The sequence below is a fragment of the Martes martes genome, assembly GCF_963455335.1.
Source record: "Martes martes genome assembly, chromosome: 2".
Lineage (NCBI taxonomy): Eukaryota > Metazoa > Chordata > Mammalia > Carnivora > Mustelidae > Martes > Martes martes.
The window spans coordinates 203,865,936-204,010,114 of NC_137889.1; the positions used below are offsets into that span (position 1 = coordinate 203,865,936).

Sequence of the window (144,179 nt, forward strand, 5' to 3'; positions counted from 1 at the left end):
GGGAGAGCTGGGAGACTTTGGCTGAATCTTCAGACAGAAGGAATAAATTACACATAGATGAGAAGAGGCTGGAGCATGCTCTTGGGTGATATCCATAGATTCCTGAGTTCTAGTCCTGGCTCCACTACTTACTGTACGGGTGAACTTGACCAAGTTAAACATTTGCCAATTCTATCACAGACACTAGGGAACTATCAGCCTCTATTTCCTTTTTCATATCACTGGCTTTCTTTACTATGATGGTGACAGAGTGGCAGTAGAGTACATATGCTGAATAAAGTGGACTCAAGAATCAAACAGTGTCGGGGGGGGTTGGGGAAAGGTAGGAAAAGAAAAAATGAAAAGATGGGATTGGGAGGGAGACAAACCATAAAAGACTCAATCTCAAGAAACAGACTGAGGGTTGTTGGGGGGAGGGGGGACGGGAGAGGGTGGTGGGGAAATGGACATTGGGGAGGGTATGTGCTATGATGAGTGCTGTAAAATGTGTAAACCTGGCGATTCACAGACCTGTACCCCTGGGGATAAAAATACATTATATGTTTATTAAAATAAAAAATTTAAAAAAAAGAATCAAATAGTGTCTAATTCCAGTGCTGTCACATAACTCTGGAAAATTACTTCTCTTAAGTCAAAGTTTTCTAATCAGTAAAATGGTTGTGATAAGTGTGCTTGCTTAGTTAAGTTCACTGAATATCAGATTAAATAATGCGTGTAAAGTGATTAGCATGACCCAGTTTCATCATTCAGCAAATATTAGATTTTAGTAACAAGAGTCAAAGCTTGGGTGTGAGCTTAAATGGGATGAGGGAAGTGGGAGCCTTTCAGCCAGCTATGATCTTAGATGCAGGCTCAGTTCAGGCATCTAAGTAATACAGTCTCTTCATGTGATTGAGTCTAAGTCCTTAGGCTGTGACACCAGGTATTGTCAACAAAGCCTCCAAGTAGTCACGATGTTTGCCAACCTTGAGTGTGTATTTCCTTCAGACTCTTTGCAAGAGTAGGTAGTAGACAAGGTTTGAGAGCCTGGGGTATTGTCGCTAAATACAAGGTTATTACCATGTCTTTAATTGTAATGTTGGTTAAATGTCAACACATTGAGAAAAACACAAATAGAATTTATGTCTGCAGTGATCATGTTGGTTGCTTGTGTTGGTTTGCAGTAGTCCTCACCCTGAAGGGTTAGGGCCAAGTCTTCTGCCTCATCTTCTATTCTCAGCACAGCAGATCTGCTTGGACTCCACAATGTCTTCTCTAAGAGAGTGTTCAGATTCTCCGGTGATGTCTTTAAATTAAGAAGCTGACCATGGTATGCATAAAGCAACCCAATGACTTCCCATTGCATTTATATCAAATTGAAAGCCGTTTTTTGAACCCATTTGGCCTACAGAATTTGGCTATTTCCCAATCCCAAAATTTATTCCATGTCATTCCTTCCCTAAACCCTTCTTTGCTCTCAACTTTAATCCAGCCACATGGACCTTTTTTTTTTTCTGTTTCTTGAACAAGCCATGTTACTTCCTGTATGAGGGCCCATTGCCCTTGCTTTTCCTTTGGCACAGAATGTTCTTCCTTTGTAGTTTCTCATGGCTTTCTCACTATTCAAGTGTCAATTAAAACATTTTCTTCTCCAAGAAGCCTGATTTAAGCTCCCTATATAAAGTAACTAGGCCCTTTCTAATTAATATCAACCTTATTGTTCTTACAGCCCAGTATCTCTATCTGCAATTATTTGCTTATATATGCATGGTTCTTCTTTCTCCATTAAAAAAAAAAAAAAGCAGTCTGTAGAGAACAGGGATCTTAATTTATTCACCATTTATCACCAGTTTCTAGAACAGTCACTTGCTCATGGACTTTATTCAGCCCTGACTAATAAGGTTTAGAACTTTGCTATCTTCAGAGCAATGACATTTTATATAACCCTTTAACCTCACACATGATCACCCTGCATTTCACCTTCCTCGTAACACTACAGTCTTCCCTTGTGCATTTTCTCCCTGTTTGCTGGGTGGAGCACCATCACCTCTATTTCCAGGTGAGGGAGGGAGAGGTGAGACACTCAGTAACACTTAGATAGACCCTAGAGACTTCACCAGAAGGCCTTGACTTCCAGGAAGTGTTGCTTGAGAGATCTGGTCCCAGTAAACATGAAGACCTCTCTAAATTCTTTGAGTTTCTCCTACGCTCTTTAAGCAATTTTTACAACTGTTGTCTTTTCACATTGTTTTATCTGTACATTCTTCATTTTTTCGTTAGCAAGCCATTCCTCATAAACATATTTATTCTTTCCCACTCTCAGTTGCATTTTCTATGCCCCTCAGTGGAATCCCCTAATAACTTAAGCAAGAAAACATAGCAATTAACATGAATTTCTATCATGCCTGATTTCCTTAATTCAAGTAGCCATTCATTTATTTACTCAACAGATATTTATTGAGTGCCTACTATACTGTGTCATATACTGTTCAAACTCTGGAACATACTAGTGAACAGGATAAAGTGTCTGCCTTCACTAGACTATGAACTTCCTGAGGTCAGTCTTATTTTGTTCACTATTATATCTCCAGCACCGAGGACAGCAGTGGGAACACACTGGTCTCATTAAGTATGTTTGAATTAGCCCCTCTAAAGTATAGTATGACTTACTCTATTCAGAAGTCTATATTAAAACACATAAATGATTTTTTTTTTTTTTTTTTTTTTTTACTGAGAGTTGTATGGAGACAATGACAGGATTTCTTGAGATTGACAAAACTCAGTCCATAATGAGAATGATAAATATTTAACTATTCAATTCAATCAGTTGTATTGTATTTGAATTCAATTCAAATTCAATCAATTGTAAACCCTATCTAGTGGATTTAGATATCAATACATAGTTGCCCCTTACTAAGGAAGTGGTTTTAAACCATAATCAGTTCTTGTTAATTGATGAGACTCTATTCTGGCTTGGTGATATCCTCTGTTGTATGGTGTCAGTTCAATGACTAGTAGCCCCAGATACATGTGGTAGCCCTTGAGGTGACCCTGTGCATCATCCATTAGTCTCTGTGTTAATAAACAAGTGTTGCCATTTTTTTTAAGATTTTATTTATTTATTTGAGAGAGAATGAATGAGAGAGAGCATGAGAGAGAAGGTCAGAGGGAGAAGCAGACTCCCCAAGGAGCTGGGAGCCCGATGTGGGACTCGATCCTGGAAGTCCGGGATCATGACCTGAGCCGAAGGCAGCCGCTCAACCAACTGAGCCACCCAGGCGCCCCTGCCACTGTTTTCTGTTGGAATTCTAATGACATATTTACCATATGAGCCTAGGCCCAAACACCTCCTGGTGCTTTAGTGTTCTTATCTATAAAATAGGATTAATAATGGTATCCATATTATTGGAACTTGTGTTAGGATTAAAAACAAGAGAAAACCTTGGCACATAGTAAACACTCATGAAAAGCTAGCTTTTAGCACTATTATTATTCTGTTGCATGGTGACACTTTCTATGAGGCATCATTAAATAAATAGCACCTTAGCAGACTATCTTGCTGGACTTCATTTAGTGCCTCAATTCTTTTTTTTCTTTTAATTAACATATAATGTATTATTTGCCCCAGGGGTACAGGTCTGAGAATCATCAGGCTTGCACACTTCACAGCACTTACCACAGCACATACCCTCCCCAATGTCCATAGCCCAACCACCCTTCTCCATACCCCCCTCCCCCAGGCAACCCTCAGTTTGTTTTGTGAGATTAAGAGTCTATTATGGTTTGTCTCCCTTCCAATCCCATCTTGTTTCACTTTTTCCTTCCCTAACCCCCACACCCCAACGTTCCCTCTCAAATTCCTCGTATCAATGAGATCATATGATAATTATGTTTCTCTGATTGACTTATTTCACTCAGCAAAATACCCTCTAGTTGCATCCATATCATTGCAAGTGGCAAGATTTCATTGCTTTTGATGGCTGCATAGTACTGTATTGTGTCTATATATACATCTTCTTTATCCATTCATCCGTTGATGGACATCTAGGTTCTTCCTAGTTAACTGTTGTGGACATTGCTGCTATAAACATTCGGATGCATGTGCCCCTTCGGATCACTACATTTGTATATTTAGGGTAAATACCCAGTAGTGCAATTGCCAGATCATAGGGTAGCTCTATTTTCAACTTTTTGAGGAACCTCCATGCTGTTTTCCAGAGTGGCTGCACAGCTTGCATTCCCACCAACAGTGTAGGAGGATTCCCCTTTCTCTGCGTCCTCGCCAGCATCTGTCATTTCCTGACTTGTTAATTCCATCCATTCTGATTGGTATGAGGTGGTATCTCACTGTGGTTTTGATTTGTAGTTCCCTGATGCCGAGTGATGTGGAGCACTTTCTCATGTGTCTGTTGGCCATCTGGATGTCCTCTTTGCAGAAATGTCTGTTCATGTCCTCTGTCCATTTCTTGATTGGATTATTTGTTCTTTGGGTGTTGAGTTTGAGAAGTTCTATATAGATGTTGGATACTAGCCCTTTATCTGATATGTCGTTTGCAAATATCTTCTCCCATTCTATCAGTTGTCTTTTGGTTTTGTTGACTGTTTCCCTTGCTGTGCAAAAGCTTTTGATCTTGATGAAATCCCAATAGTTCATTTTTGCCCTTGCTTCTGTTGCCTTTGGCAATGTTTCTAGGAAGAAGTTGCTGCGGCAAAGGTCGAAAAGTTGCTGCCTGTGTTCTGCTCAAGGATTTTAATGGATTCCTGTCTCACATTGAGGTCCTTCATCCATTTTGAGTCTATTTTTGTGTGTGGTGTAAGGAAATGTTCCAGTTTCATTTTTCTACATGTGGCTGTCCAATTTTCTCAACACCATTTGTTGAAGAGACTGTCTTTTTCCATTGGACATTCTTTCCTGCTTTGTCAACAAGTAGTTGACCATAGAGTTCAGGGTCTATTTCTGGGCTCTGTATTCTGTCCCATTGATCTATGTGTCTGTTTTTGTGCCAGTACCATACTGTCTTGATGATGACAGCTTTGTAATAGAGCTTGAAGTCTGGAATTGTGAAGCCACCAACTTTGTCTTTCTTTTTCAATATTCTTCTGGCTATTTGAGGTCTTTTCTGGCTCCATATAAATTTTAGAATTATTTGTTCCAGTTCTTTGAAAAAAATTAATGGTATTTTGATAGGGATTGCATTAAACATGTAGATTGCTTTAGGTTGCATAGACATTTTCACAATACTTGTTCTTCCAATCCATGAGCGTGGAACATCTTTCCATTTCTTTGTGTCTTCCTCAATTTCTTTCATGAGTACCTTTTATTTTTCTGAGTACAGATTTTTTGCCTCTTTGGTTAGGTTTATTCCTGGGTATCTTATGGTTTTGGGTGCAATTGTAAATGAGATTGACTCTTTAATTTCTCTTTCTTCTGTCTTATTCTTGGTGTATAGAAATGTAACTGACTTCTGTGCATTGATTTTATATCCTGACACTACCAAATTCCTATATGAGTTCTAGTAGATTTCAAGTGGAATCTTTTGGGTTTTCCACATAACGTATCATATCATCTGCAAAGAATGATAGTTTAACTTCTTCTCTGCTGATTTGGATGCCTTCAATTTCTTTTTGTTGTCTGATTGCTGAGGCTAGGAATTCTAGTACTATGTTGAACAGCAGTGGTGATAGTGGACATCCCTTCCATATTCCTGACCTTAGGGGAAAAGCTCTCAGTTTTTCCCCATTGAGAATGATATTTGCTGTGGGTTTTTCATAGATGGCTTTGATGATATTGAGGTATGGACCCTCTATCCCTACACTTTGAAGAGTTTTGATCAAGAAAGGATGCGGTACTTTGTCAAATGCTTTTTCAACATCTATTGAGAGGATCATATGGTTCTTGTTCTTTCTTTTATTAATGTATTGTATCACATTGATTGATTTGCAGATGTTGAACCAACCTTGCAGCCCTGGAATAAATCCCACTTGGTCGTGGTGAATAATCCTTTTAATATACTGTTGTATCCTATTGGCTACTGTTTTGGTGAGAAATTTTGCATCTGTGTTCATCAAAGATATTGATCTGTAATTCTCCTTTTTGGTAGGGTCTTTGTCTGGTTTTGGGATCAACATAGTGCTGACCTCATGAAATGAGTTTGGAAGTTTTCCTTCCATTTCTATTTTTTGGAACAGTTTCAGGAGAATAGGTATTAATTCTTCTTTAAATGTTTGGTAGAATTCCCCTGGGAAGCCGTCTGGCCCTGGGCTCTTGTTTGTTGGGAGATTTTTGATGACTGCTTCAATCTCCGTACTGGTTATGGGTCTGTTCAGGTTTTCTATTTCTTCCTGGTTCAGATTTGGTAGTTTATATGTGTCTAGGAATGCATCCATTTCTTCCAGATTGTCAAATTTGCTGGTGTGTAGTTGCTCATAATATGTTCTTATAATTGTTTGTATTTCTTTGGTGTTGGTTGTGATCTCTCCTCTTTCATTCACGATTTTATTAATTTTGGTCCTTTCTCTTTTCTTTTTGATAAGTCTGGCCAGAGGATTATCAATCTTATTAATTCTTTCAAAGTACCAGCACTTACTTTCGTTGATCTGTTCTACTGTTCTTTTGGTTTCTATTTCATTGGTTTCTGCTCTGATCTTTATGATTTCTCTTCTCCTACTGGGATTAGGCATTCTTTGGTGTTCTTTCTCCAGCTCCTTTAGGTGTAGGGTTAGGTTATGTACTTGAGACCTTTCTTGTTTCTTGAGAAAGCCTTTTATCACTACATACTTTCCTCTCAGGACTGCCTTTGCTGTGTCCCACAGATTTTTGAACAGTTGTGTTTTCATTATCATTTGTTTCCATGAGTTTTTTCAATTCTTCTTTTTAATTTCCTGGTTGACCCATTCATTCCTTAGAAGGATGCTCTTTAGCCTCCATGTATTTGAGTTCTTTCCAACTTTCCTCTTGTGATTGAGTTCTGGCTTCAGAACATTGTGGTCTGAAAATATGCAGGGAATGATCCCAATCTTTTGGTACCAGTTTAGACCTGATTTGTGACCCAAGATGTGGTCTATTCTGGAGAATGTTCCATGTGCACCAGAGAAGAATGTGTATTCTGTTGCTTTGGGATGGAATGTTCTGAATGTATCTGTGATGTCCCATCTGGTCCAATGTGTCATTTAAGGCCTTTATTTCCTTGTTGATCTTTTGCTTGGATGATCTGTCCATTTCAGTGAGGGGGGGGTGTTAAAATCCCCTACTATTATTGTATTATTGTTGATGTGTTTCTTTGATTTTATTATTAATGGGTTTATATAGTTGGCTGCTTCCATGTTAAGGGCATAGATATTTAAAATAGTTAGATCTTTTTGGACAGACCTTTTTAGTATGATATAGTGTCCTTCCTCTTCCCTTATTATAGCGTTTGGATGAAAATCTAATTGATCTGATATAAGGATTGCCACCCCAGCTTTCTTCTGATGTCCATTAGCATGGTATGTTGTTTTTCACCCCCTCACTTTAAATCTGGAGGTGTCTTCAGGTCTAAAATGAGTTTCTTGCAGGCAGCATATTGATGGGTTTTGGTTTTTTATCCATTCTGATACCCTGTGTGTTTTGATTGGGGCATTTAGCCCATTTACATTCAGGATAACTCTTGAAAGATATGAATTGAGTGCCATTGTATTGCCTGTAAGGTGACTGTTACTGTATATTGTCTCTGTTCCTTTCTGGTCTACTACTTTTTGGCTATCCCTTTGCTTAGATGACCCCTTTCAATATTTCCTGTAGGGCTGGTTTGGTGTTTACAAATTCTTTTAGTTTTTGTTTGTCCTGGAAGCTCTTTATCTCTCCTTCTATTTTCAATGAGAGCCTAGCCGGATTTTTAGTATTCTTGGCTGCATATTTTTCTCATTTAGTACTCTGAATATATCATGCCAGTTCTTTCTAGCCTTCCAGGTCTCTGTGAATAAGTCTGCTGCCAGTCTAATATTTCTACCATTGTATGTTACAGACTTCTTGTCCCTGGCTGCTTTCAGGATTTTCTCTTTCTCACTAAGACTTGTCAGTTTTGGGGCACCTGGGTGTCTCAGTTGGTTGGGCAACTGCCTTCGGCTCAGGTCATGATCCCGGAGTCCTGGGATTGAGTCCTGCATCGGGCTCCCTGCAACATGAGGTGTCTGCTTCTCCCTCTGACCTTATCCCCTCTCATGCTCTCTCTCACTCTCTCTCTCAAATAAATAAATAAAATCTTTAAAAAAAAAATAAAAGACTTGTAAGTTTTAGTATTAGATGACAGGGTGTGGATTTATTTTTATTAATTTGATGGGAGTTCTCTGTGCCTCCTGGATTTTGATGCTTGTTCCCTTTGCCATATTAGGGAAATTTTCTACTATAATTCACTCCAATATAACTTCTGCCCCCCCCTTTCTTTTTCTGGAATCCCAATTTTTCTAATATTGTTTCATCTTATGATATCACTTATCTCTTGAATTCTCCCCTCGTGGTCCAGTAGTCATTTGTTTCTCTTTTCCTTTGCTTCTTTATTCTCCATCATTTGATCTTCAAGATCACTAATTCTCTCTTTTTCCTCATTTATCCTACCAGTAAGAGCCTCCTTTCTTGATTGTACCTCATTAATAGCTTTTTTTATTTCAACTTGGTTAGATTTTAGTTCTTTTATTTCTCCAGAAAGGGCTTTTATTTCTCCAAACAGGGTTTCTCTAATATCTTCCATGCCTTTTTCAAGCTTAGCTAGCACCTTAAGAATTGTGATTCTGAACTCTAGATCTGACATATTACCAATGTCCATATTGATTAGGTCCCTAGCCTTTGGTACTGCCTCTTGTTCTTTTTTTGTGGTGAGTTTTTTCACCTTGTCATTTTATCTAGATAAGAATATATGAAGGAGAGAATAAAATACTAAAGGCTGACAAAGACCCCAGAAAAATATACACTAACCAAAATCAGAAGAGAACCCAAATTGGTGGGAGAAGTAAGGGTGTAAAAAGAAATTTAAAAAATTTTTTTTTAAATTTATATATATTAGAGTGGTGAATAGAACAGAGCCACCCACTTGATTTTGCATGTATTTTGGTCTCTTAGAAGAAACTACCTCCCAAATCTTAAAGGAAGAAAAACTTATATATATGCAAAAATAAGGGTAAACACGATGAAAGGGTGGAATAGGACTGTAAAGATGAAAATTTATTAAAAAATTTAAAAAAGGAATTGATAAGTTGTTTGGAAGAAGAAAGGAAAAAAGTGGAGAGAATTTGCTCAGGCTGGGGACTAGAACAAAGCCCTGTGCCAGACTTAGGGTATATTTTGATTTATTAGAAGAAATTGTATCCCAGAATTTTTTTAGAATTAAAAAAACCCTATATGTATACAAATAAAAAAAAGCTAGATATAATGAAGGATAAAATATGACTATAAAAATGCTATAAAAATGTAGGTTTAAAAAGAATTTTTTAGAAAGTATTGTTAAGATTAACTAGTTAAAAAATGTTAAAAGAGGAAAAGTTAAAAAATTTAGAATTAGAAAAAAATAAAATAAAATAAATTAATTAACTTCGCAAGACTAAAGAATCATGGGGAGAAAGCCATGAATTTCATGCTTTCTTTTTCCCTAGCTCTGGAATTCTGCTGTTCCCCTGATCAATGAGCTTGGTCTTGGCTGGCTGTTCTTGCTGATCTTGGGGGAGGGGGCTGTTGTAGTGATTCTCAAATGTCTTTACCTGAGGCAGAATTGCACTGCCCTTGCCAGGGGTTGGGCTAAGTAATCTGCTCAGGTTCGCTCTCGGGAGCTTTTGTTCCCTGAAGGCTTTCCATAGAGCTCTGGAGGACAGGAGTGAAACTGGCGGCCTCCCAGTCTCTGGCCCAGAAGAGCCAAAAGCTCAGGCCCCACTCCTCAGTGTGCCCTCGAAGAAAAGCAGTCAATCACTCCCATCGCCCTGGTCTCCGGCAGCGCTCTGAGCTCACCCAGCCTGTGACTGAGCATTTCTGTCTCTGGCACACAGCCCTGTTTGGAGTCTCCAAACCCAGTAGATTCCTGCCATGCTGCTTTCTGGTGGAGGAATGTGGGTCTCCCTGGACCTGCCACTTGTGGGGTCCCTCCTCAAAGATCCAACTTGCTGCCAATCGCAGTTTAAGGTAACCCCAAATTGAGAACTCATTCCTTGGCTCCGTCTCTGTAGTCAGCTTCCCCACTCCGAAACCTGCGAGCTCTGCTACACTCAGATAGCCCCGATCCTTCTGTGACCCCACAGGACCTGAGATCACACTGTCCCCAAGAGGGCTCCACCCCCACTTAGCCTCTGGATTGATGTCTCTCAGTGGAGGCGGACTTCTGAAAGTTCGGATTTTGGGCTCTGCTGCTCCACTGCTCGCCTGGAGCCAGCCCCTCCCCTGCAGTTTATCTTCCCATCATTTTGGATTCACTTCTCCACAAGTCCTACCTTTCAGAAAGTGGTCAATTTTCTGTTTCTGGAATTGCTGCTCTTCTTTTCTTCAATCTCCTATTGGGTTTGTAGGTGTTCGGAATGGTTTGGCCACTACCCAGCTGACCTCCTGTCATCTCAGCCTGCCACTCCTCCACCATCTTGACTCTTCCTCCAGTTGCCTCAACTCTAAAACCATGTTGGTTGCACCCTTGCCATGAACTAAAATCCAGGAAAGATAATGAAGCCTACAAAGCTAGATAAAGCATACGACGTTAGAATGGTCTCCAGCCAGCAAGGACTTCACAAACTACAATATAAAGGAGCAGGTACAAAATAGAAATATTTAAAAACTGTTCTGGGAGCTCGTGTGAGAAGCAGAGGAAATTCCCAAGGTAATACTGAAAAGAATTTCCAAAAAAAAAAAAAAAATGATTTCAGCCTAGGAAGAATTAAATATAGGGAAAAGAAGACTGAATTCCCAAAGGTACATCTCCAAGAAAAATAAAAACTGACAGATTATGAATGTATTGAGGAGAATGGTGGTAGTTCTGTTGAAAATTTCTAGTTGATTAATGATAGGTTCATAGAAAACTTCAAGGGTGAGAAGCCAAGGCAATTAACCTTCTAGGAAATAAAAAATTGTTGAAGAAAGGAAAGTAATCATAGCTGGGTGAATAAATACCTTGACCTCTCTGATTCTGTGGCTCAGCTGTGGTAATGTTTAAATTGTATTAAAATTGTAAACACCACATATTCATTTAACCTAAAATTAGGATATTGCTCTATTTGGGTGCTGGATGGAAGTTTATAAGTGGTTTGAGAGGGAAAAGGAGGCTGGTAATAGAGATAAATCATCATGTTCCACAATATGAAGTAGGTAAAAAAGAAAAAAAAATGTCAGGAATATCAGTATTAATATGTTATTTAGAAACAACTAAAAAAGTTAAATGAGGTTCTTCTGAGGAATAAGTACCAAGATTAAGGAAGAGTGATGAAGATGAAACGGTACATCTAGATAAGTTTTGAGGTAGTATTTGAATCTTAGGAAATATATAAATGCATTATTAAATACAAATAAATAGTAAGTGTGAAATTAAACAAATACCTTTCGCCAAAGGGGTTCCATGAAAGGGGGAGGTAGAGGTGAGAGTGGTCCTGGACTGGTAGTTTGGCATCAGATGATGGGCAATCTACAATACTAAAGAGGTTGTGCTTCAGAACTCCAAATAACCAATAAAACAGGAGAAACACGTTCAGATTTCTGCTTTAAAGAGGAAATTCTGGAATACTTTTGAAAGTAGTTGGAGCAAAGAAGAAATGGTGTCAGGGAAAGTGATTATGCTAGGTCAGCAGGGAAACAGTAAGTTTGTTATTTCAAACATCTTATTCAATGTTGGCAATGATCTTAGAAAGCAAAAGCACAGTTTGAGATATATCTTAAAGGTATGGTCAAGAGAATTTGGTGATTGATTAGCTGTGGGAATTAGAAGAGAAATGAGAGTTGATGCAGAGGCATCTACATTTTGATGATGAGTTTCTTTGCTTTTGTAGGAGGTATAATTAAAAGTGGATTTACAGAATGATGGTATGGTTTTGCAAACCAAGGTGCCTGCATTAAATCCAAGTAAAATGATGTTGTAGACAATAACACATACTATGTTGAAATCAGGTAAACTCCAAGGCTGGAGATAAAGATTTTGATAAAAAAAAATTATCCACATTAGTCTAAAGTTCATAAAAGAATAAGAACTGATACTTAAAGCTCTGAAACTGGATAAGAGCAATTGGTGAGAGAACAAAGAGAAAAGATGAAGACCAAGCCTTGGAGAGCTGCAAAACTTAGACATCAGAAAAAAAGGAGGAGCCAGTGAAGAAAAGATCGATGAAGCAAAAGAAAATCTTGGAAATATACAATGTCACAGAAACCAGAATAAAAAAGTTTCAAGAAAGAAGAAGGTGAACAACCACTGCAGGAAGTTCAAGTAAAAGAGAGAATGAGACTTGACCGTTGGATTTGGCAAGATGGGACAGTAGATGTGAGAGGCGGACCTATTCATCAGAGTGCTCCAGGACAAAGAGACTGATTGTAACGGCTTAAGAGATCATGAGAACTGTAAAGAAAAGCAAAAACTTGGGACTGTAACTAGCTGTTTCTTTTTCAAATAGTAGATAATACAGCATGTTTATATGTCCATAGTAGCGATTGTATGGAAAGTAAGACATTAATGATTCAAGAGTAAGTTATTAGTCCACGATTCCCCCCAGAAATCAAATCTCAAACTGTTACAAAATTAACAAACCAGCTACATGCGAAACTCCTAGGTTAAGGCAAGTAAGTATAGATTGAAAAGGACCACAGTTCTCTACGTAGCCTTTATCTATTGCCCCTTTGCACTGACACTTTTGCAGCTGTCCCTCAAAGGAGTCACTCTCCCTGCCTCTTGAATCTGGGCTGGCCTGTGACCTGCTTTGGCCAATAGAACGTGGAAGGAAAAATGTGCTGGTTCAGAGCCTAACTAAACCTTCAACAGGAAGGGCAAAGAACTTTCTTAAACATAACCTTGAGAATTGTGTATGTAAGTGAAAAGATGTGTCGAACTGCAATTGAAAAAAAGGATGTCGAATTTCAAAATAATTATCAGCATAAGGAATTTCAGAAAGTAAGTTGTTTTACAGAAATGGGTAAGGACACATTTTGAAACATTACAAAAAATTGTCAGAACTTGGATTCCATTTGCAAAATCATTTCTCTTCTGAAAGGAGAAAAGGATTCCCTAAAACTAATGATTCATGAAAGTATTCCAAGGGTTTTTAAACTAAAGGAGATAAAAATTTCTTCCTTCATTTGTTTCCATCAGGGAGCATATTGACAGTCTCAGGGGCGTAGCACACAAACTTTGCCCGTATGACAGCCCTCATTCCCTGAAATGGATGTTTCAGTTTTAGCAACATACTGTTTACTATGACTTTTTTTTTTTTTTAAACAAGTGACTTTGGCTTCACTATTGGAAAACTCCCATTTCAATGTATCAAGTTTATGTCTCCTCATTAGTGTTTGGCAAGAAAAATCAGGCAACACATGTACTCAACTCATAACAAGTTTATGAATTTGTATTTTAATCCACTTCTGGGAAAAGACAAGCAGCCAAAGATCCAAATGATATATTAATGGTCTAAATTGTACTTTAATTCATTTTTTCCCAACACATGAGAAGTAATGAGGACCTAACTAGGCATTCCATAAGTCTTTTCAACTAACATTGGTTCACACTTGAGGTCACAGACCATCTCAGTAAAATCTCAGATTCCACATTTTCCTTGGTGTCTGAGCCCCCGCTTCAATATCAGGAATACTTGTATCTTAATTAATCTATCAAAGGCTTTTTCTTGTGTTTTTGCTGCTGAAACGAGAACTAGTGTTTTCTACCTAGGTTGCAAATAAATGTAAACCAATATTTATGGCTTCAAATAAATATCATTTGATTTGCTGAAATATTTGTGGTGGTTATACTTTGTCTTATTCTAAAGAGGATTAAAAGGTTTTATCTAAGGACAATGAGTATTTTGGAAGTCTGCCTTCTTATAAACATAACATCATCATTTAAAAGAGCCTTTATAGTTTTCATGTATCTCCTGGGAAATTAACTCTGATAAAAAAAGTTATTAGAATGAAAAAGACCATATATTGTATGATTCCATTTATATGAAAAATCCAGAAAAAGCAAATCTATAGAGGCAGAAAGTAGATTAGTGGTTGCCTGGGGCTGGGGGTGGGAACAGGGATGACTGCAAATGGGCACAAGGGATCCCTTTGGGGTGATAAAAATATTCTAAAATTGGATTGTGTTGCATAGATCTAAAATCATTGAACTACACATTTAAAACTTGAGGGTGAATTTTATTTTATATAAATTATACCTCAATAAGGTTGTTATTTTTTTTAAAGCAAGTGTTACTAGAGAAACTTAAAACAATTATTTATAACATTTTATAATTCTTAGTGAAACAATACAGGGCTTCACATAAGAAAGCTTGCAATCACTAAAATATGTCACACTTGGGCTGAAATAAACCCGATTCTTCAAAGGGCTCTCTTAGCTTATTCTCCCCATTCTGGATGCCAGAATCATGACTTTATTGCCAGTTGGGTCCATTCTGGTTGTATATAGTAATACCTGGAAAAAACGTTTAAACTTTAACTTCAAAATACAAAGTTTTAACTGAGAATGCTGAATGTAACAAATGAATTGAACCATGTCCAGCAACATAATTACACACACCCAAGCAATGGAATTCTGATACGAGTATTCCCTTTCCTTACCACTAAGAAACTGATAAAACTCTTAACATGATATAATTTCAATAGCAACAGTAATAAAAAAATTTTTAAAAACAATAGATAATATTCACTGAGTGTTTACCATGTGCCAGACATTGTTAAGTGCTGAGCAAAAATAGTCTCAATTCACACAACAACCTGGAGAAGCAGATATTATGTCCATTGTATAACAGAAGAAACTGAATCTTACAAAGGATAATGAATGTACCAGTGTCACAAAGTAAGCAGATGGCAGGGCCAACATTTGGACCCTAGTCTGTGTGTCCACTGTGGAGTCGTTATAAAAATGGACTTCATGGGACGGCATCCTGGGTGTGAGGGTGGTTGCCCCATTTTTGAGTTACATGTCTTTTGAGGTGGTCATTCACAATGCTTTCAGCACCTACATTTACAAAATGACAATAATAATGCTATCTAACCATTATATATTTTTGAGAGAATTAAAAGTAATGAATGTAAAGCTCCCAGTATTTTGCTCAGAACATAATGGCTTCTTAATAAATGATACCTAGTAGTATTAATAGCAGGGGTAATTAGTATTCACCTTAGAAGAAAATACATATTTGATAAAGGAATATATTTAATTTATTAGTCAGGAGTGTGAGTTTGGGGCTTCTGGGTCATTTAAGTTTCTGCTTCAGCTCAGGTCACGATCCCAGGGTCCTGAGTCGAGCCCTGCATCAGGCTTCCTGCTCAGTGGGGAGTTCGTTTCTCCCCCTGCCCCTCCCCCACAGCTTGTGCCCTCTTTCTTGCTCACTCTCTCACAAACAAATAAAATCTTTAAAAAAAAAAAGAGTGTTAGTTAACTGACTTGTAATTCTTGGACAATCCATATAATAAAATATAAACAAGAGAAAATAAAATTTCAACCAACCATCAAGTACCTTACAACTATGTCTTACCTCTTCTGTTTCATTATTTTTTCCTGTCACCTACATTGTTTTTGTAATGATGTAGTTCAAAGTTAAATATTGAGTTGTAATTTCCTGATAGTCTTTTGCCAATTACTACACATCAATAGTTATAATTATTTTTTAAATAACTTTATAAAGCATGTTATCCGTTAGGAATTTTTTTGATTTTGCAGATTTTTTTTTATTTTACTAAAAATTATTTCACAATATATTTTTACACCTAAATAGCCATACTTGGAAAGCCATACTTGGAAAGAAATACTTTTCTTTCCAATATTTCCAATATTTTCTTTCCAATATTTCTTTTCTTTCCAATATTTCCAATATTTCAATATTTTCTATTGAAAATAAAAGAAATTACAGATACAATGATCACTAGACTTTCCCCATTGAAAAAGAAAGAGCATTTGCATGTTGCATACAAATTGGGTGCACAGGCAGAAGGCAAGTTTCTGACAGCACCTGACTATGAGCTGAGCCATTTCATGCAAGACAAGAGGTAATTTCATTGCTCTACAGAGCTGAAGGAGAAACGGGAGGAGAGGAGAGGCTGCAAGAAGGCTTAGCTAACTAAATGCTTAGGTCCAAGGAAGCTTGCCTGTTTTTGTTTTGTTTGTTCCTTTGTTTGTTTTGGAGGTATTCAGTTTGGTTTTGTAGAAACTTGCTGGATTTTGCAGGAGCCTACTTAGCAGCATAGAACTTAAGAATATAGAGAGGAGTTAAGAATTTGAACAACCCACCCAAGGACAAACAGTGAACTTTATACTCAGTTTGTCCTGACTTGAAGTTCTCTAGCTTCAGAAAACCCCTAGATTCACAAAAATCACAGAGCATCATCCACTTAACTCTCACAAGGCTAGAGAAGTGAGATTTAAAGTAATGTACTCAAATTCCCATAGACAATGGGCTTCAAACTCACATGGGAAAGCTGTATATAATAATGTAAAGTAGTGAGATTATGGAGATATATATACACATATACATATAATTTTACACCATTATTCATTTTACCCACAAGATACTGAAGAGTAAAGATGTTTAGGTACTTGACTAAGGTAAAAACCAAGCACTCAACCTTGTGTTTTTAATTCTTTACAATATACATTAACTTTATAATAATTATGGAATTTATGGTTTGATCTAGGACTTAATGAGAGAGATAAATTTACCATAGTGATGATGACTTGTCTATTTATCCTTAAACAGTTCTATCGATTTTTGCTTTCCATATTTTGAGGCTATTTTTTCAAAGGTTAACTCAAAGTTATAATAGCTCTATCTTTCTCTGAATTGAATCTTTTATCATTATCTAGTGACTCTCCATCTCTAGGAATGCTTTTTGCCTTCAAGTTCATTTGTCTCATACCAATATGCTGATACCAGCTCTTTTTTTTTTTTAAATTATTTATTTATTTGACAGACAGAGATCACAAGTAGGCAGAGAGGCAGAGAGAGAGGAAGGGAAGCAGGCCCCCCGCTGAGCAGAACGCCCGATGTGGGGCTCAATCCCAGGACCCTGGGACCATGACCTGAGCTGAAGGCAGAGGCTTTAACCCACTGAGCCACCCAGGTGCCCCTGATACCAGCTCTTTTTTAGACAGACATTTCCTTTTGCATGTACTTTGATCAGTTAACTTTCAGCCTTAAGTTTTATATCCTTTGTTTTTATCCACTCTAAGAACCTTTGTTTTTTAACTTAAACACTTGGCCATTCACACTGACTGTAATTACTTAATTATTTTCATTTATTACCATGTGTATTAGTTCTTTAGGGCTGCCATAACAAAATACCACATACTGGGTGGCTTAAACAACAGAGATTTATTTTCTCGCAGTTATCGAAGCCAGGAGTAAAAGGTAGATCAAGATGTCGGTGTCGGCAGGGTTGGTTCTTCTGAAAACTTCCTCCTTGGTGTGCAGGTACCCATTTCTCACTGTGTCTTCACGTGGTCTTTCTGCTGCATACAAACCCCTGGTATCTCTCTGTGTCCAAATACCCTCTCCTCATAAAGTCAGATTGGATTAGTGACTAATGGGCTCCTTTTAGCTTAATAACTTCTTTAAAAGCCCTATGTCCAAATATATTCTCTGAGGTACTGAGGGTTTCAACATAGGAATTTTGAGGGAACACAATTCAGCCCATAATGCTATCATTCCATCATATATTTTTCTATATATTTACTATTTTCTTGGAATTTCATTCTATTCGTTATCTCTGACCTTTCAGTTGGAGTCACTTTTTTTTAATAAAGATTTTATTTATTTATTTGACAGACAGAGATCACAAGTAGGCAGAGAGGCAGGCAGAGAGAGAGAGGGAAGCAGGCTATCTGCCGAGCAGAGAACCCGATGCGGGGCTCGATCCCAGGACCCTGGGATCATGACCTGAGCTGAAGGCAGAGGCTTTAACCCACTGAGCCACCCAGGCGCCCCTGGAGTCACTTTTTTTGCCTGAAATACAGTTGACTGTTCAACAAGATAAGGTTTAAAAGTGCCAACCCCACTACAGAGTCAAAAATCTGCATATAACTTTTGACTCCTCAAAACCTTAACTACTAATAACCTGCTGTTGACTGGAAACCTTACTGATGACATAAAGGGTCAACTAACATGTATTTTATATGTTGTGTGTATACATAATGTATTCTTACAATAAAGGAAGCTAGAGAAAAGAAAACATTAAAATCATAAGAAAGAGAAAATACATTTATGGTGCTGTACTGTATTTTTTTTAAACCTATCCATATATAAGTGGAGATGTATAGTTCAAACCCATGTTCTTCAAGAGGCAACTGTGCATCCTCCAGCATTTCTTTGAGTTAAGAGTCTTTTGTCAGTCAAGGCTCTCATTTTTGGTTTGCCCACTCAAAAGATATTTTCTCTGGATTTATAATTCTGGAATCATTCTTCTTTTCTATGGACACATTGAAGATTGTTTACATCCTTTTTTCATTTCTCTGCCCTATGTTGAGGCAATAGTCCTAGTCTCTCTACCTGAAAGGCTGGATTTTGTCTCCTGTCACCTCCAACTCCCAAGATCATGAAACCCTTCCTAAGATTCCCTGCAGTTGGGCACATGCCTGCAGGACAAAGATGGTTCTAGGGCTTTGCTTTCCTTTCTGGGAATCTATTTCCACTTAGTTTTTAGACTCAAAGTATTCCTCATTTTTTTTTCTAATTAAGCCAATTTTATTTTAATTTGGAAGTTAGATGAGCTGCAAGTTTTCAAAAGTCACACATTTTTATTAGCTTTTCTATAATAACTGACAAAGAATTTTGTGGATCCTTTCAAAAATCCAAATTAGATTTTCGATGTCTATGTGTTACACATTGACTACATAAGGGCACTTAATCACTGACCTGTATAATTATAAGACTTATCATATTAATGTGTATTTCTAGTTCAATAATTTTTTTATTTTAATAAATATATAATGTATTTATATATTATATATTTTTATATATATTATATGTATAAATATATATTTATATGATGTATTTTTTATTTTTTATTTTTATTTATTTTTATTTATATAATGTATTTTATTTTAATAAATATATAATGTATTTTTATCCCCAGGGTCTGTGAATCGCCAGGTTTACACATTTCACAGCACTCATCATAGCACATACCCTCCCCAATGTCCATATCCCCACCACCCTGTCCCGTCCCCCCTCCCCCCAGCAACCCTCAGTCTGTTTTTTGAGATTGAATCTTTTATGGTTTGTCTCCCTCCCGATCCTATCTTCTTTCACTTTTTCTTTTCCTACCTCCCCCAAAACCCCCCACATTGCATCTTCACTTCCTCATATCAAAAAGATCATATGATAGTTGTCTTACTCCGATTGACTTATTTCGCTAAGCATAATACCCTCTAGTTCCACCCATGTCGTCGAAAATGGCAAGATTTCATGTCTTTTGATGGCTGCATAGTATTCCATTGTGTATATATACCACATCTTCTTTATCCATTCATCTGTTGATGGACATCTAGGCTCTTTCCACAGTTTGGCTATTGTGGACATTGCTGCTATAAACATTCGGGTGCACGTGCCCCTTTGGAGCACCACGTTTGTATCTTTAGGATATATACCCATTAGTGCAATTGCTGGGTCATAGGGTAGCTCTATTTTCAGTTTTTTGAGGAACGTCCACACGGTTTTCACAGAGTGGTTGCACCAGCTTGCATTCCCACCAACAGTGTAGGAGGGTTCCCCTCTCTCCGCATCCTCGCCAGCATCTGTCATTTCTTGACTTGTTAATTTTAGCCATTCTGACTGGTGTGAGGTGGTATCTCATTGAGGTTTTGATTTGTAATTCCCTGATGCTGAGTGATGGGGAGCATTTTTTCATGTGTCTGTTGGCCATCTGGATGTCTTCTTTGCAGAAATGTCTGTTCATGTCCTCTGCCCATTTCTTGATTGGATTCTTTGTGCTTTGGGTGTTGAGTTTGCTAAGCTCTTTATAGATGTTGGACACTAGCCCTTTATCTGATAAGTCGTTTACAAATATCTTCTCCCATTCTGTCAGTTGTCTTTTGGTTTTGTTAACTGTTTCCTTTGCTGTGCAAAAGCTTTTGATCTTGATGAAATCCCAATAGTTCATTTTTGCCCTTGCTTCCCTTGCCTTTGGCGATGTTCCTAGGAAGACATTGCTGTGGCTAAGGTCAAAGAGGTTGCTGCCTGCATTCTCCTCAAGGATTTTGATAGATTCCTTTCTCACATTGAGGTCCTTCATCCATTTTGAGTCTATTTTCATGTGTGGTGTAAGGAAATAGACCAATTTCATTTTTCTGCATGTGGCTGTCCAATTTTCCAAGCACCATTTGTTGAAGAGGCTTTTTTCCATTGGACGTTCCTTCCTGCTTTGTTGAAGATTAGTTGACCATAGAGTTGAGGGTCTATTTCTGGGCTCTCTATTCTGTTCCATTGGTCTATATGTCTGTTCTTGTGCCCGTACCATACTGTCTTGATGATGACAGCTTTGTAATAGAGCTTGAAGTCTGGAATTGTGATGCCACCGACTTTGGCTTTCTTTTTCAATATTCCTTTGGCTATTCGAGGTCTTTTCTGGTTCCATATAAATTTTAGGATTATTTGCTCTATTTCTTTAAAAAAAATGGATGGGATTTTGATAGGGATTACATTAAATGTGTAGATTGCTTTAGGTACAATAGACATTTTCATAATATTTGTTCTTCCAATCCATGAGCATGGAATATTTTTCCATTTCTTTGTGTCTTCCTCAATTTCTTTCATGAGTACTTTATAGTTTTCTGAGTATAGATTCTTTGCCTCTTTGGTTAGATTTATTCCTAGGTATCTTATGGTTTTGGGTGTGATTGTAAATAGGACTGACTCCTCAATTTCTCTTTCTTCTGTCTTGTTGTTAGTGTAAAGAAATGCGACTGATTTCTGCACATTGACTTTATATCCTGACACTTTACTGAATTCCTATATAAGTTCTAGCAGTTTTGGAGTGGAGCCTTTTGGGTTTTCCACATATAGTGTCATATCATCTGCAAAGAGTGATAGTTTGACTTCTTCTTTGCCAATTTGGATGCCTTTAATTTCTTTCTGTTGTCTGATTGCTGAGGCTAGGACTTCTAGTACTATGTTGAACAGCAGTGGTGATAACGGACATCCTTGCCATGTTCCTGACCTTAGTGGAAAAGCTTTCAGTGTTTCTCCATTGAGAATGATATTTGCAGTGGGTTTTTCGTGACTTCTATCCCTACACTTTGAAGAGTTTTAATCAGGAAGGGATGCTGCACTTTGTCAAACGCTTTTTCAGCATCTATTGAGAGTATCATATGGTTCTTACTCTTTCTTTTGTTAATGTATTGTATCACATTGATGGATTTGTGGATGTTGTACCAACCTTGCAGCCCTGGAATAAATCCCACTTGGTCGTGGTGAATAATCCTTTTAATGTACTGTTGGATCCTATTGGCCAGTATTTTGGTGAGAATTTTCGCATCTGTGTTCATCAAGGATATTGGTCTGTAATTCTCTTTTTTGGTGGGACTTGTCTGGTTTTGGGATCAAGGTGATGCTGGCCTCATAGAATGAGTTTGGAAGTTTTCCTTCCATTTCTATTTTTTGGAACAGTTTCAGGAGAATAGAATTCCCCTGGGAAGCCGTCTGGTCCTGGACTTTGTTTGTTTGGAGATTTTTGATGACTGTTTCAATCTCCTTACTGGTTATGGGTCTGTTCAGGTTATCTATTTCTTCCTGGTTCAGTTGTGGTAGTTTATATGTCTCTAGAAATGTATCCATTTCTTCCAGATTGTCAAATTTGTTGGCGTAGAGTTGGTCGTAGTATGTTCTTATAATTGTTTGTATTTCTTTGGTGTTGATTGTGATCTCTCCTCTTTCATTCATGATTTTATTTATTTGCGTCCTTTCTCTTTTCTTTTTGATAAGTCTGGCCAAGGGTTTGTCAATCTTATTAATTCTTTCAAAGAACCAGGTCCTAGTTTTGTTGATTTGTTCTATTGTTTTTTTAGTTTCTATTTCATTGATTTCTGCTCTGATCTTTATGATTTCTCTTCTCCTGCTGGGTTTAGGCTTTCTTTGTTGTTCTCTCTCCAGCTCCTTTAGGTGTAGGGTTAGGTTCTGTATTTGAGACCTTTCTTGTTTCTTGAGAAAGGCTTGTACAAGTATATATTTTCCTCTCAGGACTGCCTTTTTTGTGTCCCACAGATTTTGAACCTTTGTGTTTTCATTATCATTTGTTTCCATGAATTTTTTCAATTCTTCTTTTAATTCCCTGGTTGACCCATTCATTTTTTAGAAGGATGCTGTTTAGTCTCCATGTATTTGGGTTCTTTCCAAATTTCCTCTTGTGATTGAGTTCTAGCTTCAGAGCATTGTGGTCTGAAAATATGCAGGGAATGATCCCAATCTTTTGATACCGGTTGAGACCTGATTTATGACCCAGGATGTGGTCTATTCTGGAGAATGTTCCATGAGCACTCGAGAAGAATGTATATTCAGTTGCTTAGGGATGGAATGTTCTGAATGTATCTGTGATGTCCACCTGGTCCAGTGTGTCATTTAAGGCCTTTATTTCCTTGTTGATCTTTTGCTTAGGTGATCTGTCCATTTCAGTGAGGGGAGTGTTAAAGTCCCCTGCTATTATTGTATTACTGTCGATGTATTTCTTTGATTTTGTTATTAATTGGTTTATATAGTTGGCTGCTCCCATGTTAGGGGCATAGATATTTAAGATTGTTAGGTCTTCTTGTTGGACAGATCCTTTGAGTATGATATAGTGTCCTTCCTCATCTCTTATTATAGTCTTTGGCTTAAAATCTAATTGATCGGATATAAGGATTGCCGCCCCAGCTTTCTTCTGATGTCCATTAGCATGGTACATTGTTTTCCACCCCCTCACTTTAAATCTGGAGGTGTCTTCGGGTCTAAAATGAGTTTCTTGTAGGCGGCATGTTGATGGGTTTTGTTTTTTTATCCATTCTGATACCCTGTGTCTTTTGATTGGGGCATTGAGCCCATTAACATTCAGGGTAACTATTGAGAGATATGAATTGAGTGCCATTGTATTGCCTGTAAGGTGACTGTTACTGTATATTGTCTCTGTTTCTTTCTGATCTACTACTTTTAGGGTCTCTCTTTGCTTAGAGGACCGCTTTCAATATTTCCTGTAGAGCTGGTTTGGTGTTTGCAAATTCTTTCAGCTTTTGTTTGTCCTGGAAGCTCTTTATCTCTCCTTCTATTTTCAATGATAGCCTAGCCGGATATAGTATTCTTGGCTGCATGTTTTTCTCGTTTAGTGCTCTGAATATATCATGCCAGTTCTTTCTGGCCTGCCTGGTCTCTGTGGATAGGTCCACTGCCAATCTAATGTTTTTACCCTTGTATGTTACAGACTTCTTTTCCCGGGCTGCTTTCAGGATTTTCTCTTTGTCACCAAGACTTGTAAATTTTACTATCAGGTGACGAGGTGTGGACCTATTTTTATTGATTTTAAGGGGCGTTCTTAGCATCTGCTGGATTTTGATGTTTGTTCCCTTTGCCATATTAGGGAAATTCTCTCCAATAATTGTCTCCAATATACCTTCTGCTCCCCTCTCTCTTTCTTCTTCTTCTGGAATCCCAATTATTCTAATGTTGTGTCGTCTTATGGTGTCGCTTATCTCTCGAATTCTCTCCTCATGGTCCAGTATTTGTTTGTCTCTCTTTTGCTCAGCTTGTTTATTCTCTGTCATTTGGTCTTCTATGTCACTGATTCTTTCTTCTGCCTCATTTATCCTAGCAGTGAGAGCTTCCATTTTTGATTGCACCTCATTAATAGCTTTTTTGATTTCAACTTGGTTAGCTTTTAGTTCTTTTATTTCTCCAGAAAGGGCTTTTATCTCTCCGGAGAGGGTTTCTCTAATATCTTCTATGCCTTTTTCGAGCCCGGCTAGAACCTTGAGAATCGTCATTCTGAACTCTAGATCTGTCATATTACCAATGTCCGTATTGATTAGGTCCCCAACCTTAGGTATTGCCTCTTGTTCTTTTTTTTGAGGTGAGTTTTTCCACCTTGTCATTTTGTCCAGATAAGATTTGCTTTCTCCTCCTCTAGAATTCCACTATTCTTGGTGAGTGAAGTTGGTCTTGACTGGGTTTCTTGTTGATCTTCTGGGGGAGGGGCTTGTTGTAGTGATTCTCAAGTGCTTTGCCGCAGGCGGAATTGTACCGCCCTTGCCAGGGGCCGGGCTAAGTAATCTGCTCGGGTTTGCTTTTGGGAGCTTTTGTTCCCTGAGCGCTTTCCGTAGAGTCCGGGGGACGGGAATGAAGATGGCGGCCGCCCAGTCTCCGGCCCGGAGGAGCCGAGAGCTTGGGGTCCCGCTCCTCAGTGCACCCTCAGAGAAAAGCACCCAACCGGCCCGCCTCCCTGGCCTGTGGTTGCCCCTGGAGGAAAGCAGTCAATTGCTGGCACTTGGAGAAAAGCACCCGGTCACTTCTGTCTCCATGGCTCCGGCAGCGCTACCAGCCCACCCAGCCTGCGACCGGCTCAAGGTAACCCGGGCTGAGAGCTCACTCCTCAGCTTTGTCGCTGTAGCCGGCTTCCCAGCTCTAATACCTGCGAGTTCTGTGGCACTCAGACGCCCCTGGTCCTTCTGTGACCCCGCAGGACCTGGGGTTATGCTGACCCTGCATGGGCTTCCCCCCAGTTTAGCCTCTGGAGTGACGTCCCTCCGTGGAGCCGACTTTTAAAAGTCCCGATTTTGTGCTCCGTTGCTCTGCCCCTTGCCGGGAGCCGGCCCCTCCCCCCGTGTTCTGTCTTCCTGTCGCTTTGGATTCACTTCTCCACAGGTCCTACCTTTCAGAAAGTGATCAATTTCCTGTTTCTGGAATTGTTGCTCTTCTTGTCTTCGATTTTCCATGGGATTTGTAGGTGTTCACAATGGTTAGATAAGCGATCTAGCTGATCTCCTGCTACCCGATGTCGTCTCAGCCTGCTACTTCTCCACCATCTTGACTTCTCCCCAGTATTCCTCATTTTTGACAGTGCGTCAATGCATGTTACGAGTTGCTTTTTAGATTTTATCCAGAATTTATTTTTGCCATCATCATGAAGATCAATTACAATATTTGGTATGCCATTCTACTAAAAATATAAGACTGATCTATTTCATTGAAAGAGAGACAGAGGCAGACAGAGGAGGTTGTTTTTTGTTGTTGTTTCTTTTTCTGTTAATAGAGTTCCATTTAGGGGTGCCTGTGTGGCTGAGTTGGTTAAGTGTCTGACTCTTGGTTTCGACTCAGGTTATGATCTCAGGGTCATGATATCAAGGGCTGTGCTTGGCTCTGCACTCAGCTCAGAGTCTGCTTAAAATTCTTCCCCCATCTCCCCCCTCACTGTTCCTCCCCTCATGCTCTCTCTCTCTCTCTGAAAAGTAAATCAATCAATCAATAAAATCTTTAATAATAGAGTTCCATTTTAAAAGTAGACGACTTATTTGGGACACTTTTCCCTCTATGTGCCTGCAAGATTTGCCTCAACATAAGGAGCAGCCTTGATGGGATAAAGATTTCAAGGACCTTAAGGACTTCGCATGAAACACTGATAGTTCTAGTATGTGGCCTTGATTAAGCAGAGATAGCAATCTTAGGTATGGATTTAGAAGTGTAAGAGTCTTATGACTTCTCTGAGTTACTGTTCATTTAGAATTTGTGCTGTAAAAGCTAGAAACCATGTGGCTGAAAGCATGGACAAATCTGAGGAAGTTTACCTCAGAGTTGTGTGGTGAAGGCGAGAAGGGCAGAGGACTGACGTGAGACTGAGCACAGGAATGACAGTCCTAGCTCCTTGAGCCGCATCTGTGGGAAACGGTGCTAATCCATCACCACACTTCCTCTCCTTAAGCCAAGGACATGCCTCAGAATCCTTCTCTGCATGGTATCCTCAGCACCAATTGCCAAACAACCACAGGAGGCAGGAAGATGCAATTTAGCAAAATAACGGCCAATGGTACCTTGTGGCTTGTTCTTCTCTTTTTCAGTTGGGACATTGTTAGGAACATGTTTTCTCAGGTGCAGCGAGAAAAAGGATTCTTTCCATTTTCTCGGTTCACCTTTTTGGAAGCTCTGTTAAGGTGACCCACGTTGAGTGCTTCCTGTAACTGACTACACAGAGTCCCAACAAGGAACCATCCAGCGATGGGCAGAGAGGAAAAGGAAGACTTGTTTACAGTTTCTTCCAAATGTGGAACTTTGCCATGAAATTCTGCACTTTGAACTAGATCTGGAAATAAAGCCATTAAGAACTTTTCCCGTTAAATAGGTTTTTTTGTTTGTTTGCTTGCTTGGTTTTGTTTTTCTCTTAGAAGTTGAGATCAATGTCTGTCGGCTTGATAGAGATAAGACTGCAATTCTTCCGTTTGCTCGAGCTGACTTCCACTTATGCCTTGGTGTCAGCTCCTCCCTTCACCTGACAGGCTCCTGGTCTAGACCTTACATGCCTCACTTTTTCTCATCCTTCAAGCTTCAAGTCTTGATTTAAACTGACCTCCTCAAAGTCTTTTCTGATGACCAAAAGTAGACTTCACCACCACCAATTCATTCTCTTGTCAACCATGTTCTTTATTTTTTTTAAATTTTTTATTTCAATTCAATTAGCCAACATATGTAGTACATCGTTAGTTTCAGATGTAGTGTTCAGTAATTTATCAGTTGCATATAACACTAAGTGCTCATCAAATCATGTGCTTTCCTTAATGCCCATCATCCAGTTACCCATCCCCCCACCCATGTTCCCTCCAGCAACTCTGTTTGTTTCCTATAGTTAAGAGTCTCTCATGGTTTTTCTCTCTCTCCGATGACTTCATTCTCTAATCTACCATGTTCTTCATTTGCTTTGTGGCATTTATCACTCACTGGAAATATTTTTTTCCTTTTCATGTCTTGTCTGTCTCCCCTCACCAGAGCCTACATTCTGAGAGGCCAGGGTACTTACTGTCTTGTATCCTTGGCACCTTCAACAGTATCTAATATGTTGTAAGTGCACAATGATATTTGTTCAGGAATTGATATGAATGAGAAATATGTACTTGCTCTTTATTTTGACCTATGGACTTAATTTGGAAGGTGACTTTATTTATAAAGAGACTTTAATTTTATTAAGAAACTTTTTGACTCTCACAGTAATGAGAAGGGACCAATTTATATCTTTATAATGGAAAATACATAGGAATTGAGATGGAAAAATGATGTAGTGATTAAAGAGACAAACACAAGAACTTGGGTTTTAATCTCAATTTTTTGATTACTAACTGTGAGACTATTAGTGAGGTACTCAGCCTCTTTGTTCCTTAGTTTTCTTATCTAAAGAAATTATGACAATGAGAAGACAATAGGATTTGGGGGAAAGGAAATAAATTAATGTTCTACAAACACTTAAAATGTCTGCCTTTTGGAAGACCTGTAAGTTAATTACTGATATTGTCTTATAAAATTACTGTAAATGTACATTATACTCCTGTGCAGTTAACTTTTCATGAATTTCTTCATGTGTCAGGATTAAATAATCATACCTGCTTCATAGGATCATGGTGAGGGTGAAATGTAAAGCACTTAGAATGGGGTCTGGCACATGTAACACTCAAAAACTGCAGATTTTATTATCATGTGCAATATATTCAAATGACTTTTATTTATTTACTCTTTTCATTCTGTCTTTTTTGTGTGTGTTCTACCAGACCGTGATCTTTATTCGTGACAAAAATTCTCATGGGCAGGAGATATCAGGATACATTGACTATGCCCACAGGCTAAAGATTGAAGATTTTGAAGTCTACTTTAGTGGAAAAAGAAGACTTCTTCCCAAAACCACAGATTTGAGGTAAATTTTATGTACTTCTCATACCTTCAGTAAGAGAACAAGATCCTCAGAGGTATGGCAAAAGATTCCTATTTTATGTTCTATATTGTGCCTAGAGTGGAATATACACATATACATTATATACATACATACATATATATATGGACTGTGGTAAGACTGGCTTGAATAAAAATTTTAAAAAATTTAAATGGGCAATGAACATAGATGCACTTTTCCCATCAACAGTCTGATGAAGAGAAATTTTCAGAGATGAGGTAAGTATATTCTCAGTGATTTTCCTTTTAAATTAAAAGTAGAGCTTAAAAATGGCTAATCTTATAAGGCTCTTGGATCACTTGGCGCTTGGTCTGCTTAGGAGCTTCAAGGACAGTCCACCTGACACATTTTCCCTCTCTTTTCTTTGGCCACCAACCGAAGTACAAGTCTTTGCCTACCTTTGCGTCATTTACTCTCATTGCTGGCCTATTCTGGAATTCCTTCCCCCCATCATTCTGTTTACCATTCACCCTTACCCCTTCCTCTGGAGACCTCGTCCTATCACATATGATCTGCTCCTTTCTGTCAGTTTGTTCACAGATCAGCCCTGTATCTCTTTGGGAATAGGTCTCAAGCTAATTTTTTAATTCTTTTACTTTCCATAGAATCCAGAAATGGTAGCAGCATTCTACTCGAACTGTTCTCTGTATCCAGATTGTTTGACACTTGTGACAACACTCTCCTCCTTTGACATTCCTGCTGTCTTTTATCCATCATTATTTCTATTTTTTTTTTAATTTACTTGACAGAGATTACAAGTATGCAGAGAGGCAGGCAGATAGAGAGACACGGGGAAGAAGGCTCCCTGCTGAGCAGAGAGCCCGATATGGGGACTCCATCCCAGGGCCCTGAGATCGTGACCTGAGCCGAAGGCAGAGGCTTTAACCCACTGAGCCACTCAGGCGCCCCCCTTATTGCTGTTTTCTAAAGACTTCTTAACCCATCACCACTTTAATGGACCTACCCCTTTTCTGATCCCACCTAGATGTACGGCATGTCATTTAATTTCTCGCTGTAATAATCTGTTTTTGTGCTTTTGCTAACTTCAAGGGTAGATTGATAAGGACTTTGTTTTCTGTACCTGTAATTGAATTCCTGGGTTCTTCTAGAGGAAATTTTAGGAAATTTCACTAAGGTGTGAATATCCAAAAATATTCTAAATTTTCACCAGTCTTTCAAGATCTTTCTTGTCAACTGCTGACACTGACTCCTCTCACTGTATGATTTGCCTCACATTGCACAGATTACACTGAGTCTAAACATAGAAACTACCAAATGATCTCTTTTTTCCAGGCTTTTTTCCAGTGATGTTTCTAAAACAACATAGTTCTGACCTTAGGTGGCTGTACCTTCTTCTTTTAGAAATAGATTTATTTCTTGAAAAAAAAATTAATACTTCAGTCTTACCAAGTGAAATATTTCTTTTATACATGCACCTACTCTTACAAATTTTTTACAGATTCAGAGAAAAAATAATTACTTATTTTGTTTAGAGCTAATTTATCCAACTTGTTTTTGATGCTTTCCATCCTTCTTTCTGCTAAAACTATATTTCATGTGTTCCCCTTGTTTTTTAGAAATTCTCAAATTCACTCTCTTGACACTCTTTTATCTCACCTCTAAACATGCTGAAGACATTTCTATTTAAAAAAAAAAAGGAGAAGCCATTTCTATTTTAAAAGATTATTTCTATTAAAAATCCCCTTTTGCACTCCAACTATTGAACTGCCTCTCTTTTGGTTTTCAGCTAATCTCAAAATAGCAGGTGTCTCCAATTCTCACTGCTCACATAGGCGCTAACCCATGGTAATTAGTTCTGTGCCACTACTATTGAAATGGAATGACTCCTGGTAACATCACTGGTGACTGCCAACTTGGAAAACCCATGGATTATTTCCAGTTCTTCTCTTACTTAACTTCTCTACAGTATTTGATTAGTGTTGATTAATCATTATGCTGAGTAGTTCCTTCTTCTCAAAACTATTCAAATGCCCTTTTTATTTTCAGAATCCCTCACTGAATTCTTCCCTTGTTTATTTTGTACACGTTGGAATTCGTCAGAGTTCATCCTTCGATTTTGTTTCTTACCATCTACATTCTCCTGGGTGATTTGATCACTTTCCTAGAGGGGAGCTGTTCCTCTTATCTCATATTCAGTTATCCCACTGCTTACTTCAGAGAACTTTCTGTGTATTCCATTAGCACCTAAAACTTATTTTCAAAATTAAACTCATCTTAATCTCTGTAGTTTGCTGTTGCTTCTGTATCCTCCATCTTGGCAAATGGCACCACCTTCACAACGCAAGGCAAAATCCAGATGATATTCTAGACCTCTTCCTCTCTACTACCACTTCACAACTAATAATTTACTAAAAATGCTAGATTCTATAACCATAACATCTTTGTTTATATTAAAGCAAATTTTAGATGTGTCATTTCACCTATATGAATTGTTCATATTACTATTTCAGTATGAATCTTTATCTGATAGCATTTTAACAGAAAATACCTAACAAATAATTCCTTAATATTCTCCAATACCTAGTTAGTCCTTATTCATATTTTATTGTCTTAAAGTTATCTTTTCACAGTTGATTTGACCACATCAAAATCCAAATAATATTGTGGTTTTTTATTCTATCTTTTGTAATTCTTTTACTATATAACAGTTCCTTCCTTATTTTTTATATTTTTATGCTGTTGATTTGTCGGAGAAACTATGTCATTCATCCCAAGAAATGTCTCATAATCTACATGTGACTGATCACTTCATGCTATTGTTTCACATCCTCCTCTATCTTTCTATTTCTTGTCAACTGGCCTGATAAAATCCAGTCTCAATTTTTTTTCGGCTAACCACTTTTAATACATGAAGCTCAAGGTGAGCTCTTGATCAGTGGGTTCGGCTGGTGTCAGTCTTATCACTCCTCCAGAAAGTTCCCCATTGGTTCTTGTAAATGGTTTTAGAATACAATAACAAAAGCTACCTAAATGTATTTACAGAAGGTTGTATAATGGTAATTATTTAGTTCTAGCATTCATTCTGCATTATTTAGCAGAATTCTTCCATAGAGAATAACTTTTTCTCATCACTTAGTTGGTTACCCTAAATAGAATTCAGTGCACACAGAAATACAAAATAAATATTTGATTATTTCCTTAAATTTATGGGAAAAAATGCAAAGCCAAAAGCACAATAGAGTACACAGGTAATGCCAAATTGTTCTCAAAGTGGTTCTACCAATTTGTACCCACCAGAAGTACTACGTAAGTGTTCCAGCTGACAGACATTTTCCCCCACTGTACTGAGTTGCAAATGATCTTTCATTGTGGCTTTTAACTTTCATTTCTATAATTACTTATCAGATTGAGCATCTTTCATTGGTTGATCAAATTTCCTTTATGTGAATTATCTATTAAGACTTTTCCCCATCTTTTTTATTGGTTATTTATTTCTCCTTTTCTTATACATTGTGAATTCTTTTTATTTTTATCTTTTGGACATTGATTGATCATTTGCCATTTGTATGTATTGCAAAATACCATCTCCTGTGTGTGATTCTCCTTTCACGTCCTTTACATTGACTTTTGATAGTCAGAAGTCAGAAGTTTTGATAGATTAATACATTTTACTAATCTTTTCATCTGAGGTTTGCATTTTTTTGTGTGTTTTGTTTAATCAAACTCTACATTTATGCAGGGCATAAAAATATTGTCCTATAGAGTGTAGTTTTGCTTTTTGTTTTATATCTTCAATGTACCCAGATTTAACATTATATATGATGATTGATTGGGTAAGGGTCCACTTTTTTTTTTTTAATTTATTTATTTGACAGACAGATCACAAGCAGGCAGAGAGGCAGGCAGAGAGAGAAGGGAGGAAGCAGGGTCCCTGTTGAGCAGAGAGCCCGATGCGGGGCTCAATCCCAGGACGCTAGGATCATGACCCGAGCCGAAGGCAGCGGCTTTAACCCACTGAGCCACCCAGGTGACCCGAGGGTCCACTTTTTATTATTGTTTTCCTAAATGACTAATAATTTGTCCTAGAATACTTACTGAAAAGTCCAATATCTTCTCTCTCACATGTGCAGCACCATTTGTGTCTTAAGTTGGTTGTGTACATGTTTATTTCTGGGCTCACTCTTTAGTTTTATTGGTCTTTCCTTGAAATAATAGGATCTTGGTCATTTGGTATATTTTAGTGATACTGTTTTTTTTTTAATTTTATTTATTTATTTGACAGAGAGAAATCACAAGTAGGCAGAGAGGCAGGCACAGAGAGAGGGGGAAGCAGGCTCCCCGCTGAGCAGAGAGCCCGATGTGGGGCTCGATCCCAGGACCCTGAGATCATGACCTGAGCTGAAGGCAGAGAGGCTCAACCCACGGAGCCACCCAGGCGCCCCTATTTTAGTGATAGTTTTTAAAATAAAGATAGTTTTTCTTCTTCAGAAGCATCCAGGCTGTGCTTGTCCTTCACTCTAACATATAAATTTTAGAATCAGCTTGTGAAGTTCACACACACAAAAAAAGTTGTGATTTTGATTGAAATTGCTTTCAAGTTATGGCCAATGTACAAGTAATGGCATCTTTATGATATTCAGTTTTCCATTTATTTATTTAATTTATTTGCACCTTTTAAAATTTCTTTTAATAATATTTTATGTTTCCTAATTAGTGAGTTTTACCATTTTTTTTCTCATGGATGCCATATTATTTCTGAGGTTTTAAACAAAGTTAGCTCTATTCTGATGATTCTCACTGGATAATTTTTACCACATGAGTTTAATGCAAGCCATCTATCAGAATCAAACTTCCTATTTTTCACTCAAGAGATTTCACACCAATAAATGACTAAACAGTGTTACCAGGGGGTAAAAATATCTTTGGTATATGTATTCCCCTACTTAGCTCAATTTAGAACTTGAACAAAGACTTTAAAATTAAAGATTCACTTACCTTTTGATGTGCTATTCTACTCTGTGTAGGAAGAGACATTAGTTCTGTGATTGGAATCCTGTTTTGTGGAAAATGGAAATATTGACAGCTATGGCTATTATGCAACACAACAGAAGAGAGGGCCCTGAAAACTTGATGTCTTGTCAGTTCAGACTCCCTGTGCCCATGTGTTTAAGATTCAGTACCTTCCTGTCAGCATATGTGAGTACCTCACAAGTCAATAGGACGTTGCCATATAGGGAGCTCACATTTTCCCACAACAACTTAGTGAAATAGGTTCAAGTTGAATTATTACCATCTGAGAGAGGAGAAGCTAGAGCAAACCACTTGCTAAAGTTCACGAGAGAGAAACAGGGGTGAGTGAGAACAAGTTCTTAGGAATTACAATTCACTGCTCACCTCCAGAACACTATTCTGAGTTTAAAAGCTTTTGTAGCCTGAATGTGATTGCACTACATAGGATCCCTGAGTTATATTCTGCCCCACGTTTAGCTGCTTACATATCCATATTTATGTATCCATATCATTTCCACAAAGATCTAAAGTCTGCCTGTAGAGCTCTACCTATCCCTCGAGTAGACTGGTCAGGAGGAAATGAAAAGTTTTCTTTGTGTTTCTCTTTAGAGAGTCTATGAAATATTCATACCCTTGACCGAGAAATGCCCCTAAATATTAAAGCCTTGAGATATTATTATCAAATTTCCCTTGCAGTCCCATTGTCTGTTTTATTAAAATATTTAACATGCCAAACTTCTGAAGTTGGAATTTAAAGTTGTGTTTATCCTGTGCTTAAGTGTGTTCTCATGAAAGCATCTGGTTCTCAAGTTTAAAAGAAAAAGGAGTAATGACTCAGTTCTTCTGCACAGAGTATAAAAATATTGCCTGTTTTTAAGGTTATTAATATTGTTCCACATCTAAATTGGTGGCTAATTAGTAAAATATCCATTTAGCCTCTTCAACAGATATTTGCTGAATTTGAAACAAAAAGGAATACTTTGGGTGAAAAAGGATTCTGACTGAGGGAGACTTTCCCCAACCACCAGCTCCCTGATATGCAAAGTGTGGTCCATGGACCAAAAGCACCTATAAAGTTTGAGAAGCATACTCTAGACCTGTGCTGTCAAGTAGAGTAGTCATGAGCCACCTGTGGCTGCTGAGCACTTTAAATGTGATTAACTGAATTAAGCTATTCTAAAAGTATAAAATATATGCCTGCTTTCCAAGATTTATCATAAAAATATTAACTATCTTATTGATAAGTCTGCATTAATTACATGCTAAATGATATGTTGCATATGTTGGGTTAAATGAGACATATTATTAAAATTATTCTCACCTTTCCTTTTAACTTTTCTTTAGTGTGGCTGTTAGAAAATTTACAATGACATATGTGGCTTATGTTTATGACTCAATTCTCTTGATAGATAGATCTGGTCTACTTGTCCTCACCCCAGAGTTTCAATCCCATCCTGATCTTTAGAACCAGTATTAATCTTAGATAGGCATGATGTAAGAAACCATAGACCAGAGATCACTAGTCAGTAGTGTCTGGATGCAGACATGTTTTGTTTGGCCTACAAGATGTATCTAAAAATTGCATCAGTGCTTGAGAAATAGGAAATGTCACATAAAATATACTGGATTTTCAGATTCTCTTAAAAACTAATAAGGTCTTCCCACACTGAGCCTGCATTCTCTCATTGCAACCATGACCTAGAATTAAATAGCAGCTGCCTTCTGAGATGGGCTATGTTCTCACCAGATTAACATAGACATAGACTTGACCACTCACACATCTTGGCATCTACACTGTCCCCCTCAGGTCACTCATTTAGAGTACCTCCTGGATTCTCCCAAGTATTTGAATCTCTGACTATTAGCCTAAATTACCATCTCAGATGTTAGAAGTTATAGTTGCCATTAGCCCAGTCATGCTCTCTGTTGTTCTCCCACTTTGGTGAGTTTAATTTCAACCCTCAGGCTCTTCCAAACTACTGAGGCAAAGTCTGAGATAACTTTGATCCTGATATAGATTAACTGAGCATTTATGTGGACAAGGCACTGAGCTAAATAATTTACAATTTATATTCATTTTTTCACTTACTTGACTACCTCATGGATTTTTTTTCACATTCTTACATCAAAGAATGTGCATCATAAGAGATGTTAATTTGCTTAACCCAAAGTTACACACAGAGACATTCGCACTCACGACTAGAAATCCAGGACCAAAGAGGGAATCTGTGGCACACCAAACACCATAATTTTTTTTTAAAATCAATACATGATTCTACTTTAGGACTCGTTGTGAAAAGATATCATTTTCCTCTTTGGTCTCATATCCATATCCTAGTCATTGTCAGGTTGTATATTTCTTTTGCAGATGTGTATCTGACTTGACAAGACCTAATTTGGGATTGTTTTTCAGAACTTGAAGCAATCCCGCTATCCACAGTTAAGACTGGGGAATTTCAGCCATCCTGTACCCACCCTTGCCACTTCCTCCTTTCATTGAGCTTGGCAGAAAACAGCCCTTTGTACTTAACCAGCCTTATATTTTCAGTCACTATGAGTATGAATTACAGTGTCCCACAGCTTTGTGTGTGGAAGAGCTCTGGCCAGAACTAAAAGTGGCCTTTAATTGTGGCTTCAACCTAAAAGTCTTTAGGGAAAAATTGGCCCTGACTTGTTGAACCTCAGTTATGTCCCAGGATACTTTTAGAATCTATTCATATCCTCTGAACTGTGGTTCACATAATTTTTGTAATATTTACTTGGAATTCTTATACAAATAAATTTAATTTTCCAGTACTTAACTCATTTCAGTTTCTCTTTATCCCAAGCTAAACATTAAGTACTATCTCTCATGGAAAACTCAAGGATGGAGAAGAGAGCTCCCCAAAGCTATATTCAGATGAACCTCCTCCTGCCTGTCTATATAAAACCCAAATATACTGAAACTAACTTTTCCTACCAAATTCCTACTGAACTATCTGCCTGCATTGTTCTACAGTAGAATTTTATTCAGACCCTGTTTGTCTCATTTCTTTAAAAAAAAAAAAATCAGAATACCAGAACAATCATCTGGTGGTCTCTTTAATTGTCTACAATGTGCTTCCCTGATAATAAGTGAATAATTAGAGTGAATTATTAGTAATAATAATAAGGGTAAACCTTAAGTGAATAACTAGAGATCTGAGACAACCTCTAGTTCATTGACAACAATTACTATGATTATGACAGGCTGCTTCTTTTACACAGGATTTTTTTCCAACACTTAAAAATTTTGGTAAAATATATAGAACCTAAAATTTACCATTTTAACCATTTTTAAGTGTACTGTTCAGCGGCACTAAATAAATTTAAATTGTTGTGCAACACTTCCAGTTAATTATGAAATTATCTTAGTCTTGGAAAAGTCCAAAAAACAGTACAATAAATACCAATATACTCACAACCTAGATTAAAACGTCATTCACATTTTTCAAATGTGCTTCAACTCTCTTTAGTATGCTGCTGTGTATATACCATTTTAGAATAGTTTGCAGATTTCACCCTTAAACATTTCACCAAGCATCTCCTAAGAATAAGAACATCCCCCTATATAACATCACGTTATCATACATAAGAAAATTAGTAATTATTTCCTACTGTCATCTAATATCCAGTTCATATGCAAATTGTCTCAAGTTCTCAAAATGTTTTTTCTGACTGGTTTTGGGAAACATCATCCAATCAGTGTTCAAAAATTGCAAAGCTTATGCCTCTCGGCTGTCTTTCATTCTAAGATAGCCCCACACATAGGAGAGCTCTGCACATCCCAACAAGCTGTTTATGTTTTTGTTTTTTCTCTTGGTCATGACATTGACTTTTTAATGAGATAAGGCCAATTGTTTTTTACATTGTCCTGCATTCTGGGTTTTTCTGAGTGTTTCCTTGTGGTCTCTTTTGACTTGTTTCTCTTGTCCTTGTATTTTCTTTAAACTGGGAGATAAATCACAAGGCTTGATTCTATTAAGTGTAAATATTTTTTCACTAAGAATTCTCCATTGGTGAGTAACTACACATTGCAGCATATCAGAAGGCTACTAATGTCAGGTTGTCCCATTGTTAGTAACGCTCAGTTTGGCCTGGGGTTAAAGAAGAATTGCTAAATATCTCCTCTGAAAAGATTTCCATTCGTTGTCAAGTTTTTTATAGTAGCTTAACTAATATCAACTAATATTTATGTGTTTATACAAACTTATTTGTCTAATTTTCCTGTTCAAAATTTATACTTTTAAAAGAAAGGCTACTAGCAAATTAACCTTCATATCCAGAATTCCTTTCATTTAATTTACTCAATTAGAAGAAAAGATGGTATTCGCCATAACAGAATTTAAATGGCATTAAAGCTATAGTGTAGAGTTATCAGAGATCATAGACTTCAGGTGTGCAAATAAACTGCACCAAAATTATACTTGCTTACTGTTCAGAACCCAGAAGCAGTTTCCTAGAGAAAGTGTCAGCTTCCCAGGCCATTCTACAAAATTCCAACTCCATTATTTTTATTTAAAAAGTAATTTTTTATATGTAACAAAAAGAAACTTGAAGGTATCAAAGAAATATCTCCATCCCCCTGCACCTTCCCTGTCTCAGCTATATAATAACAATCTCATTTGGATTAATAGAATAAGTAGTGACTCACTATGATCACCTTCCTTCAGATGTCACATCAGTGGCTCTCACGGAATCAAAAAAGTCAGGTAACATGATATCTTGGGGAACACATCTTGCTCTCTGGAGTCATAGGCAAAATCAGTTTCTATTCTTAGAATATATATAAGTCAATACATTCCAGTTAGATTCTGTTCAAAAGTCCAACACTTAAAACTTGGGAAATACTAGAAATCTACTGATGATTGGAAATCTAGAAATATAAAAATGATTGAGTATAAATCTCACAAACGAGAAGAGGATTCATGGCTTGCTTTCGCACAAAAGAGTAGATATAACAGAAGTGGGACTAGATCCCAGGTCTCCTAATCCAAGTCCAGATTCTTTTAACATCCCAGCATGCTGTGTATTTATCTAAATGTACATACGACTTGAGAGTCTGTATTTTGCTTTACTTCATTTTATTTTAAAAACAACACTAGCTTAACTAGTGATAAGCAAAATCTGGTCCACTTGTTGTAATTAATTTTTATCACCTCACATCCATCCATGCCATTTTCCTTCATCTATGGCTGAGGTAACATGCAGCGAAACTAGAGCGTGACATCACATGAACTGAATCCAAATCTATCTACAGTACTTCTGGTGGGGGAATTCTGAAGCCGTTCTGGAATTGAATTTAACATAGAGACTTATTAATGCTCTCTTTCCACCCTGATTCCCACTGATCCCAGAAATTCTGCTCTCCACATTAGAAAAGTCATCTCAGACTTCAGGAGTTGAGATTAGCATTCAGTAAGACAGAATTCTACTTAAACATTTTTTTAGGATTCAAGGCAAGCAAAACCTTCCAGTATTAGATTAAAAACTCCCATCAACTTCCCTGTCTCGTTTCATGTGTCTACCTACCTCTCTTCATGCTTTCATTACAAAGAACCACTCACTGTTTCCTAGATACATCATGCTCTTTCATGACCCTCTACTGAATGTACCTGGACCCACATTCTCTACCCAGCGAGCCCTTTCTGAACGACACAGCTCAAGTGTGACCTTTTCCAAGTTCTTCCATTCCCTGAACTGAGTTCACCAAGGTGATTCCATATCCTCGTGTCTGCCTCTTTTCTTTTATATTAATTACAACATGCTTTTGACGTGTTTACTGTGATCTCTTCAGCACAGGAACAACCACGGGGTTGGAGGCTTCAGATACCAAATACCTGTACCTCCTCTCTTCTCATGGCTGTAACTGCCAAGTAATAAATACAGCAATCCCTCTGGGGAGTCATCCAACAGATAGTTACAGAACACCTTTGATGTACCAAGTTCTAGGACTGGGGATACAATAACCAAAAAAAAGTAAATATGTTCTCATAGAGTTTATAGTTGGTGGTAGGAGATAGAAAATAAACCAATGACAAATATGTCCATCCATCTGTATGCATGTATACACATACATATATACCGTATAGACTTATGTTAAGTAATTAAGTAGAAAATTCAGCATCTATACATCTATATGAAATGTCAGAGCAAGGTAAGTGCTGTGGAGGAAAATGGAGCAGGAAGGGGGACTTCTTGGTGCCATTTGAAATGAAGGTGGCCATGGAAGACATCATTGTGCCATAAAGCTGGCACAAGCCCAGGGACCTGACGGAACTGAGGCCGGAGGGACCAGGCAGGAGGCCGGTGTAGGCCGAGGACGCAAGTTCCTGAGGCAGCCTGTGTGGGGAAGAGCTCTGCTGCAGTGGGGAGGTCATGCAAAGCAGGTTGGTAATGAGGTCAGGGAGGAACAGGAGCCAGTCACATAGGACGTTACAAGTGTAAGGACTGCATTTTCATTCTGAGTAAAATAGGGAGCCACTGGAGAGTTTTTAGCAGTGGACCGATGTGATACGCATTACATTTTTGCCTAACCAGGGGTGCCTGGGTGGCTCAGTCTGTTAAGCGGCTGCTTCTAATTCAGGTCATGATCTCAGGGTCCTGGGGTCAAGCCCCGCATTGCAAGGTTCCCTGCTCAGTGGGGAGGCTGTTTCTCCCTTTCCTTTTGCTTCTCCCACCCTGCTCATGCCTGTTCACTCACCCTCTCTCAAATAAATAAATAAAATCTTAATTTTTTTTAACCCAATCATACTATCTGCAGAATTGAGAGAAGATAGAAGTAAGGACAGAGGCTGTGGGAGGCAAAGTATTAGCTTTGTCCGTGGTAGTCTGGTAACTCCAAGCACTGAGTTTTCTGATAAAGTTGGTCCAAGCTACGGTTCTTAAACTTGACCGTGCCCCTGAATCACCTGAAGTGCCTGTTAAAACCAGATTTCTGGGCCCTGTTCCCAGCAGCCCTATCTCACTAAGCTGCTACCTTCCAAAGGCCATGCGCCAGACAGCGAAAAGTCTCCAAGCAGCCCTGTGCTGACTTTTGGATGCATGGACCCTGCCCTGGGAATGCATTGCTCAAAAAAGTCAGGTTGCCACCCTTCAACGCAGACGTTTCCCACAGGACCCTCTTCTGTGGAAATGTGGACAATATATTTCTGTTTATAATACAGTTGCCTCTGTGGTGCCGATCTAAAGCCTGGCACTTGTCAGGGACTTATTAAAAATTTATTACATGAATATTTGAATGAAATGAGTGATTTTTAATGAAGGAAATCTTCAACCCGATTTTGAAAAATTTCAGGAATGAAGTTTTTACTTAAAATATTTACTGAGGCTCCTGGGTGGGTCAGTCCTTAAGCCTCTGCCTTCAGCTCAGATCATGACCTTAGGGTTCTGGGATCGAGCCCCGCATCAGGCTCCCTGCTCAGTGGGGAGCCTGCTTCTCCCTCTCCCACTCCCCCTGCTTGTGTTCCCTCTCTCACTGTGTCTTCCTCTGTCAAATAAATAAATAAAATCTTTAAAAAAATTTTTACTTATGGCGTGCCTGGGTGGCTCAGTCCATTAAGCATCTGACTCTTGACTGGGCTCAGGTCATGATCTCAGGGTAGTGAGGCGGCTCTCAGCATGGAACTGCTTAAAATTCACTCCCTCCTTCTCCACCTCCCCTTCCCACATGCACTCTCTAAATAAATACATAAATAAACAAACAAATAAGATCTTTTAAAAAATAAAATAAAATATTTACTTAAAAACCATCTTAGCATTGTGGAAAACAATTTCGATAAAAGAGAAAAGTTGTATATTAATTGCTTTTACTTAGGGTTGATTTTCATTTTGTTATAAATCTGGGTATCTGGCCCAATAATTTGAAACTGCGCTGGCCATTAATACTATAGCAATTCTGTCAAAAGGTTATTATATTTTATTTTAAGTCTGGATTTTTGCTGCTGATTCACAAAATTTGCTTTGGTGGTAGGACAGAGCTTTCGGTAGATTTGAAACTGTCAGATAACTTGAGAACCTTTTCATAAGTGTTTTCCAAATCAAATTCCATCTCACAGCATGAAGTAAAAGTTAGAAAATAATTAAAATTTTAGTGTAAGCTTGCTTTCAGTGTTTTCATAAGTATCTAAGAGTATAGCGTATGATACGTAATGTCTCTGCATTTCTTTCTGGCGTTAGTATGGAAAGGATTTTCTTTATATTATTAGATTCCCAGTTGGTTCTATTTGTTACATAAAAGGAATGCATTGGGCAATGGGACACAACAGCTTGTGCTTGAACTTTAGAACTTCCAACTGTCAAAATGCTCATGAAATTAAATTCAATTCATCTCCAATTTTAGGAAATTGAATGAAACAGTGTGATACCAGTTTCTTCAAACAACATAGGATTTCATTTTTAAATATTACAAAATGTCAATAAATGTCAAAACCAGGACATTTTGAAAAAATCAAATTGATCTTAAAGATTTTGCTGTAAGGAGAGCCATCTGAGTATTATTTTGCATTTTCCCTACCTCTACTTTTAGGAGTAAAGATGGGTCATTTTATTTATTTTTTTTAAATATTTTATTTATTTATTTGATAGAGATCACAGGTAGGCAGAGAAGCAGGCAGAGAGAGAGGAGGAAGCAGGCTCCCTGCCAAGCAGAGAGCCCGATGCGGGACTCGATCCCAGGACCCCGAGATCATGACCTGAGCCGAAGGCAGAGGCTTAACCCACTGAGCCACCCAGGCGCCCAAGATGGGTCATTTTAAAAGAACTAAATAATTTAGTTCAATTTGATAATATGTCAGTTTGTATCCATGGACTAACTTGAGAAGAATGAAACAGAACCCTGATACAATTATGTCTGATCCTTAACTATTTCTGTAGGAAGATCCAGGAACATATGAAGATTTCACACCCAGTCCTAAGCATGTTCAACTGAGGTCATCAAACCGAGCCAAGTTTTCCGGAGTATTTGAATTCAGAAACCATCAATTCTTCACCTACCTTCCCCACATTAGCAGAATTAGATGTTATTTAGCTGGAGAAATGGCAGGATGATGTATTTATTTAAACCCTTACACATACACACAAAAATATAGTAAAGGCTTATTAACATGTTAATATAATTCTGAGTCATTAATGTTCAACCACCCATAAATTTGTAAAGACACAACAGAAGGAAAGTTAATTTGGTGACAAATCTAAAAACCCTATACCAACATTGCTATTCTTTTAACTCTCAGCATGTTTATTCTCTATTTTTTATATTTATATTTGATTTTTACTTATTTTTTGCCTAATATTTTTTTAAGAAACACTATGCACCAGATAATCCCTTCAGTTGTATAATTCTATGCATGATCACACCTTACAATCCAGTAACATGTGCATGCATCTCTGTACTGAAATTTAGTGACACAGAATAATGGTACTTTCTTAAGTAGTATAGCTTCTTCAGTCATAACTCAGAACTCAAGCTGTCATTTCCCTCTCCCAAATAAAGAAAGCAATAAGCAAGTCCGAAACGAAAAAGCAAGTCATTGGGCATGCCAACACACTGTCTTATTAGTTCCCATAATCTCTAATTCATTATCCTCCATCTGACTGGAAGTCTGCATTGTCAAACCTTTGGGGTTTTCCTGTTTAAATTGTAGAGTATTCTGGGTGCCTAAGTCCTTTGACTATGACACACTATCAAGAAAGTGAAGAAAAATGAACATGGAAAAAATAGGAAGGGAAAGGAAATGAAATGAAACGAAAGGGAAGAAGAGAGAAAGAGAGGGAGGAAAGGAAGGGAGGTAGGAAGAAGGAAGGAAAAGAAAGAAAAAGGAAAGAAGAGAGAGAGGGAGCAAGAAAGGCTTGAGGTTTATTGAGATACCTTTAAGAAATCTCAAATCTTTTCATTTCATGTGTGAGTACATGAAATGAGCCCATTAAACAATAATTTTTGCCTTGGTTCTTCAATTCATGTTAATTAAAGCCACTTTAAAAACATTTGGGTGAAATACTCCATAGTTGGTTAATCAACCTGTAATAGATGAGAACAAAACTAGAAACTTTCTCAATTTCCTGGAAAGGTTTATTTGCCTTATTTTCCAAATGCCTCCTTTATGTTCCTTATAAATCTAGGCTTGTCCTATTAGTTTTCAAGGAATGCATATGACTCAAATGATATAGAACCAGATAATTATGCTTGGGTCTTTGTGTAGTCAGTCTCCTTGAATGCTCTCTTAAAGAAAGGTAGCAATGAGAACTGTCACAAAGAGATTTAAGTCACTAGTTCTGTGCAAGGCATATAGGATTAGCCCATAGTCTCAACTTGTCTAAAGATGAAAATGAGCTGTTTAGCTCATCTGGGAAGCAGCTGTGCAGAACTATGGAAGGCAGTGGTAAGGAAAAACCACTATTAGGTAAACAAAAGTAACAGAAAGATGGTGAAAAGGATAGAGGAGTAAGAAATTAAAATCCATTCAAACAAAACTTTTGGATGAATGAGGAAGAAAGTCTTTTCCTGCCAACCTAGTAAATGTTTAATCTGGAAAAGCATGCTTCCACATCTGGCTTATGTTTTATATTGTAAATATTACTTCTTTCATTTTTTTAATTTTATTTTTGATGTAAATGTTGGTTTGTTAACAAAAACAAAATAAAAATCAGTGGAGAGATGTGGTATTAATATTACAAATGCTAAGTATTTCAAATAAAATATTCAAAATACAAACTATTACCTGCTCTCAGACATAGGCTAACAAAGACTCTAAAGAAGAAAAGTGAAAATATTGGAAATAATAAACACTTATATTATTTGAATATGAGTCACCTAATATAGTAAATACCATGGAAAAACTCTCCAAATGACTGGAGTAGTTATTTTGTGATACTTGCAATTCAGTATGATTTTCAAAGTGGGTATCATTTATTTAAAGAAAAAAAGGAAGTAAAAATGATTCATTTACATTTATTTGTTTGAGGACAATATTGTAATATTTGTATGAAGGAATAAGCTAGTCCCAAAATGAATTATTACTTAATTTTCTGAGCAACTACTCTGAGGACTGCTACTCTTCTACTTGTTGAGTCAGCCACACGACTTAGCATGTGGCCTCCCATGGCTTCTTGGCCCTTCTTTCCAGAGCTTGAAAAAGTCAGGTCAGGTGTAAGGCCAGTAGGTCCACAAAAGAAAAGATAAATGGGATAAATTAGAAGTCTGTGTACCTGGGAAGAGAAATAAGTACAATTGAGCAATAATTTTTCTCTGTTTCTGCTTGTAGTAATAAAGATAATAACTTACATTTGTGAGTTCATAGCACATTTTCACAAGCATTGTGTCATTTTCAGGATCTTCACCCATACATTTTATTTCACCTAGTAATTTCAACACAATGACTCAGAATAATAAAATGTTATAATAAAATATCTACAATGTATTACAGGAACACAGATTAAGATGTGGTTAATTAAACATTTGGGGAAGTACAAGAAAGGTTGCTGCTGCCAAAAAAAAATAATAATTCAGTTTGTCCTTGAAAAATGAGTAGGAGTCTGCCCAAAAGAGTAGTGGAGGATTGGGTATTCTAAGTATGAGCAGAAATGTGAGGAAACATGACAAATTTAGGAACAGTGAGTAACTGATACCTATTCAGCTATCTCAACTCCATATATATATATATATAGAATTTATATTTTTATATATATATGTGTGTGTATACACACACACACACACACACACACACACACATATATATATATATATATATATATATATATATGATATTCTAGGACTGAGTTCAAATGAAATATAATACACCTAGAGAATGAGCAAAGTAACATGTCAGGGGGTTCCTTAGAAGGTATCCCAAAGCAGTTTCTATCATTGTGGGAGAAGCTAAACCTTTCTAAAAATTTGTCATGAAATTCAGTCATTATATATTAACACCTACTGCAAGTTAAGATGTGCCTGGCATTGAGAACTCAGCAATTGACAATAAAAGGTTAACTTCTCTTGGACTCTTATATTCTGGTAGGTAAGAGAGACCCAAGAAGAATTGGGTGTATCTGTCAGCATTCTTAGTTGCAGACAGCAGTCTCTACTGAGGCTGGTTTAAACATAAAGAGATTTAACAAGCCTGTAGAAAGCTCAGAGAATCACTAGGACTGAGGACGCAGACGCTACACCGCGTTTCCTCACCGAAGCCGCACTGCAGAACTGAGCTGGCAAAGAAGCTGCAGCCTCCAGCAACAAGCAGGAAACTACACTATCAGGAAGCTTCCACCATGGTGAACGACCTCAGGGACATGCTCCTTGTGCAACAATCAGGAGCCACATTATCTGGAATCTTCTGCCACACCTGACGGCTCTGACATTGTGACTTCTCTGCCATAATCTACTTGAGCAAAATTGCTCCTCATGTTCTGTGTCTCTCCCCACATAACTGAGTTCCAAATTAAATTCTGTGAGAGCCTCTGATTGGTGACTATTAAATCACGAGAAAAGCCCGTCGCCAAGGAAACCTTGGAAAAGTAGGTTATAGCTCTCCTATCTCTAAGTACAGAAGGCACATCAGAAAGGGGTCAGACTGAGTACTGAGCAACACAATCCATGGTATCTGATAAAAGTGGTGAGTAAATTGCATGACTTACAACTTTTTTTTTTTTTAAGATTTTTACTTATTTTAGGGAAAGACAGAGATGGTGAGAGAGAGCACATGAGTGGGGAGGATAGGGAGAAGCAGGCTCCTCAGTGAGCAGGGAGCCTGACGCAGGGCTTGATCCAGAACCCTGGGATCAGGACTGGAGCTTAAGGCAGACGCTTAACCAACTGAGCTACCCAGGCACCCCAACTTACAACTTTTAATAAGTAATTGCACAGAAATGAGCTGAGGGCTAAAACTGAGGATAAGCAAACAGGAGCTGCTCTAGATAAGATGGTCAACGGCAGCCTCTCCAGATAGGTAAAATTTAGGCTCATTTCTAAAAGTTGAGAGTGCTTCCTACTTTCCCACATGAAGAGTAAGGAAAAACTGATTTTAGGCAAAGAGATCATTCAGAGCCTAGCAGTTAAAGAGCCGGATCTCTGGAACTAAACTGGGCTAAAACTGTCATTGCTCCTTACTTTACTATCTTGGAAAAATCACTCAAAATCTCTAACTTATCTTCCTTGTTTATAAAATGGGGATGATAACAATACCTACCCAAGAAGGTTACTGTGACGATAGTAAGAGTTGGTGTATGTAAAGCATTTTTAACAGTGACTGGCATGTAGTATGTTCAAGACACAAGTTTCTATTATCACTAACTTTTCAAATATGTTAAATGTGAATTATCTCTGAGATATGTCTTGAGTTGAAAAGCCCAAAGATACAAATTTGAAAGTATCAACAGAAAGTTAGTGCTTAAATCTGTCAGAAAGAATGTTACAACTAGAGAAGAGAAGAGACAAAATGTGAGATTCTCAAAGTTTAGATATTTAGAAGAGGAGAGGAGTAGAACCCATACACTAAAGTGAGAAGGAAGGCACAGAGCAAAAGCAGAGCATGGTCATATCACGGAATTCAAGAGAAAGACGTATTTCAGGAAAAAAAAATTTCAGGAATAGAAAACTGCATGAGTTTCCTCCAGAAATTAAAAACTAAACGGAACTGCCGTATGATGCAGCAGTGCCACTTCTGGGTACGTATCCAAAAAGACGACGACGGGACATCGAAGAGCTATCTACTCTCCCCTGTTCACTGCAGCATTATTCACAACAGCCAGGATATGGACACTGGCTAAGAGTCCACGGGCAGATAGATGGATAAAAACAATGTGGTGTATAAACGCAGTGGAAATCGCCCATGAGAAAGAAAGACGTCCTGCCATTTGTGACAGCATGGACGGACACCGAGGGCATTATACTGAGTGAAATAAGTCAGGTAAGAACAAGAACTGTATGATATTATTTACAGGTGGAATCTCAAAAAGCCGGATGCACAGAAACAGAGACTAGAGTGGTAACCCCCAGGGGTTGTGGGAAGTGGGGAGGGGGGCAGAGGGGAAATGTCTGAATGGTAAAAACTTCCAGCTGTAAGATGAGTAAGTCTTGAGGATCCAAGGTACAGCGTGGCGATTAGAGTTAATAAGACTGTATGATGCACTTGGAAGTTGTTAAGTGGCTCTTCAATGTTATCATCCCTAAGATGAAATATTAATTATATGACGTTATGCAAGTGTTAGCCAACACTATGGTTGGTAATCATTTAGCAATACATAAGTGCATTAAATTACCATACCGTGCACCTCAAACTTACACAATGTTGCACGTCAATCATAGCTCGATAAAGCTGGGAGGAGAGGTGAAGAAGTGCCATCTGTTGATTAAGATGAACATTTGACAATGTGTGTTGTATCTGGACATGTGGAGAACATCTAGTGACCTTTGTAAGAACGGTTTCTGCCATGTGGTGGTGGTATGGGGTCAGGAGAAAACTATACTGTAGTGGGTTGAAAGGTGAACTGGAGGTGGAGGAAGAGAAACAAAACAGGTAGAAAATTCTAGAAATTTGATGAGAAAAATTAAATGGGAAGGAAAGAAATGGGGTTTGTGTATGTTTGCGTGCAATGTGTGTGCACATTCATGGGGTAGATGAAAATTAGCCCATTATGGAAGAGAGATACGGGAACTAAGAGAAAAGGGTTTTTTCGAATAAGAGATGTAAGAGCTAAAAGGAATTGGAAAGGCAATCAAATTTCATCCTGTGGCATCGTAAGTCAGTTCTTTTACATTTTTCTGTTATTATCACATCCTATAACAACATAGTGAATATAATAGGGAAGATGTGAACATAGGGATGCTGTCATCTGGTAGTATACCTTATGTTTGAAAAGGCTGGGCTTTGCAATCACTCAAACCTCATTTCTAATTCTTGCTGTATCATCTTGAGCAAATATCTTGACATCTCTGTATTGTCTATATCTTTATACAAATTGGTAATAATACCTTCCTCAATTGGTAGAGAATCATATGATCAATAAGGACTTGCATATAAAGTACCTAGCATGAAAACCAGCCCACAGTAGATGCTTAATATATTAAGACACTGTTAAACATTTTTATCAAGGAGTACTGAGTATCAATGAGTAATGAAGTTGGCATTTTTTAAAAAGTGGGATAAAAAATTTGCAAAGGCCAGTAAAAAGGTGAATTTCCACAGACCCTATAATGTGAACTATACCTTGAGAAAAATGTATGAAGTACCAGGATAATTTTGGTCCTAAAACTGGATGGTGGACGGCTCTGGACCACCATAAGTAAAATCACAAATCCCCTCATGGTAAGCAGCTGTGCACCAATCAGATGGCAAGGTTGCCTATTTGAGGCAAGACTCTCACTGAGGGCATGAATAAAGGTGGAGAAGGTACGTAGGAAGGTAAACAAAATATACCCAGCACAGTATGAAACACAATTTCAGGTAGAGGGTCTGTTTTTAAAGAATCAGACGAGAACATGTGCACGCACACGTACGAACACATTGCATATTAAGCGATCGTCATTTTGGAAACCCTTTGCTTTATCAGAGCCTTGGTGGTTTTGGCGGTTCTCGGGATCTGCTAGAAACATTCTCTTCTCCTTCGGACGAAGCACTGTAATGATGTAATGGCTGTCACAAGACGCTCTTCTTAAACATTCTGGGTCCTTGTGAAGGTGGAAAAGAAGTCTTTGCTCTCATATCACCCAAGGGAGTAAATATATATATTTTTAAGAAAGATATTTGGCTTCACTTTGTCATGACCCATGGGTTTTGCCACAAGTACATGACAGCCTGTTTAATCTGCTTGGAACTTTAAACACCCACGGAAACTGGGTCACTGTGAATTTTCAACTGATTCCACTGTCTAGAATAACAGGTTTCCAGGCAATAGATTTAATAATCATTAACGTTTTATCCTCTAGGCCCTACTATTGTCAGCTGTTTGTCCAACTCTCCCATTTCTTTCAGATACAGATACCTAATTTAGCTTGAATATGACCAGAGACTAATTAAGCTTGAAATATCCAAAAAGAACTCTAAATTAAATCTTCTTTGAAAGTTTTAGAGTAGCTTTCATTTTCCTCTCAGAAACTGCCAATTGAATTCTTCCCCTTCCTCCTGCATTAGCCAGCTAGCTCTCGGCTTAGGCTGATGTTTGTTTTCCCTGTCTCCCTACTCTTATCTTCCCATCTCTAAAATATACACTTTTGCATGTATATACAGCCTTCCTAAGAAAATTATGTTCAAGAGTGGTAATTTTAAATAGTAAAATTGTGATTTTTCATCTGAGTCAGGTGCCTCCCTCTTCCTCCTTGTGAGACACTCTCAGGTCCCATTTCTTCCATGAGAAAAATTTGAATATTTTTCCTAAGGTGGGAGAAGCAGCTTTCTTTCTCTGGGCCAGGATGGAAAGAAGATCCGTCCCAACCATCTGAATATCTACAGTAAATGCCTGGCAGAGGATGGCTCCTGATTTTTAGTAATATTTTTTTAAACTGATTTAGAGAATCTCTAGTTAGGACTCAATATATCTTCAGTCTTTGGTAAAAAAAGAAATGGCTGGTTTTGCTAACCACAGAAGAAATTATTTCAAGAGAACCTCACTTTCTCTAGGTGCAGACTTTTTGAAGTTATTTTTAAAGAAGATGATGATAAACTACTTATCTCCAATTCAATTTTATAACTATTCAAATCGGAAAATATATGATTTTTATAGAGTAAAATGGAATTTGTAGGACATTATGGCAGTGGTTTGTTGACTTATATACACAGATAAGTACCTGTCAGTGAATATTGTTATGCTGCAAATAAGTTAGATTTTTAAAATATTTTAGTATAATTTCTCTCAAAGCATTAAAGTATAAGAGGTCATTATAATTTACTAGATTCTTAGAATCCTCAAAGATGAGCCTTTTAAAGTAATTAACTGGCAAAGACAAAGTGAGAAAATCTAAACCTTTGGCGAGGTGATAATGGAAGTTTTCCTATCTTTTTGGGGGAGGGTAAACTATGGAATATTACAAACATCTTCTGTTTTGATGATTGTTGCCACACTGGGACACCATGACCTTAGAAATCAAATCACGCCTTGTCCGCAGATGGGTCAGAGATACGAAGTCCTCCATGTGGTTCACACCCATATCATTAGTCTGCCACAGCCCAAGCAGAGATTTTTTTCCAACCAGCCCAACAAAGAGTCTAAAATTCCGGGAAATTTGGGGAATGGAAAAGGGAGAGCGCTAACTCTACTTATTATGCAGAGGGGAAATTTCTAGTTCTATCAGTTGCATAGAAAAAAAATTGAAATCAAATGTAATGAACTTTCTCATAAGAAACTTCTATTAGAAAACATTTTTGGTTGTAATTATAAGGATGATTTACCTTTATGAAGACAATACAGAAAGTACACAAGAGTATAAAGGAAATCAAAATCACCTATAATTTTACCATTCTGATTACTATTGTTTGGACTTTTTTCCTTTTAGTATTCCTTTATGTGTGGAAGTATATAATTACTGGTATTAAATTGGTATCAACATAAGAACAAATATAGATATATTGCTATATAGAGATATATACTAATATTGATATATAGACTTATAGAGGGATAGATATTGAGATATATACAATTGATATAAATATTAACAATATTAAAGTTGATACCAATATAGAAACAAATATAGATAAATATCCAGATCCTAATATAGCTTTTTTCAAAATTTTAATCTGCTCTCATACAAAATTATTTCAATTGCTCTAAGAAAATCTGTGTTAGAATAATTATTTCAGTTGCTATAAGTCCCTCAGACATAAATCTGGGAAGTATCTATCAGTCAATTCACAATGAAATCCATTAAATAATTCCGATTATAACAGACACAACAATGTAACATAGTTATCGGTCTCAAGAGGCTTTTATTATTTCCTTCATTTATATAGAGAGTCATAGAAAATAAAATTAAAATTAAATTCATACTTGATCAGGAGCATGGAGAAGCATTCTCTGAACTGCCCAAGGACATACACACTTAGGAGAAAATCTGTCATGTTTATTTGATGATATACTTCATGAAGGTGATGTTATTGTAAAATAGTTCTCATAATGTACCTGTATGCTTTATTTGGATCAACAAATGTGAGGTGCAATTAGCTAATTATCAACGAATGAAAGAAACATAGAACAGTTTCCCAGTTTTTAATATATTGTTTTTGGAAATGTTATAGTTACTGCTGTTTGCCCAGCGTGATGCTAAGTGTTACCTGGCTTAATGCTATGATGTGATTGGAGGAATAAACATTTTTGGTCTCAGGAACACGGGATCCAAGCAGTGCTTCTGAAGAAATGGTTCAGTTAGGCTGGGAACAGTTTTAGTTTTTTTTTAAGAGTCTTGGAGTACCTACTAGCAAGTCAATGAGTGAAGTTTGCTGGAGTGAATATATAAATACATCTGCCTCTCTCCATCCCACCCACCCGACCCCAAGGTCCTGGTCAGATTGACAAATGTGTGCCTTTTGCTTGGATGCTACAGGAAAGCCTTCATAAGAATCTCTAAGATGGATAATTTCATATTTTTGTTTCATACCATAGTAAAGGAAATGTTTTCCACCACATTTTCCTTGAAGAACTTGTCTTTGGGGTTTGACCTTCCTCACAATTGGTATGTTAAGATCTAGAGAGACCAATATTAGAGATTGGACCCAGATGAAAAAGACAAGGGAGCTGTTCAGCAAATTTCTTTAGACTTTAGGTCAACCTGCTCAAGCAAAGCCATCCTTGGTAGCTCTCCATGGTTCAGCCTAGCTCTCAAGAGAACACATTAGGATTTGTGACAAAGCCCAGTAATAAAAAAGCATGCATGTATATACATCTTAGCAAGAAGAACTTGAACCTTTTGGTATGCAGTGAAATTGATCCCCGGGGAACCCTGTGATATGTGTCATAAGAAGCAAGCATGAGTACCCCAAGCCTTTGTCGCAGATAATAAAAAGCACGTGCTAAATATGAGGAAACTATATTTTACTTTGGGAGATGAGTAAAAAGCATTTTGCAATATAAGCTTTTGTTTGAATACCTTGCTTTATGATATTTAAAAGTATGTGTGAGCTAATGAAATTTTGCATGAAAAAAGTTTGTAAGAAAAACATGATGTAAATTTGTTAGTTAAAATAAAATAATTTTCGAAAGACACAGTATTCCCACTCCCTTTACTTTTTATATTAAGGTCCCCATTTGAGATTGAGATTGGGAAAAACTGGAAAAACTTGATTAAACTAACAGAATGCTTTGGGCTGCATTGCAAACCTAGGTATTACTTGACCGCCAACTTTTACTATTTTGACCATTTGATTATTTTAATCCACCTAGTTAATGGTCAATACATTTGAACCTGGTCCATTCAGTGGAAAAGCTAGGAAAAAAGAAAACCTGCTGTTAGACCAAACTGACTGGGGAGATTGCCCATAACTATGGACTGCCGCTAATCCCTGCTCCCGAGCCGGGACCGCTGGGCTGACTTCCATTGTTCCTTCTAACCATTAAAATAGTTTTAACCAGAAATTATATCCGTTTTAAAGAGACTAGAATTCTAAGAACTTGGATCGTGCAGCAGTCAGATCTCAAAAGAAAATCTCCTGACAGTGTTTTCCCTCTGCATCTCTCTCACCTTGACTGGGGCCAAGAAAGCATCAAGTCCACCTAGAGAAATCTGCCAGGAAATTGAAGGGACCCAGGCCCTTGCTGCAATGGACGAATGGTTCCGTCCGTTCCCTTCGGCTTTCAGTGCAGTTTCTCTAGAGCAAAGCACCCTTCCTTGCGATTTTCATTGTGTGTGTGTATGTGTGTGTTGTTCTTTTTTTTCTCCCCCCATCTCAAGATTAACAGGCAAAGTGTTTTCAAGCTTTGCTCAGGGAGCCTAAAGTGTCTTGTTCGTGGGTGTTTGGATTTGTCACACACTCTTCTGTTCTCTCAACGGTCCATGATGGCCACTGAGTCAGTGTGTCACGAACTGTGGTGTTGCAGCTGAGACGCTCATGTCTGTACCCGAGGGCAGCTTGCCTGCAAGTAGCAGACAGACCCTGTGGGTTACATTTATCAAAGCTGTGTAAACGGCTGCAGAACACAAAGTCAATAATGCTTAATTTATTTTGCTGATAGGACGTCCCAGGGGGTTTAAACTTTGGAGACATTCTCTTGAGTTCAGGTTTTGTTCTCCCCCACTTCTTGTTTAATATTTTGAGAATATGGATTTAGCATGACATTCCTACCTGCTTAAGTAACAAGGCTTGGAAAAAATTAGTGAAGTGATCCAAGATAGAGTTGCTTGCATGCCAGGATTTTATTCTTGCCTACTCTGCTTTGGAGATGCACCTGTGCCTACATATTAGAGTCACCAGAGGAAAAGCATTTCCTTAAGGACTGCTTCTTATTACCTCTCCAGCTCAAAATGTCCTTCAGAAATAAGTGTGCCAGCCCAACTGCCTTGTCGGTATTAGTGTACTGTGCCTTGGGTAATATTGCTAATGTTGTTTGTCAGTAGATAGATTTGTTACAGCAGTTTGCAGGTTGGTTCATGTTACCGTTTGGTACTAATGCTCACCTGTCTCATTACTGCTTTACTCTTGTGTTTGACCTATGCCAAAAACCTAACTCTGATTTATTCCAAATATTTGGAAATGCATTTTAAATGTACAAACATACATGTGCCTATGTGCACACAAATACACATACACTTCTGCACATTTTGCCTTAGTTTCACCTGATTTGAACCGTCAGGTAATGAGTCCTATGCTGACACTGTCATTATGCCCCCAAAACTGCGTAGTCTCACGGGATGATAAGAGATTTGTACTCTCCAAAACACCTGCACAACTTTCTATAATTCTCAGAATTCTCCCCAGTCTTACAAATGCAAAACCTGTAATCACTTACTTAAAATAAACATCCACAGTGACGGTTGTGAATTTAAATTCTTAAACTTATCTGGTCAGTTGCCTTGATTTTTTCTACTACTTGAATACTAAAAATTAACTATACTCGGTTCAACAAACACCAAGCTTCAGTAGGTGTCTAGGGTGGTTCATAATTGCAGTAAAAAGAGTTGAGTGTTTTCTACAAGAGTTTATCTGGATATTTCTTACAAGACTTAGTTTCCAACTTTAACACCAGATTAAAATTTGTAATTTAATTTTATGATAATTTTAATAGTAAATTCATAATTAGTTATTCTAAACAAATATGGGAAATTAATCTATTATATAATGGCTTAATGTTACAAAAAATATGTATCAATAATATGTAATTTTAGGGTCCCAGAAAACCTTTAATTGAGACATTAAATATGCAGTGTATGCCTTGCAGTTCCAAATTTTTCATTCTGAGAAAGTTTTTTTCATTATACGTTACCTTTTGTAAACTTCAGGTGGAAAAAGAATTTACCATATTTTTAAAATTCTTATTCTCTTTCACAGATTGAAATGTTTTGATATTCTAAAATGATAAAATCTCTGTGATATTAAAAGGCATAAATGGACTATGTAAAATTTAGAAGACCAGATGTTTTAAACCCTTTAATCAATTTCAGTATTTTCTGAAAGAGGCTTGCAACAGTAACAGTTTTTTTTAATGACTCAAATTAATATAATTGAATTTTTTGAAGCCATAAATGGAATTCAGACAACCTATTATTAACTATCTTTTGAATAACAATTGCTTGAATTAATTCATACCTGTAAAAGTTCACCAACTGATATTTACAACTAAATTAAATATGCAAAGAAAAGGTTCAAAAAAATGAAATTCATGTTTGGTCATAAAAAGTCCTCTTAGACTAGCAGATCAATACACCAAAGTTTACATCTGAACTTTATCTCCAAATAGACAGTCTATTTCATATAACTTATCAATTTCATTAAAACAGGTCAATGTTATTATTGGCTACTCTGTAAGTAGAGTAGCCTGGGAAATACGAACTCAGAGTTCAATGCAACATTTGTGCCATCCTTTCTAGTTCTCAAGACAGACTATTGAAAGTGCTTCTAAATTTAAGAAAAAAAAGAAAGTAATTTGATGAAGTCCCAAAAGTTCATTTTCACTTTTGTTTCCTTTGCCTTTGGAGACATATCTTGAAAGAACTTGCTGTGGCCAATGTCGAAGAGGTTACTGCCTATGTTCTCCTTTAGGATTCTGATGGATTCCTGCCTCACGTTGAGGTCTTTTATCCATTTCGAGTTTATCTTTGTGTACTATGTAAGAGAATGGTCGAGTTTCATTCTTCTGCACATAGCTGTCCAATTTTCCCAGCACCTTTTATTGACGAGACTGTCTTTTTTCCATTGTATATTTTTTCCTGCTTTGTTGAAGATTAGTTGACCATAGAGTTGAGGGTCCATACCTGGGCTCTCTACTCTGTTCCATTGGTCTATGTGTCTGTTTTTGTGCCAGTACCATGCTGTCTTGGTGATCCCAGCTTTGTAGTAAAGCTTGAAATCAGGCAACGTGATGCCCCCAGTTTTGTTTTTCTTTTTCTACATTTCATTAGCAATTCAGGGTCTCTTCTGATTCCATACAAATTTTAAGATTGTTTGCTCCAGCTCTTTGAAAAATGCTGGTGGAATTTTGATTGGGATGGCATTGAAAGTATAGATTGCTCTAGGCAGTACAGACATTTTAATAATGTTTATTCTTCTGGTCCATGAGCATGGAATGATCAAAAGCTTCTGCACAGCAAAGGAAACAGTCAACAAAACAAAGAGGCAACCCGTGGGTTGAAGATATTTGCAAATGACAGTACAGACAAAGGACTGATATCCAAGATCTATAAAGAACTCCTCAAACTCAACACACACAAAACAGATAATCATGTCAAAAAATGGGCAGAAGACACGAACAGACACTTCTCCAATGAAGACATACAAATGGCTAATTTGTATGTCTTTATGTCATCATCAACCAAGATGATGAACACATGAAAAAGTGTTCATCATCAATAGCTATCAGGGAGATTCAAATCAAAACTACATTGAGATACCACCTTATAACAGTTAGAATGGCCAAAATTAACAAGACAGTAGACAACATGTGTTGGAGGGGATGTGGAGAAAGGGGAACCCTCTTACACTATTGGTGGGAATGCAAGTTGGTGCAGCCACTTTGGAAAACAGTGTGGAGATTCCTTAAGAAAGTAAAAATAGAGCTACACTATGACCCTGCAATTTCACTGCTGGGTATTTACCCCAAAGATACAAATGTAGTGAAAAGAAGGGCCATCTGTTCCCCAATGTTCATAGCAGCAATGGCCACGGTCACCAAACTGTGGAAAGAACCAAGATGACCTTCAATGGACGAATGGATAAGGAAGATGTGGTCCATATACACTATGGAGTATGATGCCTCCAGGAGGAGATTATGCTGAGTGAAATAAGTCAAGCAGAGAGAGTCAATTATCATATGGTTTCACCTTTTTGTGGAGCATAAGGAATAACACGGAGGACATGGGGAGATGGAGAGGAGAAGGGAGTTGGGGGAGTTGGAAGGGGAGATGAACCATGAGAGACTGTGGACTCTGAAAAACAAACTGAGGGTTTTGAAGGGAAGGGGGTGGGAGGTTGGGTGAGCCTGGTGGTGGGTATTAGGAGGGCACATATTGCATGGAGCACTGGGTGTGGTACATAAACAATGAATTCTGGAACACTGAAAATAAATTAAAAAAATAAAAATTAAAAAAAAGTAATTTGGATAATATGACACAAGTTCAATAATGCTTTATCTTAATAAGCTTTTCCTAATCTTTGGCTTTCAATTTCTTGACTCATTTCAAACATCACGTTTTACTCTTAAAATAGTTATATTTAAAATACTTAAGCATTTATAATTCATAAATTTATAATTTATAAAATATAAATCATAAAAATAATTTCATTACAATATAATATTTATATAATTATATATAATCACATGTGATTATATATAATTACATATTATATAATTATTTAATATAATCTTTATAATATAATTATAAAAATATAATTTATAAATTTATAATTTATAATTCTTTATAATAACGAAGTGTTTAAGTAAACTGAAGGGGTGGCTGAGTGGTTCAGTCATTTAAGTGTCTACCTTCTGCTCATGGTCATGATCCCAGGGTCCTCGATAGACCCTCACCGGTCTCAGTGGGGAGCCTGCTTCTCTCCCTCTGGTATTCTCTCTGCCTGTGCTTTATCGCTCGCTCTATCTCTCTCAAATAAGTAAGTAAAATCTTAAAAAAAAAAAAAAAAAGAAAAGAAAAGAAACAAGTTGTCCCATTCTATGTTCCTGTATCTGTGATCTGTTTCCTTATTTTAAGGTTTACCTTTTCCTTGTGGTTGTTTAACTTTGGGTTTTCTAATCCATCTTCTATATCTTTTCTTCTCTATTATCATTCTTTTTTCAGCCCTTCCCCGTCTGCTTCACTCACATATTCCTCCCAGTGCATTCTGAAAAACTCATATCCAAAGACATTATTCTGACAAAATACAAACCAATTTACAAAAATTTCCACATCAAATATACAAGTGAATGTGTTGATTAAAAAAAGAGAAAGAGTCTCTTATGGTTTGTCCTCCTCCCCAATCCCATTAAAAAACTCTTAATCTCAGGAAACAAACTGAGGGCTGCTGGAGGGGAAGGGGGTGACAGCGATGGGGTGGCTGCATGATGGACACTGGGGAGGGTATGTGCTATGCTGAGCACTGTGAATTGTGTAAGCCTGATGATTCACAGACCTGTACCCCTGAAGCAAATAATACATTATATGTTAATAAAATTTAAAAAAATAGAGAGAATCAAAACCTTTTCTAGCTTTTCTTTTTAAGTGAAAATGGCTAGATTTTTTTTTAAGATTTCATTTATTTATTTGTCAGAGAGAGTGAGTACAGGCAGGCAGAGGCAGAGGGAGAAGTAGGCCCCCTGTGGAACAAGAAGCCCAATGTGGTTTCGATCCCAGGACACTGGGATCATGACCTGAGCCGAAGGCAGCCGCTTAACCGACTAAGCCACCCAGGCGCCCTTTTCCAGCTTATTTTACTACTAACGGTATTTTGATGGATTTGGAACCCAGTATCTATTCCAAATGGTTTTTGTTTGTTTGTTTGGTTGGTTGGTTGGTTTGGTTTGGTTTTGATTTTTGTTTTGGTTTGGGGTTTGTTTTTTGTTTTTTTGTTATTTTTGTTTTTGTTTTTTTTACCATGTATTTGTCTGTATGCTAAGAGGAAATTAAAATTGCATGCATTCATCATCCAAACTGACATCAAGCTTAGTTTTTTAGAAAAAAATTTAGCTGCAGTAAGATTCTGGTCAATTCCATAAATCTCATGATGACTTTCATGTCATACTAAAGTACATCAAACCAACCTTTAAAATATACCACATATCAGGGAAAGGAAGCCAGCATTGCTTCTGTCAGAATCAGCACAATGCTGTGAGAAGTACTTCAAAGGGAGAAAGATTTACAAAGAAAGAAGAGGCACTTGTTCTACATTCAAGAAACCTGTCCATTGACTTGTTTCTTTTTCATACCGTGCCAAAATGGTTTAGTCTTTGACCTTATAGCAGACTTAGAACTCAATTTCAAAAGTAGAATTTGTCTGTAGTTGCCTGGAGGAAAAAAATGTATATTTTACTCTTCTATTTGAGGAATACTCACCCTAAGATAATAAGCCAACATTATTTAATAGCTTCCTTTTTCAAGAGGGAATATTAAGTATCCAAACCCTTCAATGGAACCTTTGATTTATTGACAATACTGAGTATTCCATGGGTCTTTCAATCAGTCCATCAGAGAAAAAACAAACAGTAATCACATTTTAGTGCCAAAGGGAGAGCTAGAAGCAGTGAAAAATGCAAAAGATACTGAAGATACGGTGTCTCTTCTAGAACAAAATCTTATTCTGTGTCTAGGGCAAAATTAACATTTAGGCTGCAGTTAGAAAATACTTAAGCACGAAATTACCACTGCACCCTGTCTTCTACCCGTCCCACCAGAAGGACAGGTGAGGGGCTTATGGGCAGAGCCAGTGAGGACAGTGCTTTTCCACACCCACATGACCTCAGACAGACCCAGAAGAACATGAATTCCTCAAAATCCATCCTTGATCTTACCTGGGAACACAATCTCCTGTGATTCTCTGAAGGAAATGTTGCGACAGCCAATGGAGTCCTCGGTGAACCAGACCACCTCCAGCTAAAGGATCCAGGAAGAACCCAGAGGTGCAAGTTCTGGGGCTTCTTGAATCTTCTGGTAGACTCTACAAGCAGCAGTCAGGGATACAGTGTCAGGGAGCACCATGAAGGGGAAAAATAGGAACCAGGGATAGTACAGGTCTTGGTGCAGTCTGATTCTTCACCCACTGAGGACTACCTCCTGTGGGTGGTCCCCAGCACTAGGAACTACTGAAAGGCACTGAGACTTTTTTTTTAGAAAGGCTCTCCCAAGCATGGGGTTCTCAAAGATATAAGTCCTGGTTTCCTGTCCCTAAGCACAATACTGTCAGAAAGAAGGGCTGGAACTAAGCGTGGAAATATAGTAAGGATCCAGGTAGGAAGAAGGAAAGACTTAACAGTAAGAAAGAGGGAAAATTTGGGAGGCAGCAAAGGAGAAATCCCAAGTGAGAAGAAAATGAACATTACACGTGAAGCGCAGCAGAGACCAGCCAGGCACACTATTGGAAGGTGAGCTGAGGAATTATGGTGGGTCCTTTAGAATGGCTCCTTTGTTTTCAGTTCCAACTTCCGTTTAATAGGCCTTCAGGTCCGGTGGAATCTGGATAGCTAATGAAGACACGCTCAGACTTCAGACAGCCAGGACTCTCGCCAAGAGACAGGCTTTCCTGCGTCTGTGTGGAAGTGACTTTGTGGAGAAGAGGCCGGTGGTGTGCCCTGTGGCGGAGGAGGTAGAGAGCGCTGAAGTTGTGGATGCAGCGTCCTACCTGGGAAGGAGGAATCCTGATTCTGACAGAGGCTAAGTCGTGCTGAAACTCACAGCTGTAAGAGGGATTCCCCTCATCCGGCATGCGGTCTCTTTCTTTCTTTTCTTTTCTTTTCTTTTTTTTTTTACTTTAATCAGTTTATTTTGAAATATAACCTACATGCAAAGAAATTTCCTGACTGTAAAGTGTGCAATTCACGAGTTTCAGCAAGTATATAGTATGCAAATGACTATGCAAATACCACCACGATGAAAACAGAACATTTGCCTCATCCACTAAAACGTAACCTTTACCCTTTGTAATCGATCCCCAACCCCCGCTCTAGCCCCACTGATCTTCTTTTTTGGTACTATAGTACTTCTTTCTCTTAAAATCCATATAAACGAAATTAAACAGAAAATAGTCTTCGGGTTATGGCTTCTTTCGCTTGGATTAGTGCTGTTTGCAGTTCATCTGTGCTGATGATGGGTCAGTGCCTTATTCTCTGTCCTTGCTTAGCGGTGTTTATATATGTATATAGATACGTGTGCGTATACATATATAAATACATGAACACATACATACACCGTCAGTTTACTCATTTATCAGTTGATGGACGTTTGGGTTCTTCCCAGTTTGTGGCTAATTTGAATAGCAGGGACAGGGACATACACAGTCTTTGTGTGGACGCAAGTTTTCCTTTTCCTCGGGCAAATACCTACCAGCAGGATTGGTGAATACAGTAGGCTCATGTTTAACACTGTAAGAAACCGGCCGGACTGTTTTCCAGAGACAGTGTAACACCTTTCACATCTATCATCATTTTACAAGTTTCTTTTGCTCTATATTCTTGCCAACATTGGTATTTTAACTCTTTCTAATTTTAACTATCCATGTGCGTGTGTGTGTCAACTCTTTAAGCTCAGCCCTATTGACATGTAGAGACAGAATGTTTTGTTCTGTTCATTGTAAGATGTTTTGTTCTGTTCATGTAAGATGTTTAGAGGGCTGCCAGTAGCAGCCCTCCAGTTATAATGACCAAAATTGTCTCCAGACATTGCCAAAATTCCCCTGGAGGTAAATACACTCCTCCCTGCTGAGAACCACTAATGTAGAGGTATATCATTGTGGATTTAATTTACATCTCTCTATTGACCCATGGCAGCGAACACCTCTGCTTGAATTTACATATAGGGCTCTTCAGTTTCTCTATTTCCTCAGTTAGGCTTCGACAGTTTGTGTCTTTCAAAGGATTTGTCTGTCTCATCTAAGTTGTCAATTTTATTAATGTAAAGTTGTTCATAGTATTTCCTCATGATCCTTTTTGCTCTCTGTAGGGTATATCTCTTTTTTCTTGATCAAACCAACAAGTCTTCTCAATTTTATTGATATTTTTAAGGAACAAGCTTTTTAATTTCATAGATTTTCTCTTCTGTGTTCTGTCTTCCAAGTTTATTGATTTATACTTTTATCTGTATTATTTGCTTCTTTTCTTAGATCATTGACCTTAGACTTTTTTTCCTTTTCTAATATAAACATTTGTCCCTGTAATGTTTCTCTAAGCACTGCTTTAGTATCCTCCTACACATTTTCATATATTTCTACTTTCATTCAAGTATTTTCTAACTGTTCTTGTGATTTTTGCTTTCACCGTGGGTCATTTAAAAATATTTGGAAGTTTCAGTTATCTTTGTTCATGAAGTATCTTTATTTCACCTTCATTTTTGAAGGATATTTTCATTAAATATAGATAGAGTTCCAAGGTGGCAAGATTTTTGAAGTACTTTAAAGATGTCACTCCATTTTTTTCTAGCGTACATAGCGTCTGATGAGATATTATCTATCACCCTTACCCTTTTTTATATCTGCACATGATGTATCTTTTTATCTGGTTTTAAATATTTTTGTTTTTGTCACTGATTTTCCACAACTTGATGTATTTTTTCATAATTTAGGGTACATCGGTGCTTTGTTGGATTTTTTTAGTGTTTGATCTACTTGAAGTTCATTGAGCTATAAAGCCATGGGTTTGTAGTTTTCATTAAATTTGAAAAAAAATTAGGCCTTTATTTCTTCAAGTATTTTTTTCTGAACCTCCTTTCTACAACTCCCCTGGGTTCTCCCTCTCTCCCCTCTCTCCTTCTAGGACACCAATAAATGTATGTTAGCTCACTAAGCTTCTGTTATTTGGCAGGGGTGGGGTGGGGGGGTAGTTTCTAGTAGTTATTTGGCAGGGGTGGGGTGGGGGGGTAGTTTCTATTGACATGTCTTCAAGTTCACTACTTATTTTTCTTTTTACAATGTCTAATCTTAATCCCCTCAAATGTAGTTTTAATTTCAGATATATTTTTCCTCTGAGATTTTATTTGGATTATTTTCATACCTTCCATGTTCTCTTCTTACCACATACATTTTTTAGCGTACTTATAAAATACATACTAGCTACTTTATAACTGTCTCCTCGTCTCGTCGTCTTTGTCATTTCTGAGTCTATTTCCATTAATTGATATTTTCTTCTGGTTGTAGATTATATCTTCCTGTTTCTTTGTATATCTAGTATACTAATTGGATACTAGACATGATGGATATTACATTTTTGGGTTCTGGATATTTTTGTATTCCTTTAAAGAATGCTCCTTTGTCCTAATATGTAATTAAGTTATTTAGAATCAGTAAGGTCTTTCTGACACTTTTTTTGGTCTTGTTTTGTTTTTTAAGATTTAATTAATTAATCTATTTATTTTAGAGAGAGAGCATGAGTGGGGGGAGGAGGGGGAAGGAAGGGGAAAGAATCTCAAGCAGACTCCCCACTGAGCACAGAGCTTAATGCAGGACTTGATCTCATGATGCTGAGATCATGACCTGAGCAGAAACCAAGAGTCAGATGCCCAACCGACTGAGCCACCCAGGTGCCCCATGACACTTGTTTTTAAACCTTGTTTAGGCAGGTGCAGAACAATAAGTAGGAGAATATAAATCATAAAAGATAATGACAGTCAAGCTGAAAGCCCAGTTCCAACTTAATGTAAAAGTAAAGATGGAACTATTATTGATTTTTGAGAAGATAGATGATACAACATAAGGAATTAAAATCTGGGGTGAGTTAATATGTTCCATGTATTCAAGAAAAGAAAGTCTAGGGCCCCTGGGTGGCTCAGTGGGTTAAAGCCTCTGCCTTTGGCTCAGGTCATGATCCCAGGGTCCTGGTATCAAGCCCCACATTGGGTTCTCTGCTCGGCAGGGAGCCTGCTTCCTCCTCTCTCTCTCTCTCTCTCTGTGCCTGCTTCTCTGCCTACTTGTTATCTCTGTCTATCGAATAAATAAGATCTTTAAAAAAAAAAAGAAAGAAAGAAAAGAAAGTCTAGAATTAGGGAAACCAGCTAGGAAGTGAATTAAGTAATCCAGGTGTTGCTTAATAGTGATGAGCTAGAATAGTAAGAAGAGAAAAAATGGTTAATATGAGCAAGATTTGTAAGGAAGAAATGATTTGAACAGTGTGATAACAAACCAGATAGAATTAGAAATGGAAAGGGAAGGGTTGATGACTCCAGGGTGACACTGTAAGAAACGAGCAAGGAAAACTGGCTTTCAAGGGGAGATGATGGGTAAGTTTCAGACTTCTGTTTTGTGGTGGAGGTGAGCACATCCAAGTAACAACATCTGGGGGGCTGTTGAAAAATAACTCAGTTTCACAAATAATAGATCTGAGCAGGAGGCCTAAGTCTGGACAAAAAGAGACATGGTGAATATGGATGAATTTAGTTGCCTTTTAAAGGTAGTATGGTCCAAAATCCTATTTAAGTAAAAGAAAAACTAACCATATTTTCTCTGTTTTAGATTTTGAATGCTTCTTCGTTTCTAGATTTGAAAAGGAATTAGAAATATCATAATAACGCAAGGGAAGCTATTCTTCTGTGTAATTACTTGCACAAGTATTGGAAGCCTCGCATAAAGTTGTTGTGTTTGAGGGAACTCCAGCCCATATTCTTTACCAGAATTTTGGCTAACTTTCAGATAAACAAGCCTCCAAATAGTTTAATAGTCACCACCAGCAGTTGCCAGGCTAATGCTTTCATTTCCCTTCATGGCACATTTCCCAAAGAATCTGAGCCTTTCGTGTCTTGAGGAAAGATTTCATACAGCAGAAGTAGGCTTAAAAACACAATAGATTATTATTTTGTTTGTTTCATGATACAGACAACTTCCAAGATACATCACACAATTTTCTGTTCTCTACCAACAATTTCCTAGGGTTAACAACCCATTCACTAATGCTATTCAAATTAGTCACTAGACAGAAACACTGGAAATCACCTACTCCAGATGCTTTATTGAGTAGATGTAGAAATTGTTGATGAGAAGGTATAATTCAGATTAACGGCCTAGTTACAAGAATTAAATTTCTTGATACTCTGTCCAGTGCTATATGCTGTATCTTTAGCTCTGCTACCTTGCAAATATTTTTGAAAAACCTCAAGAAGAGGCCAATCAAACATGATTTTCTTGATTAATTCCCCTTTGTCAGTATCTTATTTTGTCCTGGTTTTCTATTCCATTCATAAAGCAGCTGGGTAGCACTGTATAATCTACTAATTGGCCATAGTGATTCAGTCAATTTCACAACGCATCTAAAACAAGTATTTTGCTTATATCTCTTTTGTTACTACATGCCTTGACTGTAATTATGACATAAATTTCTAGTTTTCATGGGTATGAATAACAAAGCAAATTTTCTTCCCACTTTACTTTTTAAATTTGTTTCTTTATTTCAATTGTCAGTTTTATTTTTTCTCTTATTATTATTTCAATCCTATTTCACATGCTTTTTATTTTTTAATTTTTTTCTTCATTTTATTATTTAAATTCAATTAGCTAACATGTAGTATGTCATTTGTTTCAGATGTACTATTCAATAATTTAAGGGTTTGGGGGGGTGTTTTTGTTTTTGTTTTTGTTTTTGTAATCTCTACACCCAGCATTGGGCTTGAACTCATGACCCAAGATAAAGAGTCACATGTTCTACTTCCTGAGCCAGCCAGGCCCCCTTCTCCCCACTTTAAAGGTAGGAAAAGCTAACAAATGATAGGTTCTGATTTATGATTTAATCACATCTAGCTTATCCTTGTAGACTCCACTTTACGTTAAGATTTATATTCCAGAAGTTAGCAAACTGGCTATTAGAAACAATTATATGTTCCCAACAGTGTTATATACTGCAGTTAGGTAAGCTCAATAATACCATTATTTCTGGTGTGTGTGTGTGTGTGTGTGTGTGTGCGTGTGTGTGTGTGTGTGTGTGTGTAAACTTTTAATATCAAACGGTAACTATCTTTTCTTTATAATACTGGTTTGTAAAACTTTTTTTTTTCCAAGTTCTAATATTTGTAGTCAATAATACATCTCCCCAACCCCAAAAGAAAGGGATCGTTTCCCACCCTACCCAGGCTGCCCAATCACAGTTCCAGTAGAGGAAGAAGGGGAGAAGGACGGAGGAAAGGATGATGGAATCTTACAAATCTTACAGTTTGGTGTTTGGGTTGTTTCGGGGGCAGCTGCTGGATTCAAGGAAATGTTTCTGAGGATGTAAGTTTTATTTACAGGGTTCATCCGTAAGGTAGACACAAGTAAAAGATTTGTGGACTGTGATGGTAGCTGAGGAGTCTGACATCAGTATCAGCCCCTCTTTCAATCAGGAAAGTAAAGGAAGAGCCCCACGGAACAGACTGTGTAACTGTTAGTTATAAGGTGAATGGGCAAAAGCCAAGAACTGTCGGTGGATTGCACAATTTGGCACTAAATCCAAAACCCTGAGGACCTGAAATTATTTTCTTCTTACTATGCCAGTAAATGCACATTTAGTTCTAAATACTAGTTCCTAAAGAATGCTACAAGTTGAGCAAATTACCAAACAGAATATTCGTAGTCAGATGGTTTCTAGATTCCACAATTCAGGTTATAATCCAATATATTATATCAGTATTTTAGCCTCTATATGTTTTAATAACCATGTTGAATTACCATGCAACTCTCTAATTCAACTTATTGGACAAATGTGGTACATGAAGTTCAAGAATTTAGCCCCTGGTCACAATCATGTCTAAGGCAGAAATGTAGTCATCTGCAGTTCTCAGCACATTATAATTCAAATGGGTAGAATTTTCTGTTATAGTTTCAGGCTATTGCAATGTTTTCCATTTTCCACCATCAGTATGAGATCCTCAGGTAAAGCTGAATTATCCATTACTTAAAGTTAAGCAGTTTTTTTTTCATTTTCCAAGCTACATAAGAAACTGGTTTTTCTTGAGTCTATGACTCACAGACTCAATATGTTTGAATTATTTCTTTACTAGGCAGACACCATTTTCTATTGTTTCAGCCCAAATTTATCTGGTTCACATAGACTCAGTACACTGAGTTCATTTGAGGAAAATTTATTAATTTCTATTATTTCCAGGCCAATGTCAGATTCTACTATTACAAAGATCACCATCCAGATAGAATTAAAGGTGGCTGTAATTTTCTCACATGAACCCAGGTACCTCAGGTGCCAAAAGTTGGATGCCTACCCCACATCATTTGCATGGTCAGGGTTTTGATGTGCCCCTGTATCTTTGGGCCTCCTGGAATACCCCATAGTAAAAATTTGGACTTGCAGAACCTCCTTTATGAAAAACACTACTCTTTTTTGTTATTATACATCATTTATATATTATATATTATTACACACTTTGCATTGTAGTCCATTCATCTATTTGGAAATGAGTTAAAATAGAACTACAAATTTGCAAGTTAGAACCCAAAGTAATCCTGCTGCCCTCTGATTTCACAGGCATTGTTGTTTGTTTGTTTTAATTGAAATATAGTTGTCTTGCAATGTCGGGTGTACAGCATAGTGATTCTACACGTCTATATGTTACGCTATGCTCACCACAAATGGGGCTACCATCTGTCAGTATACGACACTATTACAATATCATTGATTATTTTCCTTGTTGCTGTACCTGTTATCTTCAAACTACTACTCTTGTATGACTTGTTTTTCCACACCCACCCCCACCCTAGGATCTTGCATTAAAATTATGGGGCAAGACAAATAATCCTGGTCAGAAATCCCTCCTGACAGATAGCTCATAGTGAAGATTGTTAAACAGCCATGGACTAAGACAGAGCTAGACTACTGGCTCTTCAGTCTACGTGTGACTCACCTGTCTTCCCTCCATTGAATGCATGTTGGATCCTGTTGGAGATAGAAGCATTTCCTGGCTGAACCAAACTGAACTAAAGCTAAACAAAGCACTGAGAATGGGGTCATGTAGGGTTCAAGCCAGACTGTTAGTGTCAGCACCTAATCTGCTTCCTTGTACCACAGAAGGGGCCAAGACTCATGACCCAAGTCTTCACACCATGTCCTTAGGCTCGAGAGGGTATGCCCCATGGATGCACTCTTATCCTCAAATTCTAACCCCCTCTCCCACTTTCTCATCCCACAATGCATGTTCCTTTTAGCTCCTTTCCATGTGATGTCTCTGAGCCAGCCTGTCCTTGACGTGTGACCTTCCACTACAAAATAGTAATGCCTCAGCCTCCAGGCTCTTTGTATTGCTTACTAATAATGTCCAAAAGTGCCCTGAATGTCCATGACTTCTTTCTGCAGCAGGAAGGGGTGAGCTCTGACCTCATATTCCACTACTTTAGGTGGACCTACAGGGGTTCAGGTCAAGAAGGGTTGAGATGTGGTTAAATAAGGGTAAAAACTTCTATTTTGGCTTGTGGCTGATTTCTTGACTGCAACTGAAATTAAATCCAATTTACCAATAAAACATTATTTTCTTATTAAGGGTTACTCATCCAAATCCTTATGAAAAACACAAATTCCTTCTGTTAACCTTCTCTTAACTTTTATTCTATTCCCCCTGAATTAATAATCATTTTCTTATTTGCTATAGGTGTATTTGCTTCCCTCTAGTCTAAGTTTTCATAACAAGTTCCCCCATGTTAATTGACAAAGACAAGCACTAAACCCGAATTCATATCCTTAATCCCCAGGTAGTCAGTATATCCTTCCACATGTGACTTATTCCTTTATTTTGTAAATTCCTATTTGTGAACCTACTATGTGTTGGGCAGAGTATTAAGTGATTTGACAAAAGATAAATAAGACTCAGTTCCTTCCTTCAACTAACACATTGTCTAGTCAACATAGAGGGGTAATTGTAGACCAATTTGGAAGTACAATGATACAGATCTACTGGGAGCATATCCAAGTATAAAGGAGAACATACAAGGAATGAGTGCGGGGGAAAGGCAAGTCTTGCTGGAAGAGGTGCTGACAGAGCTCATTCATAAGGAATGCATAGGCATTTCCAGGCATGGACGATGGGAGAAATGGCATATAGGCCACGGGGACAGTATGAACGAGGGCATAAAACAGCATCATCTCTGAAAAAGAGGCTATTAGCTGTTCAGTGTCCCTATAGCATAAACCTCAGACTCAAAGAAATAAGACCTGAAGAGCCGTGCAAACCAAATTAAAAAGGTCCTAATTTATGCTATAAGTGATGATGAGTCATTGAAAGGGATTTGCATCAGGGAATAACATGGTTAAATCCAGGTGTGAGGAACGGGTTCGGAGACTGCTGGGAAGATGGACTGAGTAGGCACAAGGCAGGAGGTCCGGAGGCCCACAGGCTGCTGCTTGGACGGCGGCGGAGGGTGACAGGCCAAGAGCCCACCCTCTGTGAGAGAGGTTTATTGAGCCCGACGTGGACACGGGCTGCACAGAGAGGGAAGAACTGAGCACAATCCCAAATCTAAATCACGGGGGTCTCCGTAAATAGGAATCAACAAATGTAAAACAGAGAATTCAAGGTGTCAGGGAGAGGATCCAGGACCCAGTTCTGAGCGACTTGCTTTTAAAATGCATGTGGAGAATCTGGAGCACAGTAGATGGACCTATATGTGTGACTCTCCAAGACGACTGGGCAGAGAAATAGATGTGGAACTTTTGAAATATAAATAGTAACTAAAACAATGAGAGAAGATGAAATTTTCCAAGGAGGACATTTTTTTTTTTTTTTAGCATCAGCAGTGATAACATTCTTTTTACAGGAGTACCAACTTTGCTTACTATTTTTGAAGAATGACTGTTATTCTTTGTATATATGTGAAAAGCACATATTTTTGAGAAATACATTTGGCAGATAGGCTTAGAGCTTTAGTTGTGAATTAAAATACAGAAAGGTAAGGAAGCAGGTACAATTCTTTTTTTATGGTTTCATGACTAAAAACTTGAGGGGTAATTATAAATATTGTTTTTGAACATACAACAATAGCTTTACTATTTATAGATGGATTTCATGTCTATTCTTACGGTCCTAGATAAAAGCCTCAAGGATACTTGACTTCTCAAAATCAACCCCAGTTTATATTCCAAGATGTTTCATGTAATGTTACTAAGTATATCACAGATGGATACTTAGAGCCAAAAGAAAACCAGCATTGTATTTATCTATTCGATACACATCTTATAACAAAGGATTTTCTATTTCCTCCATTTAAAAGAAACACTTTGTTCTTTTTGGATTTAAAATAATGCCTACTCTTGTGGAAAATATGTAAACTATAGAGGAGTATGAAGCATAAACAAGAGAGAAAATTGAAATCCCTAAGTTCCCAATTCAAACTTTTGAAGTATTATAAATATTAAAATGTTATAAAGATAAAATTTTGTAAGTATATTTCAACTATTATAAATATTTTAAGCATATAAATATAACATTTATAATATACGTGTATGTAGCACACACATGCACCCAAAAAAAAATCTTAAAGAGCTAGGAGATTGGCTACTGGGCAGAATTGTGTTTGTCAGGTCAGTGCCTGTAGGTCAGACGTGTGCTGTGCCATCAGCTGCATGCCTGCTACTGGTTAACCAAGACAAGAGGTGCAGAACATTTGCATTTTCCTTAAATAACTCCAAAGGAGTTGCTCCAAAGGAAAACATCACTAGGTCAAGGAGGATTTTCTTCATGATTGCTGTGGGCTTTGCCTTCTAAGGTCTTCTTTTTTTTTTTTTTAAGTTTTTCAAACTTTATTTAAATCCAATTAATTAACATACACTGTATTATTATTTTCAGAGGTAGAGTTCAGTGATTCATCAGGCGCGTAACTTACACCCAGCGCTCATTGCATCATGTGCCCTCCTTACTGCGTGGCACCCAGATACCACCAGATGCCCCCACCCCCACAGGCCTTCTGCTAAAGAACAGTTTGCCCCCAGCCAGATAGGGATGGGGGCTTCCTGACACCCTCAGGCCTCCTCCTAGTTTGTGAAATTGGAGTTGAATCCAACTGAATCCCAAGCTGTGACCTTGTCACCACACCGACCACTGTCCCTTCCAGTATAGCCTTTTACCATTGCCTTTAATTACAGTCTCTAGGATACACCGAAAACAGCATATAGAGGGTATATGCTGCTCTAACTGCCAGGAGACCAAGATTCAGGGACATATTTGCCCCTTTTCACTGTAATGTTACTCCAAGGAGGGAGAGGTTTCCTTAAAAGTGACAGTGACTGGCAAGTAGTCAATTACACGTGTAAGCGTGTTTGTGAATGTATTTGCTCTCTTACTGTATACTTACCACACTGGATCTTATTATATTCTAAGCACTTCATCTTCTCTCTGAAAATTAGGCATGAAAATCAATGACAGGAGTGGCCAGGATCTCGTTTTTATGCCATTCTTTCATTAAGCAATTGTCAGTTACTGAACATTGGTTCAAAGGCATCTCGCGCCCGCTAGGGCATCCAAGACCCCTACAAAATATGGACCTTATTTAGGTTCTGAGTTGAGCAAACTGTACTTCCAAAAGAAATAAATGGGACCGTTGGTGAACTTTGAATACTAACTGGGTACTTGATGATACTGCAGAATTATTACAGTTTTAAGATATGATAATAAAATGTAGTTATATTTTTTATTTTTTAATGTAGTTGTATTTTTTAAAGCTATCTTTTAAAGATTAAAAGAAAATTGTCAGTCTATTTACAACACTTCTGAGTCCAAGTAGTTAGTGTCATAATTGTAGGTGGCTTGTGTCAGACTTGTATTAAATTCTCACACTACCCAGAGTTAGTGCCAGACTCCACAGACTCAAGGACTCAGCCCCACATAACTGCCCTTATTTCAGAAGCCAGTTGGAAATAACGGATCCCCTGGGTACCCATACTTCTGTCTCGTGACTACAGAGTCAAGAGTTACCCTACGACCACCACCCTCAGGTTTGATGATTTGTTAAAACATATTCTACCCCCGAAACTAATACCACACTATATATTAACTAACTAGAATTGAAATAAAATCTTGGAATTAAAAAAAAAGAAATATTTACTTATGTTTACAGGGTTTTTATAAAAAAAATTACAAAAGATACAGATAAACAACCAGAGAAAGATTCATAGGTCAATGTCTGGAAAGGCCCTAAGCCCAGAAGCTTCTGCCCACGTGGAGTTTGGGATACACCATCTTCCTGGAAAGCAGATGTGTTCACCAACTCAGAAGCTTTCCAAACCCTAATGGTTAGGGTTTTTATGGAGGTTCTATGTGTGAATGATTGGCGATTAACTTGGTCTTTTGCCCTGTAGTCCCCCTTCCCTCTCCAGAGGCAAGTGCCGGGAGGGGGGGGCAGAGGGTGTTCTGGCTCAAAGTTCTAACCCGCTAATCATATGGTTGGTTCCTCTGGCAACCATCCCCCACCTTGAAGTGGTCTAGGGTCCCACGGAGAGTCACCTCATTAGCATAAATCAGGTGTGGTTGGAAGGAGCTCTTTGTGAAGAACAACAGATGTACCTTTCACCCTGTCATTCAGGAGATTACAAGGGTTTTAAAGAGCTCTGTGCCAGGGACAGGATGAAAACCAGATATACATTACTTATTATATCACAGTATCACGGAATCCACACTGAAGTGGTTTTTTTGGATGAAATGATATTATGTCCAAGATTGAAAATAATCTAGTTGATGGGAGTGAGTTTGTGGGAGGGAAGGAATGACACCAATGTGCCCTTTCTGAATAATTGTTGAAGCTGCAAATGGACCCATGGGGATTCATTATTCTAGTCTCTCTACTTTCAGGTATGTTTGAAATGTTCCAAGATACATTTTTTAAAAAGCAAGGGATGAACTGAGTCTCTAAATACATACACTGAATAGATATTTTGTGAAACTTCTGTTCACCTTTACCTGGTGAAGTGCCCCCTGATATTTCTGTTCTATTCTACACTATTCCATATTTTCATTCTGCAACTGATTTTGCAATTCAAGAAAAGACCACAATATCCATTGTTTAAAAACCACTGTTCTCCCCAGGTTCCACCTCCTACTCAGCCTTTTATCGATACTTCCTCGTCATTTCTACTTCTTGTAGGCCCAATTTAAATTCGAATTTTGCCTTCTGATTGCCTAGAATGGGAGTGCGGTGAATTTAAACCATCACCATTGTAAAGAATCCTGCGAACAGTCTTTATGGGTGTATATCTTTGTCTGTAATGCTTGGAAGCGGAATTGCAGTGTCAGGTAACATGAATACTTAGCAGGCTTTTTATGCACATTGCCAAATTGCTTTCCAAAAATAAATAACTCGCATGCCCACAAGCGATCAATGAGCATATTTGTCTCATGGTGCCCTAGCTGGTAGGGAGTGTTATACTGTTTTTAATGATTCCTCATTTTGAAAGACAAAAACAGTTTTTTCACTCAAATTTCTTTCACCATTAGCAAAACCTATGTTCTTTTCAAGTATTTGTTGGCTATTTTATTTTCTATGATCTATTTTTGTCCTCTCCTGATGTTTTGAGTTAGAACCATTGAAACTTTTTAAATTACTTCATAAGAGAATTTTGTAATTTAAGGTTATTTATGGCACTTATCATTCTCTCTTAACCTTCTTCCACCAACTTTCCTGAATAAGATATTGCTGATTTACCTTTTTATGTTTTGTTATCAAGTCCAAATATGTGTCAAAGGCATATCTTACTAGCTTCTTTTTTTTTAAGATTTTATTTATTTATTTGACAAAGATCACAAGTAGGCAGAGAGGCAGGAAGAGAGAGAGAGAGGAGGAAGCAGTCTCCCTGCTGAGCAGAGAGCCTGATGCGGGGCTTGATCCCAGGACCCTGAGATCATGACCTGAGCCAAAGGCAGAGGCTTAACCCACTGAGCCACCCAGGTGCACCTCTTACTAGCTTCTTAAGGGTGAAACAATGGATTTTTATATGCAGTGTGTTTTACCCAACTAAAATGATCTCTGCTATTCAACTTCCAGTGCGATGTTTGAGGCATCTGTCATACTGACCAGAGAGTTATGCTTTGTATAAACAAGAGGTTTCTGAATATGTGATGTGGCTGAAGGACCATCAGGAAACCACCTCACCATCTACTCAAAAACACCTCCTCTTAAAGTGCCAGAGCGTACACCCCACAATTAGAGATACATGACATTGGCAAATGGAAAGAGAGGCAGATTTTTTTGTGCTAATATAGGAGTGTCTGATAATGTCCTCACCCAAGCTTTTAGCTGGGCAGAAGACTAGAGGAGAAAGAAAGTGAAAGCAAAAACAAGAACAAAAGAGAAGCAGATTCTGAAGATGGAATGTCCAGTCACACCCCTCATAGCAGTCTCATGGTCTCAGAGGAACACCCTGAAGATTTGTCAGAACTAACCAAGTGCCAGGTGGTACTGCTCAAGGAATAATCAGGTAAAGCCCAGGTCCTATCCTTACCTCAGCTGAGAAGTCAGAATGGTAAATCAGTTACTACAAGACAGAGCTTCGTTTTCTGTAGTATGGTATTCATCACAGAGACTGGCATATACATTAAGCTGGCTGAGGGTTGTTATTCCCACAGCAGGTATTGTGTGATATGAGATTTGAAGATTGAGTAGGACTTAATGAGGTGGAAAAAATGTGGAGAGAGCAGTCCAGGCAAAGAAAACAGCATGTCTACAGATAGAAAAGTACTGGCAGGGCTTTGGAATGACTTGTTTAAAGAAATGCACATAAGGTGCCTGGGTGGCTCAATCAGTTAAGCATCCAGCTCTTGGTTTTGGCTCAGGACATGATCTCAGGGTCGTGAGACTGAGCCTCACATTGGGATCTGTGCTCAGTGCAAGGTCTGCTTGAGATTCTCTCTCTCTCTTCTTCTATCCCCCTCTCTCCTGCTAGGGCGCTCTCTCTCTCTCTCTCTCTCTCTCTCTGAAATAAATAAATAACTCTTTAAAAAAAGAGAGAGACACACACACACACATAGTGGGGAAGACTCAAGAAAAATCTGGGATAGTACGTGGGATGGCCAGAGAGGCAGTTTCTAGGTTTGGCAGAGTTTGTGTGCTAAGCTACAGAGTGTGTTTAGAAAGCCATTGGTGTTAGGAAAGTATTTTAAACATGGATGTCATATCTGATGTGATATTTTAAAAGATAATCATAATTGCAAGGGGGTGATGGATGAGAGGGGAAGAAGACAAAAGGCAGGGCTGATTGTGAAGCTATTGTAGTAATCCAAGTAAGAAATGGTGTATGATGCAGCGTTTGGAAAGAAGCAGACAGACCTGGGAGATTAAGGAAGCAGAATCTGTAAGACTTGATGAGAGACAGAAGGCACAGTGAGGGAGGAGAAGCCTGAGATGAACCACATTCCTAGCCTGGGTGATTAAGTGGATAGTCCTATCACTTACTGATGAGTCATTCTCATCAAATTGTGACTCAAAACATGGTAAGACATTGCTTCTTCTGTTTGGCTACTAAAAATTGGCAAAGGAAGGAGAAGCAGAAAGAGTCATGCAGGAAAAGACTGTGCAGCATTGTAGTGTAGTGCAAAGAGTTCTGGTACAAGAGGTTATGGAACAAGAAAGAATTAATGATCTCTCTTGTAAAAATAAAACACCTTATTATTTGAAGGAAGGAGGCCTTCAGACGGAGACGCATCAGCTGAGGAAGGAAACCTAGATGAGCAGCTCTAATTCTTTCTACTTAATGTTTTCCCTCTTTGATTCTCCCCACCACCACCACGATGGATCCCAGTAAATAACGGCTCCCATTTTAATTCTGGCCCAGAAGAACCAACCTATCTTTCCTTGGCTTTGCTCTGAACGGTTGAGGTAGACAGACATTTTTTTTAAAGATAGCTTTCCACGTCATGTACAGAAATACCAAGTTGTCCAGAGGAAAAAGTCAAAGGCTGTGAAATGTTTAGCTTCTCTCTGCCTTAGGTTGTTTTCCGATTATGTGGATTCTCAGTGTTTTAGTCTGTGTTGTTTCAGTGTTATTTTTTTATTTCTCTGTGATCACATTCTAATTATAACTTATATTCCTGCTTCCCCAATCTCGAGTACAAAATGAGGTCACATTCCTTTCAACGTTCAAAATAAATTTTGACCCTGTGGTCCATCCCAGTACCCTGTCTGTCATAAAATGTTTGTTTCTTCTTCAACTCAACTCCCTGAAGGTAATTCCAAAATCTCCACAATGTCTAATATATGAGTTTACTGTTGCTGAGTACAAATTACCACAAATTTAGCAGCTTAAAATAACACGAATTTATTATGTCATAGTTAGTAGGTCAGAAGCCTACTATGGTATGGCTGGATTCTCAGTTCAGGGTCTCACAAGGCTGAGATTAATTTGTCAGCAGACCTAGATTCCTTTCTAGATGTTCTGGGGAAGAGGCCTCCACCAAGCCCAGTTCAGTTGTTGGCAGAATTCAGTTTCTTTTAGTTGCAGGACTGAAGTCCCTGTCACCCCTCCAGCTTAAAGCCAGCAATGGTGCATTAGGGCCTTTTCATGTCTTGAAGCACTCTGACTTCTTCTGCCTTCCTCTTCTGTTTTTAAGGGCTCTTGTGGTTACACCGTACCCACCTGGATAATCCAGGATTTTCTCCTATTTTAAGGTCAAGCGATTTATAAACTTGGTTTTATCTACAAAGTCTCTTTTACCACAGAATGTAACATATTTTCAGATAAAACACCAAAGGGTGGCAATCACAGTAGATATATTTAATTCTGCCAGCCATGTCTACCTGTTCCCAAGAGGTGAGTCTTTGTTGCTGTCCTTTGAGGGACACAAACTCACAAAACCATTTCCAGTAACTAAGGAGACTCCTTTCTGATATAACAAGTTATCCCTGTTGAAACCTGGGTACCTACCAGCTCAAGTGCCTTCCCTTTCTAGAGGGTTGTGATTTAAACACAAGAACTTTGAGCTTCTCACAGTCATCTTCCTTGTAGTACCAAATGGTCCTGTTTCCCAGACCAGCACTACCATCAAAACTTGATAATGCATCTGCCTAGTAAAGCTCCTGTCCACTTAAGAAAGGCATTTCAATGACCTGGGGCTAACATAGCTCCGTATTCTCACCTTCAACTTCGGCTGCTCCGTCACAGCTCCACACTGCCAAAACTTACTTCACAATGCTCATTTATAATATGACTCTGTATTGCACACCTCTTTTAACTTACACCAACTTGGAGCTGTTTCACCTCAAAGCACACCTACACAACCCGAGCCTGGAGGAATGGTCAGGATCCCTCACAATACACTTACACCCAGTGTTTTCTTCCCAACTTCTCTACCTGATCTCTAGGAACCAAGATTCCCTCTTTCAATATGCTAACCCATCCTTTAATGTCAATCTTTACTTATCACATGGTCATGAGTAAAAGATTATAATTCCCCAAGTTTATCCACAGATGTGAAAGAAAAGTATGGTAATTACAACGCAGATTTCGTGACTACTCATAGAAGATCAGTAAGCTGAAAGAGTGTCTTAATATTCATAATGTAGAAATGAATGATGAGGTTGCTGATGCAATAGCTCCAAATATTTTCATATTCACAAAACTTGAGTTGCCAAGACCTTCCAGGATAGAGAGAATATGATAAGTCAGAGAATGTTTGTTATTTTTAAAGAACAGGAATTTTATCTTATAATTCAATAGAAACAGCAAAGATTACTTATCTACATAATCTTCTTAGCCTAAGATAAATACATGCTAGCCCTTAAGACGAAAGTTACCAATAATAACTGCCACATTTTCTCTTCCCTTGCTTGCACTTGACAATGAGGATTTCCCTGTTATTTTTTATACCTTCTGTTCCCCTTGATTCTTATAGCGCTGTCCTATCCTAACTCCTCCTACATTTGTGTGCATTCTTGCGCTCATTTATACACATACGATGTAAATTGTGACATCAAAAACAAAAATGGGATGGAGGAAAATGTGTAAATGTAGATCTTTGTGTGCATTTGAAGTCATTATCAACTTAAAAGAAACTGCCATAAATAAAAGATATTTTGTAAGTCTCATGGTAAATACAAAATAAAAACCTGTAATAAATATACAAAATATAAAGAGAAAGAAATTTAAACATAAAACTACAGAAAATCATCAAATGACAAAGGAAGGGAATAAGAAAACAAGAAATCAACAGAGGAATTACAAACAGCCTAAACACAAAATGGCAAAAGTAAGTCCAGACCTATCAATAATGAATGTAGATGGGTTAAATTCTCTAATCAAAAGATACAGAGTGACTGAATGAATAAAAATTTTTAAAAAGTTAAAAAAACAAAAACAAGTCTCAACTATTGACTAAAAACAAGTCTCAACAATTGACTTCACCTTTAAGGACACACACAGACCAAAAGTGAAGGGACAAAAAAACATATTCCATGCAAGTGAAAATCAAAAGAAAGCAAAGGCAGCTATACTTACATCAGACAAAATAGATTGCTATAGATTATAATACGAAGCAAAAACAGATCATTATATAATGATAAAGGGGTCAATTGAACAAAAGAATATAACAATTATAAGCATTTAGGATATATGTAGGGTCATAAGGTCTACTCACAGTCCACTATTCTCATTCTCACCAAATCAGTAGAGAGCAAAAGGCCAAGTATATTCAAGTAAATTTCTCTTGTTCATGGAAGCATGCAGAAAAAGTATTTCATTCTAACATTCCTTAGTGCTAATAATATCACTATCCATCCAATTCCTCAAGCTAGGAACCTAAGAGTCATCTATAATGCTTCTCACTAATGACTTCTAGACTTGCTATCTGCTGTATATGTGTGTGCGTGCCCATGTATTTGTGTGTGTGTATAAATTTTTTTTGGCAACCCCATGACCTGTAATACTTTCTCAGTTCTAGCCTGGTATTAGTAAACAGACTTCAATTTGGTCACATGGATTCCAGCACTCCCTACCGCCATCACCTTAAATCAATTCCTCACCCACTGCCAGAATAATCTCTCCAAACTGCCCGTCCTGCCCTGCACTTTCCTATTTCCTAACCCTCGGATACTCCCATTGCCTACAGGATGAAGACAGCATTGTTTGGTATTATAAATAAGGCTTTCTGGGACTTGTTCTCTGGGTATATCTTCAGTCTCATTTCTCACCCACCTAAGTGAACTTTCTGTTCTATGGATACTAAATTGCTGGCTGTGTTACCCCCTGCATCCTCCATTCCGATTCTCAGCGGCATGATTTTCCATGCTGTCTCGTCTAGTTAGTGGCCGTCCTTCTACCCCTGACGCCGTCCCTCTACCTGGTCAGTTCCTATTACTCATTTAAGATCCAGGCCTCGTGTTACTTCCTCGAGGGAGCTATTTTTAAATTCTGTTTATCTTCCCTCAGTCGGAGTAAGGTTTCTCTCCTCTGTCTTCCCATCAAATTTCAAGTATATTTGTGTTGTTTGGGTTGTGTTTTCACCTATGAGATAGTGAACTCATAAGGCAGAAACTGTATGTTATTCCTCATTCTACCCCAAACATGAAAAACCGCTTGGTGCATAGTGTATCCTCTAAGTCATGTGACTTCTAGACAACATATTTCCCTCTTAACTTGCAGGACAAATTGGACAAAGAACTACTTTGAAGCCAGAAACCCTCCAAACTCTTATTTTGTTCCCTATTAGAACCTCTTAGATGGCCTGGTTGGGTAGGAGGAGGAACAGCAGATTGGCACCTCTTTAATCTGGACAATTGACAAAATCTCCATGAATAATGCCATGTGTTTAGACAGGTCCTGGACCAGATCTCTGGTTCTGTTCATTTCAAAGCACACTGTGTCTCACTCAGATGATAACGCTGATATTCACAAGCAATTGTTCCTACAAGATCAACTCATTACAATATCTATAACATGCCAAGAGGGGGCTCTCAAACGTAAACAGATTGCACAGAAAGACTTTATTTCAATTATCGCCCTGTTGGGCTGGGAAATCTATATGGAATTTTAACACACCCACCCCACATATATCCAGCGTGGTAAATGCAAGCAAAGCTTGAAGTTTTCTAATCCTGCTCTAAAACATATGGAAAATTAGGCCCAATTTTTTAGAGGAGTCCCTTTGTGCACTCCCTGAGATGAAACAACGCTTTCTTTATAACTGCTTTTTTATCATAAAGGGACAATTTGGCTCAAAAAGCCCCATATTTGGAATTTATTCCTTGCCTTCCTCCTTATGTTTTGCTCCCAGGGGAGAATCTTTACTACTTGCATGGGATATAGACGATTGCCTAGCCTGAGAAACCTGACACAGAGTAATAGTTAGCAGACAAGCGATGAAATAACCATCTTAAAATCTTAGATTAAATGCTGATTTTGCTACATAATATCTACAATATTCTGTAGCTCTAATTTTCTTTTCTATAAAGTGATAACTTAGTAATAACAATAATATATGCATATATACATACCATGTCTACCACACATGGTTGTTCTGGACATTAAAAAAGAGTATAATAGTGAAAGCTCTTTGTATTTGATAAAGCACTACATCAATGCAAAACAATATTCACAATAGTTGTTTCAATAATATCAGAAAAACAATGAGATTAAGAGAGGACTCTCTGTGGCCCCCACCCCATCCCTGCACCATCCCTTCAAGATTCTGCTTTGAGAAATTTCCTTTTTTTTTAAGATTTTATTGATTTATTTGACAGAGAGGGAGATCATGAGTAGGCAGAGAGGCAGGCAGAGAGAGAGGAAGGGAAGCAGGCTCCCCGCTGAGCAGAGAGCCCGATGCGGGGCTCGATCCCAGGACCCTGGGATCATGGGATCATGACCCTAGCTGAAGGCAGAGGCTTTAACCCACTGAGGCACCCAGGTGCCCTTGCTTTGAGAAATTTGAGAAATTTCTGCTGCTTCAGTCTCTTTACCACAAATGGCCACATAGCCCAGTTGCTATAGAAGCAGCTGGTGGGATTCCTGCTTGACCTTGAGGTTCTCACTCTAGGATTTGCAACTGAGAGGTACTCCAAAATGTCTCTAATAATTGCTCTGATTGAAAAATCAGAAAGAGCTTTGTGTAACTTGTAAGTCTATTTCCATAGCCCTATCTTGGGGGAAATCTGGTAATGTGTTCATCTGTTACTATCACCCACTCCTTTCCCACTGCGTGGGGCTGAAAATTCCAGATGCCCCATCAGAGCCCTGGGGTCCCCAGTGAGGAGACCAGTATACAGTTTAGGAGGATGGAAACAGGCATGAAATCCTCAGAATCTCTACCTATAAGAAGGGTCCCTCTGAACAAGGAGCTCCTTGGTGGTGACCTAAGAAATCCTCCCATTTGGCTATATTATTCTCTACCCTTGAGAATCTCTTATAATTAGTCAGGTATCCCAGGTACTATATTCTATTCATCATTCCCTCAGTGATTTCTACAACCAGTCCATCCATTTGACATCAGACTTTTGGTTCAGAGCCCCATAGTGAGCATGCCAAACAGGTCATCTGTCTTCTTGCACACGTGAAAACTGAGAGTGATGGCCTGCCAGCAGTGAACTCTCCCTTCTATCCCTGCACTATAGGATGATAGGAGACCCAGCCTTACGCTCTCCTTGCTTTCTTCACTGAGCACACTCTGTCCCCAAAGGCAAGGCACACAGTTTCTGCATTTTAGTAGGAAACAGTTAAGAACCATATTTCATATTTAATTTTCAGCTTACAGCAATTTACCTTCTGCCTTACCTCCCAGTGTATGACTGAAAATTTCTCATAGCGGTAAGAACTAATGTATGTATATTTTTCAGTTCTTATCCAATCTAGCCTTTCCACCTAGAATGCCTGACCCTATTATTTTCCATCAGGAAAATCTCACTAGAAGTATATTTGACCAAGACATATATTCTTTTTTGACCCCTACGGTCCAAAAATACCTTACATATATTCTACTGTATCATTTTTCATGCTGTACTATAATCTTTTGTTCACATTTCTGATGTCCCATAGACTGTGAGTTCCTTGAAGGTGAAGACTGTTTTTCTGGGTGTGTGTGTGTGTGTGTGTGCATGTGTGTGTGTGTGTGTGTGTGTTATTGTTAAATATTCAGGATCATTCCTGGCACAAACTAGATGCTCAAAATTGTGTTGAGTTGAACTGAATGACACCCTGAATATCTGTCTCCAGGGATTTTAATGTTCTTAATTATTTTAATAGTTACAGTGTATTGTTCAACAGTTATCTGTATTTTCCCAACTTGCATAAGCATTTATTAAATAACTGATTGAATTTAGAGATATAATATTTGGCCATAAACAAGAACCAACTTAACTAACTTAAAGAAACACTAAACTTTAGACTTCATATTCTTACCAACCAAAATGATTGATCAAACATATATTTTCATATGGAATATCATATTTGAGAAAATTAGTTATTATAGAATGTTATGCTACTTTGATATTATTTGAAAAATAAAAAGATCAAGAGTATTTTTTTAAAGATTTTATTTATTTATTTGACACAGAGAGAGAGAGATCACAAGTATACAGAGAGGCAGGCAGAGAGAGAAGGGGAAGCAGGCTCCCCGCCCAGCAGAGAGCCTGATGCGGGGCTCAATCCCAGGACCCTGAGATCATGACCTGAGCCGAAAGCAGAGGCTTTAACCCACTGAGCCACCCAGGCACCCGAGCAAGAGTATTTATTATTCTAGATTAAATTTCTTGTCTCTATACCACAATTGCAATTTCGTATAATATAATTTTTCCACAGCAATAAAATTAAAAAAAAATCAGCCATAAGAAAACATGCTTTAACATTGTTTAAACATCTTTATTGTATATTTGGCAAATCTATGGCAAAACTTTGGAAGCATTTTACATAAACACTGGATAAATCAACTCTAAAACTGCACTGTTAAATTTTTAGATTTGTGGTGTATCTACCGCACATCTCCATTTCACCTGAGCTCACTCTTGTTGTCTTGGCATAATTATTAGGAGCAACCCTATCTTTTCCAAGAGGATCCCAGTTTGGACAGCAAAACTATAAGATCATCTTACTTATAGGCTGACTACACAGAGATTTAAAAAAGGAGACAATAAAGTTTAACACTTAAGTGTCCCTATGATTGATATGAAATCTCCTGATTTTTTCATTTCTCAAAAAAATCTTTTGATTTAACAAAACTAGTTCCGTAGGATTTTAATTTTATCTCTGTTTTTACAGATTTCATTTAAATATGAGTATGTCTTTGTCCAACAAATTATATTTTATAAATGCACCTTCTTTCTTTTTATCTCAAAGAGAATGTGCTTTAGTTTTATAACCATATGCAAGTCTTACATGCTATAAAAGCCTACTGGTCCTACTGTATAAAACTTAAAAAGATTGTATTATTAATGGAGATTGAAACAGAAGTTCTTCCTAATTATTATAAATTGTTGATTGTATTCATGGGGAAAATCCCTGAGATGATAATAGCTTCAATTCCAGTGATGTGTTCTCTGTGATATCAAATTTCATGTTTATGTGGTAGTGATTTCATTTTTTTCTCTATGTTTTACATACTGGTGACCAAACAATCATTATGTTTATTCTATATTCGCCCTAAGGCCTTAACTTGCCTTTAATGTATTTTATGTGAATTTTTAAAATCTTTAATAACTGGCCATTTTGTGCTTTCATAATTTCCATTAGTATGTCCCTCCATTCCATTTGAAGGGAAGTAGTGAGCAAAACTAGGCCAAACACGGTGTTCTGGACAATGGCTTTGAAATTTACTCCCCCTGGTGGTCCAAAGCTCTCTTGCCCTGTGATGTCATCAGAATGTTTTCTCTGGTATCAACAATTGTCATGGAAAATAAATGACAAACTTGTAATTGTTTCCAAAAACATACATAAGGTCCCCTTATCACTTAATGAACACAGTTTCTGCAGATTTCATTTTATTACCACAATTTATTTGTATAAGTTGTGTATAAGTACTCTCATACCTATACACTAAAATGTCCAGGATGTTTATCATACGGAGTAAATGGAAAATTGTTGTTTTATTGCAAAAGCTTCAATGATTTTACATAAATTACCTCACAAGTTCTTCTATCTGTTATAAATACAGTATGTTTAAACTTTTCTGTAAGTATTTTCAAGTTGTGAACACTGAGACATAAATCAAATAATGTGTTAAAACTCACCGAATCAAAAGAGACTTTTAAATCATGGAATATTAACATTGTAAAGAGCCTTTGGAATATATAGTTCAACTTCTGAGCTTCACGTAAGAGAAAATTGAAATCATTGCATCAGGGTTTAGATCAATTATCTTTATTTCCTCTTAAAATAATTTCTCTTGGGGGCACCTGGGTGGCTTAGTGGGTTGAGCCTCTGCCTTTAGCTCAGGTCATGATCTCAGGGTCCTGGGATCGAGCCCCATATCGGGCTCTCTGCTCAGCGGGGAGCCTGCTTCCCGCTCTCTCTCTGCCTGCTGCTCTGCCTACTTGTGATATCTCTCTCTCTCTCTGTCCAATAAATTAAAAAAAAAATAATTTCTCTTGCATCTTCTTTAATTCTGTAGTAACTGAAAATATTATTAATTGGGTTATAAATAATAATAGTAGAGATGGGTAAAGATCATGTATTTAACCAATAAACATGTACTGAGCGTTGCTTATTGATCTGGAGAGTACAGCAAGGAGTAAATATATGTTGGTATATTGAGACTGAGGAGTCTGTGGTTTATCTCAAAGGTACAATTAAGCAGGTGATGTAGATCCTCACTCCGGTGAGAGAACTGAGATGGAGCGCAGGGTGTGGGGCAAATTGGCACAGAGAGGAGGGATTTAATTTTAATGTATTAGGAGAAAACTGTGACAGCCTGGAGAAAATCTGATTTGGAGGAAGTTTTGAAATCTCTTTTCTCTTCTTCCCTTTCTCTTTCCTATTCCTCTTCTTTCTACTTCTTTTCTTCTTCCTTCCTTTCCCTCTCTTTCTTTTCCTCTCTTCCTTCTCTTTCTTTCCTTCTTTCTTTCTTCCTTTCCTCCCTCCCTTCCTTTCTCCCTTCTTCTCTTTTCTCTTCTTTGTTTAGTTAGGAACATTGATATGTGTTTATTAGTCCTGGGGGAAAATTTATGGTGAGATGAATTTGATTATATCAGAAAATTTTTAGATGATTATTGAAGTAATTAAAGAAGCCATAAGGGATGAAATTTAGAATGTATATGGATATGATTTTTTTCTGGAAAGAAAGAGAGACACCTAATTCCTCTGAGTTGAATGGAAGGAAGTAGAGGACATTGTCAATTTGCTACTCATGGAACAGGATATTGATCATTAGTTTCCATTTAGTGTCCTTTATTTTCCTAATAAAGTAAGAGGTAAAGTCATCTTTTGAGACTAAGGAGGAAAGTGAAGAATGGGAGGCAGGAGTCGTATAATAAATGGCAGAGAAGATAACTAGAAACATGTAAAAAATTGCTCTGTACTGCCTGAAATCCAACCAAGGTTAGAAATTTGGAATTTAGAATTGTATCAGTGGTACTATTGTTTCAGCAAGATTTTTCAGAGACCATGGGGAGTAATGGAAAAGATAGACATTTGAATCAATTTTGCAACTGGTACTTTTCAATATAAGTAGGGTCCATTGAATGATAAAGCTGTGACGATTGACAAGTATCTTGTGAATCATGGGTAAGTAAAGACGTAAGGAAATTAGTTGTTGTATGTTAGGAGGACGGTGAGCCAAGGAGCTCAAGGCCTCAAGAAGGTGAAACAGTAGATGAACTAGCAAAGGATACTGATAGACAATAAAAATTCAATAAAAGTCAGATGCTTCAGGGGGATTTCAAGTTCAACATGTCCAAAACTGAACCTCCCTCTTCTCCCCAACTCCTTCCTTTTATATTTTATATCCTGGTAAGTAATTCTGTCCTCTGAAGAATCCACACCAGAAATTGGAGAATAATCCTAGGCTATCATCTTGTTGACATCCCTCCTCATAACATCAAACCCAGTTTTTTGTATCTTTCAAACCCAGCCCCTCCCCCATTTTCATTTACAAGTACATGTTAAGATCACTTGGGCTCTGTGTGTATAAAATTTGATGATTTTGTACGTATTTCATGGGGTTGGTGATAGGACTAAATGAGACAATATATCAATTAGGCTCAGTACAGTACCCAGCACATGGTAATTATTGTCAATTTTCCTTATTAAATACTAATACTAATCAGCTCTTAGAATTGACATGCAAAATGAAACCTGTTTCCCGTCCTTGCCTAGAATGAAAGTATTGAAAAACAACCTAAATTGCTCATCAGAAGTACCACATGCTATACAAATTAACTTTTTTATATAAAGAGTGTGTGTATATATGTATTTTTTCCTGCCTAGACTTTAATAAGACTTTTAATTTGAGATCTGAGCAACAAGATAGGAATGTGTGATATAAATCATGCCACTCTAAGCACAGCCAAGCTAGGACTCAGACATTTTACTGGGATTATCTATAGCTATATATCTCATAAATAATTATTTAGAGAGATACATAAAAGGTTAGAATCACACCCATTGTCCCCTATTCCAACTTAGCCGTCTTTTAACTGAACAGCCAGTAAAATGGACGTCAAATTATCTTTTTTCATGGATTAAAGTGAATTTGAGAATATAGCTTGGGTGCACAGTCAGATTGGCTCCTAATAACTTTACCACTGCTACCTTACCTAGTGGGGGTAGAGGCTGCCATGACAAACTTCACTTTTGAAGGCTAGCTGAAGTAAGGACCTAGAAAGGCGTGAAATGCTTGGCTCCTTTCCTCTATTCACCAATCAAATATTCATTCCTGCTCTCTTGGAGAGGACATACTCAACAGACAAAGATGATTAGAAAACCACTTTTTCTAACTCTGTGCATCAGAAAGGGCAGATATTCCTGTGTTTTGGCCATAAAACAAACAGTTGGGGACGAGAGAAAACAGTCCTCATTAATATGCCCCCAGTGATATGAATATATGATTGGTGAAATGAGACTTTTCTGAGTATTGAAAAATATGAGGGTAAACATTACATTTTCAGGTAAAGGCACAGAAATTGGTGCCTCAGAAAATACTATAATCCGAAGCGAGTTTAATCAATGAAATCTACTCTTTGAAAATGAATAAGGGAATCATAAAGGACAAAACAACACAGAAATGGATAATAGACGTATTAGAAACATGTCAATACTTGAACATATTAACATAATATTAGAAATGTGCTAATAGGAATAAGATATGTGAAATTAATATATTGAGTATTCTTATAACTCATATTACAATTATATTAATTTTTGACAAGTAAGTATAAAGCAAGACATGGAAAAAATAGAAAGTTTCCATAGATCAACCAAAAAAGGGGGGGGTGTAAAATGCAGGCAATGTTGAACAGCAGAAAGAACATACTTGTGCTTTGAAGTGCACAGATCTGGGTTGAAATACCATCCCTGTCCCATGCTAGGTGCAGGGCCTCCTCCATGCCAGTCGACCTCCCCTAGCCTACTTGCTGGTCTGTGAAGAGAGTGCAACTTCCTGTGGGTGTAGGGCTAGAATGCACCACATCATGCCCAGCCTATGGTACCTCTCACACTCCCATAGTTTCCTCACTCCCTGGGAAACATATGATTAAAAATAAAGCCTAAAAGATATGAAATAATTTGTTTTGAATGAAAAGAGGTGACTTAGCTGGCCTTTCCTTCCAGGAAACAGGCTCCTAATACGCTGAATCTGAGCGGGAAGAAACAGCTTCAAATTGCACCAGTTTTCTTCTTGACTTCCTGGGGAGTGTAATATTGGACTAAATCCTAGTTCATAAAGTGTCCAAACCAAGAAGTTATTCAAAATAGTCATAAATATGTATTTAAATAATTTGAGAATAACCTAGTCTAATCTCTTCTGCAAGGATTTTAATCACGCATGTGTCTCACATGATTATACAGACTATGATCCAATTCATTTATTGGAAAACTGAACTGCCCTAAGTATTTTCTGAAATATATTTGTTAATTTATTGTATCATACATATTAATTTTTAATAAATATTTATTTTCTAGCTTTTACAACTGGGACAGTCATATTGCTGTTTGGAATTCAACTCCCAATTATCAAGTGATTGCTGATAATCCAGAAGGCTTACTTTTCAAATACAAAAGAGACAGAAAAATTCTCAACGTGGATCCAAAGGTAAGACTGCTTTTACATTTGTATATCTCTCTGAATTTTATTGTATTTTTTCCACTATTAAAAAATCTATTAAATATTTGACACTCTTAAATAATTTAAACCTAGAAATAAAAGACTATGTTGAAACATAAGGTATTCATTATTCCTTAAGAAAAAAAACTCCAAACTTAATCTGTTATCAGAAATCAGTAAGGAAGAGTTTGAGGGGAATTTAAATAGAACTCACAAGTGAGAATTGTTCTCCAAGCCTATCAGCTAAGTTAGATCAAGCAGCCATCGGGCAATGCATTTGTGTGTTCTGATCCTGGGGATGTCCAGTACTTTTTGCTCTAAATGGGAAGACGAACTATTTATGGAAGGGAGACTCTCACCTCAGAAATATTCCCAGAATTCTAACATCTCTTTTTATATTTAACGAATACCGAAAACAGTATTACCCTTTGTGTATTTCTTAAGTGTTAACTTAGAAAATACATGTTATTTAAATATTTTAAAGACATGTCCCATGATATTTTGTATTTGTTCAATGACAAATATTTACATCTTACATATTTTCAATGACTGTGTTTGCATCATGACTTTTAATCATGACTTGTATGTTTGGAGGAGAAGGTTAAAACTTGATTTAAAGTCATATGTTCTTGAGTTGCTTAGGCTTTTTTTTTTTAATTTTGGAAAACATATTACTCATATGACAGCATCAGTCTAAAATCCAAGCCAAGAAGAGTATTCCTTCACAGTGAAAGAAAGGAATTGTATGATATGCCTGGGATAGAGACAAGGATGGATGAAAGGAAAATGGGAGTCTGGTTCTAAAAACTTTCCCAAAACTTTTTAGAAATTTAAAATTAAAATAATAATAATAAAATTATTTTATTTCATATCCAATTAGTAAAATTTCTTGCTCATAAAAATTGCACAAAATTACATGCTCAAAGAATGAAAAAAGAAATTCTGTAGTAAGAAATGGATTGTTGTCTGCAATCAGATACAACTCCAACACAGTGACTTAACAGAACAGAAGCTTCTTTCTTTCTCATGTATGAGTCTCAGTTGTCAGTCCAAAGTTTGAATGGCCGCTCCACAGTCATGTAGGCCAAAAGGGCCCTCATCCTCTTGGACCAAAACAGATCTCCAGTCAAAACTAACACATTTCCAACAGAATTCATGGAGGGAGTTCAGACAGTGGAAAGGACACCTCTGCTCCAGTGCCTTTTAAGGAAGTTACCCAAAAGCTACCCCTCAAAGGTTCACTTATAGTCCAAGGCAAGAGCTTAGTCACATGGCAATATCTATCTACATGGATGACTGGGAAATATAATCTTTATTCAGGTGGTCATGTACCTAGCTGAAATCAGAAGTTCTGGAGAAGGGAGAAAAGTTGTGTGAGTAGAAACTAGCAGTTTCTGACCCAATGTTATCTCCTTCAAAAGAGCACTACTCTTGGGGCACCTGGCTGGCTCAATAGGAGGAGCATACAACGCTTGATCTTGGGATCGTGAGTTCAAGCCCCACATGGGGTTGTAGAGATTACTTAAATAAATAAAATTAAGAAAAAAGAACACTACCCTTTAATTGGTCTAGGGTTTCTCATTAGTAAAATGAAGGGTTGAACCTGAAAATAATTACAGCCATAATTATCATGAATTGATAAATATCAGCACACCTTCTCTCTAGTGGTGCCTCTTTCCTTCTCACAAATGTATGTCAAAATCGAGACAAAGGACAGGAAACTTAATAAATTATATTCACAGAGACATTTACTCTTAGAGGGTTAAAGACAAAAGTATTAATGGCTTCATTAGGAGGTACGAAATAAATTTTTGAATCAGTTTTGAATGATACCACTAAACTACTTTATGGCTCTATTTTAACTAATGACATATACATATTTCAAGAATGTATGTCATGAATTATAGTTTTTACAGTCTTTGTGGAATCATTATTGAATAAAAACTCTTTCTTCAACATGGTTTAAATAAGTTAACTAAATCACTCACTTCCTAAATAATTAATCATGAGACTTCAAAGATTTAATTTTTAATACATGAAATATAACATTTTTTTCTTTGAGGGAGGAAGGTTGTTTGTTTGTTTGTTTGTTTTTTAGACTTTATTTATTTATTTGAATGAGAGGGAGAGAGAGAGTGAATGAGAGAGAGAAGGAGCAGGGGGAGGGACCGAAGCAGACTCCCCATTGCGCAGGGAGCCCAATGCAGTACTCAATCCCAGGAGCCTTGGATCATGACCTGACCTGACGGCAGATGCTTAATGAACTGAGCCACCCAGGTGTCCCTAGGGGGTGAGAGATATTTTGATTATAATTTCATTATATTCAAAAGATTCACGATGAGTCTGAAGGAAAGGTATTTCCAAATCCTGGAGGAAGAATAGGGTCCAGTTAATTAGTGATGAGAGGAAAGAATATTTAAAGGAATTAGTTATAAAAAAACCATTGATGGGACACCTGATAAAATTTAGATACTTATATTTAATTTTTCTTTTAATTTTATCTTTTTGAAGATAAATCTTATAGTTGACCTACTGGGGAAAAAAAGTGCTGGTTTCAACACCAATAAACAAAATTCTATGCCTTACTTTATAATTAACTGGCTGCCTGGCCTGGTGAAATTCACTTAACTTCTTAGAGTTTTCGCATTCACAAATGGATGATGTGAGTGTTGCTGCTGTTTCCTGATCTCTAAAGTCCCCTCTACAGCACCAGTTCTCAGAGATTCTGACTCAACTGGTCCCAGGCATACATATTTTCACAAACAGCCAGTGTGGTTCTATTTCAGATTACCTATGAACCACAGATGGAGAAGAGCTTCTCCTTAAAAGGACAATAATCTCAAGAGATCTGACACTCTGTTTTCAAAGTGTTCTCAAACATTTGACCTCAAACAAAATATAACACATATATTTTAATTTTTATGGACTAGATATTAAATTAGCATGTACATCTACATAATACCTTAACTTACCTTCTTCTAAGAGCTATGATCCTTTTATCTTTCATGCACCCACATAGCATCTCTTATGGACCTACAGAATAATCAAAAAACAAGCTGTCAAGTTTTTAAAACTACAAATGCACAATGATAAGTTACATTTTTATACTTAATGTTATTATTAATAATTTTATTTTAAATTCTTCCTAAAATGAACATGAATACTGGCACAAAAACAGACACATAGACCAATGGAACACAGTAGAGAGCCCAGATATGGACCCTCAACTCTATGGTCAAATAATCTTAGACAAAGCAGGAAAAAATATACAGTGAAAAAAAGACAGTCTCTTCAATAAATAATGCTGGGAAAATTGGAATGTTATGTATAGAAGAATAAAACTCAACCATTCTCTTACACCACATGCAAAGATAAACTCAAAATGGATAAAAGGCCTTAACATGAGGCAGGAATCTATCAAAATCCTAGAGAAGAACATAGCCAGTAACCTCTTTGACATTAGCCACAGCAAGTTCTTTCAAGATATATCTCCAAAGGCAAAGGAAACAAAAGCGAAAATGAACTTTTGGGACTTCATCAAGATCAAAAGCTTCTGCACAGCAAAGGAAACTGTCAACAAAACAAAGAGGCAACCCACAGAATGGGTTGTAGTGTCGCAAATAACACTACAGACAAAGGGCTGATATCCAAGATCTGTAAAGAACTCCTCAAACTCAACACACACAAAACAGATAATCACGTTAAAAAGTGGGCAGAAGACATGAATAGACACTTGTCCAAAGAAGACATACAAATGGCTAACAGACACATAAAAAAATGTTCATCATTAGCCATCAGGGAGATTCAAATCAAAACCACATTGAGATACCACCTTATACCAGTTAGAATGGCCAAAATCAACAAGACGGTAAACAACAAGTGTTGGAGAGGATGTGGAGAAATGGGAATCCTCTTACATTGTTGGTGGGAATGCAAGTTGGGGCAGCCACTTTAGAAGACAGTGTGGAGATTCCATAAGAAATTAAAAATAGAGCTACCCTATGACCCTGCAATTGTACTACTGGGTATTCACCCCAAAGATACAGATATAGTGAAAAGAAGGGCCATCTGTACCCCAATGTTCATAGCAGCAATGGCCACAGTCACCAAACTGTGGAAAGAACCAAAGATGCCTTTCAACAGACAAATGGATAAAGAAGATATGGACCATATAAACAATGGAGTATTATGCCTCCATCGGAAAGGATGAATACCCAACTTTTGTATCAACATGGATGGAACTGGAAGAGAATACGCTGAGTTAAATAAGTCAAGCACAGATACTCAATTATCATATGGTTTCACTTACTTGTGGTGCATAAGGAATAACATGAAGGACATAGGGAGATGGAGAGAAGTGAGTTGGGGGAAATCGGAGGGGGAGACGAACCATGAGAGACTGTGGACTCTGAGAAACAAACTGAGGGTTTTGGAGGGGAGGGAAGTGGGGGTTGGGTGAGCCTGGTGGTAGGTATTATGGAGGGCACATATTGCATGGAGCACTGGGTGTGGTGCATGAACAATGAATTTTGGAACACTGAAAAAAAATTAAATTAAATTAAGTTAAAAAAATAAATAAAATCAATACCATAACTTTTAACACCATAACATGCTCTAAAATACTGTAAGAACAACAAAACTCAACTCTTCTTGTCTTTTCCTTCAAAAAATCCCTTTGAAATATTTTACACTGGTTGCCCAGGTAGCTCAGTCAGTTGGACATCTGCCTTGGGCTCATGTCATGATCTCCAGATCCTAGGAGATCCAGATCCAGATCCTCAACAGGGAGCCTGCTTCTCCCTTTCTCCTGCTCCCCTTCCCACTTGTGCAGTTTCTCTTTCTCAAATAAATAAGTAAAATCATTAAAAAAAAAAAAAAGAAATATTTTACACTTAAAATTTTAAAAGGTCAAGATAAATGAAAGGTGGAAACTGTGATAAACAGGATGTCTTTCCTCTGTATAACACAGATGTGGACTCATTAACTCTGAAAAGTGGTTCCCATGAAACATAGTTGTTTGTGAATGGTAACAGTGGAAAAAAGAAAATTGTGCAGATCTTAGAACGAGTAATATGAGTTCATTGGTTAAGAAATTCCAAATGCAATAAGAGTTTGGTTGCATTGAAAACAGGACCACTGGCTTTAACTTCCCTGCAGCTGTATAACATCTGGAACAAATAAAGCTGGTTTCTATTTTTGAGTGAAGAATGCTTGTCTGAGTGATTCACACCCACCAAAATGTTTCCAGTGTATTATCTTAGAAGGATTGAGTGGAAGCACTTTGCACTCACTCCCTGCATTATCTGGACAAATGAAAAAAAGTGGAATTTTGCTTTTAAGAAGCATTAACCATGGGAGAGTTTCCTTGAGTCTTAAAATAATATGGGTGGTCTAAAACCTTCATGATCTACTAATTGGAGGGACAGATTATATAGAACAGTTAAAAATAGGAAAAATCTTCCTTAATGGCACCAGCTTTTCTCCCCTCCCTCCTTCCATTCACTAAATGTGATAGCACATCACCTGGAAAAAATGCCTGGTTAATGGACGCTTAATAAGTATCATGGAATAAATGATTGAATGAATGATTCCCTCCAAACGCACAAAAGTAATACCACACTAATTAACAACTGAGAAGCAGATGATGTCACTGACACTTGGTATATAATGACAACCAGAATGGGAATAGCCACCTCATTCTATATTGATCCAAATAAGTCAGGAAATGAGTACAAGAATTTATCAGTGGAAACAGCTAGTGAAGCCATAATTTTAGTTTTTTAAAGGTTATGCAGAAATCTTAATTTTGGTACATGCTTGCAAGTGTTGTATGAACCCAGAAATACATAATTTAAACCAGCTGAAATTAAGACTGTTGAATTAGAACATGTTGTTGAGGGGCACCTGGGCAGCACAGTCAGTTGAACATCTAAATCCTGGCTCTGAGTCTCTGAGTCTGGTCTCCAGGTCACGGGATGGAGACCCGCATGGGGCTCCATGCTGAGCGTGGATTTTGCTTGAGATACTCTTTCCCTCTGCACCTCCCACTCATGCTCTCTCGCTCTAAAATAAATAAATACGTCCTTTAAAAAATGTTTTTGGTTTATGAGTAAATTGATTCAAACATGTTTAATGACTTACTCAAAGTCACATAGTTCATTATTGGTGGAGTCTAGCAATGGAGCTTCAATGTAAATATCATGAGACACCGTAGGAGATCTAAAGAGGAGCAAGAGTTCAAGCCTTGCCCTTTATTAAGCTTATAGTACTTTCAGGGAAATAGGCATGTAAAAAACATAACTGCAGTATAAAGCAGAAAGTGATATATTGCAAAAAAGAGAAATGCATTGGGAATTCAGTGGAAGGAGAGATAATATTTGATCTGAGGTAGGAGCCAGTGGAGAGGGAATGTTGAGAGGATAGCATTGAGAGGAACTAAGCATGAAGAGGTCATGGAAAGGCTTGAATGTAGGACTGTTGAGGATCATGAACTAGACTTGGGAGGAAATGGGGATACACCAAAGCTCTTGTGCAGGGAAATAACAAGATGAAAGTTAGGTGATATTTTTTATTTTGTTTTGTTTTGTTTTTTGTAGATTTTATTTATTTATTTATTTGAGAGAGAAAATAGGAGAGTGTATACACATGTTGGGCTGTGGGGAGAAGGGCAGAGGGAGAGGGAGAGAGAGAATCCCAAACAGACTCTGGTCTGAGCTTGGAGCCCCACATGGGGCTCTGTCTCACACCCCTGAGATCATGACCTGAGCTGAAATCAAGAATCAGATGCTCAACTGACTGAGCCACCCAAGCACCCCAAAAGTTATGTTTTAAGAGAATAAGAGGGACTAAATTAGGACAGACTAGGGAGGACAAACTAGAGAAGATGCTAGCATAACAATAATCCAGGTAAAGACCAAGAGGACTAGAACTAGATAGAAGTCCTGCTGTAGTTAGCAAGTTTCTGTGTTGATCTTTTAAATATTGCAACTGCCTGATCATTTAGGCAAAGACAGAACTAAGAGAATGCATATTTATGTGGGAAAAAAAATCTGAGAGGTCTTACTTCACCCCAACCTTCAGGAAAGAGAAAGAGAAAATATGAACTAATCCAGGATGAGTACAGAGAGAAAGGTGAGCTGAATGAACATTTGTAAGTCTGTTGTCTCTTCAATCTTCCTTCCATCCCCCTTTTCCGAATCTGGCATTTACTGAGTAACTACTGGGCACTGTGAGATATAAAAATGAATCAGAAAGGTGGTTTTCTTGCCCTTAAAATGCTTACAGGTTAATTGAAGTGTGGGTGGAAAAATACAATAAGCACAGAAATGGCAAACTATCTAGTGACCTGAAAGGACAGAGGAAGTTCAAAGAATTGAGAGGAAGCGCAACTTACTTTGGACCGAACGCATTCAAAAGTGGGTTAACAAGGGACGTCTGGGTGGCTCAGTTGGTCAAGCGTCTGCCGTCTGCCTTCTGCTCACCTCATGATCCCAGGGTCCCAGGTTCAAGTCCTACACCCAGCTCCTTACTCAGTGTGGACCCTGCTTCTCCCTCTGCCTGCTCCGCCTGTTCTGCCTATAGCTCTCCATGCTTCTGCTCTCTCTCTCTCTCTCTCTGACAAATAAATAAATAAAAATATTTTTAAAAACCGAATAAAATAAAATGGGTTAACAAGAGAGATAGCATCTGAACTGGATCTTGAAGGGGGGGTGGGGAGTATGGTGAGGACATGAGGATTGGAATAGAAGGGGTGTTCTGGTAGGAGGGAACTTCACATAGGTAGGTGAGGAAGCACCAAGCACGGGTCCGCATGGAGAGAGGACCCCGTTTTGTTTAGAGAGGAGCTGTGAACGTGGGCCGGACATCAGAATCACCCAGGAAGCTTTAGAATATACGATGCCTAACCTCATCCCCAAAGATTCTAATTTAATTGTTCCAGGTGGAACCCCTAGCAACCGTACTTTTCAGAAGCTCTCAGGTGATTCTAATGTGCAACCAGGGTTGGGATCAAGGTGTAAGAAGGAACGTAATAGCAAAGAAATTCTGAGAGAAAATTGAACTTCAAGGGTTGAAACCAAATCTATTGTTTTTCCCATTCTACATCGTTCAATGAGAATCTGTACCATCTGTGTCACGATTTAGAATTTCTGAGTATGAAAGGAGGTGAAGTTATTGTTCTATTGGCTAACCTTCATTGGTGTGCAAAAGAAAATCGGTATGAAAAATATGAAATTCCATAAGACAGTCTCCTTTTTGTTATTTTGTTTAATGTCTAATAAAATCTGCTTGAATATAGACATTTGATAAATGGCTGATAATAAAGCAAACAGAGAAGCAAAAAACATGTTAAAAGATGTCAAATGTGCATGGTTTCTATTAAATGTAGGAAATTGGTGAAACAAAAGACACTTTTATGGACTAAACCTTTCTGGATCTATCCTGAGTGTCACAGAATCTGGAAGGCAGGTGCAGTGCAGACTGTGCATTGACTCGGCAGGATGTATTTATTTTCTCTTTATACATCAATACTCCTCACTGTACAACAGGATGCTCCCAATCCAGACTTGTCCTTTTGAAAATCACAATTGTAGAAACAGAAATATGTGCTACTTTGGAATGCATACTCTTACCATAAGAGCTCTTTACCAGTGTCCAATCCACAGTGTCTTGATTAGGAGTGATTTCTGTCATTTCAGTAAAGGATTTGCCCTTCCTCTCTCCTCATAGTGGCCAAACAGAGCCCTACACTCCACCCCAAGTGATTCAAGCTGAATTGGTCTGTGGAGAGGCCCAGGAATCTGTATTTTTAGATGTTTCCCCAGGTGGTCCTAAAGGTTAGCTGGATTCGATATCCATTGTTTTGTTATTAGTTAATTAGTAGTACTTTATTAGCTGTTGGTTTCAACTTACAGGGTAAGTATGTCCATAAGGTAAACTAACTTCATTCTTCTAAAGTAAGTTCTAATTGTAAGTGGTCTAAATTACATATTCCTGAGACTATACATACTAGAAAGTACAGACAGCATGCCAAAGACTTCTGGATAACCTCCATGGTAATAAGACTGACCACACTAGATGCTTCCAGGATAAACTGCCGCTTTTTTTCCTCACTTATGTGGATCATTACAGAGTTGGGTGGTGGTATCCATTCTTGCTATCATGGTCTCATCAAGAATCACTTTGTCAGCTGGGTTTGTCCAGAAACTCAAATGAAACAGATATATGCTACAGAAACTCCTAAAGCAAAAACTGAAACCAGGGGCAGGAAATTTTCTGGTCACTTTACCATTGTATCTCCAGTACTAGCGTATGGTAGATGCTCAGTAAACATCTGTGGAACGAATAAACTGAATATTAAATATTTGTTAAAGAAATGAATAGTGGGGCCAAAAATAATTCTGGAAACTTTTGAGGTTAATTTTTAAACATTTCAGGATCTTGGGCACTGGAAACATATGTAGAGCTAATGCTATTTTTAGCTGAAAATTACCAGAGTAATTGACTGTGGTGCTTTTCCCTCCTTGGTAGATGAATAAAACCTGGGGGTTCTTTACTGAACTTTGGAGTGGTGACCTTGGGTGTCAGAGTAATGGTGATATGTCAGGTCCATGGGTGAATGAGAAAAGTATTTCTTTTAAGATTTTTCTTATTTAGTTGTCAAAGAAGGAGAGAGAGAGACAGAGGCACAAGCAGGGGGAGTGGCAGGCAGAAGGAGAATCCGGCTCCCGCTAAGCAAGGAGCTCCTTGTGGGACTCCATCCCAGGACCCTGGGATCATGACCTGAGCCGAAGGCAGACACTAAACCGACTGAGCCACCCAAGCGTCCCAAGACAAATATTTTTATTATTTTTTAAAATCAATATGTAGTCATCATTGTATATTATGCAGATACCAAAAAAAGACAAATTCTACTTTCTTTTCCTATGAGCAAAAGACTAGGTAAACAAAGTTTAAAATTAAAAATAATTTCTGCCAATAAAAACACAATTTTTGTTTGTTTAATTTAGAGGAAGATTCTAATGATTCTAGTGGTATTTTATCAAAACTCCTCTCTGTTTTGTTCCTCCAAAGCAACCACCACCCAAGTATTTGCTATTAGCAGGAAAGGTATTCATTGCCTCAGTGCTGCCTCCCGGTTCACTGACTACATTAATATCAGAGGGAACCTGTCACAGGACTGAAGTTGCTCCTCTCAAAACGGCGGCCCATTACACCTCTACACCCTTCCTGCAGATGATCCAGATTTAATCCCTTGAAGCTCCACAGTCCTAGTGAAGGTTCTCAATTTTACCATCGGCCTTTTTAAGGAGTTCAGGCATATGTCCTACTGGACATTTAAGGAAAAACAAACAAACAACCCCTACTGAATAGAATATATTTAAGCAAAGATACGGGTTCTTCAAAGTCTCCAACAGTGTTCCCTCCAGCCCCACGCAAACTCGAATGACTGGAGCACAGGACACTCACTTACCTACACCACTTTTCTGGCTCCTAGATTTTCCTTGGAGGCCTCTTGTAAATGTTGCTATTTAACTGTGGCACAGGCACACTTATTAGGTAAAGCTGAGGTCTTGCCAACTTTCTGGTTTCACTGCCCAAATTACTGAATGTTTGGTTGATTATAGCCCTAAAACACCCACATACTAAGAAGCTTTTAAACATTTTCTCCCTTGGGCAATCACCTGGTATACCTGAACTGAAAGTCTACCACATATAAATTAAGTATTTACTCAACAAACTGCTGCTAAAATCAATGGCCTTGAGGAATATCTTAAAAATGACATAACAGAGCTTGAGTTTTATGAATTAAAACTCCTAAAACTTCAATGCTGTGCCCTCCTCTTGACCTGAAAAACTGATTTTAATTTAACACACACTATTACAGAACAACCCTTAGAGATAACCACATGTTGTTAAGTGTCCAATGTATGATCTCACAGATGAAGCATAGCACAAGAAAGGTGAGCTGGAGGAAAGAAAAAATTAAATATAAAAATTCGCATTATTGTTTGTTCATCAGTGCTTAACGCTAAGAAAGTATGAGTGATAACCACTCACCATCCGAGCTGAATGTATGCAGTGAAAAAAAGGAAATATCCCAATAAAACATACATGACAAAGAAAAAGATGCCGCTTTAAGCTTCTAACTAGAAGGGCAGTGTAATAAAACCGAATGCCAAAGTTATAATAAAACTAATGTGGAAGTGAGAAAGGAGAAATTAGAGGAAAAAAGCTTTTCCCTCAATTCATGCTTACTTTTTTGCAAAACTTGTTATCACAAGCTAGGGCAAAAAGTATCAGAAAGAGTGGAAGTTTAGGTTCCTGGTTGAATGAAATGCATGAATAAGAACAAAAGAATTGTTTCCTCCATGATTTCAAAGACTTAATAGTTAATGACAAAGAAACAGAAACAGACACCAGAAAACCCACAAATCAGGCATGGAGTCATTGCAGGTGCAAAACCACAGCTAAGGGATTATTTCTAATTCAAGGGGAGCATGATTTCTTCTGGTCTCAACAGTTGAACTGGTAGTCAACTCCCATGGCCCCTTCTTAACCATTCACCACCCCAGCAGATGCTTACGATTTCTGAGGCACTGAAATCCCAAAGCAGAGTGAGGGATGTTGACATTTATTGGAACATGGAACACGATAGCATGAACAGTGATCAAGGCCATTGGCAAGAGTGGAAAATTTTATGTCGACAGTTTCTCAATTGTTATTGCTGGCTGGGATATCTCAGCATAAAACACAATCAAGCAAATGGCAGCCCCAACTTGGTACTCCCAGAAAACGACCTCACAAGCACAAGAGGCCGCTCCAGAGGATACGTTCTTAATCTTTTGGGAAATACAACTCATTTTAAAATTTCATGGATTTGCTCCAAAAAAAATGTACATATGGCCATACACACAGAGCAGTATAATAGTTTAGGATATTGAAAGACCTACATACATCTCTTAATGAATTCCACTTGAAAATGAGACCTAAGTACTCTCCAAAATACCTGGGAGCAGTTGAAGGGTCTGGATGAACAATAGAACAAGCAGGAAAGGGTCAGGAATTGCTACCAGGACTCAGGCTGGAGCTTAGACCTATTTAAGAGGGGCTGGCCTAAATAGATCCTATCAGCTTTGTGATTAGGGCAAACTGCTTAATTTCTCCAAGCACTTTTCTACCACTATCTTCTCATCTGTAAAATCTGTAAAACAACCATTTCACAAAAGGTTGTTGTGAAGATTAAGTAAAAAAATGTACTTACTGTGACACTGACTAGGTGGTCAGTTAATGAATATTGTTTCCTTGCAGAGTATCAACTCAGAAACAATGGAAGCCCGAGAGTGTCATTTTTCCCTGCAGTAGTCAAACACTGGAAATAATCTGTGTGCCCATGACTGGCAACGGTTAAATAAATCATGAAACATCAACATAGTGAAATAGCATGCAGCAGTCTTAAAAAAAAATAAAGCTATAGTTAGTAAAAGTGATGTACTAGTATGAAAAAAATGTTCATGTGACATTATTAAGTGAAAAAAGCAAGCTGTAAAACAATGTAAATAATATTCTAGGAATTACTCATAATTTATAGGAATTTCCCATTTATGGACCCTAGTCTCTGTTTTTCTCTCCAAGGTTTAAATGAGTATCTATAACCAAGTTTTTCATTTTGTCTTTAAGATGGATTCTTTTATTTTTTCTTTTAAAGATTTTATTTATTTATTTGAGAGAAAGAAAGCCAGAGACAGAGCATGAGTGGAGGAGGAGGGGGAAGAAGAAGAGGGAGAAGTAGAGCCCGACATGGGACTTGATCCCAGGACCCGGGGGTCATGACCTAAGCCGAAAGCAGATGCTTAACCGACAGAGCCACCCAGGTGCCCCAAAGATGGATTTGCCATCTGGATTTGCCCCAAAGATGGAAAATGCTTAGTCAAAAAGATATATCAGAAAACTTTATAAGGATATTGTCAACTCACTTTGTAGTTAGTATCAATTTACTGAACTATTTAAGGCTGAATATTCACCATGCCCTATTTTTGCATGCTTTTTAAACTTTGTTGATTTTATGGTTCAGACTTATTTGGAGTCATTTTCATTGTTACTTTTTTAAAAGATTTTATTTATTTATCTGATAGACAGAGATCACAAGTAGTCAGAGAGGCAGGCAGAGAGAGAGGAAGCAGTCTCCCCGCTGAGCAGAGAGCCTGATACATGGGGCTCGATCCCAGAACCCTGAGACCATGACCTGAACCGAAGGCAGAGGCTTAACCCACTAAGCCACCCAGGTGCCCCTCATTGGTTTTTTTTTAATTAGAGGTGAACATTTCTTTCATATGCATGTTAGTATATTGTATTTCTTCTTCTGTCATTGTTATTGTCTGCTACACACTTTTCTATACAGTTTTTAAAAAATTTTTTACTGATTATTTTTATTAACATACAATGTATTATTTACCCAGGGGTACAGGTCTGTAAATCATCAGGCTTATACACTTCACAGCACTCAGCATAACACATACCTTCTCCAATGTACATAACCCAACCACCCTCTCCACCATGCCCCCAGCAACCTTCAGTCTGTTTTGTAAGATTGAGAGTCTCTTATGGTTTGTCTCCCTCCCAATCCCATCTTGTTTCATTTTTTCCTTTCCTACCCCCAGTCCCCCAACTCTGCCTCTCATATTCCTTATATGATAGTTGTCTTTCTCTGATTAAATTATTTCACTCAGTCTAATACCCTCCACTTCCATCCACGTCATTGCAAATGGCAAGATTTCATTTCTTTTGATGGCTGCATTGTATTCCATTGTGTATATATACCACATCTTCTTTATCCATTCATCTGTTGATGGACATCTAGGTTCTTCCCATAGTTTGGCTATTGTGGACATTGCTGCTATAAACATTGGGGGTAAATATTCCCCTTCAGATCCCTACATTTGTATCTTTAGGGTAAATACCCAGTAGCATGATTTCTAGGTTGCAGGGTAGCTCTATTTTCAACTTTTATGGAACCTCCATGCTGTTTTCCAGAGTAGCTATGCCAGCTTGCATTGCCACCAACAGTGTAGGAGGGTTCCCCTTTCTTCGCATCCTCGCCAAAATCTCTCATTTTCTGACTTGTTAATTTTAGCCATTTTGACTGGTGTGAGGTGGTATCTCATTGTGGTTTTGATTTGTATTTCCCTGATGCCGAGTGATGTGGAGCATTTTTTCATGTGTCTGTTGGCCATCTGGATGTCTTCTTGGCAGAAATGTCTATTCATGTCTTCTGCCCATTTCTTGATTGGATTCTTTGTTCTTTGGGTGTTGAATTTGAGAAGTTCTTTATAGATGTTGGATACTAGTCCTTTATCTGATATGTCTTTTGCAAATATCTTCTCCCATTCTGTCAGTTGTCTTTTGGTTTTGTTAACTGTTTCCTTTGCTGTGCAAAAACTTTTGATCTTGATGAAGTCCCAATAGTTCATTTTTGCCCTTGCTTCCCTTGCCGTTGGTGATGTTTCTAGGAAGAAGTTGCTGCAGCTGAGGTTGAAGAGGTTGCTGCCTCTGTTCTCCTCAAGGGTTTTGATGGATTCCTGTCTCACATTGAGGTCCTTCATCCATTTTGAGTCTATTCTTGTGTGTGGTGTAAGGAAAAGGTCCAGTTCCATTCTTCTGCATGTGGCTGTCCAATTTTCCCATCATCATTTGTTGAAGAGACTGTCTTTTTCCATTGGACATTCTTTCCTGCTTTGTCAACGATTAGTTGACCATAGAGTTGAGGGTCTATTTCTGGGTTCTGTATTCTGTTCCATTGATCTATGTGTCTGTTTTTGTGCCAGTACCATACTGTCTTGATGATGAAAGCTTTGTAATAGAGCTTGAAGTCTGGAATTGTGGTTCCACCAACTTTGGCTTTTTTTTTCAACATTAGTCTGAATATTCAGGGTCTTTTCTGGTTCCATACAAATTTTAGGATTATTTGTTCCAATTCTTTGAAATAAATTGTTGGTATATTGATAGGGATTGCATTAAATGTGTAGATTGCTTTAGGTAGCATAGACATTTTCATAATATTTTTTCTTCCAATCCATGAGCATGGAACATTTTTCCATTTCTTTGTGTCTTCCTCAATCTCTTTCATGAGTACTTTATAGTTTTCTGAATACAGATTCTTGGCCTCTTTGGTTAGGTTTATTCCTAGGTATCTAATGGAGGTATCTTATGGTTTTGGTTGCAATTGTAAATGGGATTGGCTCCTTAATTTCTCTTTCTTCTGTATTGCTGTTGGTGTATAGAAATGCAACTCATTTATGTGCGTTTATTTCATATCCTAACACTTTACTGAATTTCTGTATGAGTTCTAGCACTTTTAGAGTGGAATCTTTGGGGTTTTCCACATAAAGTGTCATATCATCTGCAAAGAGTGATAGTTTGACTTCTCCTTTGCTGATTCGTATGCCTTTAATTTCTTTTTCTTGTCTGATTGCTGAGGCTATGACTTCTAGTACTATATTGAATAGCAGTGGTGATAGTGGACATCCCTACTGTGTTCCTGACCTTAGGGGAAAAGGTCTCAGTTTTTCCCCATTGAGAATGATATTTGCTGTGGGTTTTTCATAGATGGCTTCGATGATATTGAGGTATGGACCCTCTATCCCTACACTTTGAAGAGTTTTGATCAAGAAAGGATGCTGTATTGTCAAATGCTTTTTCAGCATCTATTGAGAGGATCGTATGGTTCTTGTTCCTTATTTTATTAATGTATTGTATCACATCGATTGATTTGCGGATGTTGAACCAACCTTGCAGCCCTGGAATAAATCCCACTTGGTCATGGTGAATAATCCTTTTAATGTACTGTTGGATCCTATTGGATACTATTTTGGTGAGAAATTTCACATCTGTGTTCATCAAGGGATATTGATCTGTAATTCTCCTTTTTGGTAGGGTCTTTGATTTTGGGATCAACATAGTGCTGACCTCATGAAATGAGTTTGGAAGTTTTCCTTCCATTTCTATTTTTTGGAACAGTTTCAGGAGAATAGGTATTAATTCTTCTTTAAATGTTTGGTAGAATTCCCCTGAGAAGCTACATGCCCCTGGGCTCTTGTTTGTTGGGAGATTTTTGATGACTGCTTCAATCTCCTTACTGGTTATGGGTCTGTTCAGGTTTTCTATTTCTTCCTGGTTCAGTTGTGGTGGTTTATGTGTCTCTAGGAATGCATCCATTTCTTCCAGATTGTCTAATTTGCTGGTATTTAGTTGCTCATAACATGTTCTTATAATTGTTTGTATTTCTTTGGTGTTGGTTGTGATCTCTCCTCTTTCATTCATGATTTTATTAATTTTGGTCCTTTGTCTTTTCTTTTTGATAAGTCTAGCCAGGGGTTTATCAATCTTATTAATTCTTTCAAAGAACCAGCTCTTACTTTCGTTGATCTGTTCTACTGTTCTTTTGGTTTCTATTTCATTGATTTCTACTCTGATCTTTATGATTTCTCTTCTCCTACTGGGATTAGGCATTCTTTGGTGTTCCTTCTCCAGCTCCTGTAGATGTAGCATTAGGTTATGTATTTGAGACCTTTCTTTTTCTTGAGAAAGTCTTGTGTGGCTGTATGCTTTCCTCTCAGGACTGCCTCTGCTGTGCCCCACAGATTTTGAACAGCTATGTTTTCATTATCATTTGTTTCCATGAATTTTTTCAATTCTTCTTTAATTTCCTGGTTGACCCATTCATTCTTGAGTAGGATGCTCTTTAGCCTCCATGTATTTGTGTTCTTTCCAACTTTCCTCTTGTGATTGGGTTCTAGCTTCAGAGCATTGTGGTCTGTAAATATGCAGGGAATGATCCCAATCTTTTGGTACCGGTTGAGACCTGATTTGTGGCCAGGATGTGATCTATCGTGGAGAATGTTCCATGTGCACTAGAGAAGAATGTGTATTCTGTTGCTTTGGGATGGAATGTTCTGAATGTATCTGTGATGTCTCATCTGGTCCAATATGTCATTTAAAGCCTTTATTTCCTTGTTGATCTTTTGCTTGGATGATCTGTCCATTTCAGTGAGAGGAGTGTTAAAGTCCCCTACTATTATTGTATTATTGTTGATGTGTTTCTTTGAATTTGTTATTAATTGTTTTATATAGTTGGTGTTCCCATATTAGGGACATAGATATTTAAAATTGTTAGATCTTCTTGTTGGACAGACCCTTTGAGTATGATATAGTGTATTCCTCATTTCTTCTTATAGTCTTTGACTTAAAGTCTAATTTATGTGATATAATGATTGCCACCCCAGCTTTCTTTTGATGTCCATTAACATGGTAAATTGTTTTCCATCCCCTCACTTTAAATCTGGAGGTGTCTTAGGGCCTAAAATGAGTTTCTTGTAGTCAGCATATTGATGGATTTTGGTTTTTTATCCATTCTGATACCCTGTGTCTTTTGATTGGGGCATGTAGTCCATTTACATTCAAGATAACTATTGAAAGATATGAATTGAGTGCCCTTTTATTGCCTGAAAGGTGACTGTTACTGTGTATAGTCTCTGTTCCTTTCTGGTCTACTACTTTTAGGCCCTCTCTTTGCTTAGAGGACCCCTTTCAATATTTCCTGTAGGGCTGTTTTGGTGTTTGCAAATTCTTTTAGTTTTTGTTTGTCCTGGAATTTTTTTTTATCTCTCCTTCTATTTTCAATGTTAGCCTTGCTCGTATAGTATTCTTGGCTGCATATTCTTCTCATTTCGTGCTCTGAATATGTCATGCCAGTCCTTTCTGGCCTGCCAGGTCTCTGTGGATAAGTCTACTGCCAGTCTAATATTTCTACCATTGTATGTTACAAGTCTGTTTGTTACAGACTTCCTGTTCTGAGCTGCTTTCAGGATTTTCTATTTGTCACTAAGACTTGTATGTTTTACTATTAGATGATGGGGTGTGGACCTATTTTTAATGATTTTGAGGGGTGTTCTCTGTGTCTCCTGGATTTTGATGCTTGTTTCCTTTTCCATAGTATGGAAATTATCTACTATAATTCACTCCAATATACCTTCTGTCTCCTTCTTTCTTCTCCTTCTGGAATCCCAATTATTCTAATATTGTTCATCTTATGGTATCACTTATCTCTCGAATTCTCCCTTCGTGGTCCAGTAGTTGTTTGTCTCTTTTGCTCAGTTTCTTTATTCTCCATCATTTGGTCTTCTATATCACTAATTCTCTCTTCTACCTCATTTGTCCTAGCATTAAGAGCCTCCATTTTTGATTGCACCTCATTAATAGCTTTTTTAATTTCAACTTGGTTAGATTTTAGTTCTTTTATTTCTCCAGAAAGGGGTTTTATTCCTTCAGAAAGCATTTCTCTAATACCTTCCATGCCTTTTTCAAGCCCAGCTAGCACCTTTATAATCATCGTTCTGAACTCTAGTTCTGACATTTTACCAATGTCCATATTGATTAGGTCCCTAGCCATCAGTACTGCTTCTTCTTCTTTTTTTTGTGGTGAGTTTTTCTGCCTTGTCGCTTTATCCAGATAAGAATATATAAACGAGAGAATAAAATACTAAAATCGTGGCAAAGACCCCAGAAAAATGTATGCTAACCAAACCAGAAGAGTCCCAAAACTGGGGGGGGAGAAGAAAGGAGGAAAAAAGAAATAATAAAATAAAAAATAAAAAATTATATATATATATATATATATATATATATATATATATATATATTTTAGACTGGTGAATAGAACAGAGCCACTCACTTGATTTTAGGTCTATTTTGGTCTCTTAGAAGAAATTACCTCCCAAAGTTTTAAAGAAAGAAAAACTTATACATATATAAAAATAAGGGTAAACATGATGAAGGGATGGAATATGACTGTAAAGATGAAAATTTTTTGGGGCGCCTGGGTGGCTCAGTGGGTTAAAGCCTCTGCCTTCGGCTCAGGTCATGATCCCAGGGTCCTGGGATCGAGCCCCACATCGGGCTCTCTGCTCAGCAGGAAGCCTGCTTCCTCCTCTCTCTCTGCCTGCCTCTCTGCCTACTTGTGATCTCTCTCTGTCAAATAAATGAATAAAATCTTTAAAAAAAAAAAAAAAAAAAAAAAAAAAAAAAAAAAAAAAATAAAGATGAAAATTTTTTAAAAATTCTAAAGAAGGAATGGTAAGATAAGTTGTTTGGAAAAAGAAAAGAAAAAAAAAAAGAGGAGGGAATTGCTCAGGCTGGAAACTAGAACAAAGCACGTGTTAGATTAGGGTATATTTGGATCTATTAGAAGAAATTGTATCCCAACATTATTTGGAAAAAAACCCCACCTATATGTATACCAAAAATAAGGTTAAATACAATAGAATAAGGGATAAAATATGACTGTAACAATGAAGATTTAAAAAGATTTTTTTAGAAAAGTATTGTTAAAATAAACTAGTTAAAACACGCTAAAAGAGGAAAGAGGAAAAGTTAAAAAAATTAGAATAAGAGGGCACCTGGGTGGCTCAGTTGGTTAAGCAACTGCCTTTGGCTCAGGTCATGATCCTCACGTCCCAGGATTGAGTCCCACTTTAGGCTTCCTGCTCGGCAGGGAGTCTGCTTCTCCCGCTGACCTCCCTCCTCTAATTATTTCTCTCTCTCAAATAAATAAATAAAATTTAAAAAAATAGAATAAAAAATAAAATTTAAAAAAATTTAACTTTGCAAGACTAAAGATCATGGGGGAAAAGCCATAATTCTACATGTTGCTTTCACCCAGCTCTGGAGTTCTGCTGTTCTCCTTGATCGGTGAGCTTGATCTTGGCTGGATGTTCTTGCTGATCTTCTGGGGGAGGGGCCTGTTGCAGTGATTCTCAAATGTCTTTGGCAGAGGTGGAATTGCACCGCCCTTTCCAGGGACCAGGCTAAGTAATCTGCTTGGTTTTGCTCTCAGGAGCTTTTGTTTCCTGAACGCTTTCCAGAGAGCTCTGGAGGACAGGAATGAAAATGGCAGCCTCCCAGTCTCTGGCCCAGAGGAACCAAGAGCTTGGGCCCCACTCCTCAGTGTGCCCTCAGAAATGAGTAGTGAATGACTCCTGTCCCCATGGTCTCCGACCGCAATCTGAGCTCACCCGGACTATGGCTGAGCATCTCTATCTCTGGCACATGGCCCCATTTGGAGTTTCCAAACCCAGCAGATTCTTGCCGCGTTGCTCCTCCAAGAGCAGGAAGGTGAGTCTCCCTGGTTCTGCCACTGTGGAGTCCCTGCTCAAAGAGCAGTGGTCCAACTGTGCCTTGGATCAAGGTTTAAGGTAACCCTGATCTGAAAGCTCACTCTTTGGCTCCGTCTCTGTAGTTGGCTTCCCTGCTCTGATACCTCGCAGCTTTGCCACACTCAGAGACCCCCAATCTTTCTGTGACCCCACAGGACCTGAGACCACACTGTCCCTGCAAGGGCTCCACCCCCCTTAGCCTCTGGAATGATGTCCCTCAGTGGAGCAGACTTCTAAAATTTCCGATTTTGTGCTCCACTGCTCTGCTGCTTGCCGGGAGCTGGCCCATCTCCAGTGGTCTATCTTCCTGTCGCTTCAGATTCACTTCTCTGCATGTTCTACCATTCAGAAAGTGATCGATTTTCTGTTTCTAGAACGCTGCTCTTCTTCTCTTCAATCTCCTGCTGAGTTTGTAGGTGTTTGGAATGGTTTGATACCTATCTAGCTAAACTCATAGGATCTGATGTCATTTCAGTCTGCTACCCCTCTGCCATCTTGCCTCTCTCTTACTCTCTTTAGGGTTTTAATAGGGTTTTTTAAAATTAAATTTTAAGTATTCTATATATAAAAGGTAGAAAATCTTTGTCTATCATACTTTTTAGTGACATATTACAATTTAGATATCTGTTTTTTAACCTAATGTTTTTTGACATTAAACTTTTATATAGTTCAAACTATTAAATTCCCTTGCTGATTTCTTCTGTGTTTCCATGTTTAAAAAGATTCCCATGCAAAGACTGGATGAATATTAACCTATATTTCCTTCTACCTTAGTTTGTTGTTTTCTTTCTATATTTAAATATATAATTTTTCTAGGATTTTTTGAAGTAAGGTTAGAGTCTTTTTACTTTGTTCTAACAATTATTATTTTTCAGTAATTTATAACTGTTGATCTTATCCCAATAACTTGATTTACTTGTATTTTATGTTTGGCTTAGAAACCCATCTCTTCTAGGAACTAGTAATGGCTTCAGGCATTAGTTGTTGTTGTATATGTAAGATTGTTTTAGAACTCTTATTATCTATTGTTGAGGAATAATTTTTAAAATAAGGTAGAATCATGATTTTCATACAGACATAAAATAAACATGTGTCAAAAAAATTTTAACTCATTAATGAGGGACCAGTAAAATGTTATAATTGGTTTGAATAATTCAAAGGGCAGAGATTGATAAAGGGTATAAGAAATTCTGAAATGAAGGGGCACCTCAGTGGCTCAGTTGGTTGAGCATCCAACTCTTGATTTCAGCTCAGATCATGATCTCAGAGTCATGAACTCAAGCCCTGCCTTGAACTCCAAGCTGGGTGTGACAAGGAGTGACAAGCTGAGACTTAAGACTCTCCTCTCCCTCTCCCTCTGCTCCTCCCCATAAGTGTGTGTGTGTGCATTCTTTCTCCCTCTCTAAAAAAAAAAAAAAAAGAAGAAGAAGAAATTCTGAAATGAATTTACAAACATGTGCAAAACTAGTCTGTCAAAACCAATGCAAAAATCAGTTGCATTCTATGGAACCCTACTTTGCATTTATATAGACATAATTTTTTGCATTATAATGAAATTTCTACAACTTACAGAGTTGTAATATCAGTTAAAGATGAGAAAACCTACATAAGTGAGTACTCACAGTAGCCATTATTTGATTTTTTCCTATTTCAAATTCTCTCACAATTTTTTCTGACAGTCTCCTTTCCTCTTTTTATCATAATAAATTCAAAGAATTATCATTGTTATAAAATAAGACCAATCCCATTAGATTTGCCTGATTGTTTACATAGATGCAGTAAAAGTGGTATTTTACCATATAGGACACCTTAAGTTTCTTTTGTAAACTCTAAAACCATACAATTTTGAACAAATACTAAATTAAATTATGTCTGAAAGTTTTTATAAGGAATCTCAAATTGGATTTTTAAAATCCTCTATTATCTGGTGACCTGAGGCTAGGAAACCAAACTCAAGAAATGTTCTTCACAATATTTAACCTGAAATATCTATAAATATGGGTAAATTCCTCTTTCTCAAGGTCCCCCAGATATACTAAGATTATATATATTTAATATATAATATTCTTAGACTTTCTAAGCCAAGAAATAAGTCAGGGCTTTGTAGGCATTGCTTCCATAAGTAAAGTCAAACTTAGTTCATCAAGAGTGGCTGTTCCTACCTGATTTAAATGAGTACTGTTCTCAAATATGACATTCCAGGTAGGGCCTTGGCTTTTCATTGAGTACAATTACACCCTGATTTAAAAAACTAACAGCTCCTTTTTGAACCAATGCAAATAACTAAATGGCCATGGAAAATTAAGTGTAATGTACGTGTAAAGTTTCATTTAATTTTTCTACACTTGGAGTCCAATTAATGGAAGGCGAAAATTAGAAATTAAAACTGTTAGAGGATATTTGGACATTTGATTAAGCTAGGATCAGGATACTAGAGAGATAATACTTAGTCACATATTTAATTAAATAAGCATTTAAAATAATAATACATTTTAAATAAGTATAGACATTAATATGATTGTAAAGAAACTTATCTTTTTATAAGTGAGGAATCTGTTCTTTTTTTTCTTTTCTTTCTTTCTTTTTCTTAATCAGGAATGTAATAAATTCAATATAAAGCATAGAAAAAATTTCCTATAAGACACACATTATTTGCTACCTAGACAGATGACACAGAAGGTCAAAAAAAATATTTTATATATAGGCCAAGGAATGAACCAGTAAGTAAAAAAAAACAAGCCCATCAAGATAAGGCAAACGTTAGGAAAATTTTATTATATTTCATCACTTCGTTTCAAACTCAAGTGCTATAAACCAAGTCAAGTAAAATTTACTTCCAAATTTGCCCTTTATTTTGCTTTTTCTGTCACAACAAATCTCAGGGTACCAAGGAGTTCAAAATAATTTTTATATTAATATTAAGATGTTATTTCTGTTAACATTTTCATTCATGTTCATCATTGTTCTAGTCAAAAGAATCAGTAAGTATTTAAAAATTTCCCAGTTTCAACTTCTAATATGGTAAATATTGATGGTTATAACCCACATAAAAGTTTTTTGGAGTCCTCAGTAAGTCTCAAGATTGTACAGAGGTTATGAAAAGGAACAAAAAGGAAAAAAAGGCCTGAAAAACGCTACTGTATATATTTATACAATGTATATTCATATGTAAAACCAGTACTATAAAGCTTGTATTATAAAACAAAACTATTTTCTCTTTGAACACAAAAGCACATAGACAATGGTTTTAGTCTGTCCTTATTACTTTGTGTAATTTGATCAGTATATTTGAATAAATTTAAGAAAAGCAAACCCAAGTAAAATGAAATGTATGCTTGTATTATACCTAACACTGATAAATCACACTATAAGCTATTTTTATTAAGCCAAATGATTATACTAGTCTGACTTACCAAAAATTTACCTTAATTACATGAACTTTATGTAATTTTATGGAATGTTCAAAACATTTCTGAGTTTCAAAATAATAACATTTTTAAAAAGGTTTATGTATTTATTTCAGGGAGAGAGAGCATGCACAGGTAGGGAGGGGCAGAGGGAAAGGCAGTGAGAATCTCAAGCAGGCTCCGCATTGAGCTCAGAGCCCAACACAAGGCTCAATCTCATGACCCTGAGATCAGGACCTGAGCCAAAACCAAGAGTCAGACAACCAACCTACTATGCCACCCAGGTACCCCTATAAGAGTAACTTTTTAAGTATACACATATCAAGTATTCAAAATTTTGATTTCCTTATTTTCCTGGAATTTTAAACATTAGCCACAGGCCAAAAGTAAACACAAAAAAAATATCAGACTATATATCAAAAAGTTGTTTCCTTTCCTGATTAGCACAAGATTCTCAATCTGAGCTCAAATAGACAAGCAAACAAGGAAAACAAAATACTAACAAATCATATTCTCTGTTGTCTTCTATCCAAGAAAGAATAAATCGCTATAATCTATTACTCCATTTACAAAGATCACAAAATTTTGACCACAAAACCAAATTACTGTTACCAATGGGGAATAATTCGTTGATTTTAAAAGTCCCCAAAACAAAGCACAAAAGTAGTAAAATGGAAAATGGGCAAAGAAACAGAGGATAGGCAAAGTGAACGTTCTGTGGCAAGAGGGAATTTACCTCTCGGAACCAAGAAATGCCCCGGATTATGTCCTACAGGAGGTATGACACTCCTCCAACAACACAGGTTCCTCAGACATCAGCTGACTCCATCGAGCATTACAATTTACTACAAGATAATTGTTTACAAGGTAATTGTATATAAGATAATTTTTCATAAAAGGATATAATTATGACTCATACAGATATGACATGAATGTACCAACTATTTTATTTAATTTACTAATTATAGAAGGAGCAATTCAAAGGAGAATTCTAAGAGCAAAACACATATAGGGAATAAGAAAAATTAAAATTAATTTACAAATAGAACTCAATGCAGTGTAATAATTAATTGAATTCTATTGCGTACAATTAATTTGCATCTTTTTGACAAGAATATTTTGCACTATTATCAAGCTTTCCACAATTTAAAGAGTTGTAAAATAGCACAAAAACCATGAAAGGCAGAAAAAAGTTGGATGGGTGAGTCACTCAGGACACCCACTATTTTTGTTTACCCATTTCAGTCTTTACAGTTTTGCTGACTCTACTTAAAAGATAAACTAAAACATTTTTCCTTGCTAACAAGAAATTACTATCATGGGGACAAAGCAGGATGAAAGCTTTCCTCTAGTCCTACAACTAAATGCCTTATCATCTCTTCCTACAAGAAGAGAGAGCAAGTAACTTCATTCTTCTGTGCATTGAATAATACTTCCAATTGTAGATATTACCAACTCTTTTAGAGTCTCTCTTTTCTCTCTTATCAATACCACATTAGGGAATACTCCTTCCCACACAGGAGTTCCCCAGGAGCCTAGATGTATTATAGATTATCCTGAATAAAGATATAAGGAGCAAATCTTTTTTCACAGATTATAATTCAAAGGGAGGGGGAAAAAGTTCAAATAGTTTTTAAACAGATAAGAAGGTTTTAATTAAACCCACCATGGACAGGCACTTCCACTAGTCTTCATCAGTTCCAAACTCAAGGTCATTTTTATTGGACAAACTTGAAATTATGATAAGATTTTTTTAGATTTGTTAACCTGTGATCACATGTGTCTATGAAGTCCTCCCTTGGAAATTCTGCAGAGTTAGTGACTCGTGGGGTTTAGCAGAGTCCAGACAAGCATGAGCTTCTGACAGTTATGACCCTAGGTATTCTCAGTAATGTCAAAACCCAGAGCCTCAAAGCTTCTGATTGGAATTATCACCACTCCTAAGAAAAAGAACCTGAAGGGAAACATGAAAATGTCTCTTTAAAAAATTTTTTATTTATTTCAGAGTCCATAGTCTCTCATGGTTCACCTCCCCTTCCAATTTCTCTCAACTGAAAAACAACCTGAGGGTTTTGAAGGGGCGGGGGGTGGGAGGTGGGGGGAGCCAGGTGATGGAGCACTGGGTGTGGTGCAAAAACAATGAATACTGTTATGCTGAAAAGAAATTTTAAAAATTTTGTTTATTTTTTTAAATTTCTTTTCAGTTGAAACATGAAAATGTCTTGATGGCCATTGCATTTTTTTCTGTTGCTATAATATTGAAACAAGAAAATTTGTTTAATGCCAATCATTTGCATGATGGACTGGACAGATTAATGATATAATTTATGTATTTTAGTCTTCCCCAGGTGACAACTCTACTAGAACCCCTATCCAGACAGAACTCTACATTCAAGTTGTCCTTTTTGACCACATTTCCAGAAGAAAGACTTAACTACCAACATGTTACATGGTCCCCTAATGGCTTGCTAAATTTGAATGAATTCTGTAACCAGAAACAACTTAGAAAATAAATGAGTCCTGTAGCTGGGAGGCAAGCTGGAATAATAAAAGTTGATAAAGAAATTAGAAAGAAAACCATAATTGTGACTGTCTTTGTGTGGTACAGATCTTAATCTGACTTGAGGTTTTTCTAAATTTTTCCCTCTAAATCTTGAAGCTGATTGTAACAGTTCATGGGAGAGAATCTTCTTGCTACTTATTTTGTAGCTCAGATTTTCCAAAACAAAAATACTCCAGGTCCTACTGTTGCCAAATATAGAGGTCTGGAATCTATACCATGTGGCAGTTCTATCTACTAAATTTGTTGAATATTGATAAGAAGTCTGAAATTGAAGAACAAGAGTAAGAAGATATAAATACAAGATTTTCAATAGCTCTGTATGAGGAAATAAAATCTAAAATGTCCCATGAGATGATGTATAAAATGAAGTGTTTGATACATTTATGTGCCTGGACAATATGAACCCCATGACCATGCATCTGAGAAAAGGAAATCTAAGTGAAACCAAAAGATTTTAGGGAAGTGAGGACTTCATTAGGGAAGAACATATTTTCCTCATGTGCCACTGCAGGTGGCCTCTGTGCCACTTGTGATTTAAAAATTAATATTTGATTCTTCCTCTTCTTCCCATTCTCTTTTCTTTATTTTTTTTAAATTTTTTTATTTTATTATTATTTTTTAATAAACATATAATGTATTTTTATCCCCAGGGGTACAGGTCTGTGAATCGCCAGGTTTACACACTTCACAGCAATCACCATAGCACATACCCTCCCCGATGTCCATAACCCCACCACCCTGTCCCGACCCCCCTCCCCCCAGCAACCCTCAGTTTGTTTTGTGAGATTAAGTGTCACTTATGGTTTGTCTCCCTCCCGATCCCATCTTGTTTCATTTATTCTTCTCCTACCCCCCCTAACCCCCCATGTTGCATCTCCCACCCATTTTTTTCAAAGAAATGGAACAAATAATCCTAAAATTTATATGGAACCAGAAAAGACCTTGAATAGCCAAAGGAATATTGAAAAAGAAAGCCAAAGTTGGTGGCATCACAATCTCTTTTCTTTCTAAGCAATCCAGTACTAAGGCAATTAGTTGGGGCCAAGCAAGGTGGAAATCTGGTCAATGTGTGAGAATGGGAAAGCCCAGAGCAGGGCATCAGAGCTCCAATGGGGTGAGAAGGGTGTATTCACAGGGGAGGTGATGGCCTGGCATAATATTGGAGATTTCACTCAAGATAAGTAGAGTGATATTAAATTAGAATTGGGTGTATTGGTGTGATCTCATCATTTTCAATATATACAACAAATACAGAATATATGTTAATGTTTTGTGATGCATCTGCCATTTCTCTGTTCAATAAGAGGACCTCAAAACAGCAACACCGAATATCAATGAGCACACATAGCACCCAGATCTTGGTTTCTCACCACCATTTTCTACCAAAAAGAAGCAGTCATCCTTGGGGAAATGACTGATTCCAGGGCTGAGGCAGGGAAAATACGTGAATCTGGAACATCTTTTTGTGCCAGAAAGCAAAGAAATTCTTGAAAAATGAAGGGATTTTTCAAAAGGAAACCACATCCACATTGAAAAAGTTCCTACTGGCCAAACCTGGGACAGTTTGGGCATCAAAATAAATAATGAAAACAACAGGCAGAAGGAATGAAGGAAACTGAATTTGTCCCCCAAATAATATGCAAGAGAATAACTCACCATCACTTTTGTAATAATCCTGCCAAAGTTGCATAACCTGAATATGATCAAGAGGAAACTTAGAAAAAAAAATCCATAGACATTATGCAAAATAACTGGCCTGAGATCTTCAAGGTGTCAAGATCTTGAAAATAGAAGCCTGAAAAGTGGTCTCAGACTGAAGGAGACTAGAGAGACAGGAAAATCAAATGCAACACATGATTCTGCATTGTATCTTTATCCTATGAAAGGATTCTGGGGACATCTGGTGAAAATTGAAGGGTTTCTGAAGATTAGATCGTGGTAATGTAAAAATGTTTGTCCTGATTTTGATGATTATGTTGTGGTTATATTAGAAAATGTCCTTGATTGTAGGAAATTACACTAAAGTGTTTGGGAGTCAAGGGGCATCATGTCAGCAAATTGTAAATATTTCGGGGGTGGGGGGAGGTCTTTGTGTTGTCCTTGCAATTTTTTTGTAATTCTGAGATTGTTTTGATATTAAAAATATTTTATTTATTACATTTGTAAATTCAAAACTCTATTTACTTATATTCTAAGTATTTTAATTTTTACTATCATTTTTCTGAGTTCTTTTATAGTTTAACTAAATTTCTTTAAACATTTTAGATTTTGTGATTTTCATTACATTCAATTTTCTAATTACTTCAAAATTTTAACTAGGAAATGAGCCTTTGTATACATTTAAATAACTCTTATAAATTTAAGAATTTAAATGTATAAATACAAAGACTCATATTCTCTTAAAAGTTTCAGTATGGCTTATAAATTTATAAAATTTTAGTTGACACTCATGTCTGAACTAATTATTCAAATATCACATTTTAAATTGGAAGAATATGTGGTAGTTTTCATAAATGTTTTAACTATTTTAAAAATTTTTTAAAGATTTTATTTATTTATTTGACAGAGAGAGGTCACAAGTAGGCAGAGAGGCAGGCAGAGAGGGAGGGGGGGAAGGAGGTTCCCTGCTGAACAGGGAGCCCGATGAAGGGCTCGATCCCAGAACCCTGAGACCCTGACCTGAGCCTAAGGCAGAGGCTCAACCCACTGAGCCACCCAGGTGCCTCACTATTTTAAATATTTTTAAATGTAAGTATTTAAAATACGTAATATATTTACAGATTATTCCCACATTTAATCCCAAGGTTTAAGACACTAATCATTAGCTTCTGGACTGAATTTATGGACAGTGAATACTGAATGGAGGTTTGCGTTGGGTTATGGGACACACTCATTTGCTAGGGCCTCTGTAACAAAATACCACAGACAGGGTGGCTGAAAAAACAGAAATTTATTTCCTGAAAGTTCTGGAGACTGGAACCAAGATCAAGGTGTCAGCAAGTCGGCTTTTTTCCTGAGAGACTCTCCTGAGAGCCCTTTCCTCACCTGCAGATGACGGCCTTCCCGCTATTTCTCCACGTGACCTCTCCTCTGCGCAGGTGTCGCTCCATGGATCAAAATGTCTTCCTATGAGGACACCAGATTGCATTAGAGTCCACCCGTGACCTCATTTTAACTTAAGTCTTTAAAAGGCCCTTTCTCGAAGTACAGTCACATTCTGAGGGCCTGGGGGATAGGACCTCGGCCATGAATTTTGGAGGGATACATAATTTAGCCCCTACATGGGATATGGACTGCAAATATCCAGGATATTTTGTCATGATTAGACCCGTTCTGCCAATGCTAAGCCAGGTCTAGACCTCCAAGCGTTCCAGTTTTATGCTGTTCAAATGTGGGCTGCCTTGCTGTCTGAGAGCCTTGGAGTCTCATATCATACTACCTAATTCTGTAGTCTGATTGGAGTTTGCAGGACCCACCCAGGTCGGTTGATATCCAGTGAATCTATGCAGGGTTTCATTCTACTTGTGAATTGTTTTTATATTCTTTCTACCAGCAGAGCCATGACACCTATAAATATTTAAATGGATTCTGATTATATTGAGTGTATTTCTCCTATCGTGCCTTGTTCTGTGTCACAGGTCTAAGGTCAAACGAATGCAGCTATTGTAGATTCGAAGTTCCTTTTGTGGAAGTTTATTGAGGTGACTTTCTCCCAGTAAAGAAGAGAGTAATTCGAGAACTGTTATGCCTGAGTCCAGGGTACCCTAAGAAAGTAATTTTAACTTGACACTAACGGTGGAATGCAGGACCAAAGGGAAGGAGTATGTGAAATGCCTGTGAGAATCAGCAGAAGAACAGTGGGCCAGTGACACGGGACGGAAGAATGGAAGAATGAGCGAGCCCACCGAAAGGAAATGAAACAAGAAACTGAGCAATGCAATAAAGAGGAAAGAGCATTAAGAACCAGACTATTTGGCAAACTGATGTTGGTAATTGGCCAAATCATTTTATCTCTCCAGACTCTGGCTCTTGAAGGTCTCCTAAAAATCCAAACCATCTCTGATTTCCCTTGCTGTTTTTCTAATCTATTTATAGACTCCCTCCGCGGAATAGAATAGCCTTGCGAGTTAAGTAGAATTTTCTCCAAGTGACAGTTCAAGTGTGTTATCCAAGACTCTGCCTGCAAGTGACAGAAATCCAATCTGAACCTTTATTAAAAAACATGGAGGCGTCTCCCAGGACTAAAGAAGGGAATAGGTCTGCATCCCAGGAATAATCATATAATCATAATCGAACGCTTGAGTATCTCATTGAATATCTCATGACTGCATTTCTCTCTGCACATCATTATTCTCTTCTAACAAAAGAGCCTTTCCATTTCGACGGGCAGATACACACTCCCTTCCTCCGTCCCTCCCTTCCTTCCTTCCCTCTCTCTCTTTCTTTCTCCCCTTTTCCCTTTCTTCCTCTTTCTCTCTTTCCTTCTTTCTTTCTTTCTCTCCCTCTCCCTCTCCCCCCACCTTCTCTCCCTGTGTCCTTTCCCTGCCCTCATGCCTTCCCTCCTCCTCTTCTCTCTCTTTCCCAATTCCGGAATCCCGGAAAAGGGACGCCTGACTCAGCTTTACTGAGGAGCTAAAGCCCCACAACATTTAAAATCTACAGGGATCGGGCTGTGCAGAATCCCGTTTCCCGCAAGGAGGGCCGCGGTGATCCTCTTGCAGACGGGTAACGGGGCCGCAGCCGTGCGCGCAGCTGGACGGAGCGGCCAGAGCAGGAGGGAAGGAGGAGGGGAGAGCGCGCGGGTCGCCGGCCCGGGTGCGCAGCCGCGGGGCCGCACTGCTTCCCCCTCGCCGCGGGCAGCACCGCAACGAGGGACGGCGGCGCGGCCGGCGAGGTCTCTGCGCGCCTCCCGCTTCAGGAGGCGGTTTTCCGCGTGGGCCGTTGCGCCATCGGAACCCCCGACGGGTGACCGACTCGATGGACGTTGTCGCGGCTCCGGGATGGTACGTTTTAAACGACAGACAACGACCACGGACTTTCTTAGTCCCCAGGAGACTCAAAGGACACGCATCCTCGCGCACTTCGGAAGGACCCGCTGGGAGCCACGTGCTCTTCCGGGGGCGGAACGAAGAATTAGGGCTTCCCTGGGGGCTCCTGCGCGTGGAAGGAGCCTTGGGAGGCCGAGGTTGTGTGTCCGGGTCGCTGCCGCCGCGCGGGTGGGTGACCCCTGGGCCGCGGGTGGGTGGTCCCCGAGGGTGGTCCCCTGGGCCGCGGGTGGGTGGTCCCCGAGGGTGGTCCCCTGGGCCGCGGGTGGATGGCCCCTCGGCCGCGGGTGGGTGGTCCCCTGGGCCGCGGGTGGGTGGTCCCCGAGGGTGGTCCCCTGGGCCGCGGGTGGGTGGCCCCTCGGCCGCGGGTGGGAGGTCCCCTGGGCCGCGGGTGGGTGGTCCCCTGGGCCGCGGGTGGGTGGCCCCTCGGCCGCGGGTGGGTGGTCCCCTGGGCCGCGGGTGGGCCGTCCTGGAGGACCGCGCGGGTCGGCCCAGACTGTCTGGGCCGAACCGGGAATCGCCGCTGCGCCTGCTGGTCTGCGGGGCGCCGCCCGGGGAGTGTTTCCCGAAGTGGGTCCCGTGGCGCCCTCGTCCTGCCCAAGTGTCTGCCACGGGCGCCGCGGTGGCTCCGTCGCTGGGGGTCCGCGGCCGGTCGGCTCGGGCCAGGGTCTGGGGTCCGGGGGCCGGGCCCCACGCCGGGTTCCCTGCCTGCCCCGCTCCCCCTGCCGCTACCCGTCCTGGGCTCTTTTACTCTTGCTCACTGTCAAATAAATAAATAAATAAAAATTTTTTAAAAAAGTATCTGCCACCCCAAATCTTCTGTGACTGAGTAAGTGACTGTCACTGATTCCAGGAGGCTCCAAACTGGAGTTCGACAAGCTGGCGGAACCTCGGTTCACGAAGTGTCCCCGCCAATCCCCCCATTGTCACATGAAGCGCCTATGTCACTGGAGACTTTTTGGCTGAACCTCGGTTCACAAAGTGTCCCCGGCCAACCCCCCCCCCCCATTGTCACATGAAGCGCCTATGTCACTGGAGACTTTTTGGCTGAACCTCGGTTCACAAAGTGTCCCCGGCCAACCCCCCCCATTGTCACATGAAGCGCCTACGTCACTGGAGACTTTTTGGCTGAACCTCGGTTCACAAAGTGTCCCTGGCCAACCCCCCCCCCCATTGTCACATGAAGCGCCTATGTCACCGGAGACTCTGTTGTTGTTCACGAGCCACACACACACAAACATCTCACACAGTGCAACAGGCAGAGGTAGTACTAAAATCCAAGAAAGTTGTGAAGCAAGACTCAAGAGAGAACAAGTAGAGGGGGTCTGGGAGCCTCTCTGGCCAACGCGGCCAGTGACGAGCCGAGCTCCAAGACCTCCCAGTGTCTGCGTCTGTCCGGGGAGGCCGCGGAGTCAGTCCCGCGAGGCCCGGCGCACAGCCCTGGAGCGGTCAGCGGCCGTCGAGGTCGGAAGGGGGTCCTGACACCGGAATTCCGCCTGGGGGTCTCCGGGCCGTCTCGAGAGAACGCGGGTCCGTCGCGAGCCGGGAAGCAGCCTCCGCTGCGGAGTCCCCGGAACGAGAGCGCGTCACACACCGGGAAAAACCACTCAGTATGATGGTGACTCTTGACTTCATATTCGTATTTTAATATTGGATGAAGCTATACTATTTCCAAATTCGCTTTGAGACTTAACCAGGAATGAATATCCGTGTTTCCTTCCACGTGCATTTTTGCCATCAGTGGAAATGATTATTATAACTAAAATCAAGTTAGAGGATACGGTACATGTATACATTTTGATATCCATCCCAGGTAAAAATGCTTCTTGAGCAACGTCTTCAGTAAATTGTCCAAATTGGTTTGCTCATATATTGTTTGAGATTTTTGCAGTTCTATTTATGAGAATGCTTTCAAATGTTCTTATTGTTGTCATAATCTGAAATTTCCTAACAACATATGATGTTGAGCAATGCCATAAATTTTCCATCTGTGTGTTCTTTTTTGGTAAAGTATCTGTTCCAATATTTTGCCCACTTCTTAATTGGACTTCTTTCTTACTGCTGCTTTTTAAGAGTTCTTTGTAAATTGTAGACACAAATCCTTGATCAGTTATGTGTTTTGCATGTATTTCTTCCCAGTCTGTGGCTTATCCCTTCGTTCTCTTAAAGTATATAGCTGTTTTTAAAAACTATCTTTAACAGATTATTTTTTTAGAAATCAAAGTAAGGTTGGATTTTTCCATATTTCAGAAAACATTCTATGTAAAAACTTGGATTATCTTTTTATTAAAGATAACTCTCAATAGTAAAACCGCATAGCTCAAAGCTTTTCAGAGGAAAAAATTTTGATTATCTTTATATTAAAGAAATTAATGTTTTTTATTTCTTGAGCCAATTTTGAATATTATATTTTTCTCTGAAAAATAATCTACTTCATGAAGTCTTCTCATATCTTTTCATAGAATGGTACATAATATCTGTTGTAATATATTCCCTCTGTACTTTTTGTGATATTAAATGTATAATTCCAATTTTTTTTAAATTTGTGTCATACCTTATCTCTTAATTATATTTATAAGAGATTTGACTTTAAAAGGCCTACCATTTTGTTTTTGAATAGTTTCAGATTCTGTTTTGAATTAATTGTTTCTATTTTTGTTTTTCATCATATCCTTCTCTATGCCTTTTTTATTGTTTTTTCCCAAACTTTTTGAAATGTAATTAGTCACTATTTTTATTTCTGCTTTTCAAAAATAATGAAACAATTTAACACAAAAATTTTTTTCTGAGAACACCATTGGCCACAACTGACAAATTCTGAGAATTACTGTTCTCATTTTATTTTATAAATACTCCATACTTGTGTTATTTGCATTTGCCTTTAGCCCAAAATTTTAGTTGGCTTTTGTTTTAATTTCAAAGTAATCCTAATTACTTTTATCTATGCTTGTGAACATGATTTCTAATTTTATTGCATTGTTGCCAAAGAACCTTGCCTTTACAATTCCCACTTTGAGGATTTTATTGATATTTTCCTGTAACATAGCTTACAGTTAGCTTTATTTTTTTAATGTAATGTTTCACAGATGGTTGAAAAAAATGCATATTGTTTATTTTAATGTGTATTTAAACTGTAATAACATGTTATCCAAGTACCTATATCACTTGTTTTACACATAAATGCATATACGGGGTGACTGGGTAGCTCAGTTGTTAAGTGTCTGCTTTTAGCTCAGGTCGTGGTCCTGCGTCCTGGGATCGAGCCCCGCATGGGGCTCCCTGCTCAGGGGGAAGCCTGCTTCTCCCTCTCCCACTCCCCCTGCTTGTGTTCCCTCTCTCACTGTGTCTCTCTGTCAAATAAATAAATAAAAATCTTTTAAAAATATATTTTTTAAGTACAAAATAAAAATAAAAATAAATACACGTACATACGTACATATGTATGAATGTATGTGTTTTGGCCCCTCAAAGGCTAACAGAGATATGGCCAAGTTTTTTACCCTGAATAGTGTTTAATACTCCTTGTAAATCTAACAATTTTTTCCTTAATTGATTTTGAAACTCCTCTTTTTGTTATTGTCATGGGCATTGTCGGCATGGACTGTACCTGTACTAAAAGAATCTTTGATTTCCTTTTTTTTTTTTTAACTTGAATCCCATTTTTTCCCTGAATTTTAAAATATCAACTTTGCTTTATTTCTGTTTTTATTTGTCTGATAAATGAGTGCCCATTTTATTACCACTTCCAACATTTTTCAGTGTTTATTAATGTAATCTGGTGGCTTAAACCTGGGTTATTGTCATTTTTAATATATCCTCTCTTTCAATAATATTCATTGAAAAAGTTAATTTTGTAGCAACATTTACAACAATTATTCTTGCTTCTAATTTTGAAATGCTTCAGTATCACTGTCAGTCTTGTTATACCATGAATCCTTATTCTTAAATTCTAGTTTCATCAGGTAATATTTTTTTTTGCTTATTCTTCCTGTTAATTCTAAAATATGTTTACATTCTCATAGCAAATAATTCAAGTAGAATTGAAAAATAGATAGAAGTAAAGTTCCTTTCTCACAGGTCTGGGCCAGGGCGAGACATGTGAGATCCCTAGCACACACAATTTAAGGAGACAATCTCAGACCACTTTCTTAGGTTTGTACCTTAGCTACATTTTCACCTGACCCTAGGTCCATCCCTGCTTCCCAGTACCTATTCCACTGCAGAAAAGATAGCATTGCTGACTGTCTCTCTAGAAAACTGTGTGAGTGCGTGAGTGCATGACTTTTTTTTTTTCTTTGATATTTGGTATTGTCGCTACATACGGTTTCCCATTGCTCCACATTTAGGATAGGGTCAATCCGCTCACTTCAACAAATATTTATTAAGAGCCTCCTGGTGCTCGTTGTTGTAGGCATTTGAACAAAACAAAGAATCGATGAACACGAACATATTCCAGTCTTCCGAAGAACTGCACGCTCTTCCAGTATATGGCTGTACCATAATGTTTTCAACCATTTTAACCATTTTGGCATTGATGATATTAAAGTATTTGTTGTATTAAACTATGATTTTCTTAACATTTTCTTCCGTGTAGAAATTCTTGAATATGGAAGTGCTGGATCCACAGGTGGGTGTGTTGGTTTAAATGTTGAGAGAGATTATTAAGTTGCCTTTCCAAAGTGCTGCCCCAGTTCTGGGGCCTAAGGTGAATACGAGGCTGCATCCTTCCCTCCTCCGGTATTAGATATCAGCTGCCTTTTCCTCTCCTCTTTCTCGAACAGGTAAATATTGGTACTCCACTGCAGTTTTCAAGTTGTATTTCTTTAATTATAAGTGAGTTTGCACATATTTTTATGTATTTATCAAATACCTTAATTATCTTTCTGTGTCGTCTTCTATTTTTTAATTTGGTGTTCTTTAAATTTTTTTATGTTCTTTATTTTTTAATTGATTTGGAAAAGCTTGGGATATACTGGGATTTTTTTTCTGAAATATGTGATGCAAATGTTTTTCTTAGTTTATTGTTACTTGATTTTCTATGGTTGTGCAAAAGAATTCAATTTTTAAGTAGTCAAGTTCAATTGTGCTGTATTATTAATAGCTGTTGTATTTCGTGACAGGAAGACTTCCCCACTTCAAGATGCTTCAAGATGGTAATTACTTTAAAATTTTTCTTCTGGATACTTTTGTTGTTATTTTTAGATGTAGATTTTTGTCGACTTGAGATTTATTTTGATATAAAGAATGATAAAGGAATTCAACAACTTTTTCTTAAATAATTTGCCCCAGTATTTTTCAAAATAATCCAGTTTTTCTTGACTAACTTTAAATAGCAGATTTACCATAATAAATCCACTCCTTTTTTTTTTAATTTAGTTCTAGTATCTCTGTATTATGTATTGCTGGGTCACTGCATGCTTTAATTTCTTTTTTCTTATAGCTTTTAATATCTTTTAAGTCAAGTTCATCTTCATTCTATTTTTTTAACAGTTGAGGCAATGATTTTTCTTTACATTATCTTTAATATGATTTTTCAAACTTCAAGAGCATATAAGGATTACATAGGCAATTAAGGTAAGCATTTAACATAATACCTGTCACACAGTAAAAAATAAATCATAGCTTCTTAAATTAATTCTTCAGTGTAGTGAATCCATGTAAACCTTGTGCTTGCTGCCACAGACGGTGAAGTGCCCATGGCCTCCACTTACTCTGCACTTGGACATTGCTTGGATTTTCTGCCCCCACTTGTCCCTCAGCCACAGCAGAACCCGTACAGCTCTCCTTCTCCTTCGAAGCTGTGTATATGGTGTAACTCTCCTAGACTGAGGTGGGACTTTCTCCTATGCTCATGATGCTAAACACTGAAGGAGATCATGATAGTTGTCATTCCTGGCAGGCAAATTTGCCAAAATGGTTCCTCTCTCTGTCCCAGGGTATTGTGCCTGGAGCACACATACACACCAGTGCAAGGAGCCCCTCATCTTCTTGTCCAGTTACTTAGGAATAAGAATCGTGGTAGCCATGTCAGAGAGCAGTACTTTTTATTTTTTTTTTTCCAATTTTTTATTTATTTTCAGCGTAACAGTATTCATAGTTTTTTCACCACACCCAGTGCTCCATGCAATCTGTGCCCTCCCTAATACCCACCACCTGGTTCCCCCACCCTCCCACCCCGCCCCTTCAAAACCCTCAGGTTGTTTTTCAGAGTCCATAGTCTCTCATGGTTCACCTCCCCTTCCAATTTCCCTCAACTCCCTTCTCCTCTCCATCTACCCTTGTCCTCTATATTATTTGTTATGCTCCACCAATAAGTGAAACCATATGATACTTGACTTTCTCTGTTTGACTTATTTCACTCAGCATAATCTCTTCCAGTCCTGTCCATGTTGCTACAAAAGTTGGGTATTCGTCCTTTCTGATGGAGGCATAATACTCCATAGTGTATATGGACCACATCTTCCTTATCCATTCATCCGTTGAAGGGCATCTTGGTTCTTTCCACAGTTTGGCGACCGTGGCCATTGCTGCTATAAACATTGGGGTACAGATGGCCCTTCTTTTCACTACATCTGTATCTTTGGGGTAAATACCCAGCAGTGCTTTTTAAATTGTTTTCTTCAGAATCTTGACGTTAAGTTTAAAAGCCTTAGGGCCATCTCAAAGGGCAATATATATAAACCAGAATGAGTGAGCTTACAAGATTCTTGTGCATTTTCATCTTTCTGTTTCAAGAAATACTTTATTTGGACAAATGATGACATTATTTTTAAAACAAAGGTGGGGAAGGAGAGGACAATGGAGTAGAGAGACTCTTGTCCAACACTCTTGTTAATCTAGACCACGGCTTCTCAATATCGGCGCTACTGATGTTTTGAGCTCCATAATTCTTTTTTGTTGGGTGGGGGTGTGGTATCCAGTGAGCTGTGGGATGTTCAGCAGTATCCCTGGCCTCTAGCTGGTAGAAATTCCTCCACAGTTACGACAAATGGGAATGTCTGCAGACATTGCCCCAAATCATGTGGTGGGCAAAATTGTCCCAATTGAGAACTACTGGTATACATCAGGCTTTTGTACAGTAAGGCCATATAGTGGATGCATGTACCCCCTCCACATCTTCCTTCAGTTTGACAAGTTTGCTTTTGATAACAAATTATGTTTCTCAGTCCACTTCATCAGACTTTGATTAGTAGAGGTTCCCTCCAAACTGTGTAAGATTTAGTATTTTAGTGTTTGTGGGGTTAGAAAAACTGCATCGGGTCCTCTTGGCTTGATAGCATTTAATACCAGCCTCCTCGAAGACTTTAAATTGTACGTTACTTGCATAATAACAAGGAACCCATTTATCAGTTAAGGATGATCAGCAAAAAAACATTAAACAATCAAGCAATGTCTTCTCATTGGTGGGTTTCAGCCCCCAGAAGCCTATCAAAACGGGCATGAGAAGTGGTACCTGGTTACTGCGATGTTACTCTTTATCCACTCTTGGTTTTACTTCTATATCTCTCTGCCTGGTTAGTTTGGGTCCTTGATTTCTCTAACATTTCATTTGCTCTCTTAGTATGCTTTAAATGGGTCTGTGAGTACTACTGGCTCTTGAATCCTTTTGCCTCTCCCAGCCCTTGTCACTAATGGTGCTTATTATAATAGTATCTATTTTTTACAGATCACAACTGTCAGTTTCTAAGGAAGGATAACATTTCATTTAATTTTGAAATGACTTTTAACAACAACAAGAAAACCCAACATTTGAAAGCTTTCCTTTTCTCAGAAATAATTTCCTGCTTAAGAAATATAAACATTCAGCAATATGTTGTGGCTACTTCTTTCAGGAAATCAAATAAGTAGGTGTTTGCTAATCTGATTATGTAATAAGTAATATTTAAAAGTGAAAAATAATTCTACTTTTTTTCTTGGCACTTTATTTATTCCATAACTAGCATATAAAAATGAAAAAGAAAATGCACTTACTAGACAAGTTATAACCACAGGACAGAGTTAAAAGACCAGTGAACTTACAAAACAAATTTTTAGTTTTAAATTTGCCAATTATTTTTAAATTGGTCACTGTTTCTTTCAAATTATCACTCTAAGAAGGATTAACTGTTTTAATGATGAGAAATTCCAGTGTAAGTTCAAAAGTGTACAAGGAAGCTGAACACTTAGAAAGTCAGATATATGCTGGGGAGGAGGGGAGGCAGATCGAGCAAATAAAAGACTTCAAGGGGAGAAATGTAAGTAATAGAAACTGATGATTCTGGATACCTGCACCTAAAGGCAAATTTTCCAAATTATTCCGCAACTGTTACTGCTCCCCATAACTCTGCTCAGCCACAGCTATGACACAAGCAAGGTGCCGTATGTCTTCATTCTCCCACACCAGCGATGCCATTGCAGAATGCAATGCAGAAACCCTGGCCTTAGAAGATCCAACTTCATCTTCTGCTGTGCTACCCCCTGCTATTTGCCTACGTTTTCTACCTGCTCTGAGCCCCTTTTCAGGGGCTCAGCTCTTTCATAATTCTCTGGCTAAAGTCAGTTTAGAGTGTGGTACCAGGGTCTCTCACACCTACAGGTTTAGGACTAGTTTGTAAGCACTCCTTTATTTATCCCCTCGATTACAGTCTGCACACAGCTCAGCTCGTAGCACCCAAAAGCCTGCGTCTGAACTGCCACATAATGGAAGTTCCTAGGGAAATGAAAACAAATACTTACTAAGCACCTATTACATGCCAGGCCATCTTCCTACCGCTGATAGGAGAGCAACAACCAATACAGTGAAAGCCCCCTCGCCCCCAGCCATCTTACCTTCCCATAAGGGAGACAACAGACAAAGGAACAGCCAAGAACATCTTCATTCTCTACTTTAAAACTGTCCTTCTGAGATTGAGAGACAACTATCGTATAATATAAAAAAGCAATGACTGAAGACTCAAGATACCTTCTTTTGTGTGCCATTTTAGCAGAATTTTGTTAAGTAAATCACAATTTAAGTTTCTGAGCTTTAGTTTCCTCACATGAATGTAGGGATAATAATATCCATAAACTCATATAATACCTGAAACAATCCCTTGCGATAAAATATTGAAAAAAGAAAATACTTATAAGGTTAAAGTCACCTTCAAACAATACATTCTTTCCCTAGCAGTAATGACTTCTTCGAATTGTCCTCTTTATGGTTCCTGAAGAATTCAAAACACCCCCGAGTGCAGGGTTCTTCCTTTCGCGTGATACAAAACACGTCCTGACGTTCCGTTAACTTCAGTGGAACATTAGTAAGCAATGGCAGAACAACACAGGCAAGAGGCCAGGAAAGAGGTGGCTAAAACCTAAAATTAAATTCAGATGATCCTATCTCAACTGTTAAGCATTTTTGAGAGGCAAACCTCAATACCCTGATCTTAGACTGAGATAACAATTTTTGATATTTTGAAATGTTTCTTTGAAGTAAATGTAACTACTTTTTTAAAATGCCAAAGAAATTTACTAAACATAATGAAATTTAGGGCAAAAATATTAAATGCCAAGTCATATTCTTACATTTCTGTGTGAGAGTTGACAACATAAAATAAGAGTATATTATAAATTACAATTGGATATGGGGGCTATCAATTTTGCTGCTTTAATTGTATTCACTTGACAAGACGCAATCTGTTTTTTATTTTTATAATAAACATTATGTAGGATGTCTTATCTAAGTTGATGTATCGCATAAGCAGGAGTTACATGCACTGCTGGGACACAGGGTCCAGCATCTTTACTGTATTTCTAAGCTCCAACCTGTCTCCCAAGATTCAGATGCATGTTTCCAACTGCCTGTTGAATTTTTCTGCCTAAATAATTCACTAGCACATCAAGCTTAACAAATTCAAAATGGAGTTCATAATTTTGCTTTCTTACCCTTGTCCTTCTCCTGACATTTCTACTCCTGCTGATATCCGTCAGTACCCAGGAACTTCAACTTAATTTCAAAGACCATCTACTAGATCTCCAGTCTCTGTGTCAACCTTTTCTTCATCTCCTGTATCAACCCCTTCTTGACCTTCTCACTACCAGTGCCCTAGCTCAGTTCTATACTGTCCCATCTGTAGGGAAGACCAAAAGCAACCTCATCGGTTACTCAGGACAAGTGTCTTCCCGGCTTCAATCTGTCTACCTTGTGGAAGATAGACTCCTGGCTTCCAGATATGTTCACGTCCTAATCCTCAGAACCTGCGGCTGTGTCACCTTCCATGGCAAAAAGGGACTTTGCAGATGTGATTAAGGTTAAGGACTTTGTGCTGGGAAGATTAACACAGATTATTCAGGTCAGCCCAACCTAAGCACAGATTCAGAAAATCAAAGGAATTTTTTTCTCATGTGATCCGAGGACAATGTGACTAAATGAAAAGGTTCAGAAGGACATAAGGCTACAAGTTAAGATGGAACAAGGGGACCAGGAGATAAGGGTTGTAAACAGCCTCTAGAAGCTGGAAGAGGAGGGGAAAAGACAGGGAGACATTCTCCTGTGCTGCCTCTGGAAAGGAATGTAGTTCTATCTACATTCCAGCAAGACCTGCCTCAACTTATGACTTACAGAACCATGGGATAATAAATCTGTATTGTTTTAAGCCACTCAGTTTGTGGTGATTTGGTGTGGCAGCAATTGAAAATGGACACTCATGTACTGTTAGGTTAATCAGTTTAAGAACATCCCTACCCCCTTATTCCCACTGAAGACTTTGTAGCACCCTGTTTCCTGCCAAGTATAATTCAGATGCTTCTACCTTACACACACAAGATTTTGTCGTTTTGTTGCAGACATCTTCTACTATGTCCCTTCGCCATTACACACCAAAGAAATGTCTATAAGCCATTCCCCGTATCAGTTCTTTACTTTTCCACCATTATGCCTTGGCACATCTCTTCTCTCAAATGTGTTTCCTCTTCATCTCCACTTGCTAAGATTCTGGTTGTCCTTCAAATTTGAAATCCATAGCCACGTCCTCCAAGTGGCCCTCTCTGATTTCTCTAGCTGGAAATGAATCATTTTTCTCTCCTGTGCTTTCTTTACCATTGCATATATCTCTTAATTTTGTTTTAATTTCTATCTTTATGCAAAAATGTTGCTTTGTCTTTACTACATCTATGAGCTTTTCAAGAACAATCTTGACTTTTATCTTTGAATCACTAATACTCTTATTTCAGGTCATTGCTCTAAATAAATATCAAGAATTCTTCTGTTGAACCAAAGGAACAATGAAAGGATGAAAAAATAAATAAGTGTAGAAAACAACTAATTTTATGTCATCTCCTCTTGACCAATTTAAAGAAGACCTGGTATGATATATCTGGTCTGTTTTAAAAGGAACACTTCAGATTTTAAAAACCAATTTTACTAAATTATCTTTATGGTACTAAAGAGTAAACATCATATTATGGTCTTCAAGAGGCAGCTATAGTAAAAATCTTCTGGTGCAACAGTGTCATCTGGGTCTATCCAAAATATACAATGCAACAAATCTTATAGATAATCTTTAGACCATGAACGTACTTGAAGTCTGAACAATTTCCCTATGGTTGATATGATTCTTTAAGGATGTTCCAATGTTTGTTTCTCCATCCTCTGATTTGCTTATTTTCCTTATTTTGAAAATGACAAGTTTGTTGTCTCTAAACAATGTCATCCCAGAGCCCTGGGCAGACAAAGTAAGTCAAATGTGCCAAACATATGTATGACAGGAGAATGATTTTCCCAGAAATGATAACCACATGAAAGTTCTCAGAATGCCCTCCTGGGCTGTGGGACTTTTTAGCCAAAGAAAATGCAAATTGTATGGGCTAAAATAGGAATCATATAAAAAGAAAAAGGATAGGAAACTGGTTCAGTATTTTTTAGAAAAGAGAATTGCTTCTTGACATGCAGAATATCTGCATTATTCTTAAAGAATATTGACTCTACTTCTAAAATGGAACTGTTGGAAAATGGTATTTTCATGAAAAAAAATCACTCTTGTTGGAACTAGCAACACTTGGAGACATGAAGGGAGTCGTAATTAAATTGTATTGGGAAGATCATTTATTGAATGTCTGCTCTGCTGGGCACTAGCCTAGGAACTGGGCACACCAAAATTAATAATGTAAACCTTTACCCTCAAGAAGCTGAAGTACTAAGCCAATTCAAACTTGGTTAATTCACCAAGGAGCTAACTGGTTTTTGATGATTTGTGTCCAGTGAACTGACTTATGGGAAACCAACCTGCCTCTGAGAACTTCCAAGAAGTTTGGGGAATAAGAATATCATAGTAGGAATAGATAATTAAATAATTTTAGTTAAGTGGGATAAAGCAAATGACAGATGTTTTCACAAGATTACGTGATAGTCTAAAGAAGAAGTCTCTAGAAGCCTTGTTGGCCGAAGGGACAGCTAAGTCCCAAAGAAGGAAATAGTGAGGCAGAGGTGGGGCATCTACAATAAAATGGTTAGAGAGAGGACAGGACGTGTTTGAGGAACTCTAAGGGATCAAACCTGCTGGCACATACTGTCTGAAGTAGAAAGAATGGTGAGACCTGAAGAAGGAGAGGTAAACTCTAGTCAGATCACCAAGGATCTCCTGAGCTCCACCCATGCGTCTGCATTTTGTTTTTGACAAATCCAGGAGAACTATCAACAGGATAGAGGTAAGATAAAATGGAAGAAAGGACATTTTCATTTTTAGATTAGATCACACGGGGTTGGAGAGAGAAAAAGAGAGGTTGCTTAGTGTTTAAGCTTCTGCAGTGATGTGATTGGGTCACTCAGTGTTGCGGATAAACTGGACTGGAGAGAGGAGAGGCAGGAGAGTCACCTTGGAGGAACTGGGAGAATCCTGCAAGAATTGTAAGTCAGCGACAGAGGCCCGGAAAGAAGGAATCAGTGTGAGCAGTATTTTGGAAGTAGGATTAACATGATTTAGAGATCTGTTGGGAATGAGGGAGGAAGAAATTGTAGATGCCCCAGTGACCTCTAGCCTGGGAAACCGGGAGAGCGATGGTGTTGCATCCATGAAACAATGTGAAACCTGCTGAATGTGGTGCAGAGTTCATGGTGGACACAGGAAAACAGCATGTTTTATTGCGTTGATGCACACGTATTAGCCCAGTGTTTCATAGCTTAAAGTTTCCCAAGAGCTAAAACTTTATAACTTATTAGGAAGGTTCACTTAAAATATTTTCTAGGGCACCTGGCTGGCCCAGTTGGTTGAGCATCCAACTCTTGATTTCAGCTCAGGTCATGATCTCAGGGTTGTGAGTTTAAGCCCCATGTCGGGCTGCTCATTGGACACAGGGACTGCTTTAAATTTTTTCTCTCCCTCTCCCTCTGCTCCCCCTCCATCTTCTTTCTCTCTCTCTCTCCCTCCTAAGCAATTAAATTAAATTAAATTAAATTAAAATATTTTCTAAAATTTTGCCCAAACACGTCATCAATACATAAAACAAGGTTCATGAAAGTAAACGTTGTATCACCCCCTTAGGGTGGTTTCTATATATTCTTACTTGGCAAAAGGAAAAGACATTTATACTTACAGAATACCTACTATGTGAAGGCACTCTTTTAGAGTATTTTTGCATACTATGCCTTTTAATACTCACAAAATTTGAAGAAAATGATATCCAGGAACGTTCTGGAAACTTAGAGGTAGTAATCTCTGACTGCCACTGTAGCCTAAACCCTGTCTTTGTACATTACCGGTTCTTTGTGCCCAAGGTCATAGACTAGCATTTCTCACTTCTGAGTACAAAGTAGGCCATAGAGTGATACTTCACACTCTGAGGGCATCTTTGGGAAAGTGGTAATCCATTTGGTCTTTGGTAGTATGGTAAGTCGAAACTGTAATCTATCTTTTGGACACTGGATGGCAATATTCTAAATAAGCTAACATCCAGTTCCGGATGTTGGGGCCAGTGTTACATGAGTTTGCATAACAAAGCTTCGGTTCTGAAATCCCATTTAGTCTCTCTGGCTTTGAGACTTGAAGAGTGTGTTGCCAACAGAAAATAGAAAAGGCCGTTTGGCTAAGCCTGCCAGTCTGTCCATCCAAACGCTTGCAATAGGTCAATCATATTATCCTTAATGATGGAAACAATATATGTAGTAAATAAACTCCAGAAGGCCAAGGGCTAAGTTTTCTTATAGTGAAATTAAGAATCTGAGCACACTCAAATAATTTCTGTTCCAGTGCAAAATGTGAACGTCCATAGTTCCGCAGCACCCACATATGATCAGCATATTCTGAACTGGATGTGATCTGGGTGTGAATATGTTTCACTGTCCCCCAAATTGGGATATCTGTGGGTTCTTTTATGATGTTGGTCTGTTTGGGAAATCATGACACCAGATTAGGAATCTGAGGGGAAGAAAGGAGAAGGACACTGTCAGCCAGAACTGGTATTAAGACAGAAGGGAAAAGATTGTATGTGGAAATGAGGGAAGGAAGTCATCTGATAGATCTCTGTATGTAACAAAACACAAAAACAAAAAAAGAACTAGCATGTTCCCTTATTCAAAAGAACGAATATAGAGCTATGTGTATTTTGATGGCTTTTGTTTCTTGATTTCTTTTTGGAGATATCCAAGGACGTGACTTGCAGCCAGACTTGTACAATTCCAGAAAGTCTTGCAGAACGTCTGGGCAGGGCAGTCACATGGGCTAAACTCTAAGAAAGTGCCTCACTTCCTCCAACTTTTCAGAGATCACCCTTGACAATGGATTCAAAATCAAGGCTAATAAATAAATTACTGACGCCAGCTATGTGTCCTGTGAGCACAGTTCTTGGCCATTTCCCTTGGACAGTGTCTCAAAATGGTAATAAGGAAAAGCACCATGAGGAATTGCATTGAACCCAAAGCACCGAGTGAAGCTTAGCTCTCCAGATGCCGTCAGAGCTGGGCTGGCTTCAGTGCAGATGTGTGCTCGGGCCAGAAGGGATCATTCTCATCCGTAACTGCTTGCTCTGCTAAATCCCACCCCATTCTCTTTACAGGACAAAGGATGTTTTAAAATACAGGAAAAAGAATTACACCTTAAAACAAACAAGAAAGTCGCACCAGCAGCAAAAACTCATTCCCCTGAGAAAAGTATATAATGTATGTTCACCATTGATGTGTTGTCTTCTGCCTTACGACATGATTTCTGTGTGAGCTGAACGGAGGTTGCAGAGAACTATAGAAGCTGTGGAAACGTTAGAGCCAAATCAACTTACAGGTGAAAAGGAAAATACAAGAAAACACATTTCATTAGATTTCAGTCCCTTTAATTTCTAAAACAGGGTGGAACTGAGGACACTCATAACTTCTCTGAGTAGCTGATTGCCAGTTCCTGGGCAGACAGCAATGTAACAGCAACTTACTAAAGAAAGATTATATTTGGAAGTAACAGAGTATGCGTTTGTTTGAGCAGTAAGGGAAATAAAAACTCATGTCTATAATTGCATGTATATTCTCATTTGCATTTTTATACATGTGGTTTCCAAGAAGCTTGAAAAGTGTGCTATTTCTAGCTTGTTTTTGTGGAGAGGCAGATATGTAGGGAGATATGTAGATATGTAGGGAGGTAGTTGTAGAGGGATGTTCAAATAGGTTACTATCTACAAATCTGGTGGATCCTGAAGTTGGCCCCATATTAGACATAAGTGGGAAAGTCTTTTAAAAGCACACTTTCTAGGCTACACCCCAGCTCTCGTGCATCAAGATCTTCAGGCATTGGCACATTCATTTACTGTCATTAAACATTGCAGGAGAGCCCTTTTTATTTGGAATGCCATGGCCCAGCAGGCAGCCCTCTGGGATAGGCTCCTTTTAAGACAGCTCAGGCCTACCACCATCCTAAATGCCCCATTATCTTCAGGAAATGACATGCTCTATTTCCCTGCCAATAGGCAGCTTACCCAACAGTAGCCTTCTTTCCTCAACCTGCTAGCTTCCCACTTTCAGAATTTTCCAGGTAGGAAGCAATCACTAATCCCTACTGCAATGTAGACTGCCAGCCACTAGGGAACATGCACTGAGGTCGTACCTGATGCTTTGATCAAGGCCCCTGACGACTTCAGCACATAAATCTCCAGCCTGGTTAATTCCAACACATGCCCACCCAATTTCTACAAGTGTTTCTTGACTTAGAGACTGTTACTTGGCTGAGAAAAGAAGCACCATCTTCCTCTCTCTGGGGGAGAAAAAAACAGGTCAAAATATTTTCTACTGTAAGTTTCTTGAGAGAATCAATCTTTCTAAATCATAATTTTCTCGTCGATATGCTGGAGATAAATCCTGCTGCTTGGGAGACAAGTTTATTCACCACGCAAAAAGAGGAGATAAATTTAGTAATTCTCTTTAGAATATGGGAATACTTATCTCTTATTGTTTTCAGCTTTCAGCTTTAGCCAACATTCAGGATGTCACTTTTAATTTCCTGTTCCACAGATATTTAAACTCTGTAAGCTGAGTTCAGTAATAAAAAGATTGTAATGGTAAATTTTATGTGTCAACTTTGACTAGCCATGGAGGAGCCCAGATATTTGGTTAAACATTATTTCTGATGTGTCCATGAGACTGTTTCTGGATAAAAGTGACATCAGAATCAGTAGACTGAGTAAAGCAGATAGGCCTTTCCTAATGTGTGTAGGTCTCACCCAATTCACCAAAGGCCTGGTTAGAACAAAAAAGCTAAGTAAGAAAGAATTCTCTCTCTCTCTGCATGACTGTCTTCAAGCCGGGACATGGGTCTTCTGTTGTCTTCTGACTTGGACTTGGATTGAAACTTACATTATTGGCTCTCTAGGTTCTCACACCTTTGGACTCAGACTGGAAGTGTACCACTGGCTCTCCTGGGTCTCCATCTTGTCAACCACAGATCTTGGGACTTATCAGCCTCCACAATTGTTTGAGCTAATTCCGTATAATAGATAAAGAGAGAAAGAAAGGGAGATGCCTTGATTGGTTCTGTCTCTCTGAAGAACCATAATAAATGTAATTATTTCTCATCACTCCCTGCTAAGTTGATTCTGTGGGCCTGTTCTCTTGCTCACACCAACCCCCACCCAAGACTCCATTAGGAGAAACTTATCCTATAGCTTTTCTCTTCTCTACCTATTTAAGACCAATCTCAACTAGCTGGCACCAACTCAATTACATTTTAAATTTATCTACTATTCAGAGATTCTTGACACTGGTTGTTAAAGCTTTGGTTGCCTGACATAGTGAGAGTAGTTATACCGCAAAATTGACAAATGCTAAAAATCAGGGGTTTTTAGGAGAGGAGATCCAGTTTTACCAATACCAGTTGGGGGTAACAATAAAAAATTTACCTTAAAACTATCCCCTCCATAAAATCTGGACACTATAAGATGAAATTTACATAAAATAGATGTTAATAAAAAGGTTTTTTAAAATATAAAATAAAATAGTAAAAAAGTTAAAATAACTCTCCATTTCTCTAAGCCCAAGACGATAGCTAGCTTGGACTTAGAAACCTAGAATGTAGAAGAGGAACAGAGGAACATGACTCGCTTCTTCTCTACTCTTCTTTCTTGCCCCAATAGTCTTTCTTTCCTACCTAGTATTGCTGTTACTAATCTTTCTAAGGTTGGGCTTCAAAGGAGAGATGGCTAGGGAGAAAGGACGCAGCTTTAGGCGGCTGATGCAAATGTAATCCGGCACTTGTTCCCGCTGACTGTAGTGGCTGCGCATTGCTATGCTCTTTTCCTTCAGGCTTCTCATGAGGTCAGAGTTTTCAGGCAGGGGACCTCTGGCTGCTGGTCTCTGGATACTTCCCTGGCTGATTGCTTAGGTCATTCCCTTGGCCTTTGGACTCAAGAGGGTCCAGTCTACTCTCAAGGTTCCATGGCCCTTCCAAGTAGTGCTCTTAGATGAGATCCTTTCAAGATGATTCCTGGTAGGATTTCTTCTACCCTCCCACCAACATTTTCCCTCAGTACACATTCTTTTCCCTCAGAAAATAGGCACTTGCAACCCTCTATCAGCTCTGTTCCTCAACAGTCTATTGCCCTTGACTTTGCAAATGTGAGTCAAGGTCACTGTGCCTTCCAAACCCCAGATGACACAAGTCACAATCTCTCAGTAATTCTCATGAAACATCTTTTCCCACTTGGGCTGATGTGAAGAGGAAGGATCCACCCAAGTTCCTCTCTGTGAGGAAAGGAATCCATAAGCAGAAAAACAATGCTCCAAAATCTTGTTCCCCCAAATTTCCTTTAATACTCTTGTTATGGATAATGACTAACAGTGGCTTCTAAGTGTATCCTATATAGATGGTCTAGTATCCTGTTCTGCTATGAGGGGAGAACTTGGTACCTATTTTATTTCTCTGTGCTTTTGGAGCCTCAGCAGAAATTCTAAGATAACAAGTCATATTTTAACATCTTATTACATATGTATCTGTAAGTATGTTTGAATTTAATATATAAACTATCTTGAGCAATACACATACATATTGCAACTTAACCTTTGGGAGAAAAATGTTGGGGGGATGTATGTACTTTTACTATAGATTTTTCTGTAGTATTAGTTTATTTTTACAGTGTAGATATATTAGCATATTCTTTTCCTTTTCCTTTTCAGCATAACAGAGTTCATTGTTTTTGCACCACACCCCGTGCTCCATGCAATCTGTGCCCTCCCTAATACCCACCACCTGGCTCCCCCAACCTCCCACCCCCTGCCCCTTCAAAACCCTCAGGTTGTTTTTCAGAGTCTGTAGTCTCTCATGGTTCACCTCTCCTTCCAATTTCCCTCAACTCCCTTCCCCTCTCCATCTCCCTATGTCTTCCATGTTATTTGTTATGCTCCACAAATAGTGAAACCATATGATAATTGACTCTCTCTGCTTGGCTTATTTCACTCAGCGTAATCTCTTCCAGTCCCGTCCATGTTGATACAAAAGTTGGGTATTCATCCTTTCTGATGGAGGCATAGTTCTCCATAGTGTATATGGACCACATCTTCCTTATCCATTCGCCCGTTGAAGGGCATCTTGGTTCTTTCCACAGTCTGGCGACCGTGGCTATTGCTGCTATGAACATTGGGGTACAGATGGCCCTTCTTTTCACTACATCTGTATCTTTGGGGTAAATAGCCAGTCGTGCAATTGCAGGGTCATAGGGAAGCTCTATTTTTAATTTCCTGAGGAATCTCCACACTGTTCTCCAAAGTGGCTGCACCAACTTGCATTCCCACCAACAGTGTAAGAGGGTTCCCCTTTCTCCACATCCTCTCCAACACACGTTGTTTCCTGTCTTGCTAATTTTGGCCATTCTAACTGGTGTAAGGTGGTATCTCTTTGTGGCTTTGATCTGAATCTCCCTAATGGCTAGTGATGATGAACATTTCTTCATGTGTCTGATAGCCATTTGTGTGTCTTCATTGGAGAAGTGTCTGTTCATATCTTCTGCCCATTTTTTGATATGATCATCTGTTTTGTGTGTGTTGAGTTTGAGGAGTTCTTTATAGATCCTGGATATCAACCTTTTGTCTGTACTGTCATTTGCAAATATCTTCTCCCATTCCGTGGGTTGCCTCTTTGTTTTGTTGACTGTTTCCTTTGCTGTGCAGAAGCTTTTGATCTTGATGAAGTCCCAAAAGTTCATTTTCACTTTTGTTTCCTTTGCCTTTGGGGACATATCTTGAAAGAAGTTGCTGTGGCTGATATCGAAGAGGTTACTGCCTATGTTCTCCTCTAGGATTCTGATGGATTCCTATCTCACGTTGAGGTCTTTTATCCATTTTGAGTTTATTTTTGTGTACGGTGTAAGAGAATGGTTGAGTTTCATTCTTCTACAAATAGCTGTCCAATTTTCCCAGCACCATTTATTGAAGAGACTGTCTTTTATCCACTGTATATTTTTTCCTGCTTTGTCGAAGATTATTTGACAATAGAGTTTCAGGTCCATATCTGGACCTGCAACTTAGGAGTCCTAGCAACAGCAATCAGACAACAAAGAGAAATAAAAGGTATCCAAATCGGCAATGAAGAAGTCAAACTCTCTCTCTTTGCAGATGACATGATACTTTATATGGAAAACCCAAAAGACTCCACCTCCAAACTACTAGAACTTATACAGCAATTCAGTAACGTGGCAGGATACAAAGTCAATGTACAGAAATCAGTGGCTTTCTTATACACTAACGATGAAAATACAGAAAGGGAAATTAGAGAATCGATCCCATTTACTATAGCACCAAGAACCATAAGATACGTGGGAATAAAACTAACCAAAGAGATAAAGGATCTGTACTCAAGGAACTACAGAATACTCATGAATGAAATTGAAGAAGACACAAAAAGATGGAAGACCATTCCATGCTCTTGGATCGGAAGAATAAACATTGTTAAAATGTCTATACTGCCTAGAGCAATCTCTACCTTTAATGCCATTCTGATCAAAATTCCACCGGTATTTTTCAAAGAGCTGGAGCAAATAATCCTAAAATTTGTATGGAATCAGAAGAGACCCCGAATTGCTAAGGAAATGTTGAAAAACAAAAATAAAACTGGCAGCATCACATTACCTGATTTCAAGCTTTACTACAAAGCTGTGATCAACAAGACAGCATGGTACTGGCATAAAAACAGACACATAGACCAGTGGAACAAAGTAGAGAGCCCAGATATGGATCCGCAACTCTATGGTATTATCATATTCTTTAAAAAAAAAAAAAAAAGATGCTTCTGGTGCCTATTCAGGTTTGAGAACGATTGATCTCTCAGTACCCATTATTTTATTTAAGCAACTTATTGTAATTTGATAAGTTGTATTTGTGATAAGTACAACTTATTGTACTATTTGTGTGTATTTATACTATTTGCTTCTCTCTCCAGACTGTTATGTCCAAGGGCTGTCAGTATTTGTTACCAATATATCCCTGACACCAAGCACTTAGTAGATGCTCTTTCTTGAAGCAAAAATTAGAAATAGAAAAACAGGAACTAACAGAAGTGGTTGCCTACAGTGGGCCAGTATGGGATAGACAGGATTTGGAACAACACTTTTCAATGTATACTTTTTATATTTTTTGAAGTTTGAACAATGTAAATACATTTTGAGTTGTAAAAATGTCTGTCAATGGACATCTTCTGACAATGTACGCTATTTGCTAAGCTAAAATCTTGCTTTCTTCTTGGAAGTCCCAGATCCTATCCCAGCCTAGCAAATGTCCTGCCTCCATGTAGGATGCTCCATATTAGCACACATAATCAGAATATGTCCATTCAAAGACATTTTTACAATTTAAAATGTATTATCAAAGAATAGGTCACATACACACACACACTCACACATACACACAGCTGTCTTTTAAATTTCATATGACTTAAAGACATTCTTTAACTAGAAATATTTCTGGACTATTCACCAAGTGAACTAGGATTATTATCTCAAAACTCAGAATTTTGGGGCGCCTGGGTGGCTCAATGGATTAAGCCACTGCCTTGGGCTCAGGTCATGATCTCGGGGTCCTGAGATCGAGCCCCACATTGGGCTCTCTGCTCAGCGGGGAGCCTGCTTCCTCCTCTCTCTCTGCCTGACTCTCTGCCCGCTTGTGATCTTTCCCTGACAAATAAATAAATAAAATCTTTAAAAAAAAAGTCAAAAACTCAGAATTTTAAATGAGTTCTAAATTTCAGACAAACAAAACATCTACTTTAGTTTGAGGTTAATAACGTGATCTGTAATGTGGAATTTATTCAAAGAAATTAACACATAGAGTAAGCTGAATGCAGAGTTGCATTTTATGACTTTCTGCGGTCTAAAAACATGTGCCTATTTTCCAGCTTAAGTGAGATTCAAATAGTAGGGAGAGAGAAGCCTCTCCAGGGTCCTAGAAAGTTCAAATATTTCTTATAAGTTATAATGTAAAACTCAATTAAAGAAAATTTTTTCCCAGGAATACCTTTTTTCCTTACCTGTTTTCTTATTCAATTACCTAATCTTAATAAAGATAGTCTTTAAACTCAGGAAGTGAAGTGAGACAGAAAAGATACATAAAGGCACTTGAGGTATAAATGACCCCAAGCACAGATCAAGAACATTAGAGCCGTTATTATCATAGGAGGATGAAATGGGCTTCCTCATCAAATTTGTGGAGGAAAAGAAATGAAATTTCCACTGCCAAACAGATTCAGTATTATGAGATAATCTCACCTTCTCATTTGGGTGTAAGGTGAAGCACGGACAATTATGTAATTTAGAAACTTACCGTAAGGAGACAGAGGAGAATCCGTGATCACTTATCAAAACAAAAACAAAAACAAAAAACTCAACAGAGAGGATCTTGTCCTCTCGATTCATTTGCAATGTTCAAAATTCATTACATTTTTTGAATAATAACAAATATTTACTCAGTCTAAATAGCAACTCCTCGAAGACCCAACCATTTCTCACCCACTTTCAACCAAGCATCCAGCTTCAAGATCTTTTGCCTGTAGAATCGATGTGGGGAAAACTCAGCAGCATCCAAAGTGTCCAAAGTACGGTAGTATTCCCTGTTTATTAATGCATTCAAAATACATCTAGTAAGAGCCTAGTTCCTAGTGCGTACCCGTCTCAGTGGTCGGAAAGACATCTCCTGTCTCTGTGGGAACGGCTCATGGCGTAACACAGCACAGCGTGTTAAGTGGCTCACCGAGAGGGGCCCAGTGTTCTGTGGGCAACACGGCAGAAGCAGCTACAGGCGTCATAGCAGGTGTGGAAGTGGACGTGGAGGGCGGCAGATTCCAAGGAAGCGACCCGAAAGCCGGTACGTGGCGCCCTCTTCTCCCTCCTCCATCCCTTGTCTCTGCCTCTCTCCCTCCTTTCTCTTTCTGCAGGTACCTTCCTTTTCGCTTTTCTTCTCTTGCCCCAACCTGCTTAGCTCCTCTCCTCTTTCTGCAGTCGAATTGACATAGGGCTTGAGCAAAGTCCTCTTGATAGCTAAAATTCACTTAATTCATACCCAAATTCAGTTTTTTAAAACCACAGAGAGAACTGCAGCCTTGCGGAGTCGTGAACATTGAGCTCGGAGTCCGGAGACCTGGTGCAAATCCCGATTTTGCCAAGCAGCAACAGCTGCGTGGGTGACAACGAACAGCCTCTCAAAGTCTCAGTCTTCCTCTTCCCGGGGAACCCACCTGACAGGGATGGTGAGGCGGGAAGCAGAGAGGACGCGGTACAAGAGGCACACTCAGACAGAAGGACGACAAGCCGCTCTCTTCTCACAGTATTTCCAGATAGTGAGTCACCTTCTGTCAGAAAATTCTGGAAGAATATATTATACACATATTCTATAAAACAATTTTGTCCACTCTACTCTCTTGTGAGATCATTTTAAAATTTCCCCTTCTTTGGGCAAGGCAATGTTCAATTCCTGGCATTTCAGGGAAACTCTGTACTTGTCTTTTGGTTGTTGACTGATTCAGTCACTCTTTGAACAAATATTTATTGAGGAAGTAGCAAGCACCGGGTCACTTTCAAGGGTTATTCCATGTCATACTCACCACAACCCTGAGAGGTACATAACATCCTCCATTTTAAAGGGAAGGATGCTTGGACGGGGGCAAACCGAGCAAAATTCTGTCCAAAGCATACACAGGGTTTCTATCATCATGTCTTCATGGAATTAGTTTGTTCCTTCAAGCACACGGGGCAGTAAATACCAAAACCCGTTTTGACCTGTTTTTCAGTGGTGCCTTCGGAACTGTGGAAAGGCACTGGGGAATCACTGTGTCTTGGCTGAGAACGCTCCGTTAGATTTCCACCTCACACTGCCAGCGCTATCAGGACCCAGGAGATGGAACGGGAATCAGCCACCTCCCACCTAAAGGATTTGCCACCTGCTGGCAAAGTTTAGCAAAAATTGGTGATCTCTATTGAGACAACTTTCTTTAAACAGTACTTTTCCCAGCTCTAGATAGGGATCCCAATGATCAAGACAGGCACATTTCATGATAATAAGCTAGTACGCAGAATTTCTAGGCACGAGGAGAAATCTCTTTGGTTCTCCCTTCCTTGAAGAAAGGGCAAAAGTGCACCTCTCTGTCAAGGCTGCTGCCTTTTGAGAAAGGCATATCCTCTGTGTGCCACAAACACGACCTGCAAAAAGACATTGTAAAGAGTTTAGTAGGCTGAGCTAGAACTGGGGGCTTGTGGATTCATAAATCATCTGCCCTTTTGTTTCTCTGGCTCTCAAAAAGGGCGTTGGCAAGTATTTTATTCATTGGTTTCCTGGTTTTTTAACTTACAAAATACAAATTTCTGTATTTCTCACCAAGTGACAAATGTAGAGTGTTTTGGAATTTTCAGAGGAACAGTGCTTTTGCAGACACTGCTGTTTGCCAAAAAACCTGAAGTTGAAGTCTGAAAAAGTATGTGACTTTAATTAAATGACCAGGCAAGAAATGTATCATTTCTACATCAGAGGCAGGTATATGTTTTTTTTAATTTTACATTACAATAGAATTCTGAAGCTGAAACATATATAATATTGCAGTTTGGGGCCAGGATGAGACTTTTGTGTGGAGTGGGAACGAACAGGGTCACTCCTTCTCAGATAAAATGCACACAGTCAAGAGCTCCATGACTGTCTGTGAGACAGATGGGAACTCCTGATGCACACCAGGCCACTGTTCCTCAGCAGAGAAAACAAAACTCCAGGTGCAGAGTGTATCGGAACCGTGCAGATGGACTTTCCAGGGCGTTGACTGTTTACAAGAAAGAGGAACGGAGCTCTCCTCATTGAGTGACCACTCTTCCCGGGGATCTGTTTCCCCCAGCTGGTCTCAAGCAGAATATCCCCCCAAAGGCCCAAGCAGCAGCTGTCATTGACCTCTGCCCCTTCAAAGAGTGAGGCTGGGTGGCCGCTTGCACCCTGTCAAGATGTGCTAATTGCCTAAATGCTGAGAATCAGAGCCTACATACTAGAACAGTGTTTCTATAGTGGGGCTGCCTCCCACGCATCTTTCTCTGGCCCTTAAGTGTTTTAAAGGAAAACAGTTTCCATCTGTTTCTTTACAGATCACTGGCATCTTTTCCATCCAGCTGTATGTTATCAGCTCCCAGTTATGTCTGAAGGATGCTATTATCTGGGGAAGGAAAAAGTCCACCGTAGGAAGACGGATCTGGTAGGAGAGGGAGGGCCCTCCAGACAGCGCTCCTATGCCAGGTCCACATCCCTCATGCACAAGCATGGCTGCATCAGACCGTCGCAACAACCCGTAGAGGAGAACACTCTTGCTCACGCTGGGCAGACCAGTCAGCCGGGGCTGGGGGGAGATTGCTGCTGTTTACACCACTCTCCAGTCTCTCCTCTCCCCATCTCATGCTCGACACAACTTGGTCAGTCTTCCTAAGATGAGGTTCAGATTGTTTTTACTCCAGTGCCCTTCCCTTGGCGAGCCAGTGAGGAACAGACTTCTGTCTGCCTCCTAAGACATAGTCTCAGCCCGACCTTCCGGATG

The 144,179-nt window shown here is 38.2% G+C and overlaps 1 protein-coding gene across 1 annotated transcript; it reads left to right on the forward strand.

The window, feature by feature from the left end:
* Window positions 1-13,001: 13,001 nt before the first annotated feature.
* On the forward strand, window positions 13,002-113,542 carry CFAP299 (cilia and flagella associated protein 299; the record flags this gene model as incomplete). The annotated part of the gene is made up of 4 exons (XM_080796391.1): window positions 13,002-13,073; window positions 27,879-28,021; window positions 87,353-87,482; window positions 113,447-113,542. The coding sequence occupies 4 exons, from the start codon at window positions 13,002-13,004 to the stop codon at window positions 113,540-113,542; spliced, it is 441 nt and encodes a 146-aa protein (XP_080652517.1).
* Between the last annotated feature and the right edge of the window lie 30,637 nt (window positions 113,543-144,179).